We start from the raw sequence: 144,179 nt of genomic DNA, 5'->3' as shown, positions 1-144,179 counted from the left end.
TCGAAGGCCTTACGACACTAGTGATACATTGCCTAAGACTGGGATTTACTATGGCGCGGCTCAGCCGTCTTGCAATTGTGAAGAGTCACGAACTTGTGTACTAGCCCACAAGACGAAACTACCTAGGATCATGGCAAGCACTGCCGAAGATACTTTGCCTTCACTTACCAATCTCCTCGAGGTGGATCTAAAGGACCACATACACAAGCTCGGTCCTCGGAAACTCACAGTATGGCTGTTGTTTTTTAGAAAACTCCATGCAGAGTTTCGGCTGATCTCTTCTCGCGCTTATACAAGCTGGGCACTGGTGGGCGCTGTGTCTTTTGGGACACATTCGTTTGACCTTCCTTAGGAAATACGTCTATGACTACTTGCTGCCTATTCCATCTCTGTAGACGTATTTCGCAACTCCTAAAAATCCGTTACTGGTATGCTCCTGCAACTCCTAGAGCCTTCACGCTACGAAACGACTATATATTTCTGACTATATATGACAACGTGCTAGCTATGGCTATCCTTTGTTTTTCATGCAGACTGTCTCAAAAAGAGACGTATATTGATCAATTCAACTTACTTCCACTATTTTACAAGTTCTATTGCTTCAAAATATGATTGGAGACTTGCATTTGCCTTGGATCTCCCTCCCTTTTAGTTTACAAGTACAAGCTACCCTTTTGGATCTTATGATAGAGCTCTATCAAGTTGAGTGGAATGTATGATGCCTCTTATACACGCTTAGGGGGCCCTCTATGTTCTAATGGAAAAGATTGTGACATAAAGATGGAACTATTTCTCACGTGATTGGTCTAATGGATGCATTGATAAATTATGTATACCATTCGCTTGTAACTACACCTCTCTTTATGGATTTATTAGTTGGGACATTATATTTTACATGCCATTAATGCTATGAATTTTTTCACATTAGCATATATCATTGGTTGCTTGGTGCTTTTGGCAAGTTCTCATTGGATTTTTATTTGCTTAATCTCCCTCAATTGAAATGTATGGGCCTTTAAGGACATCACTTATTATTATTTAGTACATTTTACCTTTTTTCATTTAACTAATTGATTAATGTTTTTAAAAATAAGAGGACTCCTTGCATTTCTCAAGAAATATTTTACTTTTAGAACCACCTTATTAATACCTTTTATTGCTTGGAGTTTTATTATTGCTTGGACAAGGAGCATTGTCCTTAGTTGCTTTCTAATTACAAGTGGACTCTGAGCTATGGACCCAAACTGATTGAGTGCATTGGATAATTAATTTCTTCGACATGGTTTAAGGATATACATTGAACCTTAAGGGATTTCCTTTGGAATTGTGTTAAGAGAGATCCAAAATATCTTTCTTTTTGCTAAGGGAGCCCCCTACGGTAATCAAAATGGGATTCGTTAAGTGTCACTATATAGCGACTTTAGGCAAACGTCGCTATGTAGTGACGTTTAAAGAGCATCGCTATATAGTGACACTTATTAGACTTGTAAATGGTCGCTATATAGCAACACTTATTAGACTTGTGAATGGTCGCTATATAGCAACATTGAGACAGTTTCCTATAGTGATGTTTTACAGAGAGTGTTTTTTCTCATACCGACCTTAAAAGATAGTTTTTCCCAATGATAAATTTTTTTTCCTTTTTATACATGTTTGATCCTTTGAGAGAATAAAAATACAAGAGCATGTACATTAAGCCTTTGAAGCTCATATATTCATGTCCAAGTTTGAGATGAGAAAAAATCAATGAAGAGCATTTACATCAATGGCTTCATCCAGAGCCAAGGCTAACGTGCCAAACAAATCTATCTCTAACTTTATACTGAGTTGATCTCCTATATCATCATCGTACTCTAGCATCGTACGTTCACCTAAGAGTACTTGATCATCTTCTTCAATAAAGTGTGATTATTCTTGATGATCATCATCTTCTTCCTCAATATTGTGATCTCCATCTTCCTCCCATATGATGTCATTATGTGCATCTTCCTCTTGGCTCATATTGTGATCTTCATCTTCTTCACTAGATCCATTTGGATCAATTGGATCTAGCATTGGTAGTGGCATCTCCATATCCACATCTCTATCTTCAAAAATTTGCTTACTTCATGGTGCAACTTGGATCATGTACCACCATCTTGGATCAGAACGATCCGGATGAAAAACCACCAATATTGAAGATGGGTGCCAAATGCCATTAATTACATATATGAAATTATGCTTAAGTACATGTATCAATGGATCTTTAAAAACGAAAGCTTCGATTAATTAAATCATTAGTATGCACCTGCTCACAATGCTTGAGAAGAACAAAAGTATCACTTTCATCAGTCTAAAGTTTAGTGGAGTCTATTGCAAAGAAACCGCTACTATCTTTTCTCATTGTCGCATGGGGACCATTGTAAATAGTTTTAAACGATTTTACATCAAAAATGAAAATACTGAATCGTCTGGAATCAATGTCATAGATTTCGTGTATGGTTCCACAATAATCCAATTGTGAGGAGAGAAGATTGGTATCTGAAGCACTCCTCGGCTATCTTGTGTGAAGTTAGCCATGACTCCACAATCATACGTGACTCTCTTTGAATCAATGTGTTCCATGTGAAAATGTTGTGCATATGACCATAATGCACTGTACTTTTTGTACTACAAAAGAGCATCATTAAAACAATGAAGATGCATCTATTTTATAGCATATATTGCCACAAATAATTACTTAATTACATCAAGAGGTAAGAAACTTACATGCATCATACATCCAGATAATAACTTTCGCTCGCACTCGTTTATTGTCTCTCCATCGCGTTTGACTTTATGTAGAGCCAGAGTGACATGTGAGTGGGGAGAAGGGAGAGATCCCGTGGATATGGTTGCGATTGCCTGTACATTACTCTGAATCTCATCCTTGCATTTATTCTTTTTGCTTTGGCCGCTTCATATCTCTTGATCCACTTCTGCATCTCCTTGCTATTGAGGATACAAAACTTATTGAATTTCTCCATTTGCTCTTCACTCATCTTTCTTTCAATCCCTTTTCCTTGGGGAACCTCGCCAATGATGCGATCATCATCCTTGTTATTCCAAGCTTCCAGCATATCGGGATCCGTGGATATAAGAAACTCCGTGATATATACTAATGACTCTTGCACAACCCATCCCTTTGCCTTACTTGCTTCCGGTCTTGCTCTTTGTCTTACAAATCCTTCCAAAGTTTTCATAAACTGCTCAAGAATAAACATGCACCAACTATGAACGGTACAAGCAACTATGTGCACAAGCAAGTGCACTTGAGTTGTCATAATGCTCAAGGGAAAGTGCTTCTCAAGCAAGCATACGACTTCGATGGATTCCACCCTAGCCTTCTTGATGCTCGATATGGAGATCTCTTTTTTAGATATCCACCTATTTCAAATGCCCATGTAAGATATATTCATAATCAGTCTACAAATTATTCAGATTAAATTGAAGAAAATGCAATCAATGCGATTTGATAGTAAGCATACCTCACAATACCACTAATCTTGAATATAGCATTTCTAACATCTTCTTGTAAGCACCCTTTTATTATAATTGGGAGGATGAACTATCAAAGCAACAAAGAAGTCATGTCAATGATATAACATAATCATAATTATACTAACGCATCACGATTATTGGTACACTAATCCTACAGCTTAGAATACCTGTAAGACCTTGTGCCAATCATGGGACTTGAGCCCACTAAGCTTATTGTCCTTTGAAAATGCTCCTTTCAAGAAACGCATGTACCCTGAGGGTGTTTGAAAAGAGGCAATGTCCACCTTGACTGCTACCTCCTCTCTCGTGGACAGGATCCATGTTGCTTTCGGGAGGATAACTTTTCCCGAAGCATGCACTTGGGGCCATAAAGGAGACATCCTATTCATAGCATGCAAGTCTTCTCGCACTCCTCTCGAGTCTTTGGAACCAACCAAGTGTGCCCAAATAGTAGCCCCCACATTCTTGAAGATATGCATGGGATCCAAGAGATGATTGATTTGTAATTGACCCCAATAAGGAAGCTCGTGAAAGATCGATAGTCTCTTCATACCACGAGGAGGTTCCTCTCCATTCGCCCTCTAAGCCTGAATCCAATCACTTGCCTTCAAATATGGTGGTGGTGGATCAAGCTGACCTCCATGCGTGAGATGGTCCAGTGGAAGGTATCGAGCATCATCTTCATAAACATTTTTCCTCATTTGTTTGGAGTATCATGCAAGCGATTTCAAACCCAATCCACAAATAGGACAAGCATGGTACCCACTTGTAACAAGTCCTGCACGCAGGCATGAATATGTTAGTATAAGACATGCATGTGAAAGAGAGTCATAAAAGCATAACCCTATATTATACATGTAAAGACACAACCACGTACCTGTGCACTCTCCATAATCTGGATAGTCATGCATGGTCCACATCAAGATACCCCTACCCAAAATATCATTGGTATGTCTAGGAGCACCAAAGAAGTCATGTGACTAATGCTACAGCTTAGAATACCTGTAAGACATTAAGTAATCTTAGAATTCTACATCTTGACATTGAGCAAACATTTATAGACTCCTACATTTTTTGAATTAGAGTGACAAAAGTCTATATCTATTTGCTCAATGGTAGGCTATTGAAGCTAACATTTTGGTGCAGGCTAATAAATGTACATCATTGCTTTCCTAACATTGCCCATGATTACCAAAGCACCTAATTTTAACAAAAATATCAATGCTTTTTGGCAAACTCACATATACAAAAATAAAGTGAGGTAAGGAGAACGAGACAATATGTAAAATAGTTTTGCCAATATCAATGATGGGCTACGGTTCAATCTCATCCTCAATGAGATCAACCCTTGCTAAACTATCTACTTCAAAATCTAAACCAGTGTTGAGATCTACAGATACATTCAATCCACTACTACTTGTGCTACTCATCTGCTCATCGAAATCAGCATCACCAATGGTAGGCTCATGCTCACGAGTAACGGCCTCAATATCTATATCTCCTATCTCATGATCATCCTCCTCTCTCGTATCATGGTCATCATCACCTTCATGGCCATGATCATCCTCCCTCCATCCTCCATACACTCCATATTAGTAAATGTACTATACATCACTTTGGAACATGGTGTAATAGGTATGACATGCCACCACCTATTATTATCCACCATTGGTTGATAGACAACCTAATTCAAACACAAATGCAATCATGTTATTTTCCTTGCATCAAAGGTATCAAATATTTAAGAGTGAGTATTTTTATATGTATGTACAATACATGTTCACATTGTTGCGGTCATACTAGTGTGTCCTTCTTACTTTGCCAAAACTTTGTGGAGTCAATAGTTACAAAGCCACTTGCATGGCATTTAATTGTTGCATTAGGGCCTCTTTCCACCACCTCCTTAAACCACTTTACATCCAAAACAAACACAAAGAAGCATCGAAAGTCAAGCTTAATAATATCTTGGATTATGCCACAATAATCTTCCATGGCTCCATTGGCTCCCTCCAAGCTAGCAATGACACCACAATCTTGTGTGTTTCTCTTATCATCAATCTCTTATGTTTGAAAATGCTTGCCCTCACACCATATAGCATTGAACATAGTACACTACACCAAGACAAAATCAATTAAATCAGCAATCTAAATTGTTGAAAGCTTTTAACTTATGCATAACATTCTATATACCAATCTTGCTCATGCGTCCCCTAGCATACTCCCATTCTTCCCTCATTCTTCCATTGTGATATGCATCCCCTCGTCTCTCTCTACTCTCTCTTCCATTGTGATATGCATCCCCTCGTCTCTCTCTACTCTCTCCATTTTGTCAAGTAGCCAATCCACATGAATATCCTTTGGAAGTGCTCTTAGATGCTAAGGATATGGCACAGAGATCCATGGTGTGTATGAAAGAGGGCCCTTTCTCCTTGTTTTCTTGCCTTTGCATCCTTGTATCTTGTCACCCATCTTTTCATCACATCACTATTAAGCATACAATAGAGATTGATATTATTAAGCAACTCTATGTCTATTACTTTGCTACGTCCTTTCCCTTGAGGCACAATAGAGGTCATCCTTAGGTCTTCATCATCTCTCCATAGTCGTGGGAGAGAGCTATCCACATCAACAAGAAATTCAGAAATATATACAAGTGACTCTTGTACCAACCAACCCTCAGCCATGCTACCTTCCGATCTTGCATTTTGTCTCACAAAACCCTTCAAGGTCTTCATGAAGCGCTTGAGGAAGAACAACCATCATGCATGTACAATACTGCATATAGCAATTTCATCTACCAAATGCACTATGAGATGTAGTTGGCTTGTGAGAATAGAACGTGGAAATGTCTCCTCCACTAAACAAACCACCTCCACTGACATAACTTGAGCATTCTCAAGCATGGTGGGATCTGCTCTATATCTTGCCTCTTCACAAGTAGGACACTCTCTTACATCCTTATGTGGTCCACGAAATAGAATGCAATTGTTGACGCATGCATGGATTCGCTTGGAATCTAATCCTCTAAGAGACGTCACATGTTGCCTTGCCATATCTCTTGAGGTCGGTAATTTATTCTCCCTTGAAAGCATTTTACACAATAGTCTACACATGAAGACCATAAATGAGAAAAAGCATTCGAGTAATTGACCCACTAGCATAATTCACCATGTTTGCTAAATAGACTTTAAGGCTTACTTGAGTAATGTATTCAAACTTGCATTGCTCTATCTATAGATGGTCTGCAAGTTTAGTAACTCTAGGGAGGCACGTAGAATAGAGAATGTGCACCCCTGAAACAGTGGAGTCGATGCTATGGTAAAAAGATCATCCTGATCCATGCTATCATCCCTACTTGAGGATTGATGGACATATAAATCCTGCACCATATAATCAAACATCTCCTCCTCCACGGCCTCATGAGGTAATGGTGGAGGGCTACTATCACCATCACTCCATGCATCCGTAGTGGTCCCTCCTGAAGATCCCACCTCATATCGCCGATGCTTTGCCTCCTCACAATGAGCATAGGGCAACATATGCGGATGTGGCACTGCATCCTATATCTAATTAAAATGGGATCATAACTTAAACACATGAACACCCATATGTATCTCAATCAACCTTAACTCTTTAACACTTACCATGTTTACGATCGCATCCCATTCTCCATACTTTGAGACATAATTCTGCATGCACGATACATGTCTCCTCGACATCGATCACCCATACATTTGATTTTTTCCTCGAACCACATTTCGTGATGGTGGATATGGAGGGATTCATCCTCACTAGAGCTACTTGTTAAAGATGAAGACATCCTAAATATAAACAACCCAAAAATTTTGTTCTTGGATGAGTTGTAAATATCAAAACTCTGTGGAGCATCTAAAAGCGTGTCTAACAACGCGTCTGTACTATGGAGCACATCTATAGATGCATCTAAAATGTACTTTAGACACGTTGATAGACATGCATTTAGATGCACTTTTAGATGCACAAATAGATGTGCAGATAAACATGCTTTTAGGCACGCAGACTATGAGCTGATTTTCAAACCTACTTTTAGGGCACTTGCTTTTCTTCACATACTTTTAACATCACGCGGCTTGCTTTCCTATTAACAGACATAGCTTCGAGCATCGACACTTATCTCCAAGCACCCACACTCATCTCTAGGCTTACACAATCATCCCCAAGCACACAAGAGAAGAGGGTGAACAAGGAGAAGAAGAAAGACAAGCAGAGGGTGAACTGCAAGAAAGAGAAGAAAGAGAAGCAACTTTGAAGAAGGACAAGAAGCTTCCATAGCTCTATCCAAGGTAAGTCTCTTGACGGTTGGTCTTCTTTGGAAGTTGCTCTCTTTGGATTCATCGTTTGTCGTATACAGGTCAAACGGATGTTTTTTGTACTAGCATGGTCAGGTGCATGTCCTTTTTAAGTTCTTAGAAAAAGGCGTCTATCGAAGCGATTCTATAGACGCGTCTATCTTTTGGGAAAATGGACAGTTGTGCCTATAGACACGCTCCAACAATCTTTGTTGTGTTTTCCTTCTCTTTCCCCTTTCTTTTTCTTCTCTTTTTCATCCCCTTCCCCTTCCACTTCCACTTCCAAGAAAAGGATTGCATATTGAATGATGGAAATAAGTGATTGCATGAATGAAGAAAGGGATTGCATGAATGATGGAAAGGGATTGCATGATTAAAGAAAGGGATTGCATGAATGATGGAAGGGAAAGCATGATTGAAGAAAGGGATTGCATTTGTGAGAAAATAAGGGATTGTGTTCTCTTTTTCTATCCTTTCTCCTCTCTTTCCTTCTCTTTTCTCCTCTCTTTTTCTCTCTTATCTCCTTTCTTTTTCTCCTCTCTTTTCCTCTCTTTTCCTCTCTTTTCTCCTCTCTTTTCTTCTCTTTATTTCCCTCTCTTTTATCCCCTCTTTCCTTCACCTTGTCTCTCTCTTTCCTTCTCTCTTTTATCCTCTCTTTCCTTCTCTTTTTGTGGTAATTTTCCTTTCTTATCTCATCTCTTTTGCCCTCTTTTTTTCTCCTCTCTTTTCCTCTATTTTCCTCTCTTTTCTCCTCTCTTTCCTTCTCTCTATTTTCCTCTCTTTTATCCCCTCTTTCCTTCACCTTGTCTCTCTTTTTCCTTCTCTCTTTATCCTCTCTTTCCTTCTCTTTTTGAGTAATTTTCCTCTCTTATCTCCTCTCTTTCTTTCTCTTTTCGTCTCTTTTCTCATCTCTTTCCTTCTCTCTTTTTCTCTCTATCCTTTCTCTCTTTTCTGTCTTATCTCCTTTCTTTTTTCTCCTCTCTTTTCCTCTCTTTTCCTCTTTCATTCCTCTCTTTTCCTCTCATTTCCCATGTGAAGCTTCAATAGCCTAACATTGAGCAAGTAGATACAGACTTCTGTCACTCTAATTCAAATAATATAGGAGTTTGTAAATGCTTGCTCAATGTCAGGCTGTCACTCTATTTTTTCTTTTGCATCTCATGACAAGGGCATGCTCGATGGTAATCTTCTTCTTTTCTTTTCTTCAGTTCATCATGTGGCCAAGATCTTCAACCTCACCTGATCTTGGAGATGCCATCTTTTGGGAGTTATATAACATTTTGGGGAACCCTCCCACTCCTGCGGAGTTATACACATACATGACGGGTACTACAACCACCCCTTAGGAGTCGGCAGTACATACTCCAAACCACCCCAATCCCATACCAGCTGAGATTACCCCAGCAGAGTCGAGATAGCTCCATCGGCTACAGAGGCAAGCCCCTTCTCCCCCCCTATGATCAGGAGGTCCTTCTACCTCGCAGAGCCATCGACGTACTCCCATGCCATCGAGGGTCACTTCTCTAGCTATGACTGGCCAAGGTACTTTCGTGTAGTCGAGAGTCACTTCTCCAGCTAAGAACGGCCAACGTGCTAGCTCGACACAACATGACAGCAGGCATAGTAGTAGGGAGAGCAGTAGGGGATGCATGGTAGCCTGCTTTGGGGGGTAGTGGTGGGGACAGGGATGATTCAGATGATGCAAACGTGCTAGAGGGTGATGGCACGATTTACTATGACACTCCTATGACATCACTCAGACAGGAGGCATCTTGTTGGATGTATAGGGAAGGACATCATGGCCTTCATGCGCTCTATAATTATTTGATAACAACTACAAAGATTGCTTTATTCACTACAAATACCATCCAAAAAATTTGGCTGATGAGATCCTCTCTGTTGTTTGCTCTAGGTATCCCAATCCCCCCAATGTTCAGTTCTCAAATAAATGGGCCAATTATGATACTTAGCAATAAAAGATCTTCGCTTCAAAGGCAGGCAATAGCCAAGATTACCAAGATCAAGGGAGGTGAACCACCAAGGGGCCAGCCCCACACCACTCACAAGCATGAGTGGAAGAAAGCAATGAAGGCAGCAAAGGCAGACCCCAGTCTGCAGCACATGGAGACACGAAGAATCCAAATGGAGCAATATGGAAGCGTGCATTTTGGAGCAGGGGGTGTTGAATCATGGGAGGCCCAATTTGTAAGTATCGATCTCAAATTATATTTTTAATGTAGTTTATTAGGAGGTTGTTTTGCACTAGTCCTCGCCAACAAAATGAGATTCTTCTTGATGAGACTATAACAGGTACTGAAAGAGATGAATACCTAGAAATGCTTGATGGGTTTCCTAATTTGTTTGCAAATAGTTACTCACAGGTGCGCCAAGTTACCTTAGTGGAGCACAATATTGACTTGAAGCCTCAAAGCAATGAAGTGGTGCAACAGCTTAGACAGTTGGGAGTGGTATAAGCAAAAGTGCTCAGGAAGGAGGTAACTAACTTGCTCTAAGCTAGATTTATTTTTCTAGTTGAGAATTCAGAGTGGGTTTCTCCAATGGTGGTTACTCTTAAGAAAGGAAAGAAATGGTGTGTTTGTGTGGACTTTCACCCTCTGATTGCATGCACAAAGAGGGATTATTTTCCTCTACCATTTCATGATGAGATATTGGATCAAGTTGTAGGCCATGAAATATATTCAGTATGTGATGGGTACTTCGGATACTTCCAAATTGGGATTTGTGAGGAAGATCAAAGGAAGACTTCATTTGTTACACCTTGGGAAGTGTATGCATATAGGGTGATGCCATTTGGTTTAACTAATGTACCAACAACTTTCCAATGTTTCATGAGCTAGGTATTTGCACCCTACTTGGGAAAATTCATGAGTGTTTTTGGATGATTTTTGCATTTATTCAAGCCGTGTGGATCACTTGGAAAAGTTGAGGATTGCATTGAAAAGTATTGATGATGCAAAAGGTTGCCTTAACCCTATAAAATCCCGTTTGGCCAAGAAGAAGGTGGCTTTGTTAGGACATGTTATCTTGGAGGAAGGTATAGAAATGGATTCTAAGAAGGTACAAGAAATCATGGCGCTTCCACCCCTAGTAATGTCAGAGAGGTGAGGGGCATTTCGGCTAAAACAAAGTATTACTAGCAGTTTGTTGATATGTTTTCTGAAAAGATGTATCCTATAAATTTATTGACAAAGAAAAATGTATCTTTCCAATGGGGACTAGAGCAAGATAAGGCATTTTGTTTGCTTAAGGAATACATGAGCCAATGGCCAATTATGCAGCTTCCTAGGTGGGAGGATGATTTCTATGTGAATCCAAGTGTGTCAACTCATTCAGTGGGAGCTATACTACTTCAAAAGGGTGAGCAAGGATGCATGCAACCAGTGTATTATGCAAGTCGACAACTCACGGAGGTTGAGGAGAGGTACGATGAAATGGAGAATGAAGGTTTATCTTTGGTCTTTACAATGAAGAAGTTTAGGTCATACTTGTTACTACCTCGCCCTTTTTTCTTCCTTACATCTCAACCTGCTTTACAATCTTTGGTTCGCAAACCCAATCCTACTAGAAAGTTTGCTAAGTGGATTTGTGAGCTTCAAGAGTTCTCTTTCACTTTTATTACAGAAAGAACCACTAGAGCTTCTCTTATAGATTTGCTTACACCTCTTCGTGACATAAGGGCATGGGTCACCATCAATTGTCCTTTTAGGAGGATTTTGACAAGTGTCCCATCACAAGATGCTTCTTTATCCTTTTGAATAGAAAATTCAATAGTCCTCCCACATGGAGCCCAAGAGGACCCTCCTCTATTCCACATGTCAACATCCTCCACATTCCACATAAGAATTCTAGAAGGATTCCTTTTGACTCCACACTTTTCCACATGCCCTCCACATGCTCTCCATGTGAACTCCCTATTATTTGAGTACATTATTGATTCCATGTAGGCTTTTGGCCCACTCTAAATGTATGACTCATTTCTATTTCCCAATTACAAAGCAAATAATATTTCTCCCAAACCATTCTATCCCTATACCAAGGTATTTATAATTCATACCCATGGTATTTACAATGATGCACTCCACTCATAATCACATTTGCAATCATTTTCACTAATTATTATAATTAGTGTCAAACCCACATTAATGATTACATGAAATATAGTCGACATCAAAAGATTGACAAGCCGCAACGAGAGTAGCCGCAAAGAGCCATCTCTCGCCACCAACTTCTCCATCATGCTTCTTGGTTCTTTGTCTCTGTGGCTAGCTTTTGTCACTTTGCGGGCCCCACAAATCCTCCCATAAATTTCAAAACAAAATATCATTTTTTGTTGTTTTCTTCCAACAAAGGCTTGCTCTTACATTCGGTGCCGAACACTTGGCAAAAATCAATGCTTCCCCTCAACCTTTCCTCTTTCCCATGTTGAACTATGATCTCACCTTTGATTTTTATATCTTTATCTTACTTTGATTCCTCTATTTTCCTTTCCCTCTTGTTCTTTTGACTCTAAGAAGTGACTAGAATTAAGCCCCCAAATTTTGAATAGGATAGGGGAAGAGAGCTTATGATTGAAATAGGGGAGAGGGAAAGCATATGATTATGCTTATGCTTATATGCATATGCATGAGCATATGAGCATATTCCCATGAGTGTGAGAGGGTAGGGGAATTAGGGAAGAGGTCATAAACAAATGCTTAGGAGTGATAGGATAGGGGAACATAGCTTATGAGTGAAATAGGGGAGAGGGAAAGCATATGATTATGAATATGCTTATGCTTATATGCATATGCATGAGCATATGAGCATATGATCATGCATAAGCATAAGCATTTGTATATGCAAATGCATATGCTTATGAGTGTCAGAGGGTAGGGGAATTAGGGAAGAGGACATAAGAAAGACAAAGAGGGCATAAGCAAATTCTTAGGGGTGATAGGATAGGTCGATAAAAGAGCTTATGAGTGAAATAGGGGAGAGGGAAAGCATATGATTATGCTTATGCTTATATGCATATGCTTATGAGTGTGATAGGGTAGGGGAATTAGGGAAAAGGGCATAAGCAAGGCAAAGAGGCCATAAGCAAATGCTTAGGAGTGATAGGATAGGGGAAGAGAGCTTAATATGAGTGAAATAGGGGAAAGGGAAAACATATGATTATGCTTATGCTTATATGCATATGCATGAGCATATGATCCTATATGCTCATGCATAAGCACAAGCATTTGTATATGCAAATGTATATGCTTATGAGTATGAGATGGTAGGGGAATTAGGGAAGAGGGCATAAGCAAGGAAAAGAGGGCATAAGCAAATGCTTAGGAGTGATAGGATAGTGGAAGAGAACTTAATATGAGTGAAATAGGGGAGAGGGAATACATATGATTATTCTTATGCTTATATGCATATGCTCATGCATAAGCATAGCCATTTGCATACACAAATGCATATGCTTATGAGTGTGAGAGGGTAGGGGAATTAGGGAAGATGGCATAAGCAAGGCAAAGAGGGCTTAATCAATGCAAAGAGGGAAAATGCTTGGGAGTGATAGTATAGGGGAAGAGAGCAAGGCAAGCATATGCTTAGGCAAGGGCAAGATTATGAGTGATAGGATAGCGGAAGAGGGCGATGCTTAAGAGTGATTGGGTGATACCTGCAACCCCCAAATGCCTCACAGATAATCCCATGGAAAAACAAAATGAAAAAATACAAACGAATGGGGTGAGATGACTTACTTGAAAGTTTACGGTTGAGGGTTGGCTGGTTTCCTTTTAGTCCTACAAAACCAAGGAAAGAAGGCAATAAATCATTCCATGAGAACAAAGGAGAGACAAGGAGAGCAAAGGAGAAGCAAAGGAGATGCAAAACAACACACAAAGCAAGCAAAGCAAGGGAAAGCAAGAGAAATACCAAAAGAAGAAGAGGTGAGCCTTCTTTCCTTCATCAAATCTCATTTTTGGTCTTTCAACTCTAAAAATAAAGCATGAAAATGAGCACATGGACTTAGCAATGAAAGGAGAAATATGCTTCAACACACAAAACAAAATGGGGGAAGGAAAAAAACTACATTGTTTAAATAGACACATATTCTTGGAAAATGACCTTTCATGCGAGTAGAGAGGGTGCACAAGTGTTGGGAGAGGGGCTAGGTAGGTGTGAGGAGTGTGGGGAAGAGGTTGGAGGAAGGTGAGGTCTCCGAAGGTGAGGAAGGAGGAGAGGTTTTGAGTATTTTGGTGATGAAATTGTGAGAGGTGATGATGCAGGGTTTGACATTTTAGCGCTAGAGCATCAGTATATACTGATGCTATATTATTTTCCAAACAATCGGTACATATCGACTCTATGTATCCCTTAAAGTCGGTATATACCAATGAATAGAGCATAAAAGCTAGCACTAAGATATTTTTTGAATCTTGAGTGGATTGTAATCATTTTGTGTTGTGATTTTGGAGCTGTGTAGATGGAAGGGACGAGTGGAAGCTCATCAGATGATGTGCCAATGCTCGGGAGCATAGAGTGGATTACCGAGGTTGCATTGTCCTTGTGCTCATTGCAAGTGAGCAATATGACATTATGGGCTTGTATCTCAATCTTGAATCTACAAGAAAAGTATGGGTGGTCCGATACAAGTGTCTTAGCCTTAATGAGGTTAGCGCATAATTTATCTCAATTTGGATCTTGATTGTTTTGAGAATCATCATAGTTTCTCATTATTGGAAGCGTATGTATGTTTGAATTGCAATAGTTTGCTCCAAGAGATGTTGTCTGTACCAAATACCATGCCCACATCAAGAGATGACGTGAAGAAGATGCTGACAAGGGTGGGTATGGATTTTGATACCACCCATTCTTATCGTAATGATTGTATTCTCTTTTGTCGTGAGCATGAAGATTTGGTTAATTGTCCAAAGTGTGCGAAACAATGATATAGACTTGCAAGGTGAGCAGATCCTAGTAAAGGTCTTTAGACACTTTCCCATCATTGCTAGAATACAACACATGTTTTGATGCAAATCCTTACTGGAGTTGATGACTTGGCATGCTACACATCGGTCCACTGATGACACATTGAGGATTCTTGTAGATTGTGCTGCTTGGAAGCACATAGACAATCAGTGGCCGGTGATGGAGACATGAAACTTACATCTTGGGCTCACCATGGATAGCATGAACCCTTTTGGATTATGCTCAACATCTTGGTTGACATGGCCTATAGTCTTGGTGAATTACGATATCCCACCATGGCTAAAATAAAGGACACCTCATACTTGCACTACTTGTGCCAGGGAAGTACATGGCACCTTTGATAAAGGAGTTACACATCTTATGGAGAGGCATACGGGTCTTTGATATTTCCAAAGTTCCTTGTATATCGATGACATTTTGGTCAGGGGAATCGTGATGTGGACCATGCATGACTACTAAGGATATGGAGTGTGCAGGTACATGGTTGTGTCTTTACATGTATAATGATACTTTTATGACTCTCTTTGTAGCGCATGTCTTATACTAACACATTCATGAATGCATGTAGGACTTGCAATAAGTGGGCACCATGCTTGTCCTATTTGTGGGAAGGGTGTGAGTGAGCTTGCATGACACTTGAAACATATGAAGAAAATGGTTTATGAAGGTCATGCTTGATACCTTCCACTGGACCATCTTGCGCGTGAAGTCCAGCTTGATCCACCATCACCATCTTTGAAGAAAGTGATTGTATTTAGGCTTGAAGGGAGAATGGAGAGGAGCCTCCTCCTGGTATGAAGAGGCTATCCATCTTTCTCAATCATCTCTTGGATCCCATGCATATCTTCAAGAATGTGAGGGCTACTATTTGGGCACACTTGGTTGGTGACAACAACTCAAGAGGAGTGTGAGAAGACTTGCAAGGTAGGATACCTCATTTGTGGCCCCAAGTGTGTGGTCATAAGTTTGTCCTCCCCTGAAAGTAGCATGGATCCTCTCCAAGAGAGATGAGGCAACGACGGTCAAGGCAAACATTGCCTCTTTTCGAACACCGACAAGGTACATGTGTTGCTTGACAAGAGCATTTTCAAAGGACAATAAGCTATGTGGGCTCAAGTCCCATGATTGGCACAAGGTCTTATAGTAGGTATTCTAAGCTATAGGATTAATGTACCGATAATCGTGATGCGTCATATTAGTGTAATTATGATTATTTTATATTATTGACATGACTTCTTTGTTGCTTGGATAGTTTCATCCTCCCCATTATAGTGAAAGGGTGCTTACAAGAAGATGTTAGAAATGCTATATTCAAGATCAGTGGTATTTTGAGGTATGCTTACTGTCAACTCACATTGATTACATTTTCTTCAATTTAAGTTGAATAATCTGTTGAAAGATTATGAATCTTACATGGGCACATGAAATATGTGGATATCTCAAAAAGAGTGCTCCATATCAAGCATCAAGAAGGCTAGGGTGGACTCCATCGAAGCTGTGCGCTTGCCTTAGAAACACTTTCCCTCAAGCATTATGACAACTCAAGTGCACTTGCTTGTGCACATAGTTGATGAGGTGGCCATTGTAGGTACCATTCATAGTCGGTGGATGTTTTTTCTCGAATAGTTTATGAAAACTTTGAAGGGATTTGTAAGGCAAAGAGCAAGACCGGAAGTAAGCATGGAAGAGGGATGGCTTGTGCAAGAGTAATTAGTATATATTACGAAGTTTCTTGCATCCATGGATCCCAATATGCAGTAGGCTTGGAATAACAAGCATGATGATCACATCACTGGCGAGGTTTCCAAAGGAAAAGGGATTGAAAGAAAGATGAACAAAGAGAAAATGGAGAAATTCAATAAGTTTTGTATCCTCAATAGCAAGGAGACGTAGAAGTGGATTGAGAGATATGAAGTGGCCAAAGTAGAAAGAATAAATGCAAGGATGAGATTCAAAGTCATGCACAGGCAACTGCAACCATATCCACGGGATCTCACCCTTCTCCCCAAAGGCATGTCACTTGATTGGCTACAACTAGCTCTACGTAAAGCCAAACATGATGGAGAGACAATAAATGAGTGCGAGCAAGAGTTTTCATTTGGATGTATGATGCATGTGAGTTTCTTACCTCTTAACGTAATAAAGTTATTTGTGGCAATATAAGCTAAAAATATATGCATCCTCATCATTTTAATGATGCTCTTTTGTAGCACACAAAGTACAATGCATTATGGTCATATGGATGACATTTTTGTGTGGAATGCATCAACTCAAAGAGAGTCACATATGATTGTGGAGTCATGGCTAACTTCACAAAAGATAGCCGAGCAAATGCTTTGGATACCAATATTCTCTCCACGTAGTTGGATTATTGTGGGACCATACACGAAATCTATGAAATTGATTTTAGACAATTTAGTATTTTCATTCTTGATGTAAAATGATTTAGAGCTATTTACAAACTATTTACAATGGTCCCCATGCTACAACGAGGAAAGACAGTTATAGTGCTTTCTTTGCAAAAGACCACCAAACTCTGGACCGATGAGAGTGATACTTTTGTTCTTCCCGAGCATTGTGAGCAGGTGCATACTACTGATTTAATGAATGAAATGATTTAGTTTTTTTAGATCAACTGGTACGTGTTCGTATCTACTTAAGCATAAAATCATATAACTGATGGCGTTTGACACCCATCTTCAATATAGGTGGTTTCTCATCCGGATCTCGTTCTGATCCAAGAAGGTGGTACGTGATCCAAGTTGTACCACAAAGTAAATATATTTCTTAAGATAGAGATGTGGATATGGAGATGCCACTACCAATGCAAGATTTAATTGATCCAGATGGATCAAGCGAAGAAGATGAAGATTACAATATGAGCCAAGAAGAAGATACACATAATGACATCACATGGGAGGAAGATGGAGATCACAATATTGAGGAAGAAAATGACGATCAAGAATCACCCAACTTTATTGAAGAATGGGAATTACAACATCAAGTCTTAAGTTAACGTACGATGCCAAGTACAATGATGATATAGGAGATCAACTAGGTATAGGGTTGGAGATAGACTCGTTTGGCATGCAGGACTTGATGAAGCCATTGATGTAAATGCTCTTGATTGATTTTTTTCATCTCAAACTTGGACATGAATATATGCGCTTTTTTATCTCAAACTTGATGTACATGGTCTTGTATTTGTATTCTTTCAAAGGATCAAACATGTATGACAAAAAAAGTTTTTTGTCATTGGAAAACACTCCCTGTTAAAGGTCGCTATAGGGAAAACACTCTTTGTTAAAGGTAGGTATAGGAAAGCTCCATAGAGTTTGTATATACCAACCATTACACTTTTGTCATTAGTCGGTATAGGGAAAACCCTCTCTATTAAAGGTCAATATAGGGAAAACATTATCTGTTAAAGGTCAGTATAGGAAAGCTCCATAGAGTTAGTTTATACTGACCATTACACTTTTGTCATTAGTCGGTATGTACTGACCTTATGAGCCAGTATATACCAACCATTAACACTTATGTCATTGGTCTGTATATACCGACCTTATTGATCCCACCATATATACCGACGATTAGCACACTGTGCATGCTAAACATCAGTGCTTAATTGTTGGAGCAAGGCCCGTGTGTAGTAGTGGCATCAGATATCCTCTTCCAAAATGCAAGATTATTACAAAGCATCTTTAACTCGATGAATTTGGTACGGGCGCCACTCGAGCGTAGCTTGACTATCCACTCTACAACCTCTACACTGAATAATGTCTCAGCTACTACAAGCCCTTACTGCTTTAACAACTGCTCCATCATTATGTATTTTGTGCCAAAATGTGTTTCACCTGGCTTCAAAAGCTCTAGGGGGTGATTCACAAGCTGGTGATTTCTAAATATACCAAGTAATCACTCGTGTTTGAGCAAGTATAACACGACTTTTTGAGCCTCATCCACATAAATTTTGAAGAATTGGGTCTCAAATGTTTTGTACCAATCCACCAAGACAAGTTCCAGACATTGGCACGATTATGGCGATGCCCAAATGCATCGATATCTGTGATTTATAATTTTCCCATCTTTTCGATAATTCTTAGCATTATCAATGAATTAGTTGAATAATAAATTTGGACCAATATCTTCAATACATCTATTTAGCTTCTCTATAAAAAAAATATCCCGTCAGTGCTTATATTAATCAATTGTCGAAAAGTCTCTCCTTTGAATGCCACAACCATGACATTGATCAAGGGCCTCTTACTAAAATTCTTCCATCTGTGTGATATGATGGGACAAGCCCTTTTCTCAATAATGTTGTCATAAACCACTTACTGCATCTCCTCTTTCATCCTATTATAGTATGCATCCAACATGCTGTTATGGATGGCATCATAAATAGGCATCATAACTAGGCATTGTGAAACCCGGGCTAGCTTTAGTGACAGAGGCCATGGTTTTTTCCCAATGTGGGCTTTGCACCATGATCAATGGATATCCTATGCAATAGATAGCTTCAAACACATCTTGTTGTGCCTTCTTTATATTTTGTGCTTTGAAGGAAGCTTGCAAGGATTATTGCTGCACATGTGCACGCACATTTGAACGAGGCACATTACTACATTGTCCTCTTTCCATATGCACATTTGAGCAACTTGCCGACTATGCAAGGGAGCTTATACCACTACTATGCATGGTTGCACTTTGCGAGCAACTCAGAGCATCAGTTGGATCTGTTTTGAGAATCATCATAGTTTCTCATTATTGGAAGCATATGTATGTTTGAATTGCAATAGGTTGCTCTAGGAGATGTTGCCTACATCAAATACCATGCCCGCATCAAGAGATGAAGCAAAGAAGATGCTGACAACGGTGGGTATGGATTATGATACCATCCATTCTTGTTGTTAATGATTGTATTCTCTTTCATCGTGAGCATGAAGATTTGAGTAATTGTCTGGAGTGTCCAGAACAATGATATAGAGATGACTTGCAGAGGGTGAGCAGATCCTAGTAAAGGTCTTGAGACACTTTCCCATCATTGCGAGAATACAACACATGTTCTCATACAAATCCATAGTGGAGTTGATGACTTGGCATGCAACACATCGACCGGTCCACTGATGACACATTGAGGATTCTTATAGATTGTGCTGCTTGGAAGCACATAGACAATCAGTGGTCGGACTTTGCGATGGAGACACACAACTTACATCTTGGGCTCACCATGGATGGTGTGAAACCTTTTGGGTTACGCTCTACATCTTGGTTGACATGGCCTATAGCCTTGGTGAATTACAATATCCCACCATGGCTAACAATAAAGAAGGGACACCTCATGCTTGCACTACTTGTGCCAAGGAAGTACAAGACCAAAAATATGGACATGTACATGGCACCTTTAATAGAGGAGTTATAGATCTTATGGAGAGGCATATGGGTCTTTGATATTTCCAAAGCTCCTTGTATATCAATGACAATGTTAATGTTTCAAAAGGGTTGGACAAAAAGAGATGGCTATTATCATATAAGAGCACTTAGCCGAGGGATTTTGTTAAGCACTTGGTTAAATCCATCTCAAAATATGTGCTTCATAATTTCACAACCACTTGGCAATATAAATAGTTTAGGACATGCCTTGCCAATTTTCCCCACATGGCAAACAATGGAGAGACAAATGATGTCTCACCATAGATTGGGGAGTCTTTTAATGACCTCACTAACTGTCTAGAGGAGGGGGATAGCTTTGCAATTATCGTTGACTCTTGGGAGAATGAGGAATATGACCCATACTTTGTGTTGCAATGTACCAAGCCCAAGCACAAGGTTGAGGAACCATATAAGGATCATTGGGGAAAACCTACATATACAAAAATTAAGTGAGGTGAGGAGAATGAGACAATATGTAAAATAGTTTTGCCACTATCAATGATGGGCTACGGTTCGATCTCATCCCCAATGAGATCAACCTTTGCCAAACTATCTATTTCAAAATCCAAACCAATGTTGAGATCTACAAATACATTCAGCCCGCTACAACTTATCCTAATCATGTGCTCATCGAAATCAGCATCACCAATGGTAGGCTCATCCTCACAGGTAATGGCCTCAATATCTGTATCTCCTATCTCATGATCATCCTCCTCTCTTGTATCATGGTCATTATCACCTCCATCGCCATGATCATCTTCCATACGCTCCATATTAGTAAATGTACTATACATCACTTTGGAACATGGTGTAATAGGTATGACATGCCACCATCTATTATTATCCACCATTGGTTGATAGACAACCTAATTCAAACACAAATACAATCATGTTATTTTCCTTGCATCGAAGGTATCAAATATTTAAAAGTGAGTATTTTTATATGTGTGTACAATACCTGTTCACATTGTTGCGATCATACTAGTGTGTCCTTCTTACTTTGCCAAAACTTTGTGGAGTCAATAGTTACAAAGCCAAGCTGAATAATATCTTGGATTATGACACAATAATCATCCATGGCTCCATTGGCTCCCTCAAAGTTGGCAATGATGCCACAATCTTGTGTGTTTCTCTTATCATCAATCCGTTGTGTCCGAAAATGCTTGCCCTCACACCATATAGCATTGAGCATAGTACACTACACCAAGACAAAATCAATTAAATAAGCAATCTAAATTATTGAAAGCTCCTAATTTATGCATAGCATTCTATATACCGACCTTGCTCATGCATCCCCTAGGATACTCCCATTCTTCCATTGTGATATGCATCCCCTCGTCTCTCTCTACTCTCTCCATTTCGTCAAGTAGCCAATCCACATGAATATTTTTTGGAAGTGCTCTTAGATGCTGAGGGTATGGCACATGAGATCCATGGTGTGTACGAAAGAGGGCCCTTTCTCCTTGTCTTCTTGCCTTTGCATCCTCGTATCTTGTCACCCATCTTTTCATCACATCACTATTAAGCATGCAATAAAGGTTGATATTATTAAGCAACTCTATGTCTATTACTTTGCTCCATCCTTTCCCTTGAGGCACAATAGAGGTCATCCTTAGGTCTTCATCATCTCTCCATAGTCGTGGGAGAGAGCTATCCACATCAACAAGAAACTCAAAAATATATACAAGTGACTCTTGTACCAACCAACCCTCGGCCATGCTACCTTTGGGCCTTGCATCAAATAAACAACCCAAAAAATTTGTTCTTGCCTGAGTTGTAAATGTCAAAACTCTATGTAGCATCTAAAATCACGTTTAACGTTGCCTCTGTACTGTGGAATGCATCTATAGGTGCATCCAAAAATAGTGTAGACACGCTGACAGATGCACTTTTAGACATGCTTTTAGACGTGCTTTTAGATGCGCAAACTATAAGCTAATTTTAGAACCTACTTTTAGCGCGCTTGCTTTCCTTCACATACTTTTAGCATCACGCAGCTTGCTTTCCTATTAACAGACATAGCTCCAGGCATCCACACTGATCTTCAAGCACCCACACTCATCTCCAGGCTTACATAGTCATCCCCAAGCATACAAGAAGTAGGTGAACAAGGAAGAGAAGAAGGAGGAGCAGCTTTGAAGAAGGACAAGAAGCTTCCATACCTCTATCCAAGGTAAGCCTCTTGGCAGTTGGTCTTCTTTGGAAGTTGCTCTCCTTGGATTCGTCCTTTGTCATATCCTGGGAAGGGATTTTTTTGGTACTAGTGTTGTTCTTTTTGGGGTCGGGCGCATGTCCTTTTCAGTTTCTTTTAAAAAGGCGTTTGTCAGAGTGCGTCTATAGATGCATCTAACAACACGTCTAATTTTTTGAAAAACAGGTAGCTGCACCTATAGGCGCGCTATTAGATGTGTCTATAGACACGCTACGATAGTTTTCTTATGTTTTCTTGTGTGTTCTTCCCTTTTCACTTCCTCTTTTCCCTTCCCCTTTCCCTTACCCTTCCCCTTCCTCTTTCCCTTTCCCTTCCTTCTCTTTTCCTTAAGCATTCATGAGGCCATAAGGGATTGCATGAATGATGGAAATAAGTGATTGCATGAGAGCGGGTTCAAGAAAGAGGAAAATTAGACTGAAGCATGAGGGCAAGATAAAGAAAGAGGGCATGCACGATGGAGCATTCTTTTTTCTCTCTTTTTCTCCTCTTTGTTCCTCTCTTTATTCCTCTCTTTCCCCCTCTCTTTTCTCCTCTCTTTCCTTCTCTTTTTTCGTCTCTTTTTCTCTCTTATCTCCTCTCTTTTTCTCTCTTTTTTCTTCTCTTTTCTCCTCTCTTTTCGTCTCTTTTCCTTTCTTATCTCCTCTCTTTTTCTCTTTTTTCTCAGCTCTTTTCCTCTCTTTTCTCCTCACTTTCTCTCTCTTTTTCCTTCTCTATTTTATCCTCTCTTTTCATCTCTTATCTCCTCTCTTTTTCTCTCATTTTTCTCATCTCTTTTCCTCTCTTTTCTCCTCTCTTTCCTTCTCTTTTTTCCTCTATTTTCTCTCTTATCTCCTCTCTTGTTCTCTCTCATCTCCTTACTTTTTCTCTCTTTTTCCTTCTCTCTTTTATCCTCTCTTTTTACCTCTCTTTTCTCCTCTCTTTCCTTCTCTCTTTTTCCCCACGTGAAACTTCAATAGCCTGACATTGAGCAAGTAGATATAGACTTTTGTCACTCTAATTCAAAGAATGCAGGGGTATATAAATGCTTTCTCAATGTCAGGCTGTCACTCTTTTTTTTTTGTGCATGATGGAAAGAGGGCATGCTTGATGGTAATCTTCTTGTTTTCTTTTCTTCAGTTCATCATGTGGCCAGGAAGCTCTTCAACCTCACCTGATCTTCGGGATGGCATCTTTCAGGAGTTATATAACATTTTGGGGCACCCTCCCACTCCTGGGGAGTTATAGGCATACATGATGAGTACTCTATACACCCCCCAGGAGTTGGCAGTATAGACTCCAAATCACCCCAACCCCACACCAACTGAGATTACCCAAGTGGAGTTGAGACAACCCAACCAGCTAGAGAGCCATGTCCCTTCTCCCCAATCATCAGCACTCCCTTCTCCCCTATGACGGTCTATCGCCCCTTCTCCCTCCCTGTGGTTAGGAGGCCCTTTGGCCTCGTACAGCCACCAGTGTGGTCTCGTGCAGTCAAGAGTCGCTTCTCCAGATACGAGCAACCAGTGTACTAGCTCGACACGATAGGGCAGCAAGCATAGTAGCAAGGAGAGCGGTGGGGGATGCATGGCACAGTGCTTTGGGGGGGATAATGGTGGGGGTAGGGATGATTCAGACGATGGAGACGTGCCACAAGGTGATGGTATGATCTTCTATGACATCACTCAGACAGGAGGCATCTTGATAGATGCACAGGGGAAGGACATCATGGCCTCATGCGCTCTGTAATTGCTAACAACTATAGAGATATTCACTACAAAGAGTAGCCAAAAAAGTTAGCTGATGAGACCATCTTTGCTATTCGCTGTAGGTATCCCAATCCCCCCAATGTTCAGTTCACAGATAAATAGGCAAAGTCAAAGATTGTTATGATACTTGCCAATAAAAGATCTTTGCTTAAGAGGCAGGCACTAGCCGAGATTTCTAGGAGAGAGGGAGGTCAACCACCAAGGTGCTAGCCCTAGACTGCTCACAAGCATGAATGGAAGAATGCAATGAAGTTAGCCAAGGTGGACCCTAGTCTGTAGCACATGGAGGCATGAGGGATCCAAATGGAGCAATATGGAAACATCCATTTTGGAGTAGGGGGTGTTGAATCATGGGAGGCCCAATTTCTAAGTATCGATCTCAAATTATATTGTGTTTATGTGGTTTATTAGGAGGTTGTTTCTTTGTACTAACCCCTCCGCAAATTGTGTCATCTTGCAGCTTGATATCATGGGTAGGTACCCTACTCTTGTCGAGACAGCCTACCACTACCACCATTGTAGAGCAGATACATGGAGGCTCTTCTATGATGACGGGTTGATTACTGAGGAGCAATATATCCAGGCTACTGGAGCGCCCCCCAAGTATTTAAAAGTAATTACATAATGTCAATATCATAAATAAATATTTGAATTTACATACATTGATACATGTTGTCCCTCATTTACAGGGCCCTAGGGCTGATCAGGAGGAAGAATATGACAAAGAAGAGAGTGAAGAAGGGAGCAAGGATGCGGAGAACTTAGATTAGTCGTACAAGTAGTGCTAACTACTCTTTTTCATACTTGAAGCCATTGGCTTGGCTTTCATGCCTCTCTTGTATATACACTCCTCTTATTTTTTGTACTGGTATATGCTATATGTACATACAAGCACTTTTTGGGCTATGAATTAATATACACTCCTTTTATTTTTTTGGCTTTCAATTTCCTTGTGCAACGTTCTATCAATGAATGCCTTGTGAACTAAGCATTTTGGAGTTATAATGTTTTATTCGAAATTGTAATTCTCGGTTATAGACGTGCTTGGAATCATGCTAAAATGCAATTGGCTGGAAGAATTGAATTGCACAATGCGAAAATGGGATTCTTGTAACCACATAGCATACACAACATACACAACATTCTGTTCAACCACACAAAATTTTGCTTTTATTAAAAAAAGATTTTGCAGAGCATCTATAAGCATCTTTCTATTTTTTTAATTTCTATAAAGCATCTAAAAGCATGTCTATAGGCACGTTTGTCTATTCTATAGACATGCCTATAGACATGGGTCTGTAGATATGCCCGTAACTTTTTTTTTAGTTAAAGAAACACGTTTATATGCACGTCTATGGGTGCTTTGTGTTGTTGTGGAATGATTTAGTTTTTTAAGATCAATTGGTACATGTTCGTATCTACTTAAGCATAAATTCATATAATTGATGGCATTTGACCAATCTTCAATATAGCTCGTTTTTCATCTGGATCGTTTTGATCCAAGATGGTGGTATGTGATCCAAGTTGTACCATGAAGTAAACATATTTTTTAAGATAGAGATGTGGATATGGAGATGCCACTACCAATGCTGGATCCAATTGATCCAAATGGATCTAGCGAAGAAGATGAAGATTACAATATGAGCCAAGAAGAAGGTACACATAATGACATCATATGGGAGGAAGATGGAGATCACAATGTTGAGGAAGAAGATGACGATCAAGAATCACCTGACCTTATTGATGAAGAAGGGAAACTATAAGATCAAGTCTTAGGTGAATGTATGATGCCAGAGTACCATGATGATATAGGAGATCAACTGGGTATAGGGTTGGAGAAGACTTGTTTGGCATGCAGGACTTGGCTCAAGATGAAGCTGTTGATGTAAATGCTCTTGATTGATTTTTTTCATCTCAAACTTAGACATGAATATATGATCTTTTTTATCTCAAACTTGATGTACATGGTCTTGTATTTGTATTCTTTCAAAGGATCAAACATGTATGAAAAAGAAGTTTTTTTGTCATGATTGGAAAACACTCTCTGTTAAAGGTCGGTACAGGGAAAACACTCTCTGTTAAAGGTCAGTATAGGAAAGCTCCATAGAGTCCATATATACTAAACATTACACTTCTATCATTAATCGGTATAGGGAAAACCTCTCTGTTAAAGGTTGATATAGGGAAAACATTATCTGTTAAAGGTTAGTATAGGAAAGCTCCATAGAGTCAGTATATGCCAACCATTACACTTTTGTCATTAGTCAGTATATACCAATCTTGTGAGTCAGTATATACCAACCATTAACACTTTTATCAGTGGTCGATATATACCGAGCTTATTAATCCTGCCATACATATCAACGATTAGCGCACCGCGCATGCTAAACATCAGTGCTTAATCGATGGAGCAAGGTCCATGTGTAGTAGTGGCATCAGATATCCTCTTTCAAAATGCTGGATTATTACAAAGTGTCTTTAACTCAATGAATTTGGTACAGGGGCCACTCGAGCGTAGCTTGACTATCCAATATATAGCATCTGCACTGAATAAAGTCTCAGCTGCTACAAGCCCCTGCTACTTTAACAACCCCTCCATCATTATATATTTTCTACCAAAATGTGTTTCACCTGGCTTCAAAAGCTCTAGGGGGTGATTCGCAGGATAGTGATTTCTAAATATACCAAATAATCGCTCGTGTTTGAGCAAGTATAACACGACTTTCTAAGCCTCGTCCACAGCCTCGTCCACATCAATTTTGAAGAATTGGGTCTCATGTGTTTTGTACCCATCCTCCAAGACAGGTTCCAGACATTGGGACAAGCATGGCGATGCCCAAATACATCCATATTTGCGATTTATAATTTTCCCATATTTTCAACAATTCTTAGCATTATCAATGAATCAGTTGAATAGTAAATCGCGACCAATATCTTCAATACATCTATTTAGCTTCTCTACAAAAAAATATCTTGTCTTGGCCTCACCTGTCATATTAATAAATTGCCAAAAAGCCTCTCCTTTGAACGTCACAACCATGTTGCTAAAATTCTTCCATCTGTCTAATACGATCGGTCAAGCCATTTTCTCAATGTTGTCGTAAACCACTTGTCGCATCTCCTCTTTCATCCTATTATAGTATGCATCCAACATGCTGTTATGGACGGCATCATAACTAGGCATTTTGAAACTCGGGCTAGCTTTAGTGATAGAGGCCATGACTTTTTCCCAATGTGAGCTTTGCACCATGATCAACAGATATCCTATGCAATAGATAGATTCAAACACATCTTGTTGCGCCTTCTCTATATTTTGTGCTTTGAAGGAAGCTTGCAAGGATTATTGGTGCACATGTGCATGCGCATTTGAACGAGGCACATTATTGCATTGTCCTATTTCCATATGCACATTCGAGCAACTTGCCGACTGTGCAAGGGACCCTGCACCACTACTATGCACAGTTGCACTTTGTGAGCAATGGAGCAACTCTCCATGGTCACCCAGGGATCCAAGACCCATGTTTCTTTCTTCAATTACAACTTGAGACTAGTAGCATGTGACAATGTCATCCATAATCGTGTCTATACTTGCAGATGTTTCATCACCCAAAATGGCTACCATTCTTTCCACTCCCAGCCCTCTGGACTTTCCAATCTGTCTTTGTGGATCATTGAGGAAATGTTTGCGCATTCGAGTACCTGAACGCGTGTACTCTTTGTGGTAGATGTTACATCTCCACTTTGTGGTAGTTAGGAGCGTAACATAATCACATGCTTTTGCAGGGTTTCAACCAATGGATACCAATGGATCAAGAATGTGCAAAGGTTTCAAAAGCACAAATTCTCTTTCTTAATGCATTTCAAATTTTTGTCCTGCCTTGACCAAATTTATTGTAGACTACATCTTCCTTGAAAACAATCAGTTCACTTAGTCTTATTCTGCCAACTCTCTATAAGTGTGCTAGACATCGAGACAGAGTAGCCATCCAATCGTCTTGCCCCCTCCCGACATAATCGGATAGTTATAGATGTGGTAATCTACATATGGACATAGGCGTGGGATGGCAAATTGCCTTTTCCCACATCCTGCTCTTTCCCGAGTAAGCATATATATGCACTATGATCGTTCACAACATCATGCTCTGTACACGAATGTGAGTATTGCACATACACTAGTGTAGTAGCCAAGAATAAGTACATGTGCACTTATCATGACTCTTTGTTCGAATCTACGGAGTAGTGGACACCTACCTAGGTTAGACATAGCTAACATGAGTCTCAGAAGCTGCACCACTAAGAAATCCTAGGTATCATGTGCGTTCAAGGGGTATTAAAAAATTAAAGCCCCTCAACTGATATTTTTTCCCCAATAAAAAAACCCCTCTTTACTTATGAACTAACATATTTTTTTTAAAGTTGAACTAAAAACCCCCTCTTGTTATTATAAACTTGTTAAAAGTCTTCCAAAAGTGGAATTAAAATAGCCGTCCTTTTAAATGCACATGCTACATCAAAATTTTGAGAGGTGAACCCCCCGAGACATGAGTTTAGACAACTAATTATTTTGAAAAGAAAAGTATTACAAACTACACATAAATGCATATTGGTATAGTATGCCATATGTTTTATCTTATAACTATTTAAAAAAGTACAGTCCTTAACGTTCTCTAGCATATACTTTTTGGGTTGATACAAGCTAGCAATTGCGAGCTATGCAATGGGCTAGACTTTCAAGGAATTGTTTTTAGCTGGCAAATGTGAGCCACAACTGGAAAAAGCCAAGTATTTTTTCTAGAATAAGTACCAAACTATAATATATCATTTACTATTTCACATCCGTGTGTGACTCAGTTATGAGTCAGCATATGCGAACTACCCACTGGCACATGGTTCAAATATATTATGTATCCATATGTGAGTAGTTACGAGTCAACATACGCGGACTCCTCAGTGGCACATAGATACTTACTTTCAAAACTATCTATCTTTTTTACTGTTATTTTGTAAGCTATAAATAAGCTAATGACTACTACACATGCAATTTCTTTACAAGTTTATAAATATACTAAAAACTAGATGGTTTGTGTCTACCAAAAACATCTTTTTCCACTAATTTTTAAAAACTTTATAGCTAATGTCTATAAAAACATCTTTCTTTTGAATTTTTTCATGAAAATAACTTCAATTTTCTTTTTTTTTTAAAGCTCTTCTCTATGAAAATAATCTTGTCAAATCACAAAAGATAAACTACAAACTAAGAGACAAAAGATAAACTATAAACTAAGAGCTTTGCATTTGTCCATCTCGCATCCTAGTGTGGGTAGATATCAGCTAGCCTAATAAGTATACTTAAACCCATTGAAGCCTTAAAAATAATAACATGGAATAAGATTTATAACTCTAATATTGGGGGGGGGAAATGCCCACTGATATACAGTTCTATAGCCATGTTCCTAAAAGATTCTCCCAATGACCTACACTTCTATAACTGTATTCCCCCCTTATTTTGTACCCTGCTTTGAGTGTGAAGTCCATTTGAGAGAGAGAGAGAGAGAGAGAGAGAGAGAGAGAGAGATGATGTGTCTTCTTTAAATATTGACTTGATGTAGTTTTGGTCAAATCATCATCGATTTCCATTTGTGTTCTACTGATTTTGTAAGTGGGTTGCTTCTCAATTTTAATTTTAAAGGGTCACGGAGATTGGAGGGGGTTTGAAGGGCATCCGTTGTTGTTGCTGAGATTCAAATTTCAGTTATGTCCATTCAAGGAAAACACATATCGAGCGTGGAGGACGAAGGGGAAACTCGCTGATCGTTCGGTGCTGGGATAGCGTTAAATCACTCGAACTCTTCTCGATTATCGTGCTCTGCACGTATCATTGACATCAACCACCACAACCATTGAATTGCAAAATCTATCAGCCTTACGTACTGGAATCGATCAGCCTTACGTACTGGAATCGATCAGCCTCACTTCCGAATCCAAAAATCTAACATCGTGGATCAGAAAAGAATCGGCAAAATTTTGGAAATTACATACCATTGCATGATTGAATTGAAGAATCGCTCAGCCTCACGTCCGAATCAAGAACCCAATATCGTGGATCAGAAAAGAATTGGAAGTTACGTACCATTGAATTGCAGAATCGATCACCCTCGCGTCCAAATCTAGAAACCAAACATCGTGGATCGGAAAAGAATCGGTAGCGAGAATGCCTCGTCATGGAAAGACCGTTGGAGCGATCCCTGGGTACAGCGGACATGTCCCCTTCATGCGCAATCATCTGATAGGCAGATCCTACACCCCAGCGACCGTAAGGTCTGCAGCTTGCGGCCAACACCTCCGACATGACGACTATCCATCTGCTTTACCTCTGGTATTTCTCACCTCTTCGAAAATCCCCGACGTTGATAACGTGCACTATTCTGATAATTTTTGCGATCGGTTTTCTGCCGGACGTCTCTACTTCAATGGCCATTCATTCTGAAGGAACTTTTAAAATACGCGCTAGACAGTCTTTTTTTGTGCTCTGAAATGCATTTCAGACAGTTGATTCAAGGCCACAAGGAAGGGACTATCTGTACGCGCAGGCAGCGCAAGCGGGAGATCATGAGGCAGAACGCCAAGCAATTGTGCCCAGAGTGAGCAAGCGGAGGCCTCCCCTTGAAACGCATCATGCATCAGGCATGATGGACGTGCGTCAAATGAAGTAGGTTCCCAATGATTACCCCGTCTCTCTAAATATTGAGATTGACAGTTTTATGTGGGGAAACTTTAGATTCTGGAGGCATTTCAAGGACAAAAACCTTTAGCATCTTTGCGTCAAAATATAGGCCTCCAGCGTTGCAGCTGATGACAAATACATACATTTTTCTCGGTGAAGCTCCGGAAATTGCATTTGATTACTGTTTAGAACATCGTTAAGATTTAGACCTCCAAAGTAGCTGCACTGTAAGAACTCAGACCTCCCGCTCTTGAAAATCAGGTTATACAAAAGTGCAATCAATCACTAGCATGAGAGCTTACTCAGGACATCGAGAAAGATTTAGTGGCTAACTTTGAGATTGAATTGGATATTAGGACAATTGTGGGCACAACTGAGGACTGTGTCACCAAGACCTACAAGACTACCTCAGTTTCGGAGTTGGCATACAAGGACCGCTCTCTTCATTTGCATAAGCCTCTTGAACCTATGGAGATTCCAACTCCTTCCATCACAACGATACCTGGTTATACAGGCCATCAGGTCATCCTTCTGTGTCTTTTCGCCCTCTTATCATCCTCGGGGTGATTGCACCAATCTAGATTTACGTTTGAAAGCAGAAAAAGATAGGATCTCAAATTAAGGAACCTATGTTGCTAGCTTTTCCAGTGATTACAACGCACGCTGCGTGATTCTAGTCCGCGTGACTTTGAGAGGCTTCATTTTTCTCATGCTGCAGCATGCTACGCAACACATATTTGCAAGGTCATATGGAGCAACGGGGAGAGAGCTCATCTTCGACAATCAAACGCCGGACAAAACGACGGTCAAGCAGCTGTTATACTATGACGATCCACGTCCGGTGGGTAAGATACTTGTGGAGAAGCACAAGATGCCAGGATACCAGGTATTATGCTTAATTTTTGCATACATTAAAGAGTACTTTTAAGCATGATTGATAGATACATTGATGCATTTTATCCTTGAGAAATCGATGCACTCTGCTTGAGCATCGGTGCCAGTAGTAAGAGTAAGACAAGTTGTCCTGCAGGGTTATATTCCCGCCAAGAACAACCATATCTACGGGAAAACAGCGGGTAAAGCATCGGACCTGGCAGCTGTGGCAGAAGAAACCTTGCTGAAAAGAGGGAACCCGAACTCTATGTTAGAGCTGGTGGATAGACCTCCGCAGGTAATCTACACATAGCTCAAACTTATGTACAAATTTGGATTCGGTACACCAACATATCGCTCAATTCAAATTCATATTTCTATTTTTTGCCTTGGGTAAATGCATTTGTGCAGGGGCATCCCGATCTTTATGCTCAATCCATGGAACACTACCACATGGAGGAGAAAATACCACTCGATATCAGAGTTAACAAGGCCCGCGTTCATGTAATCAAATCCTTCCATCCTTAATGCTCTCCAATCAGTACAACTTTCCATAGCTGCCATGAATTTTGTACTGTGTTCTGAGAGTTTAAGCCCCACTGAAAATTGCAAACAACTTTCTATTCTTCTCGCCTTCAGATTGAATTCCAAGAAAAACGACCAGATTACAGACTAAAGGAAAGGATTGAGCCTGATATACGTGAAGTCATCCAAGCTAAGCATCATGTCAATGGATACACCGGCCACGTCCATGCGTTACAGGTGTCTCTGCTTTGATCATGCTATAAACAGAAGCAGCTAGTAACAATTGAGTTTTCAATATCTTTTCGGATGAATATCTGTCACTGAACCCAACAATCAATATCACAAGGTTACTGACCCCAGAAATTGTAAAAACACGTCTCTTACCTCGACGAGAATTTGCAGAAAATGTTTGTCGTCGACACTTTCATTCATTTTCTTGCTAACTTCTTCTCTGATTGAATATCTGATCGAACCTACAGCACGTATATGGGCGCTCCTATGGCAAAGTTACACGGAACTTACATGAGAAGCCTGCGCAACCTCCGACCTCAGAGAGGTACATGGAGTATACAGACAATCGCCCCCTCATGGATCAAGAAGGAGAGCTGCTAATATCATGACTAGTGATGCTGCGGGGGATGATCTAAGCTAAGTGAGTGGCTAATGCTGCTTGTTTAGAGACTAAACAAAATTCTGCAAACAACAATCTCACCAAAAGCAGTAACTGCAGAGTTCGCAATTGGTATCGATCAAATCAGTCACTTTCCGTTTTTGCATGACATTCTTGCAAAGACTTGTAATCATATAGTGATTATAGGATGTGTACTGCTCGGGTTTACTAAAAATATGTGACTGTCATGTAGGTATCATAATATTCACTCACAATAATTTACAGAAATATAATCACATAAGGGTTTTTTATGGATTTTCGGAAAAAAAATATAAGTTTGTATAGAAAAAGGGATAATTTTTAAACATGAATTTCCCAAATAAGGATTTCTAATATATCCTTTAGCGCACGTGCCAGTCTAGTTTTCTATATAGTGGACCCCTGTGGATGTGTACTTGCTATAGAATAATATATTAGGATGATGATGGTGTTTTTAATGTCATTAAAGAAGGCAATCGTAACAAACGAAAGTATGAATGCTCTCATGGCATTGCTTTTGCTCACCTTCTTTTATATTTCAATTGTAGTAGCTAGTTGATTTTGGAATTAGCTTGAGCCTCTCTCGCTTACTTTGTTACTTGCCTTTTTGTATATTTACGCTTTTATACTCTTCTACAATGCTCCATTTCTCCCCGTGGTGCTTCCATATTACTACATCCTTGTTGTCTCACTTGATACACCTAACATTCAAAAGGAAGTAATCCCTATAACTTGTAACCTTATCATGTCCTCTCTCTCTCTCTCTCTCTCTCTCTCTCTCTCTCTCTCTCTCTCTCTCTCTCTCTCTCTCTCTCCATATATATATATATATATATATCCCTACACAAAATTTGCGATAAAATTACACACTTGAACTAAACCATATTTTGCTATAGTACTAAAGCTTTTAGGTAGGGATTGCAAACCTATGATGAATGGTAGTAACCATTAGTGTAGCAACAACATAAGCAAGATATTAATAGTGATCCACATCCAAAGGGAAGCCCTTGAAAGGGATAAGATGGAGGGGAGGGGAGAGGGGAAGTAATGAGGAAAGGAGGGTTGGGGCAAAGTCAGGGAGTAAGAGGTGAGGGGAGTAGCTTGTTATAAGAGGGGAGCCATGGACGTGAGAAGGGAGTAAGAGGGAAGCAAAGGGAAGGGGAAGAGCAAGGGAGTAAGACGGAAAAGGATGGAGGGCGATTTGTTTTAATATTCCTCCCTCTAATAATGACTCAATGGGAGGCTGGGAATTAGTACAACAATGCCCAAATCTGATTCATTTTCTCAAAACAGGAAGTGTTTAAGGGAAGCTACAGCTAATATTGTGTCATTGTTTACTGTAGGAATTATGATGAAAATTTTATTTGCAGTGATAGAATTTGAAGGGGATATATTCTCATTTTTAAAATACTCCCACTAGAGGGATGAGATTGAATTTCTGGCTTAGGTACCTTGGACCTTAACACTAGCTTGGTAAAAAAACAAAACATAAAAGGTCCTGTTAATGTTTTGGTAAAAAATTCGCAACTTGTTCTTCACCAAGGCAGGATTCAAAATAGGTTTCACAACACATCTTGCTTTTATAGTTTTGAAGCATTCTTAAGTGTTCTACTCTTAAGAATTTTGTAGTTTGTATCACTCATTTATGACTAGATCCACTCTATAAGTATAATTTAGATCTTTAAGTGTTCCTATGATATCACTTAATCCTTGTTTCTTGAAACGAGAATAAATTGCGACATACCCAACAATTAAATTAAGGTTTGAATTTGATGTTCTACATCAATTAGCTATTAGGATTCACAAAGTTTAATTTTGAGTCCATAAATCATAGTACAAATAATATTTATCTACCTCCATATGTGTTATAGTTATTATCAGACTATGTGACTTCAAAACTATGAAAAAACACATTCTAATTAAGAAGAAAGGCCATTTTATCTAAAATTTGAAAAAGTAAATTTGAAATTTTGGTGACAGGATTTCCTTTAAACTTAGGTAAAACTCAAAGTCATAGGTGTAAGTTCCAATCCATAATAATGCCAAGTTTATTTCAGCACATAAGCTATTATGGTCGATAATGAAAACCCCAAAATACCTTATCAGTGTCTTAGAATAATTCTAGGAAGTGGCTAAGTTAACAAGACATAAAAGTGTCCTAGAATTGTTGTCCTTCTACAAAACTATTGTTATAGCAAGAGGAAAGGCTATAGGAGAGGGAAAATAGTGTAAGGAGAGTTTTAAAAGAAGCCCAAGGAGAGAGGGAGAGAGGGGGGGGGGAGGCAGAGAGAGAGAGAGAGAGGGGGGGGAGGGAGAGAGAGAGAGGGAGAGAGGGGGGGGGAGAGAGAGAGAGTTATTAAGTCTTCGAAAGATCAATGGGTCTATGAGACTGTGAAAATCGTAAAAATGAGCTGTGGGGTGGAGCTACTACACGAGCATCCACACCAATGCAGAATGCAAAAAATGCAAAATGATAGTACTAAGTACAACATAATCATGTGAGTGGTCGACTCGTTATCAATCTCATCATCATCATCAGGACATTTGGGTGGATGAGGCACTGGAGGCATGAAATCGGCGATAGAGTGTTGTCTCTTGGTCATAGCTCTGGGCTTAACAAGGGCTAGAGTAAACCCTATTGGTTGAGATCTGACTCTGAATAAAGAGGGGATATCCCCAAGTGTAATCTGCACATCAACACTCTATCTGAGCTATCAAGTCATTGGCTCTGGGTCACGATCATGTCGAGGCCTCGTATCGTGGGGTTCGTGTGATCTAGCTAGAAGAATTTAATGCTAGAGCTCTGAGAGGGATTTGCCAAGGAAGAAGTTGTTTGCTCTTGTGTCTATGATTAAAGTAGCCTCTCGCAGTGCCTGACTGCCTCATGAATGAAAGCCGCCAAGCATCTCTAGTCTAGATAGGAGAGGAATCGGGACAAAACCCTAGAGCTATCTTTGAAGAGGTAATAGAAATGTCCTCGCATCTCATAGTAAATAGGACACCTAAAGATGAAGTGCTCCTCCATCTCAACCTCCTGTATGTCACATAATGTGCATAAGCGCCTCTCCTTGGCTAAGCCCTCTGCTTTGCCACTCTCGATATGAAGGCTATATGAAGAGACCCAAAACTGCCCAATAGAGTTTCTCAGTGAGTGGGGTAAGTGGATCTATGTGTATCTTGATGGGTCAATGAAACCTTCCTTTGTGATATGCAAGCAGTAATCCCTATAGAAGATAAGCTTACCATTGCAGAAGGATGGGTCACTATCAAAGTGACTGCAAACTGAAGAACAAACCAAAGTGTCACCATTGCAAGAAGTTGGGACACAAGGAAGAAGATTGCAAATTGAAGAACCCACAAGTCGACCACGTGGAGTCATCATCAAGCCATGAGCAGAATGACAAGAACAACATGTATTGAGAAGCAACATCCTTGCCACCTTTAGCCCATATGTTTGTGAATCAAACCTGACCACCTGAGAGTAGCTATGAAAGCACCCAGTGGAGGAATTGACATGTAAAAGCAACACTTGACCACCTTATGTAGCAATGTATGCACTAAGGGGAGGTGATGGAATGTAAACTCACATCTGACCACCTTGCAGTAGCCAATGGATCATGGCACCAAGGGGAGGTGTTGAGATATGGTGCCATGAGCACATGAACTAGAGGCTAAGGTATGATATAGGAAAGAATCAAAGTAGCCACCCTAGGATGAGGACTACATGATGTGGAGATGTGGATTTAGGACATCCACAAGGAGAGATGTGGATGAGAGGATCCCACAAGTGTTGACTATTCAAAGGGCACTATCTATATAAGAGGCCTACCATGTATTGTTCAACACACATTGCTATAGATTGAGTGTGCCTACTTGTGTCTCCCTCTCATGTCTTGTTTAGTGTTCTTTAAGCCTCCTTACTTTGGATCTAGCAAATTCTTCAAAGTGGTTGTCAGTGAGCTATACTCTGCAAGCATGCTTTTAAGGAGAATCACAAGTGCATCTTTTTCCCTTACTTTTGCATTTATGTCTTCTAGTTGGGTCATAATTCTTTTGATTTTGTTGACAAATTGTACCATGGATTCATTGAAGCCCATGTGCATACCATAGAATTCAATCTTAAGATAGATTTCTTGGTTTTTGGCTTTTGCACCAAACACTATGTTCAACTCATCCCATGCATCTTTGGCATGATCCGTGGAGTCTATATGATAAATTATGTTTGGACCCAAGTGCAGACCAATGAGTGATAGTGTTGCTTTGTCTTTTTCCTTCTAGGCATCATTTTATGTAGTGGGTATGTCTTCTTTTACAATCTTCCAAAGCTTTTGATGCATCAAGAGATACCTCATTTGTGTAGATAGGTGTGAAATCCTTCCCAGATGAACTTCTCAACAGTTGGGGCGCGTATTGCCATTGCAAATGTCTTACTAGTTGAAGATACTTTGAAATCTTGTAGTGTCTAATTACATACAGAAAATCTAAGCTAACAAGCACATAGAGCTTGAAAAATCAATTATTTTTCCTTTTCGAAGCGTATGCAAATTCCTCCTGGATTACAAGTTACACCTTATCGAAGATTCTATGGAGAAGAGGGTGCGTGACTCGAGGGGGTCACTCGTCATATGTAACCCTATCACGTGAGTTCAACAGATGGGTTTTTATTAATTCAATTACTTAAAGATTTATATATACATAAGGAAGTAATTTAATACCCAAAGGTTAATATACAGAAGGGCATTTTATATTAAAAATTGTCTAGAAGCTTGCATCATGTGACATGGATATTTGCATAGAGTGGCTTATGTCATGGGACATTTTGAAATGCTATTACTGGCATTTTCCTTTTGAAATGAGTAAGCACCTTTCTTGCATTTTCTTGAATTCTAGAGAATTCTAAAATCCTTTTCTCTCTTTATTGCTTTTTTTGTCCTTTGCATTAGGATGAGATTAGGATACCATACTTTCTTGAATTCTAGAGAATTCTAAAAACCTTTTCTCTCTTTATTGCTCTTTTTGGCCTTTGCATTAGGATGAGATTATGATGCTATGATTTTCTCTCTTTATTGCTCTTTTTCAGCCTTTTCATTAGGATGAGATTAGGATGCTATGAGGATGCTATGCTTTCTTGCATACATTGATCTCTAATCTTGATGAACACCATTAATTTTGAATTTATTTTTTGAAGTTTGTTTATCTCGTCACTCTCTTTTTTTTTCTTTCTATCCATAGAGGGATTGCATTGAATCAATGGTGGAGGAGTATTTTTGAAGTTGATGCCTCTTATACTTGATTTTCTTTAGTTCTACTCAGTCTATTTAGCACTGCCTTTGTAAAGATCCTTTGGGCTCTCAAACAATTGATCTATTATTTAAAAAAGGATAGATAGTGGAGAGCCACTTCTATAATTAAATCCAACACAATGTTTTGACATAAGATATTCCGATTAACACAATGTACAGTAATAATGAAACTAGCATAATTTAACAAGAAGTAGCTAACCTAATGTACACAGGGTTGAGGGGCACAAGGAAACTTTTTTGAGCCACCTCCCTTTCACCATAGCTAGGAATCTTGGTGGATAGCAAGGCAACCACATGGCTAGGCAAGTTGAAGCAATGGATGAGGAGAGGTCGGTGTAGGGCAGAGAGCAAATGCTGGCCAGGAGGGCTACTATTTCCATGAGGCAAGGGGAGGCACAAGGCATTGCTAGGAGGACTCAAAGAGAGTGGGGCAAAGGAGGCCAAGGGGCATCCACCATGGTTATGTTGGGGTAAAGGCACATTGCCACCCCTTTATTAAAGATAAGACATCTATGACTGTCTTAAGACAGTCATAGGGTAAAAACTAATCCTAATAAAACTAATGAGTTTGTGGTGTGGCTCATCACTTCACACCCGCACACTTGAGTCTTCTCTCTCTCACACTCTCTCCCTCTTGCTCTTCTTCCCCCTTCTGACCCTTCAACTGGTATCAGAGCCAACCTCTCCTACCCTCCTTCTCCACTCCCTACCCTAGCCTACCCACCCCCTCGACTTCTACCTAGCCTCTGCAAGGGCAGCAGCGCTGCAGCGAGGCAGCCGGGCTGTAGCGAGGTAGAGCGGGCAGCAGGAGCAAGGCGGCAGCGTCGCGGCAGCAGTGCGGGCTGCAGTAGGCAGCGCGGGGAGGCGCAGTAGCACGCCATTTCGCAGGCGGGCAACAGGGCGTACAGCAGGCGCATGCGCAGGCGCAGGCACCATTTCGCGCCGTACATCTGTACACGCCGTACAACAGTACGGACGTCGACCGTACATCCGTACGGACAGCCTCTGCCATACAGTACGGACTACCGTATGGACACTGACAGGGAACTGAGCAGGGAGCTGCTTCCGATTTTTTTTTTTGCGTCAGGGAGGTGCTTTTTTTTGGGATTTGAGTCAGAGGAGTACATTTCTCCTTGGATCTATACTTTGCACAGGTACACAGGCACGAAAGTACAGCAGGTACACCTTTTTGTTTGGGGAAGAAAGAGAAGGAGAAAGAGCACTCTGCTCTTCATTCAGGATCTTCTTTTCAGTTCCAAAAACTGTGTTTTTTTTCTTGAAAGTACAGCAAGTACCTTCATTTCCCTCGTGCTTGAGGTGACCAGAACCACAGTGTGTGGTTGATTGCACAGTTATTTTGTTCTGGGAAGGTAATGCCTTGATTTTGCAAGAGGACATATGCTTTTACTGGGTTTGAATCTCAGTTTACGGGTGGGCAGATCATAGGGCTTTTGCCTAGCAGTTGATGCTTTGTATGCCTTGAGGCAGTGTGGTGCCAGAGAGCACACATTTGTCTCGATTTCCACAGTGTCGAGGTGACATTTTCTTGCAGGTCACATTTCTTGTGCAACACTCAAAGAACCTCAGTTGAGCCACGCTTGGCCAGGGCGCATCGAGTTTACTCGGTCCCTAACTGTCCATCATTGACAGTGCTCAAAAGGTTCCTCATTGAGTGTTTGTACGTTGGGATCTGTGTATGTCATTTCTACACAGGACAGTATTTGCATTACACTGTTAGTTGATTTTGTCAGAGAGATTTACATTTTGTATGCTACCTCAGTGTTGAGGTGTTCTTCACTTGGTTCAGGTGTCAGATCAAAGGGCTTTTGCTCAGATTTTGCTTGAGAGCACTTGGTTTACTGTCAGAGATCTTCAGATGCCTTTTATCCCCTTGGCAGAAGGGTGATTGCTTGGGATTTGTCCCCATTTTTCTGTTGCAGGTTTGTGACAGGCTAAAGTGTCTGATTTTTTTTTTTTGGTGAACAAAACAGTGTATGCCAAGTGGTTTATGCATATTAACTCAGTGCAATACCTCATCTGAGGTGGGAGAAGTGATCAGTACAGCCAGTACAGCAGTGTTTACAGCAGTGTTTTGTGTTTTGTCAGCTGATGATGCACTGTTAAAGCACTTGTGGAACAGCTGCAGCATTCTGGATTTATTGTTTATGCCTATTTGAGCACGGTACAGTTTGTCAGAAGGTACAGTGATTGCAGGGACATTTACTGTTTTGCTGCAGATTCTTTTGACAGTAAAAATAGCACTATTCTGAGTGCTTCTGGCTCTTGATAGAGCAGTTTTTTTTAGAAATCAAAATTTTTATTCAGTCTTTTTTACTTCCAGGGAGTCAGATACTTTCCTTATTTGATATGGCAAAGGCAAGGCCAAGGCAGATGACTTGGATGCAGTGAATGTTGCAGCAGAGGACAATGACAGTGACATACATGATGTTTTATGCTCGTCTGCTGTAATAGCACATGCTTTGGTTATTGATGGCCATGACATGCACACCTGGCTCTTGGACTCAGGTGCTTCTTTTCATGTTACTCCTCATAGGGAGTGGTTTACTTCCTACACAGGTACTTATGGAGTTGTTCATCTTGGGAACAACTATGCATGTCAGATTGCAGGGATTGGCAGTATACAGATAGTATTCCCTGATGGACGCATATTTATGCTTGATGGTGTCCGCCATGTGCCGCAAATCAAGAAAAATCTGATTAGCACTAGCTTATTGGATGACAGTGGTTACCACACCACATTTGGGGATTCCAAATGGGTGATTACTGATGGCCAGGCTATAGTGGCTGAGGGTTTTAAGAGTGATACCTTGTACCCTCTTTATGTTTCCAGTGTGGGTAATCATGTTGTTGCCATAACCGAGCTGCCAAAGGTTTCATTGTGGCATAGCCGGTTGGGACACATGTCTGTTAAAGGAATGCAAGAACTGTCACGTTTGGGTTATCTGCCGTCTCTTTCTTTTTCAGATTTGCCTACTTGTGATCATTGCATATTTGGCAAGCATTCTGTGACTCCTCATAAGAGGAGAACTCCCCAGAATAGAGCACCGCTTGATCTAGTGCACACTGATTTGTGTGAGATGCCACAGTTATCACTAGGGGGTGCAAAATATTTTATTACTTTCATTGATGATGCCACACGCAAAGTGTGGGTCTATTTCTTGAAGCATAAGGGCGATGCCTTAGATGCTTTCAAGAAGTTTGTCGCTCAGCGGACAGGTCATAGGCTGAAATGCCTCAGATCCGATTATGGGGGTGAGTATGTGTCACATGCTTTTGTGCAGTTTTGCCAAGCTAAGGGCATCAAACAGGAACTCACAGCCCCTCATAATGCATCTCAAAATGGTGCAAGTGAGCGGATGAATCGAACTATTCAGGAGAAGGTTCAATGTATGTTGTCTTATGCTGCATTACCCCATGGCTTTTGGGCAGAAGCTGTGCAAACAGCAATTCACATTATTAACAGGTCGCCAAACAAGGCTTTGGAGTTGAAAGTGCCAGAGGAGGTGTGGTCTGGCAAGCCACCTTCATGTAAGCACTTACGTGTATTTGGTTGCGAGTGCTTTGCTCATGTACGCAAAGAACTGCACACCAAACTGGATCCAAAGTCTATCAGATGCATCTTTATGGGTTATGGTGACGAAGGTGAAATGGGATACAAGTTATGGGATCGCGTTAAACGGAAGATTATACGCAGCAATGATGTCATCTTTAAAGAGAATAGTGTACACAAGGAACCCGTGCAACCTGTGGAATATAGGAGGGTTATTTATGATGATGTTGGACAGCAAAGAATGCCCATTTATATGCAGCAGCAGGCTGCTGCAGATAACCCTGTTCAAGAGGGTATACAGGCTGAAAATCAGCCAGATAATTTTGCCAATGATGCACCACTGGATATGCCAGCAGATGGGGCTGTAGAACAGCCAGATATGGTGGTATAGCCACCCGTCATGCATGACGAACAGGCTGACAGCAGCCTAATCCGGAACATTTTGTTAGGAGGAGCACCCGTGTACAACGGCCTCCTGCCAGGTTTGTTCCAGGAGCCAATAATGTGGCTGATTTTATCATGCTGACAGATTGTGGTGAGCCTTAAAAAGCTCTGGAATCTGCTCTGTAGTGCAAGCTTCAGAAGAATTAAAAGGAACATTGCCTTATTGCAAGCATGCTTTTATGATGTTGACTGAATCATATGCCGGTGAATGACTACAGGTCCATATTTTGGGGTATTCCCAGGAAGATTGAAAGAGTTGGATAGTTTTTTTTTCCAAGGTGAAGCAATATTTGGCATTGATGATGTAGGCTTGCTGATTTCCAAATATCTTCTTTGGAGGGCATCCCAACACTCTTTAGTGACAAATTACCATAAGCTGTGGCTCTTATTCTCCTAACTTTGGGGCTAAATTTCACAACTTTCTTAAGCTAGCTATGCACTACATTGGAAATAGGCTTGGTCTTGTATTTCATGTGCTTTGCAAGGTTTATATCCAAGGATTTTCGTTTTTTATGCCATAGCCTTCCCCTCATGTCCTATTTGAAACTAGTAGGGGTCAACTATGTTTCTGACTTTCAAGGTGGCCATGTATGATGGGACTACATTGTTGATGCAATCCTTGGCAGACAAGATATATTTCCTCAAGGATTATATATTGAAGGTAAACATGATTCTTTTGTCACAACTCTCTTGTCCTTTGCAACCTTGAATGTTTTACATAATTTCAAGCCACCTCATAGGTTTCAAAGTCATCCTAATCATGCACTATCTACGGATGAATTTTGAAGTCATCTCAAAGTGAGGGCTATCACTCTGCATTTCTTCTTGATTGTTGATAAATCATACTTGTGGCTGAACTTGAAGGGCTTATGGAGATGGCAATGGGCAAGCTGATTGCAATTAAAGGTTTTGCATTACATGGCAATCTTCACCAATAAAGGTTAATGGTGATTGTATTCTCAAATTTCTTCCAATAGACTATGTACATGTGGTTGGGTAGGGTTAGTTATAGGATAAACAATGTCTTGTATAGATATAATTTGGCGTCTTTATCTAGGTCGTATCATGCATATCTAGGTATCTTGGATGGCAAGGCATTGATGAAAATGTAAGCCAATTTCGTGTCAAATTTGGTGGATATCCATATTAAATTATGTAGCAACATCTGAGCAGTGACCAAGGCTTCATAAATATATGCTCAGATTGTTAGAGAGGGTTAATAGAATATGTTCAAAAAATTGATCCAAAAATCACTCACAATTGGTTGGACTAGGTTAGATCAATTCCTTGTCTTGCTTGGTGATCTTCCCTGACGCAGCCAACACATCAATTTGTTTTGGCTCCGTGCCTTGCATCACCCTCCAAATCTCCCTAGCCACCATGTGGATCCACAGGTCGAGGTATCCATTTGCAAGTTTGAAGCTCTTTAATGCCAATTCAGTGTAGATTCATAGGGTCCTCTAGGGCCAACTCATGCACAGCAAGCCATCGGGGCAACAAGAGGGCATAGAAAAGCCTTTAGCAACCAATCCAATCAACCTTGGTTGGCTGACTGAGTCGGCAACATTAGCTAACTAGATCTAGTCGGATGGATAGACCAAAAAGTTGGATAGACATGGTAGCTCTAGACACTCTTTGCGAGTTGCATTCTAGGCAGGTAGCACATACAATCCAACCTTTCAACTCGTAGCTCCTAGTAGATTATCCACCCTTACTAGCATAACATTTGAGGATAGCATGTCACAGTTTTTATGGCGCTATCTGATGAGCAGTAGGGCCATAATCTAGGTTTGTAGAGATGCATATGGGACTCGTAGTAGCAGTCCATGTGCTCAACACATGGGCCTAATTATAGTCCATGCCTAGCCACTCAAGGTCAGCCAAGTGGGCCAACAAATAGGCCAACTTGAGGGTCAATTTTGGGCACCATAGGGTTGGGTATGTAGGCAGGGAGCCGACCCTCTGTTGGTGGGTCTTTGTGCCCTGCACAAGGCCTATATCATGTGGTGATAGTACCTCTAGGCATGAACTAGACTGCATTCAGACCTTCCTTACAAAGTGCATGCTCTGCATATTTACCATTACTACATCTCTTGAGACCTCATTATGAACTGGCACCTTGTCAAACACTTTTTGTGCTTTGCAACTAACCTATCTAACAGCTCCAAAGTGCACTTGACTATTGAATCATTTATTGTTGTCTTTTGCACAGGCATCTCCTCTGTTTGTAGACTCTTTCCAACTTGGCCTAACCTTTAAAACATGGAAACCCAACCTGTTTCATGGCTTTCTTGATCTTGTGACAGCGAGCCAAAATGAGGTGGAAACTCTAAAAAGCTATGGAATCTGCTCTATAGTGCAAGCTTCAGGAGAATTCAAAGGAACATTGCCTTATTGCAAGCATGCTTTTATGATGTTGACTGAATCATATGCCGGTGAATGACTACAGGTCCATATCTTGGAGTATTCCCAGGAAGATTGAAAGAGTTGGATAGTTTTTTTTTCCAAGGTGAAGCAATATTTGGCATTGATGACGTAGGCTTGCTAATTTCCAAATATCTTCTTTGGAGGGCATCGCAACACTCTTTAGTGACAAATTACCAGAAGATGTGGCTCTTATTCTCCTAACTTTGGGGCTAAATTTCACAACTTTCTTAAGCTAGCTATGCACTATGTTGTAAATAGGCTTGGTCTTGTATTTCATGTGCTTTGCAAGGTTTATATCCAAGGATTTTCGTTTTTTATGCCATAGCCTTCCCCTCATGTCCTATTTGAAACTAGTAAGGGTCAACTATGCTTCTGACTTTCAAGGTGGCCATGTATGATGGGACTACATTGTTGATGCAATCCTTGGCAGACAAGATATATTTCCTCAAGGATTATATATTGAAGGTAAACATGATTCTTTTGTCACAACTCTCTTGTCCTTTGCAACCTTGAATGTTTTACATAATTTCAAGCCACCTCATAGGTTTCAAAGTCATCCTAATCATGCACTACTCATGCACTATCTACAGATGAATTTTGAAGTCATCTCAAAGTGAGGGCTATCACTCTGCATTTCTTCTTGATTGTTGATAAATCGTACTTGTGGCTGAACTTGAAGGGCTTATGGAGATGGCAATGGGCAAGCTGATTGCAATTAAAGGTTTTGCATTACATGGATATCTTCACCAATAGAGCTTGATGGTGAGTGTATTCTCAAATTTCTTCCAATAGACTATGTACATGTGGTTGGGTAGGGTTAGTTATAAAATAAACGATGTCTTGTATAGATATAATTTGGCGTCTTTATCTAGGTCGTATCATGCATATCTAGGTATTTTGGATGGCAAGGCATTGATGAAAATGTAAGCCAATTTCGTGTCAAATTTGGTGGATATCCATAGTAAATTATGTAGCAGCATCTGATCAGTGACCAAGGCTTCATAAATATATGCTCAGATTGTTAGAGAGGGTTAATGGAATATGTTCAAAAAATTGATCCAAAAATCACTCACAGTTGGTTGGACTAGGTTAGATCAATTCCTTGTCTTGCTTGGTGATCTTCCCTGAGGCAGCCAACACATCAATTTGTTTTGGCTCCGTGCCTTGCATCACCCTCCAAATCTCCCTAGCCACCATGTGGATCCACAGGTCGAGGTATCCATTTGCAAGTTTGAAGCTCTTTAATGGCAATTCATTGTAGATTCATAGGGTCCTCTAGGGCCAACTCATGCACAGCAAGACTAGGGCCCATTGGGGCAGCAAGAGGGCATAGAAAAGCCTATAGCAACCAATCCAGTCAGCCTTGGTTGGCTGACTGAGTCGGCAACATTAGCTAACCAGATCTAGTCGGATGGATAGACCAAAAAGTTGGATAGACATGGTAGCTCTAGACACTCTTTGCAAGTTGCATTCTAGGCAGGTAGCACATACAATCCAACCTTTCAGCTCGTAGCTCCTAGTAGATTATCCACCCTTACTAGCATAACATTTGAGGATAGCATGTCACAGTTTTTGTGGTGCCATCTGATGAGCAGCAACAGGGCCATCATCTGGGTCTGTAGAGATGCATATGGGACTCGTAGTAGCAGTCCATGTGCTCAACACATGGGCCTAATTATAGTCCATGCCTAGCCACTCAAGGTCAGCCAAGTGGGCCAACAAATAGGCCAACTTGAGGGTCAATTTTGGGCACCATAGGGTTGGGTATGTAGGCAAGGAGCTTACCCCCTGTTGGTGGGTCTTTGTGCCCTGCACAAGGCCTATATCATGTGGTGATAGTACCTCTAGGCATGAACTAGAGTGCATTCAGACCTTCCTTACAAAGTGCATGCTCTGCATATTTTACCATTACTACATCTCTTGAGACCTCATTATGAACTAGCACCTTGTCAAACACTTTTTGTGCTTCGCAAGTGACCTGTCTAACAGCTCCAAAGTGCACTTGACTGTTGCATCATTTATTGTTGTCTTTTGCACAGGCATGTCCTCTGTTTGTAGACTCTTTCCAACTTGGTCTAACCTGTAAAACATGGGAATCCGACCTATTTCATGGCTTTCTTGATCTTGTGACAGCGAGCCAAAATGAGGTGGAAACTCTAAAAAGCTATGGAATCTGCTCTATAGTGTAAGCTTCTAGGTAATTAAAAGGAACATTGCCTTATTGCAAGCATGCTTTTATGATGTTGACTGAATCATATGCCGGTGAATGACTACAGGTCCATATCTTGGAGTATTCCCAGGAAGATTGAAAGAGTTGGATAGTTTTTTTTTCCAAGGTGAAGCAATATTTGGCATTGATGATGTAGGCTTGCTAATTTCCAAATATCTTCTTTGGAGGGCATCGCAACCCTCTTTAGTGACAAATTACCAGAAGCTGTGGCTCTTATTCTCCTAACTTTGGGGCTAAAATTCACAACTTTCTTAAGCTAGCTATGCACTACGTTGGAAATAGGCTTGGTCTTGTATTTCATGTGCTTTGCAAGGTTTATATCCAAGGATTTTCGTTTTTTATGCCATAGCCTTCCCCTCATGTCCTATTTGAAACTAATAGGGGTCAACTATGTTTCTAACTTTCCAGGTGGCCATGTATGATGGGACTACATTGTTGATGCAATCCTTGGCAGACAAGATATATTTCCTCAAGGATTATATATTAAAGGTAAACATGATTCTTTTGTCACAACTCTCTTGTCCTTTGCAACCTTGAATGTTTTACATAATTTCAAGCCACCTCATAGGTTTCAAAGTCATCCTAATCATGCACTATCTACGGATGAATTTTGAAGTCATCTCAAAGTGAGGGCTATCACTCTACATTTCTTCTTGATTGTTGATAAATCGTACTTGTGGCTGAACTTGAAGGGCTTATGGAGATGGCAATGGGCAAGCTGATTGCAATTAAAGGTTTTGCATTACATGGCAATCTTCACCAATAAAGGTTGATGGTGAGTGTATTCTCAAATTTCTTCCAATAGACTATGTACATGTGGTTGGGTAGGGTTACTTATAGGATAAACGATGTCTTGTATAGATATCATTTGGCATCTTTATCTAGGTCGTATCATGCATATCTAGGTATCTTGGATGGCAAGGCATTGATGAAAATGTAAGCCAATTTCGTGTCAAATTTGGTGGATATCCATATTAAATTATGTAGCAGCATCTGAGCAATGACCAAGGCTTCATAAATATATGCTCAAATTGTTAGAGAGGGTTAATGGAATATGTTCAAAAAATTGATCCAAAAATCACTCACAATTGGTTGGACCAGGTTAGATCAATTCATTGTCTTGCTTGGTGGTCTTCCCTGAGGCAGCCAACACATCAATTTGTTTTGGCTCTGTGCCTTGCATCACCCTCCAAATCTCCCTAGCCACCATGTGGATCCACAGGTCGAGGTATCCATTTGCAAGTTTGAAGCTCTTCAATGCCAATTCAGTGTAGATTCATAGGGTCCTCTAGGGCCAACTCATGCACAGCAAGACTAGGGCCCATCGGGGCAGCAAGAGGGCATAGAAAAGCCTATAGCAACCAATCCAGTCAGCCTTGGTTGGCTGACTAAGTCGGCAACATTAGCTAACCACTAGTCAACCTAGTTGGTGGAGCCAACTAGTCAACCTAGTCGGTGGAACCAACTAGTCTTCCATGGAATATTTAGGGAATACTCCCTATACCGTCGCCCAACAAGAGTAAGGGGCTCCCACACAATCACCTTTCTACCATCAACGGTCTCATTGATAGACCACATCTAACATGCAAGTCAAGATCAAGTCAGGATCCACCATCCAGTGTCTCGAGCTTACACATGGCTTCTCCTCATATGAGGGCCTTACAACTTGAGTATCTTGGACCACTAGTGGCTACCAAGAGGGTGGGGCATTGAGCATATCTAACACCCTCCTCAATGTCCACCCGTAGGTGAACTACCTTCTCGGCCCAATGCCAAGTCTCTAAAGATGAAGCTGATCCTTCCCAAGTGCCTTGGTGAAGATATCTAGTCCATTTTGCTCTGTTGGATAGTAGACCAATTCCACTACCCCGTCCTCAATCAAATCATGCACATAGTGATACTGAATCTCTATATGTTTTGTGTGCGCATGAAACACTGGATTTTTAGCAATGGCCATGCAACTTTGATTGTCGCACCTCAGCACAATTGCCTCATCCTCTTGCACTCCCATGTGCCATAAATGCTCCTCAGCCACACTGCTTCACATGTAGCAAAACATGCTGCCTTGTACTCAGCCTCGATAGAAGAAATGCCACTGTTGGTTATTTCTTACTGATCCAAGAGAAGATACCTGAACCTAAAGAGAGACAATATCCAGAAACTGATTTCCTGGAATCAACATCTCCAGCCCAATCTAAGTCATGATGACCAGCCAAGAAAGTGCCCGTACCATAAGTGATGCCATAATCAAGAGTGCCCTTCACATACCTGAGCACCTGCATCCCTGCATTCCAATGATTCTCCTGGGGCTTTTTGGAGAACCTGCTCAAAACGCCAATAGCAAAATTGATGTCCAGTCTAGTATTGTACAGATAGATGAGACTGTCAACCAACTTCTTGTAACTCCCAATGTCTATTGGTGGTGAGGCATCCTCCATAGATAGCCTCGCATTTACCTCTATAGGTGTAGCTATCTCCTTGCACTTAGACATATTAAATGCCTTCAAGACGAGTCGAGATCTCCCTTGCATATTTCTACTAAGAGATGAAGATCTTGCCTAGCTCTTGCTAGACTTCAATCCCCAAATAGTAGTGCATCAAGCCTAAGTCTCTGTCATCTCAAACTCTGTGCTCAACGCCTTTTTAGTCTGCCAGATCATGTCTTCATAGTCACCTATAATAAGGAGATCATCCACATATAGAGCAATAATAGCATATTTTCCACCTTTCTTGTACACATACAAGTTAGCATCTGAGGCACATCTTTTGAAGTTTAATTTATGAAAGAATTTGTCTATCTATTGGTACCATGCTCTTTGGGCCTGTTTCAGCCCATACAAAGCCTTCTTCAGCTTACGTACCTTGTTCTTAGAATGGGGGGCCTCAAACCTAAGTGGCTGAGCCACGTACACCTCCTCCTTGAGGTCACCATTCAAGAATGCTAATTTAACATCCATTTGATAAACTGGCCACTTTTTATGAGTAGCCACTAATAGTACCACGTGAATAGTGGTCATTCTGGCAGTCGGAGTGAAAGATTCATGAAAATCAAACCCTTCAACCTGCAAAAATCCTTGTGCAACCAATTTGGCTTTGTACTTTTCCAAAGTCCCGTTGGCCTTGTACTTTACTTTCCAAACCCACTTGGTGCCAATAACCTTTCTGTTACATGGTCGATCTACTAGCTCCCAAGTTTCATTCTTCATGATGCTGTCATATTCTACTTGCATAGCATTTTTCCAATCTCAGTCTACAAGTGCTTCCTCCAAACTCACAGGCTCCTTTACTTCTGTAATAATCTCAGCCATCAAGACCATATTGACTATGTGAGCAGAAGCCCCCCTTTGCTCCTCGATTCTCTGAGACCTCCTTGGTCCATCTACATGCTACTCAATAGGCATAGGCATCTGGTTATCATGGTCATGGAGCTGCCTTACCGATCGCAGCAATGGCTTTTCTGGTGGTGTAATAACAAGTTGGTGACTTATACCTTCATCATCTAATATTTCCTCCTCCTTTATAGCTCCTGGGATAGGTCCATAGTGAATTACCTCTGCGCTTGATGATAAAGTGGAAGAGCATGTCTCTACCTCCACTACATGTGGCTACTCCTGAACACCACATCGTGGCTCGCTATGATCTTCTTTGTCTCTCGATCATACAACTTATAGGCTTTCTTCTCATCACAATAGCCTAAGAAGATACATTTGGTGCTTTTTGGTTGTAGCTTGTTTCTCTCTTTATCTAGTACATGCACATAGCATTCACACCCAAACGTTCTAAAGTGGGAGATAGATGGCTTCTTACTGTTGTAAGCCTCATGTGGTGTTTTACCTTTGAGTGCCTTTGTATAGCTGTGATTAAGGATGACAGCCTAAGCCCAAAAATGGTTTTGCAGTCCAGCACCTTTCAACATACACCTCCCCATCTCCACGGTGGTCTGCATTAGGCATTCAACAACCGAATTTTGCTAAGGCATATGTGGTGTCGTCGTTTGTTGCTTGATCCCTTTGCTCTTGCAAAACTCTCCAAACTTTGTAGAAACAAACTCACCACCACCATCCGATCTAATTTTCTTCACTTTTCTCCCTGTTTCATTTTCAATGAGCTATAGCCATTCTTTTAATTTACCAAAAGCTTGAGCCTTTTCGCGAAGAAAGTACACCCACATCTTCCTACTATAGTCGTCGACAATCAATAAAAAATAGGAAGATCCCCCCAAGGCCTGTGTAGGCATCTTACTGCACAAGTCAACATGCACCAACTCTAGAGGAGTGTTTGCTCTATTCTTGCTTTCTTGTGGGAATGCCTTTCTCTATTGCTTGCCCATCATGCAAGCTTCACATGGTTCTTTGATTTCTGCTACTGTAGGTAAGTGAGCAACCATACCTTGCTTCTGCATCTCCTTCAGCATTGCAAATCAGCCAAATCTTTCGTGCCAAAGTCTGCTTTGCCCACTCCAGTGAATAACTCAACGAGTTCCCACTCCTCAAAGTCCAAAGGGAAAACATTTTCCATGAATATTGTATCAAGCATGTATATGATGTGCTCATCAAACATCTTGCGTCACGTCCGCATTCTACAAATGTCCTTGTTATTTGGGAAAACTCTCGTATTTTCATGCCAAAACATCATCACCATTGCAATGACTTCCGCAATTAGGATGTCTCTTATGTCTCATGCCAACCTTTAAAAAATGCGCTTTGAGGTGTGTCATTCGAACATGCACATACCTGACGTGCACAATACTTTGCACACTTGTCAATCCCACCTATGTTGATCCACATGCAAAGTAGCATGCCAATTGAAAAATATAGAATGGTTGAAGTCGCCACAGGCCAGGTTTTTCACCAAGTGTTATGCACAACCATCAAAATGCTCTAAGTTGTGTTATTCGAACGTGCACATACCTAATGGTGGACACAACCGTCAAACTCACTCTGAGGTGTGCCATTCGGATGCACACATACCCAATGGTCATGACACATTGCACAAGCATCAATCCCACATAAATTGAGGCTCATGCAAAGTAGAGTGCCAATTGATGAATATGCTTTGAATGGTCAAAGTTGCCACAAACCTAGTTTTTTACCAAGTGTTATGCACAACTGTCAAAACACTCTTAGATGTGTTATACTAACATGCACATACCCAATGGGCATGATACTTTGCAAGCACATCAACTTACCTATGTTGTGGCTTATGCAAAGTATCATGCCCATGTGATATGCTTTGGACAGTCGACTTCTCCATAAATCTCGTTTTCACCAAGTGTTATGCACAACCGTCAAAAAACACACTCTGAGGTGTGTTATTTAAACTCGCATATAATTGATGGACATGATACTTTGTACATGCATTGGTATCAACTACATTGAGATGCATGCAAATTATCTTGCCCATCGCCTATGTGCATGTTTGAATAACAAATCTGAAAGCATGTTTTTTGACGGTTGTGCATAACACTTGGTGAAAAAAGACGTTTATGGCAAGTTCCACCATCCAGAGCATACATGATGGCCACAATTTGTTGCATGTGCCTCAGCATAGGTTGTATTGATGCACATGCAAAGTATTGTTCCCATCGGGTATGTACATATTTGACTAACACACTTCAATGCATATTTATTGACGGTTGTGAATGACACTTGGTGAAAAAACAGGGTTGTGCATGACACTTGGTGAAAAATAGGGTTTGTGGTGAGTTTCCCCATCCAAAGCGTATCCAACGAGCACAAGACTTTCCACGTGCCTCAATGTAGGTGGGATTAGATGTGTACAATGTATCCTACCCATTGGGCATGTACACATTTGAATAACATGCCTCAAATACTAATTTTTGATGAACACTTGGTGCAAAATAGGGTTAGTGGTGACTTCGAACACATATCTGATGAGCATGATCATTTGTAAGCACCTTAACATAGGTGGGATGGATGTGAGTGCAAAGTTCATGTCCATCAAGTATGTATGTATACGACTAACACACTTCAAAGCATATTTTTTTATGGTTGTGCATAACATTTCGTGAAAAATAGAGTTTATGGAAACTTCGACCATCCAAAGCATATTTGATGGAAATGATAGTTTTCATGAACCTAAAAATAGGTTGTATTGATCCACATGCAAAGTATTATAGCCATCAGGTATGAATGCACTCGAGTAATACTTCAAAGCATATTTTTTGATGGTTATGCATAACACTTGGTGAAAAATGAGGTTTATGGCGACTTCAACCATCCAAAGCATATTGGATGGGCATGATAATTTTTACATGCCTCAATGTAGGTGGGATTGATGTACATGCAAAGTATCATGCCCATTGGATTTGTAGGCATTTGACTAACACACTTCAAAGCATATATTTGGACACACTTCAACGCGTATTTTTGGACAGTTGTGCATAACACTTGGTGAAAAGTGGTGTTTGTGGGGACTTCGACCATCCAAAGAATAATATGTGGTATTCATGTGCATGCAAAGTATATTTTCCATCAGGTATGTGCAGATTTGAATCACACACTGCGGAGGAGTTTTTATTATGATTGCACATAAGACTTAGTGAAAATTGGGATTTGTGGCAGCTTCCACCAACCAAATTATATTTGATGTGCATGATACTTTGAATGCACCTCAATGTAGCTTTTTTTGACACAACTATAAATGATCGTGCCCATCGGATATGTGCATGTTCAAATAACACACCTCACAGCATGTTTTTTGATGATGTGCATAACACTTGGTGAAAAAATGGGGTTCGTGTGGCGACTTCAACCATCTAAAGCATATCTGATGGGCATGATACTTTGCACCCACCTCAAAATTGATGGGAATGATGCACATGCAAAGTATCACACCCATCATGTATGTGCACATTTGAATAATACACCTCAGAGCGTGTTGGTTGATGATTGTGCATAACACTTGGTTGAAGAAAGGAATTTATGGTGATTTCGACCATCCAAATCATATCCGATGGGCATTATTATTTGCACACACCTCAGTGTAGGTTGGATTGATGTGTGTTCAAAGTATCGTGTCCAATGGATAAGTACACGTTCAACTAACACTTTAAAGTGTATTTTTTTATGATTGTGCATAACACTTGGTGTGAAAAACGGTGACTTTGACCATACAAATCATATCATATGGGCACGATACTTTGCATGCACCTCAATGTAAGTAGTATTAACATGCATGCAAAGTATCATTCCCATTGGGTATGTACCTGTTCGAATAACATACCTCAAAAACTATTTTTTGACAGTTGTGCATAACACTTGGTGCAAAATGGGGTTTGTGGTGGCGACTTCAACCATCCAAAGCATATCCAATGGGCATGGGAATTTGCATGCACCTCAACATAGGTGATATTAATGTGAGTATAAAGTATCGTGTCCATCAAGTATGTACGCATTCGACTAACACACTTTAAAGTGTATTTTTTGATGGTTGTGCCTAACACTTCATACAGTGTTTATGGCAACTTCGACCATCAAAAGCATATCCTATGAGCAAGTTTCGCCTAAAAATAGGTTGTATTGATGTGCATGCAAAGTATCATGCCCATCAAGTATGTATGCATTTGACTAACACAGTTTAAAGCGTATTTTTTAACAGGACGGTGAAAAATGGGGTTTATGGTGACTTCGACCATCCAAAGCATATCCGGTGGGCATGATATTTTGCACATGACTCAATGTATGTGGGATCGACATGATGTAAAGTATCATGTACATCAGATTTGTATGCGTTCAAAGTGTATTTTTGGATAGTTGTGCATAACACTTGGTGAAAATTGGTGTTTGTGGGGACTTCGACCATCCAAAGAATATCCAATGGGTAGGATACTTTGCATGCATCTCAAAATAAGTGGGATTCATGTGTGTGCAAAGTATCATGCCCATCAAGTATATGTACATTCCAATAACACACCCCAGAGCATTTGTTTTACAGTTGTGCATAAGACTGGGTGAAACACGAGATTTGTCGCAACTTCGACTAGCATTGAAGTATATCCGATGCGCATGATATTTTGCATGTACTTCAATGTAGGATGGACTAAAACATGTGAAAATGATCATGCCCATTTGATATGTGTGCATTCAAATAACACATCTTAGAGCATGTTTTTTGATGGTGTGCATAACACTTGGTGAAAAAATGGGGTGTGTGGTGGCTTCAACCATCCATAGCATACTCGATGGACACGATACTTTGCACCTGCCTCAAAATTAGTGGGATTGATATGCATGCAAAGTATCATGCCCATTAGGTATGTGCACATTCCAATAACATAGCTCAGAGCGTGTTCTTTAACGGTTGTGCATAACACTTGGTTGAAGAAAGGAATTAAGCGACTTCGACCAATCCAAAGCATATCTGAGGGGAATGATTATTTGCATGCACCAACATTTGTTGGATTCATGTGCATTCAAAATATCATGTCCAATGGGTTGTACACATTAACCTAACACACTTCAAAGAGTATTTTTTTATGATTGTGCATAAGACTTGGTGAAAAACTAGGTTCGTGTTGACTTCAACCATCCAAAGCATACCCTATGGGCATCATCCTTTGCACTACCTCAGCCTACGTGGGATTGACATGAAGAGTGGAGATGAGGAGAGAGGGCACAACTAGAGAGCACACCACAAACGACTAACTGTACACTAGATTTAGTAGAGTGGCTACAATCTTGCAATCTGCCATATGAAACTTTTCAGGCCCGACTACCAACATATTTGAGCTGACTCATGAAAGTGCTATCTAAATCTCTCCAGAACTCAATTCCAAGACAATAGTACATAAGTCCAAGATCTTTCATGTCGAACTCTACAGATAAGTATTGTTTTAGCTTTTTGATGAAGCTATCCTTGCTTCCTATCATAATCAAAACATCTACATACAAAAGTGCAATGTAATGTCTTGCCCTTGAACTTTGTAGTAGAGAGTATGATCTGCATTGGACTTCAACCTACTGGTTGTTGCATGTAGACTTCCTTGTCTAAATAACCATTGAGAAATGCATTCTTGACATTGAGCAAGTACATATTCCATCTGTTGAGTGTTGCTAGTGATTTCAAGAACCATATGGAATTGATCTTTGCTATTGGAGCATAAGTCTCATCATAATCTTGACCATATTGTTGTGTAAATCCTTTTGCAACTAGTCTGGCTTTGTATCTTTGAATACTTCCATCTGGCTTGTACTTCACTTTGTATACCATTTGTTTGCTATGGCCTCCATTCCTAGTGGAAGGTCGCATAATTCCCAATAATCTTGACCATATTCTCACCATATTGTTGTGTAAATCCTTTTGCAACTAGTCTAGCTTTGTATCTTTGAATACTTCCATCTGGCTTGTACTTCACTTTGTATACCATTTGTTTGCTATGGCCTCCATTCCTAGTGGAAGGTCGCATAATTCCCAAGTATTATTCTTGTACAAAGCATCCATTTCTTCATTCATAGCAGTTTGCCATTTTGGCTTATCTACTGCATCTTTGAAGTACACTATCTCTTCTGTAGCCATGATGGTATTCATAAGAGCATAGTTGGAGGTTTCCACTTGAATTGCTTTTTGACTTTAATATGGAGAATCAATGTTATCTATATAGGAAATGAGGTGTTCTAATTATATTTCCTATATAGAACTCTAGGAAATGTCACTTTCTATATGGTGAATGAAGTGGATTTTAAGTTTCCTATATAGGAAATGACGTCTTCTCTAAGAAATGTGAGTTTTTACGTGGAGAATCAAAGTTTCCTATATAGGTAATTAGCAAGAATGTATCTTTTCTATGTGGTGATTTCAATTACCTGCATAGAAATGAGTTGTTTAATATGCAAGAAAGAATATTGGATTATCCATGTAGAAAAAAGTTTTTATATTAAAAATGAGCATATATATAACAAGCTTGTTTAATTGTAATTTTAATAAGATACTCTATAGGCTAATTATAAATTTTCTAATTTTAAAACTCTCCTATTATCCAAAAATTTCAAATGAATGTGAAATGAAGTTTTATCTATTCTAAGTGCAATATATAATATTATATCTATTTGTAAGTGCAAGATACAATATTGTCAATGTAAATTGTCAAATGTGTAAATAATAAAAAAATGGTATGTAATATCAAATTGATGTTTCAAATACAAGTGTCGATTAAAAGTAAATGTACAATGTGGAACTGATATTCAGATGAAAGTCTCAATTGTCTAAGGTTTTCAAAGAAAAAGGTTGCCAATAAAGGGCAAATAATTCCTTAAGCCATGATAAAGCACAATGTGTTATGTCAAATGAAATGTTTTGGTATAAAAATTAGTTATCTAATGTTAATCTGAATGATACTCAAAATAAATTCTCTTGAGTATCAGATAAATATATTTTTCCAATAGATTTATTAAGTTGATTAAATTAATTGTGAATGAGATGTTGATATCCTCCAGTGCACAAATTTTCAATTGGGTCTCCACTCGTCCCTATGTGGTGCTAGGGAGTAGAGTGTTGGAGGTGCAAATCTCTCATGGACAAAGGGGATAAGAAGAAGGAGAAAGGGTTGAATTATCCCACATACAAAGGTGTGTGGAAGATGAAGGGACATAAATAGTCCAAGTTGCCCCTCCTATCTTCAATTCCCCCAAGCTTGCCTTTTGTGGAGGTTGGAGGGCTGGCTAGGCAAGGGTGCCTTATGGCAGGGGTGGGGACCTGCCATACACACATGCCAGAGCCTCCGTAGTGGCCATGAAGGTTGTGCACTTCCGTGAGGTGCTAGCGGTCTTGGCGGGGGGCACGCTAGGCACATGCTCTTGGATTCTAACATGGTATCAGAGCCCGGGTCTGATCCCCGGCCACCTCTCTCCATGATCGATTGGAGGGGGGTGTTGGAGGTGCAAATCTCTCATGGACAAAGGGGATAAGAAGAAGGAGAAAGGGTTGAATTATCCCACATACAAAGGTGTGTGGAAGATGAAGGGACATAAATAGTCCAAGTTGCCCCTCCTATCTTCAATTCCCCCAAGCTTGCCTTTTGTGGAGGTTGGAGGGCTGGCTAGGCAAGGGTGCCTTATGGCAGGGGTGGGGACCTGCCATACACACATGCCAGAGCCTCCGTAGTGGCCATGAAGGTTGTGCACTTCCGTGAGGTGCTAGCGGTCTTGGCGGGGGGCACGCTAGGCACATGCTCTTGGATTCTAACATAGAGGCTCCTTGAAAAGATGGAGAAGCGATTCAATAGCCATCGAGTATACAAAACCAATGAGTGTGGTGTGTGGTGAGGATGGAGTACCTCGAAAGAGTTGGAGAGCAGTGCCACAAATGATGTGATCTCTACTGGTGGGGCTTTAGGCCAACAGCTCAAGGAGGATGGAGAATTGATTTCTTACATGGAAGAACTGGCAAAAAATCTCCAAGCTAGCTTCACTCCGTTGAATTTGGAAGAAGCAAAGAGATCCTACAAGCAGAGGTTGCTTGACGTGCCATGGAAGTTGCCACCAAAGGCTGGTACGAAGTAGGTTAGAAGCATGTTGCACATTGTGAGTTTCAAGTTGAAGACATTATGCTTGAGCTTGAGTGGTTGGCAAGAGGAAGTGCATACTTCTTCTTTAGAGGCAGACTAGCAACTTTGGAGGAGCTCCAACAGTGCTTGGTTTTTGAATGTGATATTCCATCCTTGGCCTATATGGCAAAATTAATTGGTAAAGGCTTTTTTATTGTGCGATTTGTTCCAAGATCTCTTTGCAACAATACTTTGGGTAGGTCCTTCATGTTTGCTGGTGGTTCTATGCTTGTTCTTCCTTGGAGTGTGACTTCTTTGTGGATGAATTTCTATAACACAACTGTCCAGTGTGGATGGATTTTGTGAATCTCCCACCTTGGTTGGGTGAGTCCATCGATAAGATTGCTACAACATTGGCAAAAGTGCTACTTATTCCTTGGACTACATGTTCTCCTTTTGGTCATAAGAGTGCCTAGATCCTTTGGGATCGTGCCTAGCCAGTTTTGTATTTTATTTAGGTTAAACGCCCAAGTAGGCTTTTGTTTTCTCAACAAGTCAAATTTGTGCCATTCTCGGATCCTACTTCATCTGTAAGTAGACAAGTCATTTTGCCAAGGAGTGTCTGGAGAGGCCAACTAGCATGGCCCTCGCGCGAGCGGACAAGGTCTCTTCACCAATGGATTCATGCAAGAGGGTGCACCAATCCAATCTACTTCTAATCGTAGGCTTGGTTTTGAATTCGTTGCTAATTGTCCACATTGGGGTAAGGGTGGCATGACAACCTTGTTACAGACTCGCCTCAGCCCCAAGGAATCTACAGAGATAACAAAGGCTCAATTGTTGCAGTTGTTGCATGTAGGATGGCTTAATGCTTAGGGTTGCTTCAGTGTATGCACCAAATTCTATGCAAGATAGGATCAATTGTTGGGAACGCTTGGAGGATTGCATGGTACTTGATTCACTGGATAGTCGAGCGGGATTGGAACTTCAAACCAATGAGCTAGATCGGTCTCACCCAACTTCATCTATCTCAAGTCAAAAAAAGGATGCATGGGAGCAGTTGGTGATGGATAAAGGCTTAGTGGACTGTGCCCAGCTAGATCCTGTGAATCTGAAGGAATTATTGTGGTCCAACCACAGAAAGGTGAAGAGTACAGGGCTACTAGACTGCATCGATTCTACACTTAGGAAGAGGGGTGGTGGCTAAGAGGCCCCATGCATGGTGAAACTATTCTTAACTCGGGTCTGTCTAATCATGTGCTAGGGGTCTAGATATTTTGGTACCCTGCCAGTGGCAGGGAGATACTTGGATATCCCCTACACCAGTAAGAAGACACTTTTAGAATCCCAAAGATTTTATAGAGAGATTAGGGAGTTATGGGTTGAGCATGGATCTGCCTTTTTTGACCTATGTAAGGAATGGGATGCCACCTCTGGTAATGATGTCAATGGGACCCCTTGCCTTGTGAATGGGTTCATGGGTTTTAGACAAGCTATGGTCAAGAAGGTGGGATGAGATGGAGCTAAGATGAACATTGGCTAGTCCAAAATATCATAGAGCGTATTAGTGTCTATGTTAAGGACACTCCTCTTGCATAGTTACTTATGATCCTCTCTTCCATAGTAAAGATGAATGATCCTCTTCAATGCATAAATATTATGATCGCCCTCCTAAGAGGGCCATATACAATTTTGTATCCTATATTACTATAGGGTTTAAACATCAAATCGGACTCCACATAACATTTTGTAAAGAGGTCAAGTTTAACAACTAACATGTAAAGGAGCATTTCTCTTGATTGGAAATCTTATAATAATAAAACTGAGTTTTATTACAAGTAAGGAGGAAATTATGGAGATTGGGCCAATTGAAAAAGGGCCTATAGCCTATCCGGGCTATGCTACTAAATAGCGTGGGGGTGGGGGGGGACTCAAGACAACCTAAAGTAGAACATTGCAGCCATCAATCAGAGTTTGCCACCTAGACGTTCGAAATGCTGCATGAGCTTTTCAGCCATCACTAGGCCATTCACCAAACCCATTGTGTAGGCAATTACCATTAAGAACATAAGAGGTCCTAAGACAAGAGGGGGGAGGGGGAAAGGGGGGTTTGGGTTTGTTGGTTAGGTCTATGCACAAGAAATCTGCGTGTATTGCATGAACTTATCAAATGATCCCAAATTTTGGTGGTCTATGCAAGTTACATCTGGGTGTATGGTTCAATGACCTGAAGGTAAGTCCTACATGAACTTATCGAATGATTCCACTATGGTGGATGCATGTAAGGAAGATGGGGTACATGATCTTAGTAAATGATCCCACTATTTGGTGTGTGGAAGTCATACCATTAGACTTACATGATCCAACTTGAAGGGACTATGCAAGGGTCTATTTTGGTGTGTGGAAGGCATACCATCATACAAACCTTTTGTTTGGTGTATGCAAGGGACTTATCAAATGAACATTGAACCCATACATGAACTTATCAAATGATCCCACAATATGCCTCTAGCCAACAATATACCCGCTAGATCAAAACAATGTAGCGGGACTTCCATTAGATAGCAAGTGAGCAGATCCAAATCCTTGAACTTTTGCAAGATACTTGGGCAAGGTGCAAAGGCTCTTAGCAACCAAGGTTGATAAGCTTTGGTTGATCGAGGTTGAAAGGAAAACTCCACCAAATACCAAATGGAAGTTGAAGCTCAAATCTCATTTCCACAAACAAACCTTGATACTTACCACCACAAGGATGCCATCAACATCACCTTGTAGAGCCCCTTTCAAAGGTAGTTAATATGGACTATGGCAAGGGGCACAAAATCAAAGTAGTAGCACTCGCATGCCAGATTATCTGTTGTTAGTCACCAAATCCAAAAACGGCATACACATAGCTTGAAACTTTTGGTTAAAATTTTGTATGAAGGTTGCAGACTTTGTATGGTTTGGAATATGATGTAAACCGGTGGTTTTGCAATACAAATAATATAAAAGGCAGCAGATTTATATATATATTTGCAACATCATACTGGAAATTTTAATGGGTTAATGTAAACTCTAAGATTATGAGGTGTAAGTGCTATGGTGAATTGAAAGTGTTAACCTTAATTAAGTTAAAAAGGTTAATATTAAGGTTAATTAGGTTAATATTATTGTGAATTAAGTGCTTAAGGTTATGTTAATTGAGCCATCGTAGGAAGAATGACTCTTTGCACTTAATGGATGTAAGAAATTCTTTAGTACTCGAGGCTATAAAGCTTAAATTATACTTTTTTGCATCTTTATGTTTCATATGAACTGGAAGTGGTTCTTGGTTAGCCACCTCGTTGTTTTAGTAATTGTAAGCGCAATTCTGTGGATGATGATGCATGGCAAAGTATTGATAGTCCTTTAAAACCATTTCATACCTCAGATTTCAAAGGACAGAAATGTCTCTAAAGGGAAAAATGCCACTTCATACCTCTGATTTCAAAAGACATAAGTGCCTATGGAGGGAAAAATTGGATTGGCTAAGTGATATATTGGTAGACGGAATAGTGATTCGTCTAATGCTCCCAAAGATTTTGGCAAGCTTGTATTCAAGCACACATTCAATAAGATCCTCACTATGGGGATATCTTTGAGTAACTCAAGCGTCATGTTGTCAAAATCATACTTAACATAGGCCATTTGACTTAGACAAGAATAGAAGTTAAGAAGCATGGAAGGTGCAAGCATGGAGCATGGAAGGTGCAAGGCCCAAAATTTTGAGAGGGGAGAGGGCCCAAAAATTTGAGAGGGAAGACAAAATAGGAAAGCGAGAAAATAGAGGAAAAGAGATTTCCCCCAAACCAGCTATTTCTGACTCCCAAACAGCTCATTCTACATGGTATCCTCCTGCTCACCACTCACAACTGTGCTCACGACTCGAGGTTTCCATATCCCTTCCATCTTCATTCCCTGCTATACCTTCCGGAGCCGCCTCATCATATCCCTTCCATCTTCATTCCCTGCTGTACCTTCCGGAGCCGCCTCATCTCGCATCAACGTACTGCAAGGTCCTCGATCAAAGTTGTTGAAGTGAATATTCTGCGCGCAGTTTCAGAGTTCTCGATCAATCGACAAAGTTGTCTCATGAATCGGACTTCGAATTCAGAAATCTGTACCTGCGCCTGCGTCCACCTTTATTCTCTCCTTGAATTTGATGAATTTGTACTACACGCCCTAATCCTTCTTGCATATGCTCAGCCTATTATATGCTACTGTCAAATCTCCTCGCTGCATCTGCACACCTCCTGAGTCCTGCGCCATATATATTAATTATTTGCTGCTGTTATACGTTACGACGTCGACTGCTCGAGATATAGTACACTCGATTGGAGGCTTAATTAATTTGAAGGTAAGAAGTTATATATATCTAGAAGTTATATAATATTGCATTCGACGTACGTCGGTCGTCCCTGCTCAGAGCTAGTCGTTTTAATTTTCGTCCACTAAGGCTAGCTAGTATACCGCGTCGTCGACGTACTTACTATATCTGCTTCGATCTGCACGGCACCCCAGTAGCTCTAATTTTAATTTCTGGCTAGCAGCTGCTACACTAGCTATAGCTTACACCGCGGCCAGCTAGCTAGTACACCGCGTCCAGGGGCTAGCTTTGATCCGTCGCCTTCTTGCAGCTACGCACAGCAGGCTGCAATAAAAGGGTGATATATCTGTACATGTGTATACTAGCTACTGTGCACCATTCGAAGCAACTCACGGCCGAGGCGTACATTCGTATACATTCTCAGGTCAACTCCCAACAAGTCGATTGCGACACACCTTGGGCAGCAATTTCCAGGTTAGTATATACTAATTCGATCCATTTACCAAGGAATGTTCCAACATTAACCCCCATTTTAATTTCTATCCTAAAGTAATCCTATCTCTTAATATATATGCCTCCCATGCCACAAATCCTGTCAAAGATGTTGCCATAAATTTGTATATGCCTACTCATGTTTTGCCTATGTGTATGCTTCTATATATAATTCTATATGCTTCTATATCTTTGCTTTATGTTTCTATATATCTATAGCCTTCTATATCTTTATGTTTCTATTTAATGCATGCCATTGTGTGCCTTATTTTATGCTTGATGTTTATGCCTTATGCTTCTATGCTTTATGTTTCTATATGTGCTAGTCTATGCTTTCTTATGTCTCTACATGCTTTATGGCCATGCCTATTAAGTTTATGCTTTATGTGAATGCCTATTTGCCTATGTTTCTTTAGTCTTTGCTTCTATGCCTATTTAATGAGTGCTTTATGTGAATGTCTATGTCTATGCATCTATGTGAATGCCTATGCCTGTTTTATGCTTTATGCTTTATGGATCTACTCTTTAAATGGTTATGGATGCCTTCTTTATGCTTAATGCCTATGATTTAAGTGTATATATGTCTATGCATCTATGTTCACGTATGCCTGTGTCGATGCTTCTATATGTCTATATGCCAATGTGAATGCTTATATGCCTATGCTTGTCTGGAAATTATGCTTATGTGTAGGCATGGCTATGCTTCTATGCCTATCATGCTAAAGTAAACCTTTGCAATTACATGCATGCCTTTACTTTTCCTTAATTTAGTACCTATGTGAATGCCTATGCCTATTTGCCTATTTGCCTATGCATCTATGTGAATGCCTATGCCTGTTTTATGCTTTATGCTTTATGGATCTACTCTTTAAATGTTTATGGATGCCTTCTTTATGCTTAGTGCCTATGATCTAAGTTTATATATGTCTATGCATCTATGTTCATGTATGCTTGTGTTGATGCTTCTATATGTCTATATGCCAATGTGAATGCTTATATGCCTATGCTTATCTGGAAATTATGCTTATGTGTAGGCATGCCTATGCTTCTATGCCTATCATGCTAAAGTAAACCTTTGCAATTACATGCGTGCCTTTACTTTTCCTTAATTTAGTACCTATGTGAATAAATGCATGTTTATAAATGCCATGTCTCTATGCCTGTGATGGACTTTGTTGAGCTTATGTAAGTGTTTCTATGTGAATGCTTTATGTGAATGCCTATTTGCCTATGCTTCTATTTGCTTTATGCTTTATGTGAATGCCATTGCCTATGTTTCTATATGTGCTAGTCTACACTTGCTTATGTCTCTACATGCTTTATGTGAATGCCTATTTGCCTATGCTTCTATTTGCCTATGCTTGCCTATGTTTCTATGCGTGCTAATCTACGCTTGCCTATTTGTCTATATTTCTATATGTGCTAGCCTATGCTTGCCTATTTGCCTATGCTTCTATTTTCTTTATGCTTTATGCTTATGCCATTGCCTATGCATGTCTATGTTTCTATGCCAATGTGAATGCTTATATGTTTATGCTTGTCTGAAAATTATGCTTATGTGAAGTCATGCCTATGCTTCTACGGCTATCATGCTCAAGTAAACCTTTGCAATTATATGTGTGCCTTTACTTTTCCTTAATTTTAAAGTAATTTTAAAATAGGCATGTATGCTAAGATTGGAAGAGTAGGTTGGAACAAATTTAGTTTTAAAATGTATATAAATATAAAGCTCATGTTTAATTCTACGATTGTTACAATGCTTTTGTTTTTAAATGTATAATATAAAGCTCATGGTTAAAATCTTTATGCTTTTATTTATGCTTCTATGTGTTTTTATTTTATGTGTGTTTATACATGTTTATAAACGTTATGATATGCTATGCACTTATGCTATGCTAGACACATATCTATGGTCCTATGTGTGGGAGCTAAGTACCAGAAGTGACAAAATCTCACGGGTATAGTCCTTCTTTATCCATGGAGTCATTGCTAGGGTGTGCATTTGCATGGCCTACAATGGCTTACCTACGGTTTTACCATGGGTGAGGCTACTTTGATGATATTTGTTGGGAGGCCGTCTATACGACTGGCACTATTGCCCATACTTAGGACCCTACTATGTGTGTTTATTTTAAATGTGTTTATACATGTTTATAAATGCTATGTCTCTATGCTTGTGATGGACTTTGTTGAGCTTATGTAAGTGTTTGTTCTCTAGGGTGTTTTATTTATGATTGCATGTGCCTTATTCCAGATGGCAACAGATGATAGCCTACAGAGATGTAGATGCAATTATAGGTGTAGGCATTCGCCTCTTGGCTATCAAGATGTGAGCCGGAGAACATATTATGTGCAATTGCAACAAGACTCCATTGGAAACTTACACGCATTAATTTTGAGGAATGTGAATGAGGAGAACTCTATTGACAATGATATTGTAGTGAATGAAGAACTCATTGAATCATCTAATCGATGGAGGCATGTATGGTGTAGATGTGAAACTTATTGCCATGGTGGCCGCTGGGTCGCTCCATCAACTTATGCAAGGCATATGCAAGTTGATGAGTGATTTGAAACTATTGTAGAAAATCTTGGTTTGCATGCTCCACACTTTAGCTTTTCTGGACCTGAAGAAGAGGAGAATAATGAGCTTATGCATCAGATGGAAGGAAATGATCAATTTACTGATATGCATGAACAGGATAGGTTGGATGATGAAGAGGATAACATGGATGCTTTAGGAGAGGATAGGTTGGATGATGAAGAGGATAACATGGATGCTTTAGGAGAGGATAGCCATTTATCTCTCGCTGATAAAATCATACAAAGATTGATTGAGTTGCAAACTCTTTGGGATGGACATCAAGCTTCAGTGGAGTTTCAAGATAGTATGCTTAAAATTCTCTTTGGAGATATGGGTGGTCCTAGGTCTACAACACATGAAGGTGCAAAAAGATCGAGAGTCTGAGTAAACTATTGGTCCAACTTCCAGAAACATGGGATGGAAGTCTAAATGGAATAACTGTTCCCACATGTTGGGAGCAATTAACTACTATGTTGACAAGGCTTGGAATGGCTGAATCAAAGAGATATAGAATATGTCAAGGAAAAGAGGATTCCATACATGCTCCAATACTCTATTTACCAAGCAAAGAGGACGCTTATAGTGGTAACACTATTGAATGCCAATGCAATAGAAATGTCACTAGAAAGAGAAAATTAATGTGCGATTGTTTAACATGTGAGAAGTGTGAGAAATGTGAAGTGCCTAGAAAGGAAATGTTATGTTTTGACTACATTTCCATTGGTGAACAATTGAAACTACTTACTAAAAGTAGATCTTTATGCCACGAATTATTCGAAATGTGGCGAAATAAAGACAAATGGTTGGTATCGGACAATTCTAATGAAAATATTAGAATTCATGAGTTTTGGGATGGCAGTAAATGTAAAAGTGTTAAAGAGTTTTGGGATCTAGAATCGGAGTTTGAGTTGCCATTGGTATGTGAGAAGGGGTATTGCAAACAAGCTTATACAGCATGGCCATCTTCACTTAAATCGGAAGCACTTTTGGAGGGTTGGAAAGAACGTGAGAAAATTTACAAATTTGTTTGCAAGGCTTGTCGAGCTCTAATACAAGGTCCCCAAAGACTCTGTAAGGTAAATCTTCCTAATTTATACTATGTGTGGTCTCTAATTAATTTATGTTCGAGGATTACACGTAATGTTGTACTCTAAATGTGTCTTTGTTTACATATACAGGGAGATCCATGCAATTTTGCTCTCTTATTGCACTGGGATGGGTTCCAAACATCAAGAACAACGCAAAAGAATTGTGGCGTCATCGAGATAAAGGTTCTCAATTGTGGAAAGAAGTCCATAATTGGAGCAATACCAGTCTTGTTCATTCCATTTAGTTGCAAAAAAATTATAGGAAGCTCAAGCAAACTATTTCATGTTTTTATGAAACCTTTGATAGATGAATTAGAAAGTTTGTTCATAGATGGAATTGATATAGATTTCAATTATTCAATGCCTTTAATTTTTGGGCGTGATAGCTCTTTTTCCCAAACCTTCAAAGCACGTGCTATGCTTATGATGGTGACTGGTGATCATCCAGCTCAATGTAAGATTGGAGCTTTTAAAGATGGTGGCCAAGCTTTTTGTCGTAGAGACACAAACCTATAGCTACTTTAGAATGTGAAGGATCAAGTCGATACCTTTATGACCAAAATAGATTCCAATTCAGATATGCTCCAGCCAAGAGGTCCACAAAAGATATGTTGAGAGACTTGCTTCTTGCAGAGCGAGCAAGCACTCAAATGCAATGTGAAGACATTCTCAAAGAGGCTGGTCTTTCATGTTGATCATGTCTATGGAGATTATATGATCTTTATGGGTTCGATTTATCTCTTGATCTTGTGTACGATTGTATGCACATACTAGCATTGAATATGTTTTCAAAGTACATGAGCTCTTTAATGAGAGATATCGATAATAGAGTGAAGAAAGAAATCGATGAAGCAACTCATAAAATGACATTGGCCACACCTTATTCCATTCGATATGGTCGATGGCCAAGGTTTCCTAACAAGTATTTTGAGAGTTACAAGGCAGAGGAAACACAAAAGTTCATACAATGGTGTCTTCCTTATGTCCTGAGTGAAGTCCAAGGTATTCCTAAGAAATTCTATGATTTGGGTCTCTTGATCATAGATATTGCTCATGCCTTTTATAACTATACTAGAAGTAATGGCTAGCCTCAAGAAGACATAAACACTCTGAGGGTATTGCTTGCTTCTTGGAGAGTAAGATCAGAAGAGTGGATTGGAAGAAACTTAGCTCCATTAGAGCATGTTGCAGGTTTCAGAGAATTTCTTGATGATATTTTGTGACATGGCAGCCACGATGGGTTTTGGTGCTACATATATGAGCGTATGGTCTCAACATATGCTAGCATCAAAACAAACAATAAGGACAATGAGATTTCATATGCAAACTATCATCGAAGGAGATTTTTCACATGGGTCTTTCTACATATTTAAGAAGATGCTGATAGGTTGTTTCCTCATCAAAGGATGTTGAAAGAGTTTCATGGAGTTCTTTTAGTCCCAGATGGATATTTAGTGGATAAACATGGATGTTATGACTGTCCTCAATGGCATTCATTAGGATTGATACATGTATCATCCATTGAAAAAGCGAAACATTTATGGAGTTTAGCTACATTGCATGCGAAAGACTATCCTTGCCAAAGAGTCATTGGCCAAAAGGGTATTGTAATAGCAAGAAAGAAGCCAAAAGTTAGATACGCAACAAGTGAGGAAAGAAGGTATGTAGAGCAAAATCTTCAATTCGGGATTGAGAGAGTAACAGAATACAAGAAAATTATGTTCAAGGGTGAGGTTTATAAGATTGAAGATAAGGTTATCGTAAAGTCCAAAGAGGATGCAACATTAGTCTCTAGTGTGGGACACTGGAAAGCGTGTATAACATCGTTTTTTTCAGCATAATGGTGACATGCAACTATTCTTTGGAGCACACTACTATAGGCAACGCATTGTTGTTGAAAGAGGATATGAAAGATTAGATGTTGATGGCACCACTGGCATGAGTGTCCTACAAAATGCATATTTGCCATACACCTGGAATTGTATAAGGCCAATTAGTTCTTTATTGCATAAGTTTATTCCTCTACAGCATGGAGGTGGTATCATTGCATATGAGACAAAAGATTTAGGATTGAGAACACGTTTAATCCAGCCTGGTTGCATTGGATGTATTCCTCCTTAGCTAGAGGAGAATGATATTGTTTTATTGAAGTCTTATCTTGATACAATATGCTCACCAAATGATCTCAAGTATGCCGTTGTCAGAGATGTGGATCACATGCTAAATCAAGTTAAAGTAGCATGGCTAAAGCTGGTTCACCCTGAGGAAAAGAGATGGAAGGTCTCGATGAAAGACAACGAATGGAAGGATTGGTGGTTTTGTGTGTCTGTCAAAGAGACGTGGAATGTTATCAAGACAAAGAACATGGTAGTTCAGGGCAAAGCCAAGATAGTTCCTATCATGTGGCAATCTTAGGCATGTAGCTAGGATACATGAAGTTAACATCATTCAAGGAATTCGAAAACAGATTTGGTACGTATTTGTATTTAATTTCCTTTTACATCTATTTCTATTTTGTGTGTTTTTATTTGATACTAACAATAACTATACTTTTTTATGCTTATGTTGTGCAGGATCAAGATGGCTAGCAACAACATGGACATGGCAGCGCTACTAAAGAAAATGATGAGTGAAGATGCAAGTTTCCTTGGACTCATGGATTCCATGGTTAGTTCAATTAAAGGTATGTCATTTTTTGTTGGATTTATGTTATGCATTTTGAGAAAGAAGGGGTTGAACATGTATGTTATGCTGATTTTGTAAGCATGTATGTTATGCATTTGGAGAAAAAAGGTGGCTGAATTTATAGTATGTATGTTTTTGCCCTTGGATGTAAGGGAGGGGGTTGAATATATGGGAGAAGGGGGCTGAATATATGGGAGAAGGGGGCTAAATTTATGGCATGTATGTTTATGCTTTTGGATGTAAGGGAGGGGGCTGACTTTATGCACTTGGATTTAAGGAAGAAGGCTGAATTTATGCATTTGGATTTAAGGGAGAAGACTGAATTTTTGGGTGAAGAGAACTGATTTATGAATTTATGGGCTATATTCATTGCATTTAGAGAAAGAAGGGGCTGATTTGTAAGCATGTATGTTATGCACTTGGAGAATCTAGGTGGCTGAATATATGGCATGTATGTTTTTTATATAGGGAAAATGCCTATGGGAGATGCATCAAAGGATGTGTCCTTCAAAGAGAACAAGGAGCGTCTCTCTTTGCAGGATAAGTCTCAAGTTTCTGTTCCTCCGATCTCAGGGGCAAGTTTTACACCTACATATGATGAGGTGTTTAAACCACTCAAAATGAATAGTAGGGATAAGAACAAGCTATATGGGAAAGAGCTCCTAGAAAAGTGCTTCAGAGACCAGCATTCTCTATTGTTAGAAAACTACCATCATGTACGAAGGTGGTTCGAGGGAATAGAGACTATTATAGATCTACAGAATAAAAAGGAAGAACAACAACATATTAAAGGCATCATCCATGAGCGTCATCATGAGATAGTGCCTCTAAAGTTTAGTGGAGTTGAATATAGCTGGAGAGAGGAAGATATATACAGGTGGTGGATCTCCTCAAAGCAATCTAGCAGGAAATACTCGAAGAAGAGGACCCTTGTAAATAATGTGAGTTGGCCTTTCAATTATGTGAGATTTTATAAAACTGTATATTTGTAATATAGATGTGATCTAGTCAATGTATTCTATTGTGTTTCAAAGGACGAAATGAGAAAAGTTCAGAGAAATCTGGAGCTTGAAGCAACTAGTCCTTGTATTGACAAGTCTCCGCACAATTCAATTTCAAAGAAGGTATGTTCAATACATTTAATGGTTCTCTAGCATGAAGTAAAAATTTTGTATTTATTTGCATAATTTGTGACACTTCTTACTTGGATTATTTAACTCTTTAGCAGTCTATTGGAGATTCTATTTCTATTAGAGGGAAATTTCATGAACAAGGATATTCAACATCTCAGGTTTCAGATCTATGTCTAGAAAGCCTTGTTGTAGGCCTCTGTGTCTTCCTTGCCATCAGCCGTGCGATGGGCTACCTTGGTCATGGTCATTGTAGAAGGCTTAGAGATATAACCTACTGAAGGTTTGCTAAAGAAACCGGTCGTTTTGGATAGTTGCTATTGATAGATAGTTGATAGGCTCGATGCTTTGCTGTAGAGTAGATTGTTGTAGAGTAGCTTACTTGCATGCTGTGTGTATTGATTTACTGAGTCCACAGCTCAAAGCTTACACAAATGACTGTGCATGTGGCTATCTCTAATAGCTCTATCTCTCTCAATTAGGTAGAATACAGGGGAGTAGCTCTCTCTCTATACTTCTCTCAAAGCATTACTCACAATCTCTCAAAATCGCTCATAATATCTCAATGGAATGAAGAGAAATCCTCACAAAGAACTCAAGCAATGAATGGAAATGGATGGAATTTCTTCCAAAATGGACAGAATTTTCTCTCAAATGGATGGATGAAGATCTCTCACTAGAAGTGGACTCTCACGGAGAACACTCAAGAGAACTCTCAATCTCACAATCTCTCTCACACTCTCAACAATCGCAATGCCCCAGCGGAAGGCAAGGGAGCTTTGATACCATGACAAAATATGAAGAGGGGAGAGGAGAAGAGTGGAGATGAGGAGAGAGGGCACAGCTAGAGAGCACACCACAAATGACTAACTGTACACTAGATTTAGTTGAAAAAATAGAATATAAACAAACCCATTTAGGGTTAGGGGATCTAACCCTTTCCTTTATAGCACTCTATAAGGTTAGTGCTATGCATATATGATCACGTGATGGTGCTATGCACACATGATCACATGATGTTGAGCGTGAACTCTCAACACGTCATCTAGAGGGTGCACATCTGTTGAGCTTATTCTTTTGCTAGAGCAATAGCAAGCGCATGTTTTCTAGAGAGCACATGTTCGCTAGAGGGATTCAAAACAAAAGGGGTGAGTACCAAGAGAGAGAGGGTGTCTTTACCTAAACAAACCAACACTTGATCATCTCAGCTACTACTAAAGTGTATTTTTAGAGTAGGTTCATCAATCAAGATCAGGCTTACCCTGCTTGCTCAGGTGTAACTCTCTCTCTCTCTCTCTCTCTCTCTCTCTCTCTCGTTCTTTTTTTTACTTTTTGGCCCGATTCCAACTATCTATGTTGTTTCATATGTATGAATTGTAACTCTATTTGTAGGCAGAATCTGCAAATATGTCTCCAAATAATACTTGAGATCAACCCTCTGGAACTGTATTGGCACAAGCATATGCTACAGCCACTCATGGCACTAAGGCATATTGGAACAATTTTTCCCACCATGGAGAAAGCAATCTAAGAGTGGTAGTATTCCCACCATGGAGAAAGAAATCTAAGAGTGGTAGTTAGGACAACACCTATATCAAAATAAGAGCATGTTGCAGGAAGGCCATTGGAAGCCATTAAAAAAGAACATCCCGTGAAGATAGACGTGAGTAGTACATTGTGTAAGATACTGACTGGGAACAATAAATTGTCATATATGATTAAAAGATAGAGGTGGGAGGAGGGTGGGAGAGGAGAAACTGAAATTGATGTGAGATTTAGAACTTCCTATTGCAAACAAGTTGGAAGTGCCAAAATAGTTTGACTTTATTTAAACATATCACCAATGAGGTGCATAGCAAACTCGAAATATATGTGCTTTGCAATATATGTGCTGAAATTCCACTTAAAATGTAATCCTTACAATCTATGATATGGAAGACTACCAATATAGTACTTTATAGTATCAAAAACATAATATTATAAAGCTTAAGAGTACTATGTTAGCATTGTAGACATATGCTGATGTTACTAAGATAGTGCTACATTAGCATTATGGGTTTATTGTATTATTAAGTACTATATGTTGATTGAATTCAATAGCCTTATGTCGATTACTAACATACCATTAAATCCTGGTTGTACTAGTTTTAGTATTATGTATAGTAATGGTGATGTGTTAGATCTAAATTTGGCAAAATATAAAATCTAGTTAGTAGTAAAAATAGTACTAATATAATAGGAATAGTACTAATATAGTAAACTACTAATATAATAGCAATATGGTACTGATATAGTACCAATACAATATTAGTGTAGTACCATTTGTTTCTATTCTAGTATTATATGTGCATGTTCTAGTTTTTAATATAGTAGTGCCATCTGTTTCCATTCTAGTACTATCTATTATAATATTATACCTTATTGTTTTTTCCAATATTATCTATTTGCTTCTCTATTACAACTACTCTAGTATTAGACACTCGATTTAGAACTAAATTAGTTCCATGTAGTACTCAATGCTAATGTAGGTCGTCGTCTCTAGTAGTAACTACATATGTAACTCTTACAAGTACTTATTATGGTAGTATTGATTTAGAACTAAGGTGGTATAGTTGATTAAGTACTACTATACTACTAAATGTAAATGCAAGTGGGTGGAGTTCATGTTATACAAGCTATGAAGAAGTCTCTGAGTGCACCTATCCAACATGAGATTTTGGAAACTCCTGCAATATAAGGTTGTTCCAAATGTGAAGAAAGAGTAGGATGGATCTACATAGGTCTCATGCGGTAAACCCGTCAATCATATGTAGTCAGTAGTAACTACATATGTAACTCTTACAAGTACTTATTATGGTAGTATTGATTTAGAACTAAGGTGTTATAGTTGATTAAGTACTACTATACTACTAAATGTAAATGCAAGTGGGTGGAGTTCATGTTATACAAGCTATGAAGAAGTCTCTGAGTGCACCTATCCAACATGAGATTTTGGAAACTCCTGCAATATAAGGTTGTTCCAAATGTGAAGAAAGAGTAGGATGGATCTACATAGGTCTCATGCAGTAAACCCGTCAATCATCGACTAGAGAACTTGCAAAGGGGGATTGGAGCCAAAAGAGGGAGCTGGGAAGGGAGAGCCTGCAAATGTGGCCATGGATGAAGGTAAGAATTATCTTAGGCATTCTTCCCTTTTTTCTATATTTTCTCTATTGTATTAGATATATTACACATGTGGAGTTTATTGTTACAAGGTAAACACATGTGTTGTTGGTGCAATGAAGCGAGGAATAGATATGAAAAGAGAAGTGTTATAAGGTCCTTGTACAATAGCAAGAAGATAAAACATAACAAGTGTATGTAGTTCCTTCTCTTTTTCCTTCTCTTTTATTCATTCCCTCTTCTTTTTTCCTTCTCTTTTATTCATTCCCTCTTCATTTTTACCTTCTCTTTTCTTCTCTTTTTTCCTATTTCCCTATCTTCTCATCCGCTCTCTTTTCCCTTCTATTTTGTTGTCGCTACCTCTCCTTTCCCCTCTTTTCTTCTCCTTTCCTCGTTTCCACTCTTTTTCCTCTCTCTTTTCCCTTCTCTTTTTTTCTCCTTCCCTCTCTTTTTACTTCTCTTTCCCTCTCTTTTTCTCTCATTCCCTTCTCTTTTCTTCACTTTCCCTCTCTTTTCTCATCTCTTCTCTCTTTTCTTCTCCTTACCTCGTTTCCTCTATTTTTCCCTCTCATTTTGCCTCTTTTCCCTCTCTCTTTTTCATTCCCTCTTCTTCTCTTTCCCTCTCTCTTTCCCTTCTCTTTTCTTCTCTTTCCCTCTATTTGCCTCTCTTTCCCTTCCCATCCCCTCTTTTCCCTTCTCTTTTCTTCTCATTCCCTCTCTTTTCCTATCTTCTCTTTTCGTTAACTCTATTTTTCCCTCTCTTTCCCCTTTGCTTTTCTTCTCTCTTCTCTCTTTTCTTCTTATTCCCTCTCTTTTCCTATCTTCTCTTTTCTTCATTCCCTCTCTTTCTTCTCTAATCCCTTCTTGCTCCTCTCTTCTCTAATCCCTTCTTGCTCCTCTCTTTCCATCCTCATCCCTATCTTTTCCCTTCTATTTTCCTCTCGTTCTCTCTCTTGTCCAATCTTCTATTTTTCGTACTTTCCTTTCCCTTTTTTGCCCTCATTTTCTCTCTTTTCATTTCTCTTTTCTTCTCTTTCCCTCTCTTTTCTTTGTCCCTTCTCCTTTCTTCTCCTTCCCTCTCTTTTCCTCTTTTTCTCTCTTTTCTTCTCATTCCCTCTCTTTTCCTATCTTCTCTTTTCTTCATCCCCTCTCTTTTCTCTTTTCTTCTCCTTTTCTTCTCTCATTCTTCTCTTTCCCTCTCTTTTCCTCTCTCTCCCTTCTTATCCCCTCTATTTTCTCTTCTGTTCTCTTCTCATTCCCTCTCTTTTCCTATCTTCTCTTTTCTTCATCTGTCTCTTTTATCTTCTCCTCTCTTTTCTTCTTTTTCCCTCTCTTTTCCTCTCTTCTTCCCTCTTTCCCTTCTCTTTTCTTCTTTTTCCCTCTCTTTCCCTCTCTTTCCCTTCTCATTCCCTTTTTTTTTTTTGTCTCTCTCTCTCTTTCCTTCTTATTCCCTCTCGCTTTTCCCTTCCCTTTCTTCTCCTTCTCTTAGTTCCTCTATTTTTCCCTCATTTCCTCTCCTTTCCCTTCTCTTTTCTTCTCCTTCCCTCGCTTTTTCCTTCTCTTTTTCTTCTCTTTCCCTCTCCTTCTCTCTCTTTCCCTTTCTCTTCCTTCTTTTTTCTTCTCTTTCCCTATCCTTTCCTCTCTTTTTGTCTCTTTCTCTTCTCATCCACTTTCCCTTCTATTTTCTTCTAATTCCATCTCTAGTCCTATCTTCTTTTTTTGTCTCATTTCATGGTGGGCTTGTCCGTACTGGCTGCATCGATGAGGGCCTAGGCATAGGCACACTCACGTTGGGTACCATTCGATAGGGTGGAGTCGAGGGGTAGGGAGTGCCTTTTAGGGCTCCCACCTAAGCTAAATAGAGAGGGGGACGAGAAACCATTGTTGGTGGGAGCATGTTCCCCCCAAAGTCCATCTATTCATTTCCTTGCATCTCAGGATTCGATGGCCAGAAGCTAGGTATTTTGGGGTCGAAGGTTCTAATGAAGAAAGGCTCTACCTCATAGAACTGCACATGAGGCCCCATAGGATTCATTGTTGAGGTGGAAATGGGGATACTCTGCATGCTTCCTGATGTAGAGGTTGGTGGAGGGCCATGTGGCTCCTCAAGCACTCTAGGTTGGCTTACAAAGGGATTTACCAGAAGGGGGTCATACAAACCAAACCCGCCATAAAGTTGGAGAGCGATTCCCTAAGCCACGAGGTTGTGGTTGATCATGTGGGAGATAAAGGTCTAACTGAGCTGGAATTAGGAGCCATGGAGGCCTCAAGATTCGAGTTTTCACCCACTTCTACATTGAATCTCATTGCGGCCTCTAAGCTCGAGGTGTCTGTGTGTGCGGAATCCTACACTAAGTATGAACTTAAGGCCGAGATCCCAAGAGGAATTGACACTGAGGCAGTTGTTGGGACAGGGAGAATATTACGAGACATTGTCCTCCAACTCAGGTTCAAATACTAGCACTCTACCAAACCTCAAGTGCATGTGTTGGTCACCCACGTAGGCTATTACATTCAGTTTTAGTCACTGTGTAATTCTGGCCAAAGTAGCAAGTCGCTGCGTTAGCCTTAAAGTAGCGACTTATAAGTCATTGGGTTATCTAGTCACTGTGTTGTGTTAACGGTAAAACAACAGGATCCTTAAAGTAGTGAATCCATAAAGAAGTGACTTAGAGGTCACAAGCATTGTCCTTAAAGAATCAACATCAATATAGCAACGACTCAACGTAGCGAGAACCTTAAAGCAGTGGTCGAATATAGCAGCGACTTGGTGATCGCTGCATTAACCCTAAAGCAACGAGTTGACTTTGGATATAACACTTGTCCGTTCAGTTAATGACACATGGTAGAGGCTGGGTGAGATGTCTGTGGTAGGTGACTGACAACAATTAAAGCAACGGGTCGCAACATTATTAATGCAGTGGCTTCAAAACTTGTTGCATTAAGCTTAATGCAGCAAGACACAAACACTCTGTCATTGACTAGTTTTTGATGATTTCCTCATATTTTTGAGTTTCTATGTAGGGTCTGGAGGCTATAGGTGATGCTACTCTACTTATTCTATCTACTCAAAGCAAAAATTAACAAAAAACAACAACTTGCAAGTGTAAAAGGAGATGTTTTTCCAAAGTGATTGTCAACACACTTCAAACCACTTTGAAATTTGCTTGTGACTTCATTTCTTAGTGTTTTTTGTGAGATTTGACAACCTACACACCTTAGCAATCATCTTCCTATGATTCAACACCAAAAAGCAACAAAAACCAAGCTTCAATCACTCAAAATTCTTGAAAGATAGAAAAAGATACCTCCACACTCAACACTCTCACTTTTCCACTCACACTTCACCTATACTCCACAATCAAAGCTCCTAGTTAAACTAGAAACATTGAGCAATGGGTGGATAAATGAGAGAAAGCTAAAAGCATACCTTGAACTCCCCGGTAGCATTGGTAAAAATGTGGTCCAGCGGTGATGTGTCATGGGGATCTTGAAGGAATGCTGAGGTAACCTCTTGGGAGCAATGCAAGCACGAACCATCCTCAAGTTTCCCTTTTAAGACTCCCCGATTGTTGCAATGTGTTTCCACGCAAGGGGAAAGGGAAAGGGCTCGAAGAGGAGGGGGGAGGAGGGAAGAGGAGAGGGGAATGAAGGGGGATGGAGTGGCAAACACAAAGGCACTACAAAGGAAACAAAAGAAGGCTTAAAACACTCTTGAAGAGAAAGAGAGAGCTCTTATTCCAAACTTGTGCATACAACAATGAAGACTAAAGTCTACCATTTGCCCTTTTATACATTTCGCCATTTGAAGGGAGGGCCAACCCTATTCTCTCTCTCTCTCTCTCTCTCTCTCTCTCTCTCTCTCTCTCTCTCTCTCTCTCTCTCTCTCTCTCTCATTTTTACAAGCACTTGGACCCATACGGGAGCTCTAAGGCGGATCTCCTACATTCTTCCTCTCATCCTCTCTTTCTTCTTCGCACTATCTTGCAAAATATCTGGCCACTTGCATAGATTGTTAATTATATCTTGCAAAATATTTGGCCGCTTGCGTAGACTGTTAACCATAGGAGTGGTTAACATCTAAGAAAGAAGGTAAAAGATCCAAGCAATCTTCAGACTTTCTATCACCATTGCCAATGCATGCCCTTTCCAAATTCATGCAAATATACCTCTGGATCCTCATCTTGACTTCCATAGAATATTAGCATCTCTCGCATCCCTCTCTAACAATATTCCTCTCAACTTACTATTGTTTACTCCTTAGCTTATGGGTCAACTTGCCCAAACCAATACACTTCTCATAACTCAACTACATATTGTATCTTTTAGCCTCATACAGGATCAAAATAAACACATCCCATGTTAAATTGTAATCCAAAAGTGAAAGGATGAGGGGTTGATGTTGTCTCTCTGCCAACATGGAATTAGGTAGCACAGAATGTGTGTGTAGAGTAGTGGCAAAGCTCTGCTTGTACTTGCATAAGGCTAGAAATAATCCCTCTTCGGAATCCTACATGCAAGTTTTACATACGATTCCTACATGTAGTTTCTACATGCATGTTCTACATGCGAGTTCTACATGCAACTTCTAGATGCAAGTTCTACATGTAGAGAGAGAATGTCTTACAATTCCTACATGCAAAGAGAGAAGCTCTCCAACTTGTATAAATACCCCATAATGGAATGAAGCCCACACTCTTTGGGGCATTGTGTTTAGTTCTACTTTGGTCTTCCAAGCAATTGTCTCCAAGTGTCCATGCTTCCTTGCACTCCACGTCTAAAAGCATGTCCTGACCTTGCAACTCCTCCTCCCCTCTCCTCTAACCTTGAAACCCATCCTCTCCCTCTCCTCCTCCCTTCTCCTTCCTCCTTTCTCTTCCTCCCTCCTCCTTCTCCCTTCTCTTCCCTCCCTGCTCCTCCTCCTCCTCCTCCCTTGTCCTCCCTCCTCCCTCCTCCTCCTCCCTTCTCCTCCCTCCTCCTCCTCCTCCCCTCTTCTCCTCCCTTCTCCCCCCTCCTCATCCTCCCTTCTCCCCCCTCTGCTCTTACACCTTCTTCCTCTCCCACTCCTATGCCCCCCCTAAACCCTTAGTCCCTCAACCCTTGACCTCCATGATCTACGAGGGAGACGAGTTCTCCGCCATGTACTCTACCTTGAACCTTGGATCCTTTTTCTGAACCCTGAACCTCTTCTAAACCCTGGGACCTCCTTCTAAACCTTGGAACCTCCTTCTAAACCCTGAACCTCCCTCTAACCCTTAAACTCCTCCTAAACCCTTCAACCCCCAATGAAGGTGAAAGCCTTCATTACCCTAATCATGATGATGCGCATTCCTTTTACACATGCATGCACTTTGTTTGCTTACCACACACTTAAGCCTACGTCTCTCACAGAAATACGACCCAAGGTCTTAAACTACACTTATACTACAAACGATATCACCGATATATCTATAGATGACAAAAAGCCTTGGAACCCTACATACTAAGAATACCCTGCTCTTCCTGCGAAAGCCGTGGGAAAGAGCCAACAGTTGAATAGATTGTAAAATTTCTACCAATTTTATACTCCAAATAGAAGAGAAATGCTTTGTTGAAAGAAGATTTTGCAATCCATTCGCATAGTTATTCAAAGAGTAGGAGAAGGTTTGAAGTAGTTGGTTGGGATGATTGGAAGTCCAGTGATTTAGTAGTCATGCCTCTGGCCAGCATTTCAAACTCCTTTCTCCCACCGCTGTATCAGTAGCTCTGTTTAAAGGCTTGCTAGTAGAGCAAGTGTTGAAATCTCAACAGGCCCTTGCCCAGCGAGCATTTCTAGAATTGCAGCCGCATGAAGCCTCATGGAGGTTTGAGCATTTTTTCAATGCAGCTTAGTACACTTTTGCAAGCTATTACAGCCAATCCCATAAGCCTCAGACCATTTGCGCCAATGAGGAGCTTTGGGCATTGCAAGGCGGAGCTAGCATATTGAAATTTCAGGAGGATGCTGGGCTAGAGCTGCAATGTCAACCCAGCATTCTCAGCCAACCCTAGCCCTCCATGGGTTGCCTACTAGTGGGTTGGGATGGTGGCTCTACTCAACGTGAGACTCCATGAATGTTGCAGGTTGTTTGCATGGAGGATCGCAGTCTTCCAGCGAAATAAAATGCGTGGCCACAGTTGTAAGAGAGCTTCCCAACGCATGCTAGTTTCTTCACTAGAAGCGCTTGTAGGACGACCGCGCCCGAGGCCCAGGCCTCCCCGGGACAGGGTGGTAAGGTGACATCATACATGTTGTTTAGAACACGTGACACTTGTTTTGAGAGAATTGAGTGAAGCATAACGTTGACGTGTATCCATTCCCAATGACTAATCTGGCTTTTACGCAGTGTCTTTTCCTCTGGTCTCGGAACTCTCGGCGTCACTCATCTTTCTCGTACAGATCGGATTCATCTGTGAAACCTTGCAGAAATCGCCATGGGTTGCTCTTCTTCCTCTCCAGGTTTGTCTCTTTGTCGTGCTTTTCCTCCCCTTTCGAGTCCTTTTCCTTCCCGTTGATATTTTGAACATTATAGCCGTGCGAGTTTTGTGGGTTTTGCCTGCTAGACTGGGTTTTAGCTCGCTTTTGGAGATTCCAGGTAACAGCTGAACAGCAGTTTTGAATATAAAACTTTGTAGATTTCTTTTGTGTGAATCATCGTTCCGGAGTTTTTGCACGGGAAAATTTACCTTTATCGTGGTATAAGTAGTCGAAAGGACCGATCCATGACTGCAGTCGTACTATTGAAACCTAGCAATCGAGTGAGACAGTTTTGGCGATTAATTTGGTTGGACTGATCGCTCAACCACAAGTGACGTCTTTGATGTACACAGTTGCAAGGAGAAAAGTTATCCTACTACTCTTCTACTAAGGAGCGCTAGGTTGGACGGGCTCAAGGAGTAGGTTCAGCATTCTGCTGGAGTCAAAATTGTAGGTTGAAGACCTTACGTTAAGTAATGAGCTACCTAGGAAGGACTCAGGAGGAGGTGCCAAATGGTTTATGGAGAGAAAATCTTCAACTGCAGAAGTCATCGTTCTAGTCCCAGCAACTGTCAGATTCAAGTATTCTTTCTTTATGCTAGGGTTTGAAAGGAACAGGAGGTGGAGGTGAGATAGTGAAGATTCTTTTGACACTCCTTTGGTCTGTTTGTCCTTTGGTGACTAGAATGCCTTGATTCCATCAGAGACTTAGAAAGACTTTGCATCTTCATTACATTATTAACGCTCTTATGATGTGACCTGTACCTACTTTTGGGCAATGATGTAGAGTAGTTATATTATGTAGTCCATGTTTCCATGGAGACGCCTAACGGCAGAAGCTTTGCCAGGGTCAAAACCATGCAGATGCTAACAAATTTGAAGCTTTTTTGGATAAATAATGTAATTTTCTTTGCAATTTGCAATTGCTTTTAAAAAAGGATATGAATTCGTTGCCTTGGAGAAACATTGGAATTAATCTCAAGCCATTGTGGAAGAGTTTTTGCACAGTTGAAATTATACTATTGGAAGAGCTTTGCTAAGAGTAATACCTTAGAAGCCAGCACTTGCGTCTAAGCTGCTGAATCAGGGATTTCTTTGCCGAGACACATCTTGCACTTGAATGAAAATTAAACTAGAGCAAAATCCCTTCCATTCATTACATCAGTTTAAATGGCGTCTTTTTCTGAATGCATATAACTAAAACAACTCAAAACATACATGTTGCATCTGCCATTTTTGTGCCTGGCAGCCAGTGTTATATTTTGCCCTTTTTTGACTAATAAAACGATTCATTTATGGATACCGATTCTACTTTTTTTCTAGTTTCAGCAAGGTCTCTTTCACAGGTGACTGATTGAATGCACTTTGTGAATGCAGCCAAGCGATTGCTGGGTACTGGCAGCTTGGATAATACAAAAGCCTTTGATACCAAAAACTTGCGTATAAAGGTTGCCCTTTGCTTTCCCTTGGGGTGTGCTGTAGGTTGAAATGAAGCAATTGTCTGTTACTGAACAATGTGGATGTCTTATAAGCAAAACTCTGTGTATATAATAGATTGAATCAAAGGTGAATTAACGAGGCAGGTGAACAGGAGAGGTAACATTTGACAAAAGTACTGGTTTAATATTTGTAGGGTTATTATTTCCACCTTTTCGCTTCTTCCATTTTACATTGCATTTTAGCTGATGGCATTGTGCTTGTTGTGGACCTTTTTGAACCCCTTCCATCTTAGCTTGCATTCTAGTTGAAGGCATTGTTGTTTGTTGTGGATGAAATCCATCATGACCTACTGCGCGATTGTGTGTCTGAATTGACGGAGGAGGTTTACGGGGCCTAGAGGGGAGGGATTGAATTTTTAACAATCTATTATGATAGGTTTGGAAAAACTTGATATGAAGAGTGACTCAACATCTGTAGGTCCTCCTCAGCCTCCAGTTACTGGGTCAGGGCACAATAGATCTTGGTACCGACCTAGACTTCATAATCAATGCTACCTTAGTGTACTTGATGCAGACGACACCTGTGGATACATCCACTCTCTTAGAGATGAAAGAGGGCACCATTTCCGATCAACCCACCCATGGGCTAGACCTTGGAGGTAGGCTTTGATATATGTAGCCTGATCATGACCATGTCCCCATGATGGGGGCATTTTTCTTGGCCTGCATTTTGTTCCTTAGGTCGATCTCCCCTCTTTCCCATCTTGGATTTTGTGACCAGAATCTGAGGATGACCAGCTCTAGCATATCAAAGTTTTATTTTTGGGGGGTGGTCGCAATTTCAAAGCTTAGTAAGCACTGGGTTTAGTGCAATTTCTTCGTCTGATTTTGAAATCAAATCTCTCATGGCAATGCATTATACTTCTACCGAGCTAAAAGATAAAGAATATATAAGCAGTAGTGCAATTTCTTTGCACACATTTAAAGTGAACTTGCATGTCCTCATTAGATTATTGGCTCTGCAGTTGGTGCTTCTGGGAGATTCAGGTGTTGGGAAAAGCTGTATTGTGCTAAGATTTGTTCGCGGACAGTTTGATCCCTCCTCCAAGGTTTTTCCTCTATGATTTGGTCGTGCTGTAATTACCACCAGCCCCCTTCCCCCTGTCCGTGCCTCCTGCCACTCCTTCACTTCGATAGTCTTTGATTGATCATCCTTCCTTTTATTTGATTCCATCTTGAAGCCTTATGTGGATATTACAGGTGACGGTTGGAGCATCATTTTTGTCCCAAACAATAGCATTGCAGGATTCGACCACTGTGAAGTTTGAAATATGGGATACTGCAGGCCAAGAAAGGTTTTAAAAAAAATCTGAAATCTGGAATTCCAATCATGTAGATCTAGTGCCGTGCAAGCTCTATGACATGCATTTCGAGTAGTGCTTGTGGAAAATAGATGGGATCGGGCATGTGAGTATCCCTGATCGAAGGAGATCTCAGCAGACAAAAGAAGTCATGAACTTATTATCTATGTATTGCAGGTATGCATCCTTAGCACCTCTCTATTATCGAGGAGCGTCTGCTGCAGTGGTAGTTTATGATATCACAAGCCCAGAAACTTTCCAAAAAGCTCAATATTGGGTCAAAGTAAGGAGCAACTCTTGACTCTCTTGACGCATGATCTATTTTAAGTTGAAATTTGAAAAGTACATTAGGTTGATATGTTACCACATGTATGTATATTCTTACCTTCTACATCTGACTTGAAAGCAGGAGCTTCAGAAACATGGAAGTCCAAACATTGTGATGGCACTGGTCGGGAATAAAGCAGATCTGCATGCATCTCGGAAAGTTCCTGCAGATGTATGTCTATATATTTTTTAAAGTTAGGCATTTGTAAATTGTCTATTTGCTCCCCTACCTTAAATATAACTAGAAATTCAATCTTTGATTGTTTTGATGGACAGACTGCTCAAGAATATGCTGAGAGCAATGGCATGTTCTTCATTGAGACATCTGCAAAAACTGCAGATAACATCAATCAGTTATTTGAGGTGAGAGCCCTTCTTTCATTTTCCCTTCTATTTGTGGGTTCCAAATTCTCCATAGAGTGCCTTGCTCCATACTCTTATTGGATGTTGTTCATACTAGTGGAAAACAAAAGCAGTTAACGTGTACTGAGGGGATAGAGAGAGCTGAGAAAGAAGAAAGTGTTTACTGGAAATGTATGAATGACCTAACAGAGAGAGACCATTGGATGATTGTGTAGCTCATTTGTATACCCCGCTAGTGTGTTGGGTGTGATAACAAGTCTCGAGGTATACTGAGTAGCCTCTAAAAGAAACCTTTTAAGTCGAAGTACTCAATAAATCCATGCCCTTGACTCTTCATGTGTCCTTCCCCTTCTGCCTATCTTACCTGCATGCATCATGATAAGCCCTATCGCCTTCTGTCCCTCTGCTCAATAAACCTGCTGTGTGTAGCTGCATTTGGGAGCTGTGCCATCTTCACCACACGAACCTTTGCTTTGATTTTGCTGTTACCTACTTTGGTCATCTGTTAGAGCAGCAGTAGCAGTCCATTGTTTGGCTCTCCTACATTAAGTACAACCTAAACTATAATTTTAATTTGAACAATGCATTGCAAGCATTCCTTTTGGTCGCTCAGGCCCAGGCCTGAGCTCCCCTTGCTATCTTCACTTATGTCCTAGTGATTCTCAATGCTTAGCATATTGGAATTTCTAATTCCTAACTGTTATGCTCAAGTCGAGGTAACATGACCTCGGAAGGGTCAGTCGGCATTTTCCTTTAAAGGATCAATGTTTGTATTCTATTTGTTTGGGCTTCATGTAAAAGATCAAAAAGGAATAAAGGTCAAGGTCCTTGGTGAGGGTGACATGGCACTAGACTAGGTGGATCTAAGGCTAAGGGACCTTAATGCATTAAATGTGCCTAGGGGCAGATGAATTCAAAGATATCCCAAGAGAGGGGTAAATGATGCATTAAGGAAGGACCCTAAATTGAGGACATGTGGCATACTAGATCCATCTAGGGAGTTTGGGGCTCGTTGGAATTAAGTAAGCAGAAAGCTTTCACAAAATGAATCTTTTTGGATTTCAGAAGAGAAGCTTGCAACCAACAAGGTTGGCTGGGAGGATAAACTAAGTGCCTGTGCCCGTGATTCATCGAAAAGCTGGAAGAAATCAGATTGTAATGTGTCATTTGGTATCAGAGCGCAGAATATATTGGGCGTTTGACGACGGATAATACGGAGCCCAAACTCTACGTAGATGGTAATTTGGCAGTTCGTAACTCTGGGTAGCGTGGATGAACAGCGCGCGACGAGGGCTGCTGGGTGGTCATGGAATTAGTTGCCGTAGGTGATGGTGCAACTGTGGGTTCACGTAAGCTGGTGACGAAAAAGGCGACCTTGCGCTAGTAGAAGTCGTAGGAAATGGATGACGAGGCAGTTAAAGCAATCGATGAGCGGAAGTCTGGCGCAAGATGTTTGCTTCGGGATTTTCTTGGATGATTCGATTGTGTGCCAGTATATATGGTTGAGTTACACATGTTACGATGAACATCAAACCAGGCCCTTTGCGTGAACAGGCGCTTAGAAGGAACAGGGTATAAGCACTGGCTCTTTTGAGATTCGTGTGCAAAGTTTTGCCGCGCCTTCAAGAAATGAAGAGAGGACCAAAGCGTAGTCACTCGAGACTAGCAGTTGCCTAGCTCGAGGCCCTGCGCGTGAACAGGCCCTTAGAAGCAGGAAGCGTACCTTGGTGGAGTCAATTGCAAACACTCCACAGAATCACACTTATAGCATACCTCAGCGTGTGTTGTTCGCGTGGAGATACCAGGAGGCTTTCAATTTTTCCCTCTATTTTATTTGGTTAAATTTTTGAAGTTTTGAGGTGTGTGAGTTGGATTGGGAACAAATTTATGCCTTTGGAATTAACGGGCTTGAGGTTTCTTAGATTGCAAGAGTTTCCCTAGTATAGGGAAAAGCGGGTTTGGTTACAGTGTGATATATGCTTTGTCAGCTGTAAAGTTGGTAGTTGGACTTTCGATTTGTAATTACAGTTTCAAGCGGTATTTATTAAAAAAAAAAAAACCACACACAACCCCATTGACCTTGTAATGAAGGTGGGAAAAAGAAGGATTTTAAGGGGGAAATAGATGGGAGAATAGTAGGGGAAATGTGGGAACTGTGGGGGACTATATAAGTCAACCCAAAAGGATTGTAAGGGACTTTTTGATGTGACACTTAATCCTATCTACTCTCCCTTCCTCCTTCCTGCCTACGCTCACTCTCTCTCTCTCTCTCTCTCTCTCTCTCTCTCTCCCCTACTCCCTCTCAATCTCTCCCTCTCTTTCCCACCTCATTCTCTCTCTCTCCTACCCCTTCTCCTCCCTTCTTCCCCTATCTCTCCCCCTTTCTGCTAGTCTATCCCCCTTTCTCTAAATCTGCCCCTACCCCCTTTTCTACATTGGTATCAGAGCCCCCTTCCTAGGGCCCTGTGTCGGAACTAGCTTCAACATCAGGTTGTGAACGCCAAATCCTGCCCAGCCAATGTAAATCTGTCAACGCTCCTATCGACGCCAAATCCTACCGTACGATGCACGTGATTGTTGGCAGAGCGTGGACCATTTGCTAGCTTTAACGAATCCCAGTTCCAACGAAGCATTTGGAGCATTTGTTGGCGGCAACGAATCCTAGCTCCAAGCTCCGTTAAAACTGTTGGCCTTTCAATTGGTAAATCCTGAGGGCTGTGGCACCAAATTCCAAGTCTTGAAGGCATCACTTAGCGTGCGACGTGCAGACCTCGTGTGCTAGAGCTGTGTGCATCCCGATGTGCGCCATCAACCGTGTGACGTGTAGACCCGCGTGCTAGAGCCGTGCGCCGTCAACGAGACCAAGAGCCCGTCCGTCAAATCGTCGAGACGCCGTTCCCTCCCGCGCCCGTGCGCTGCTCTAATCGACGCCGTCGCCGCTTCACGCTTTTTTTTCATTCTTGCAAACCTTAGCCTACAAGGTTTGCTACCTAGGTTAGACTAACAAGGGTTGGGTTAGTTTGGTTAGATTTGGTTAGGTCTAGCTAGTTTTGTGGGTTGAGTTACTTTGTTTAGGTTTAGTTAGTTTGATTGGGTTTAGTTCAGTTAGTTGGCTAGGTTAGGTTAGTGATTGGATAAGGTTGGGTTTAGTCAGTTTGGCTTAGTTGAGACTACCCTAGGTGTCTTAGTTGTCCTATCTCCACAAAACCCCCCCCCCCCAAAAAAAAAAAAGGCCTCTTTTAGGGTACTCCTACAGCCCTATTCTGGGCCTTTCTAAGCCACCTTCGTGGCTCATTTTGAGCCCCGTTTCCAGCCTCTTCACCGAGCTTTCTTCGAACCTCTTCAATGACTGCATTTGAGCCTCTTTACTGACACCTCTCGAGCCTCTACATCGAGCCTTCGACACTTGGCACATTTTCCTCGTGTCACTCATGGCACCCAAACGTGCACCCCGGTCGGATGAGTCATCTCAGCACGGTGACGATGTTGCTCAGCAGGAGCAGATGCCGGTCCCAGAGGGTGCATCTCCTTCACAGGCAGTTTCTGCTATGCCTACCGACACACAGTCTCTAGATGCATTGGCCTCGATGCTTCAGGGGGCTTTTCAGGAGATGGGTCAGTAGTTGGGGCAGCAGCTCACCACTGCTATGGCTATGCACGATACAGCTATCACCCAGATGGGTAAGAACCTTGGGCAACAGATCACTACCGCCATCAGTATGCACGATAAGGGTAAGCAGCCCGCACCCCAGCATGGGGATCAATCGGATAGCCAGGGTGATTTTCCTGACCCACACAGGGGATTTATGGCTGATGGCCGTCGCACTTATGATGTTGGTTCTATGCATGCACCCCAGCATGGGGATTATGTTGATTTTGGTGATGCCTTGCCCGTGCCGCCGAGCACTTCTCTATTGATTCCAGGCCTCCATTTGGCTCGCAGATTTCATTGGTTGAGCCGTCCATTTTGGGCCGGCCCATTGGCACATTTTTGCCAACGGCGAGCATGCCTGGATTGGGTGTTGGGTTTCAGGGCAGTTGGGAGAGGGGCCAGTCCTCTTCTCAACCTTTTTCTATGCCACCCACCCACCGAGATGTTTATGGCAGGCAGACTCAGCAGGGATTGCATGCTTCAATGACACCTCCTGTTAATACATTCAGTCAGACTCAGCTTGCGTATCAGGGAGGTAATGCTTTCAGTTAGATGCACTTTATGCATCAGGGGAGTGGTTCTCCTAACCAGCATGATGCTGGAAGTGGGCAGCATGCAAACATGGATGATATGCTTTCAGATGCTTTACGTTCATATAGGGCTTTGCTTGAGGATGTTCGTAATGAGATGTCCTTTTCACAGTATGTGAGCTTCAAGCGTGAGTATGCTGGTAGTCACTATAGGAATAACGCAGCCAAAGATGTGAAAGATAAAATCTCTGTGCATAAGTTTAAGGGTGACACTCGCACTCCCAATGAGTTGGAGGAGTGGCTCACGAAGCTTGAAGATTATTTCCGCTTCTACCCTAAGAATGATGAGGAGAGGATCATTTTTGCTGGCATGCATTTACAGGATTATGCACATACATGGTGGCGTTACATGCGAGAGTCACCTCAGAAGCCTACCACCTGGAAACAGTTCAAGGAGCTTATGGTCACGACCTTCGTCTCGGCCCTGATCCTTGAACAGTACCTTGCTGAATTCTATGCACTGTCACAAACAGGTACGGTCCAGGAGTACTTGCAGCGTTTTTGGAGACTTTCTTTGTTTGTACAGGATATTTCTGAGAAAGGGAAGTTGCTGCGTTTTATACAAGGCTTAGATCCCTCTCTAGCTGCTGATGTGAGAGCTCACAATCCTCTAACCATTGAGCGAGCAGCCCAGCTTGCTGAGGTGTTTGAGCCAAAACATGCTGGCAAGTACAAGCATGTGTCACGTAGCTTCTATGGTACTGCTTATGATGCTGACAGGAAGACAAATTCTGCTGATTGGATTGATAAGAAACCAGCAGCTGCTTCCTTCCCACGATATCCAACGGTTTCTGGAAGTAAGATGCCATATGCAAAGCCATACAGGCCCATGGATGCAAAGACAGGTGTCAAACCCAGCGCTGGTTTTGGCAAATCAGAAGTTAAACAACATTCCAGAGCCATAATGGACAGTAGGAAGAAGGCAAATTTATGCTTTAGGTGTGGAGAGAAATGGACACCTGAGCACCGAGATGTGTGCAAAATGAAGAATGTCAGCTCAGCCAAACTCAGCATGATAATTGAATTATCTGATGATGATGAAGTGGCTGATGTAGCAGACCCCCATGATGTCTCTCATGAGGAATTGACAGGAGTTCATGATGTAGATGAGTCTCCTGACACAGATGCCACAAAGGGGACTGTTTTTCCTTTTGATCCGGGTGGGGCTATTGAGCAAACCACTCATGTGATGCATGAGATTGATATTCAGCCTACATGTAGCAGGAAAGGCCGTAAGCCAACACTCTCTGTGTTGGAGCATCAACCTACAATGCCTTTTCCTGTCAGAGGTGATGCTAATGGTAATGTTCCTGTGGATGATGAACAGATTTATTGGGATGCCCAGCCTACACTGTATACCATCTCACTACATGCCTTGATGGGTGCCAAAAGTGCTGACACAATCAGGTTGAAGGGAATGATTAATGGCAGATCTGTCCATGTATTGGTAGACAGTGGTAGCACTCACAGTTTCATTAATTGTAGAACATTGCAAAGATTGGGATTAGTTGCTACAGAGATAGACCATGGTCTGAAAGTGGAGATCGCGAATGGACAGCACATGATCAGCAGACATTGTTGCCAGGATGCCAGGATCAAGTTTTCTGATCATTATGAGTTTGTAGGTGATCTTTTGGCATTGGATATGGGACCCATAGATGCTGTCCTGGGTTGTGATTGGCTGAAATCCCTGGGGAAAATCAGTATAGATTTGAATGCTTTATCTCTTGAGTTTTGCCACAAAGGTAATACTGTTACATTGCAGGGCATTGTGAATCAGAAATTGCAGGTCATTTCAGCAAGGCAGCTAGCTAGGGAGCTCAAGAACGAAAGTGCCATTTATGCATTGAATGTCTCTGTACCTCAGGAGGGTGGTATTCCCCATGTGGATAATTGTGAAATGCAGAAATTGCTCTTAAAATTTGGGGATGTGTTTGCTGATATGCCATCTCAGTTGCCCCCAAAAAGAGATGTTGATCATGCCATAGTCCTGGAACATGGTAGTAAACCAATAAACAAGGCCCCGTACCGACTCTCTAAGGTTGAACGGGAAGAAGTGGCAACACAGGTGCGAGATTTGCTTGAGAAAAACTTCATTGCTCATAGAACCTCGCCATTTGCATCTCCAGTACTCCTGGTGAAAAAGAAGGATGGCTCTTTTTGTATGTGCATTGATTACAGAGAATTGAATAAGACCACCATTAAGAACAGGTTTCCTATTCCCATGATTGATGACCTGCTGGATGAACTCAAGGGTGCTCAGTATTTCACGAAGATTGATTTGAGGTCAGGTTACCATTAGATCAGGATGAAAGAGGGTGATGAGCATAAGACTGCCTTTCGTACAGAAAGAGGATTATATGAGTTCAAGGTGATGCCTTTTGGTTTGACTAATGCACCAGCCACCTTCCAGGCACTCATGAACAAGATCTTACACCACCTTCTTTTCAAATGTGTGCTGGTATTTTTCGATGACATTCTCACTTATAGTAAGGATGCACAGGAACACATTGACCATGTCCGACAAGTGCTAGAAATCTTGAGAATGCATCAGCTTTATGCCAAGGCCAGCAAGTGCACATTTATGGCAGAGGAGGTTGAATATCTTGGTCATGTTGTAAGCAGGCACGGAATCAGGGTAGACCTAGCTAAGGTGAAATGCATTAAGGAGTGGCCGCAGCCACAAAATACCACGCAGCTCAGAGGTTTCTTGGGTCTTGCTTCTTTTTACAGGAGATTCATTAGGCACTTCGCCAAAAGGGCCGCCCCTCTCACTGATTTGCTGAAAAAGGATGCCTTCCAATGGTCAGAAGCAGCACAACTCAGCTTTGATAACCTCAAGAATGCCCTTAGCAATGCACCTGTATTGGTGTGCCCTGATTTCTCACGGTCTTTCATTATTGAGATGGATGCCAGTGGCAAAGGTTTAGGGGCTGTCCTAAAACAAGAGCATGGTGTGATTGCTTTTGAGAGTAGGAAGTTTAATGCCAGAGAAATGAATTATCATGTTTATGATCAAGAGATGCTGGCAATCTTGCATGCTTTTGCAAAATGGCACCACTACCTGTACGGTAGCAAGATTAAGGTCAAAACGGATCACAGGACACTCAAGTACTTCTTAATGCAGCCTAATTTATCCATGAAGCAGAAGAGATGGCTGGCTGCAGTTCAGTCCTATGATTTTGACATTGAATATAGAAAGGGGAAAGAGAATGTGGTTGCTGATGCCTTGTCCAGGATGTGGTCATGCAAACTGTCTGCCATTTCCACGCTTCATCAGGAGTGGATACTTGGGATTCAAGAGGAATACATGCAAAATTCTGATGCAGCTCCTATTTTTGTGGAGTTACAAAGTCCGTCCAGCCAAGGACATGTTCGATTTCAGCTCCGCAACGGACTGTTATGGTGCAGGGACAGAATTTATCTTGTGCCAGACTCCAAGTACAGGTTGATGGTATTATAGGAAATGCATTCATCCCCTATGTCAGGACATACGGGTATCACAAAAACATATGAAAAAGTCAAGGAGAGCTTTATTTGGGATGGTTTGTGGCGAGATGTGGTTAAGTTTGTCAGTGAATGTTTGCCCTGCCGACAAAATAAAGTGGACAGCCGGTTACCCGCAGGCCTTTTGCAACCGCTACCCATTCCTGAAGGCAAATGGACTCACATTGCGATGGACTTCATTACAGGCTTGCCTTCTACAGATAAGGGTTGGGATAGCATATTTGTGGTGGTTGACAGGATGACTAAGCAGGCCCATTTCATACCGACTAAAACTCGGTACTCCGCTTCACAGGTTGCCTGGCAATTCATTGAGTATGTGTTCAAGCACCATGGTTTTCCTCAGGAGATTGTCAGTGATAGGGATGCTAAATTTATGGGTCACGTTTGGCAGGAGTTATTCACTGCAGTTGGTACTTCCCTTGCGCCTAGTACTGCTTATCATCCACAGACGGATGGTCAATCAGAGAGGGTGAACAAGTGGGTGGAGGAGTATCTAAGGCATTACTGTCATGACACGCAGAAGTCTTGGGACAAATGGTTAGCATTGGCTGAATTTTGCTACAACAGCACCAAACACCTCTCTATTGGCATGAGTCCATTCGAGGCTTTGTATGGATGCAAAGTGGGAATGCCTTCCAGGGTTGCAGACTTGGCTGTGAAAAATCAGCAAGCAAGGAATGATTTGGAGAGTATGAATGCCCTTCTGCAGTTGGCTAAGAGGAATATGCAGGATGCCCAAGCCAAGCAGAAGAAGTATGCGGATGAACAAAGGAGGTACTTGTCTTTTGAAGAAGGGGATTATGTGCATTTACGTCTCCATAAGAATCGATATTCCTCGCTGAAAGGTAATACCAACACAAAGCTTGCCCACAGGTATTATGGCCCCTACAAAATCATTCGCAAAGTTAGGCAGGTAGCATATCAGTTGGAACTACCCAGTACCTCTAAGATCCATAATGTTTTCCATGTATCCTTGCTGAAACCACATGTCGGACAGCATGTCCAGGTTCTTCCTGAGTTGCCTCCTATGGATGAAGAGGGCCACATAATCTATGTGCCGGAGCAAATCAAGGGCTTCAGAGATCATGTACTCAGGAACAAAGCCTACACAGAATACCTCATCAAATGGAAAGGTTTAACGGAAGATGAGAATTCTTGGCAACCTGAGAGCATTGTGCAGGACTACCCCTATCTCCTACAAAGCTGATCAGTTTCTGTTGTATCCTTCTCATCCAGGGCACCCTCTTGGAAATTTTGAGGGGAAAATTCTTTGGGAAGGGATGGCTGTAATGAAGGTGGGAAAAAGAAGGATTTTAAGGGGGAAATAGATGGGAGAATAGTAGGGGAAATGTGGGAACTGTGGGGGACTATATAAGTCAACCCAAAAGGATTGTAAGGGACTTTTTGATGTGACACCTAATCCTATCTACTCTCCCTTCCTCCTTCCTGCCTACGCTCACTCTCTCTCTCTCTCTCTCTCTCCCCCCTACTCCCTCTCAATCTCTCTCTCTCTTTCCCACCTCATTCTCTCTCTCTCCTACCCCTTCTCCTCCCTTCTTTCCCTATCTCTCCCCCTTTCTGCTAGTTTATCCCCCTTTCTCTAAATCTGCCCCTACCCCCTTTTCTACAGACCTAAATGGAAGTAGAAGAAGAAGCTTCCAGGATGGATCCCGTAGAGTCGAGAGTTCGGCCGACCCCGTAGGTGTCGCGCCCAGCAGGTCATACATTGTCTGGCAGCATTGCAATGTTAGAGGATGCCTTGCAACAGATTTTAGTGCAGCAGTTACAAACCAATGTGGGGCAGTGTGAACTCAGGAAAATGGTGCACAGTATGTCTGCCAGACCATCTCGTGAGGAGAAAGGTAAATCTCCGATGGAACCGGAGTCCAGTGTTCGTACGGTTGAGCCTAGGAGGGCTAAGGTGCCTAATATTGCCAATTATAGGCCAGAAAAGTATTCTGGTCGGATGTTTGACCGTAGTTCTGATATCATTGACACCTGGTTACACAAATGGGACGAGGCATTCGCCATTTGTGAAATTAGGAATGATATGAAGAAAATCCGCGAGGCCATCCATATGTTTAATGAGGTAGTGGATAGGTGGTGGATAAAACAACAGAAAGATGGAGTAGCATCCACTACCTGGGAGGGGTTTAAAAAGGAATTTAGAAAACACTTCCTACCTCCTGACGAAGCATCCCGAGCTTGGGATGAGTATCGAAACCTTCGTCAGAGAAATTTATCAGTGGCAAAATACATTGATAAGTTTAGAGAAAGTGTAATGAAGGTTGATGAACCCCTACCTCAGTCAATCCAAGTAAAAGATTTTATCTTTGGATTGAATGATCGGATAAAGATGGAAGTTCGGGCTAAGTATGCGAACACACTAGATGAAGCAATTGCCATAGCCCTGAACTATGAGGATGCAAAAGGGAACAGACCAAGTGGGTTTGTGCAAGTTGGGGCTCGGTATGGGTACCCAAAGAAAACTGGGTTTAAGAAGAAGTGGATTAGCAAAGGGGGTGCCTCATAGCCTAGTGGTCAAGCCAAGCAGGCGAAACCAGTTGAGACTCTTAAATCAAGTACCACCATTGGAATGAAAAGAAAAGTAACACAAATGGCAGCCTGGGCTTGGTCGAAGTCCTCTTTGAACCCAGAGCAAAGGGAAAAAGCAACGAGAGAAGGCTTGTGTTTTGGTTGCCTTCAGCCTCATTATTGGAAAGATTGTCCACGGAACAAAGATCGTCGGATGGCTGAGATGATGGTCTTAGAATGCGACGTGGAAATGGAGGGAAGTCCCAGAGCAGAACAGATGCAGATTCAGCTAGCGGGATCTTCTCAAAGGTCAGTATCTTTTTTGTTAGGTGTGTCTGTTGCTAAGTTAGTAACTAGCGCACCTGATAATATCCTGTCAAAGTCCGCAGTAACGGGGTATACAGCCTTAATGATACGGAGTTAATTAAGATGAAAGGGCAAGTAGCTAATCATTAGGTCATTGTGTTGTTTGTCAACACACAATGTAATTAACCCCAAGCTCGTAAAGAGGCTGAAACTAAAGACTAGCCCATCTGACTATGCATATACAATCAGGATGGCAGATGAAAGTTCAACTGAATTATGGGACCAAAGGGTTACCCAGTCGGAGCTTCGAATTCAGGACTATGCTGAGAAGCTTGATTTTGAAATGACTAAGCTTGCTCATGTAGACATAGCCCTGGGTAAGGCTTGGCATTCTAAGAAGAATCCAGCCATAGATTGAAAAAAGCACATTTATTAATTCAAGATGAATGATGTGCTGTATTTCTTACGAGGTGAAAGGGATATACCTCAAGGATCGTTGGTTTCCGTGATGGAAATTCAAAAAGATCAAGAAGAGTTTTTGTTTCTTTGTACAGCATCGGTAGAGCTGATTGATGATTCTTCGACTGGCACTGATGTTGTCCAAAATGGAGAGATGGCCAAGTTGGCTGATCAAATAACAGAGGAGTTCTCTGATTGTTTTAGGGATGAGCTACCTTATGGGTTAGCTACCTTATGGTTTACCTCCAGAGCGGAATGTTCAGCATAAGATTGAACTAATCCCGGGGGCATAACTTGTAAATAGACCTCCCTATAGGTTGAGTTTTATTGAAGAGGCGGAGGTGCGAAGACAACTGGAAGAATACCTCAAGTTGGGATAGATTCAACCAAGTTTTTTACCTTTTGCTTCGCCAGTGATATTAAAGAAGAAGAAAGATGATACTTTTCGCCTCTGTATAGATTACAGAGCATTGAATAATATCACTACTAAGCACAGGTATCCGATGGATCGGATCGATGATTTGCTAGATGCATTACATGGGGTCGTAATTTTCAGTAAGATAGATCTTAAGTGTGGCTGCCGAGGATGTGCATAAAACCGCTTTTAGAAGCAAGTTTGGACGTTTTGGTAATGCCCTTTGGACTTAAAAAAGCTCCAGCTACATTCGTCATGCTTATGAACGATTTACTACGTCCGTATATCGGAAAGTTTATAGTATACTTTATTGACGATATTCTGGTATTCAGTAAGAGTATTACTGAGCATTATGAACACTTAAGAATAGTGTTCAATACTTGAAGGAAAGCCAGTCTTTATGTAAATAAAAAGAAAACTATACTGTGTATGATAAGACTTGAATATTTAGGATTCATAATTACTCCTGAGGAGGTAGAAAGGGATCCAAAGAAAGTGGCTGCGATACTGACTTGGCCAATCCCTCAGAGTTTGACTGCTTTGCGATCATTCTTGGGATTTGTCCAATTTCATCCAAGGTATATCAAAGGATATTCCGAAATAGTATCGCCATTGACTGATCTGACCTCAGATAAAGTACTTTTTATATGGGGACAGAATCAATAGAAAAGTTTTAACACCATAAAACAAGCTGTGGTCTCAGGATCGGTGTTAAAAATAGTTGATCCCCAAAAACCGTTTTTCCTTGAAACCGATGCAAGTGGCATTGCGGTAGGAGTAGTTCTCCTCCAAGAGGAAAGGCCAGTAGCCTTTGAAAGCAAGAAGCTTTCTCCCTCTCGACGAAATTGGCCAACTCATGATTAGAGTGTATGAAACATGGAGACATTATTTGTATGGATCAGAGTTTTATGTGGATGTTGATCATGATACTCTGAAACATTTTTGTAAACAACCTGACTTGATAGGCCGCCACTAGGTGGGAAGAACCCATGCAGGAGTTTAATTTGACGATCCGGTACCCAAGAGGAAAGGATAATAAAATTGATGATGCGTTGTCATGCATTATGCATAATATGAGTTTCACGGTATAAGAGAGTGCTCTAATGACCGAGATTAGAGAAACTCAAAGATAGACGAGTTCGTCTAGAGCCTTTGGCCTAAGGCTCATGTGTTTAAACCCGGGGAAAAGGATGACTTGGCATCCAGAAAAGGCCAAACTTATGCAAGATATGCCATAAGGGATGGTATGCTGAAAAGAAATGGCAAGGTAGTAGTACCTAATCAGAATGATCTCAGGCAGAGAGTCATTCGACAATGCCATGATAGCCCATGTGCGGGACATCCAGGAGTCGAGAAGACATATTTCGTGAAGCGAGATTTCTTTTGGCCAAAGATGAAAAAGCATATTCATGAATATGTGACACGTTGTTTTTCGTGTCAAGTAAGTAAGGCAAAACGGGTGAAGCCACCCGGACTTTTACAGCCCTTGGAGATACCACTAGGTAAGTGGGAGAGTATTTTCATGGACTTTATTGTAGGTCTGCCTACAACACAAGGTGGGTATGATTCTATCCTTGTGTTGGTTGATCGTCTTACCAAGATGGCTCACTTCATTCCAACTAGAGAGTCGGTTAGTGCCCCGCAAGTGGCGGATTTGTTTATTAGACATATATTTCGTTTGCATGGATTACCCAAATCCATAGTGTCAGACAGAGATGTCAAATTTACCGGTCATTTTTGGACTGCGGTATTTGAGACACTAAGGACTGAGTTGGGAATGAGTAGTGGGGATCATCCAGAAACGGATGGTCAGACGGAAAGAATCAACCAAATTTTAGAGGATATGCTTAGAGCATATGTGTCATTGAGGCAACATACATGGGACAAATGGTTGCCATTGTTAGAGTTTGCCTACAGTGATAGAAAACATTCCTCTACAGAGTTCAGTCCGTTTGAGTTGAACTATGGTTATAGGCCAGCAAACCCAACTATAGTTGGAGTACCTCAAAAAGTGTCTAGTGCTGCGAACTTTGTGGTTCAGATGCGGGAGATGCTAGTACTTGCGAGAGCTAACATCCGCCAAGCTATGGATAGAGCTAAGGCGTATGCGGATGAAAACTGATCCGCTATCAGTCGGCATTTTCCTTTAAAGTATCAATGTTTGTATTCTATATCAACAGGATTTGCAGTTCACAGAAGATGTTTATGTGTTGCTGCGTTTTGCTAAAGACAGGCTGAAAAACAGCAAGGGAAAGACAGGTTGTATCCTGAACTGAGCCTTCGCTACTATGGATTGAAGAGGATATGCTTGCTGAGGAACTGCCAAAGGTTGAAGAGATGGATGAGCTCCTAATTCCTGAGCAGATCCTTCAGCATAAGGAAAGAAAAGTTCGAGGTAAAGTATCACATTGCTACTTGGTGAAATTCAAGAACTATTATTCACGCGAAATGGTTGGAGGAGGGGGAGCTGGCAAATGTACCCAAGGTTTTGCAGCTTCAGAGAGAGAGAGAGAGAGAGAGACCATCACTCGTCACCCCCCCTTACTCTGAATTGGGTGGTTGATACCATCAACCAAAGTAAAACACAATAATACAATCATTTTTGGGGGACAACCCAGGGCAGAGGACCTCTTATTGACTCTTCAAACATTCATTTTAGAGGGACGACTCAAGGCAGAGAACCTTTAACTCAAACATAGAAATATTTTCATTCATTTTATGCATAGCAAGAGCAAAGAACCCATGATCCCGAAGTAGCTACCGCACAAGAGTGTGCACATCCTGATGCAAAGAGGTATGTCGGTGAAGAACGAGGCTAGGATGCCCTTGAATGATGTGTTGATGAAGTCCATAGGAGCAGCTACCAAGGGAGATCATGTCATGACTCTCAATGTGCCGATCGGAGAGTCACTGAATGCAAAGATCTTCAAATTTGAGCAATTATGCCCAAAGGAGGCAAAATGTCCAAATGAATGTACAAGATAGTAATGAAATTACATAAGTTTTGAGAAATCCCCTAATGTCTACATGCAGAAGACTTCAATACAGCTCAGGGGATGCAAAAAATAGAAATGCCCTAAATTTTGGAAATTAGGGTTTAGTAGAAAATTAGGGTTTGTAAAATTTTGGGGCTTTTCAAAATTTCTTGCAAGAGAGTGATCTTGCAATACTTAGGAGTCCTCAAATCATAAAAGCCCTAGAAATTTTGGAAGATTTGAGTAGATATTGCAAAAATTAACTTTTAGGGCAGTTAGAGGTCCGAAATCTGCATGGAGCAAGTCGTGGGCTGGAGTAGAGGCGAAGTCAGCACCTCCAAAACATCGTGAGCATTAGTAGCTCCAAAGCATGAACTATATGGGCAAGTCGTACGACCTGTACGGCAGTTGGCAGATCGTACGATCAATCATATGGTAGCTACACAAGCAGATGCAACAGACTGGGCAATTGTACAGATGATTGGTACGACAGCTACGTAGGCAGATGCATCATGTCGTACGATCAGTCATACGGTAGGGGTAGTTGTACGGAGGGCCGGTTGTGCATCACATCAGTAGAGTTGGTACGGGTAGTACGGAGGCAACAGCACCAAACAGACCAAATTGTATGGTGGGTGGAGCACGTGGCAGTACATCAAATCGTACACTGTATGGAAAAGTGTACGGTTGCAAGAAGAGGCGGCTATGGAGGTTCTAGGTAGGCAGGTAGGAGTGCAAAGGGCTGCAAGGGAAGGAAAGAGCTTGAGCTAGAGTGATGAATTAGGGTTAGGGCAAGGGTGACATGGTAGTTATGGAAGGTGGCTCTGATACCATGTTAGAAACATGGTGAAAGGAGAGAGAGAGAGAGAGAGTTAGGGTGTGAGGAAATAATGATCAAATGAAGACATGAAGAAGGCTTTCATTCATTCATCAAGTATGACAAGACAAGCTAAGTACAAGCCTTATGTAGGCTACTCACTCACACACTAGCACCTAGTGCATATGGGATAAGTCCCATGATGACACGTGGCACTCACACATAGACTAGTACTAGATCACCTAGTACTACACACCAACACACTCTTTGACTATGATATCTCCAACAATTCTGAGCACTCTCCAGATGTTGTCACGTGGCATTGCGCCACTTGCAGGCAAGGTTCTATGCACCATGGCTGCTTTGACTCTCCTCCAAGCTCTTCTATACAACCAAGTGGATTTGAATTAGCATTTTATGGTTCTTGGGATACTCTTTGCTTATCGTCCACTGTGGAAGCTTGAGGGTGAGAACCTTGTGAAGGGAGATCTCAGTTCAGCTTGTAAAAATCAAGTTCTACCTTTGAAGGACAAAAGTACCCTTGCAAGAGTGAGGGTCATCCAGATTCAGATGGTGTATTCCTCTTGAGTCCTTCATTTCCTTGTCATAGCTACTTGATTGCCCATTCCAAGCTTTGAAAACAAGTAAGCTCAATGGAAGCAACTACTTTCTTTGGAAGATGAAGATCCGAAGCCACCTTGGTGGTTTGGATGATCTAGGAAATAACGATAGCATTGGAGCTAAGGCCTCAGGTATCAGAAATCTAGTTGGGGTAGTAGTGACACCAGTGGTGTATTCCTCTTAAGCCCTTCATTTCCTCATCATAGCTGCTTGACTACCCATTCCAAGCTTTGGAAACAAGTAAGCTCAATGGAAGCAATCTTCTTTGGAAGATGAAGATCCAAAGCCACCTTGGTGGTTCGGATGATCTAGGAAATAACGATAGGATTGGAGCTAAGGCCACAGGATATCAGAAATCTGGTTGGGGTAATGGTGACACTAGCGGATCTAGTTGCAGTCAAGAATGGGGTATGCGAGATGCAGAGCCCGTCGCGATCATTATTGGCACAATTGCGGAGTTGGTCCTCCCTCACATACGATTGGCAGACACGTCAATTTTAGCATGGAATGCTGACGAGATAAACAACGTGGCTAGGATCCTGGACTTGGAAATAGATGAAGGACAGCAATGTTTGCTCAAATTACTTTGGGAACAACGCTGATATCACTTGCATAAGGGAGGTGTCTTTGAGAGGACCTCAGGGATTAGAGTGAGATTGGTGCAGGGACAATGGAGATGGCACACTAGAGTTACAGAGGATGATGAGCTTGTGGAAGCCTTCATGGTGGAGATGGGGGACATCTACAAGTTGAGAGGGTATACTGTCACCAGAGGATTGAGATACAATTGCCTTTTGAGAACTGTGTGGATCAGCCATAGGAATCTCATTGTTAATGTAGGTTACTTAGCTGCATATGAAGACGGGTTGAAACAGACCTCGGGGGCGTAGTGCTTGGCAAGATCCAGGCTGTCCTTAGATTCTCAAATGATGTTAGTACAAGATTGCTCAAGAACATTGGCGTATTGTGATCAAGGATGATGGTGCCATTGATCTTTGGTACTACCCGGATTGTACATATGGCTTGCTTGCACGGGACTGGACCTGAAGGAGCAACTGCAGGCTGAAAGACCAATGAATGAGGATGTCTCCAACTTTTTCATAGAGTGCTTTTCCATGGGAGCTAACGGAGCATTTGCATCATGTGTGGTGGGTTAATGAGAGGGGGTGTTGGGTTTTTCTAGGTCACCTCCCCACCTGTATAACCCCTATCTAGGTCTAGTAAGCAACTGATCGTGAAAGGGTACAGCTTCGCATCAAAGTCCACGAGAACCATGGGGCACATCCGCAAACAACCCATAAGGGTTGGAGCTAGCTCGAGCCACCACCAAGCAGGAGGTCTAGACCACTGCGGAGAGCCAGCCACCCTGCACATACATTGGCTAGTATCTGGGCGGTAGAGAGAGCTTACAAGTTGGAATCACAATGGGGAGAGGCATCCAAGCCTTAGTTCTCATAATCAGGTCGAACTTCAAATTGGTGCCAGCCTAGAAATATGTCCCATACCACAGGCCCTTTCTTCTAGTTATCGCTCCCAGGCCAGCAGGTCTACATCCTAAGGAGAGCAATACTGGGGATCCTTGATACTGTATCCCTAACCCAAGGCCCTAGCTATCTTTAGCAGTGAGCCTTAACTTTAGCATGCAGGCCCAAAGTTGGAGGCCACACGTTGCTATGTTTAGCTCAGCCATGCCTAGATTAGCCATGCCATTCATAGGCTAGCTCTATTTAGCCAAGCCCTAAGGAGGCTAGCTCAATCGTATGGTTTTGATTGTGCATGTGCTCAGGTATAATAATCCCCAGCTAAGGGGGAGGAGCTTTTGTTGTTTATGAGGATCATGTTGATGGGTTTGTCAAACTGCAAAGGAGCACTGTGCCTTACACAGATTTGTGAAGGTTACATTAGACACTGTGAAAAGTAGGTGGGCAACTGCTAGATCATGATGGTGCTATCATTATGCAGATGCCATGTGGGCTTGGGATTAGTCCCCAGATGGAGCACAGTAAGATGTTCAGAGGGTCGACCTCAGTCTGGGTTGGAGGGAGCAAAGACTCTGCTTTAAGAAAGAGACTTGGATCAAATTTCTGATACTGTTGTATAAATCTATATGACTTTAATTATTTCCACAACCATCATCTAGGAAAAAACATGGAGTGTACGACAGAATTGATCTTGCTATTCTGAAGTTCTTTGGATCTTATTATGATCAGTAGTGGTTCCGTAGGATAAAATGACATCTCTGAGATAAATGATTCCATCAACATTTTTAGAAGTTGGCAAAAAAGCTTTGCCTTGAAGACGATCTTCTAGTGCTTCCAAGTGTCTATACTGTAAAGCAATACATACTGAGAAATGACAACAGTTCTCGGAATGAGTCCTTTTTCATTTGCTGGTAGTAGCTGGTGTGCTGAGTAGCAGACAATGCACTGCGTCCATATCATGTGTGGAGGGCAGCCAGGAAGAAGAGCTCAGTATGTGAGTGTACTGCAGCCACAAGGCAACTTCTCAGTGCAGGGTTGGTCCTAGCAGTAGGATGGCCAAGCAATATTGGTGATTGATGGGCAGCATCTATGTGACTGGCCAACAAGTTTGTAATTGGCAAGTTCAGTCTGGTGGACTTGGTACTATATCATACCTTTCCAAGGAGAATAAGGAACTTCAATCAGTCAACTTCTGGAATGCAGGCAAGTCGCGATGTAACAGTAGTCTTGAGAATAGTCATCAGCAGCACAAATAGCCTGTATGGTGATGAGAACCAGCACACGGCCTTGAGGTCCGATCTGCAAGAGCTCCATTACTAAACCAGTAACTGTCTTTTTATATTGTATATGATATTGAAATGTGGGCACTGCTTGCATCCCTTGTAATTGAGATTGGGAATATTTATAAGCCAATGGAGAGATTTTTGCATGGAATGTGAGCGGACCTGAACTGCTAAAAAGCTAATGAAGTGATTTTTGCATGGAATCTCTATGGAAATGGAAACAAGACAAGATGTTCTACATCATCTGCTGTACATAAACCTGTCTGTCCTGATCTCTTTTCATAAATACACATCGAAGTTTGGAATTCAGTGTTAAATTGCCTTCATGTTGGGACAGGAAATTGGGAAGAGGCTTCCACGAGCTCCTCCAGCACAAAGGCCTTGATGATTTCTGGATTCAGTATGATTACTTTGGCAAGAAATACTGGGTACAACTAAGCAGATGGACAGGAGTGTACTTATCAATATGACTTATCATCATTACTGTAACTCTAAGGTTCATTGTACATAATCCAAGGCATTGATTTTGAATTTGGGGTCACACCATTGTTGAAGGCTGCTTAAATATGACTACCTGGTGCAAGTTGTTCATGTCGGCCCTAGAAGATTGGCCACTTGATCTGGAAGCTTCAAGAGCATGCAGGGGTTTAAATCTGAAATGATCTTGGATCTTGAATTTAGTTGCCTTTTTGTAGATTAGTGATGTCCACTGCGGGCTCTATTAATTGATCTTGCACTTTGACAAGAAGAGCAAAGTGTGGTTTTCTATCAATGATATAGTACAGCTGTAAGTTTTCAAGCTGAACTATTTGCGTGTGTGCACATGTGCACATTGCAATAATTTGGATTTCTGACACAATTATAGTTCCTCTGGCAAGCTTTACTGGAAGTTCAAGTCTTAAGGGTCTTACTGCTGGTTTTTGAAACAAGGTAACATTTTTTAACAATTTAGTCTAAAGTGCTTTTACAACATAAGCTGAAAGCCCTGCCACAAGGTGAAGCAAAACAGAGAATCGACAATTCTGCCGAGAGAGAGAGAGAGAGAGAGAGATTCCTATTTGTTGGTCGATTTTGTTTCTTGATTTGTTTTTTACTTTTTGCTTAGTCACCTTCTTCCTTTTCTCATTATTTCTTGTTTTCTCTCTCTTTTGTTTATTTGACATATTTTAATAAGCATTGGGTTTGCCCAAGAGACTCTATGGGTCTTTAGAAACCCAGTATAGCTGCTTATGCTTGGGCCTTGACGACGACGTAAGTGTTGCTTTGCTTGCTAAGTATGTCTCCCCTTTGTTTTTCAAAATAATTTGTTGCCTCATTTTTCTTCTCTTTCTTTTTCTCTTTTATTGTCTTTGTATGATTTTGGACTTTAGAAGAACCAAAAATCTAGACTTGTCCGATGGGATATATTCTAGTCTTACAAAGGTTTGGAAACCTCATTAGTGTTGTAAACACGTTCCAAAAGTTTGCCCCTAATTGCCATACCATGTGACAAAGAGGACCTTTTGTTTGTCATGTATGGAGCATGTGCATGCTTATATGGTTCAAGAAAATAGTTGTTGAACCTACTTATTGTGATCGCCACACAATCAAAATGGGTGTCAAGATTGGATGTGTATAGAAGTGAATAATGGAGTGATTTTGTTTTTTTCTTTGAAAAGATTGCATGCAATATGCTCAGTGCATGCGGGTGTGGGTGTTTTCATTCTTTCATTTTGATGCAAGCTTCTAGCCATAATGAAACATGGCTTGGCTTTATGTGAACGGTAACAACGAAGTAGATAGTCACAAGTAAGTTAATTGTTTGGGTTATGCAATCTGATAATGAGACTTTAATGTACTAAGGATGCAAAGAGACTTTACAAAATTACTAGAATGGAATCATGATAAGAGTATAGACACATAAATAGGCAAAAAAACCCACATGTTGAATTCTTCTTTAAAAGTGCTAACACACATTTAGAGACATATTTTACTTAGAAATTTGTGAAGAGTTTTTTGATTTGACCAATGTGTTAGCCTAAAATGTGCCTTGAAAATCTTGCAAAGAGGAAACATAGAATTTGTCTTTTATATCGGCATAAAATATGTAAAATAATACTTGATTGACAATACACAAGCTTACTTATATGTAAAGTTGCTAAGATCCTTATTTTTGGCTAGCTATTAGGTTTTGTGATGGATCTACTAAATGTAATTCAAACTTTGAAATTCAATGAGCAGCCTCTTTTTATATACATGAGCATGCAATGAATTAGGTAATTTGTGATTGATTCAATCGGGATATCGATTGACCACCACATTTGATACTTGAAGATGCTAGCTCTTGATCATACTTGGTAGGAAGCAAAGATCTAATCTATGAAAATGCAAACACCTCTAGGTTTTCTCATGACGAACATTCAAGCAAAATATGGTTGGTGCAATACTTAAATGTGAACACATTCCACATAAAAGTATTCTCTTTCATTGGGTGTGAAATGCAACGCTATATACATGTTGTATTATTTGCACAATGTTTTTGTTTAACAACCTTCCTTTGTCATGATCATAAGTTGCTGCTTTGTAAAATAATTCCACATGGTAACAAGTTTAATCCTTGCTATGTTAGAAATGGATACAAAAGAATCCATGCTCATGTATATAAGTAAAACTACTCTTCTAGAGTGTTGGGGGCTTCAATTGCAAGAATAATATTTTGGGAGATAGCAAAGTGGCAAGAAAGGTTTTATTGCATAGCTCCATAAACTTGCACATTCTTTGCCCAAATATGGTAACATATAAATCAAGATTTTCATTGATGTTTTCATGTTTGCGCTAATGTTAGTGCAAGAATAATGCTATGATATTGGTAGCCAAGAAAAAATAATCATTAATATTACCGTAAGTAAACTACTTATTATTGCCAATGATATTCATAATACCAATAGTAATTTGCATTATACAAGCATAAACCTTATTAAAATGGAAATAATATTTCTTATTTCTCAATAAGTTTTTACAAATACAATGCTTGCAAGAGCCATAAGTGATCTTCATTTGGCAAGATTGTACTCCACAGCTCTTATACCTAGCGTGATTGGGTAAGATCGACTACAATTGACTTGTGAGGGGATAAGGAATTGTGGTTGCAAAAGTGGTCAACTTCTCTAATATCTAGCATATTAGAATTAGAATTTATGTGATTAAGATTATGGAGGGGAGTGAGGTAGCGACGTTGCTAAGAAAATCCTTTTTCCTTTTTATCTAGTTGTCATGTAAATTGCATGCAACGCACACTCTCAATATAAATTCATATAATGTGTAAGCAATATCTAGAGAGATTGGATCGATACGTGTCTTTGCTTCTAAGCATTTTATTTCAAAATCTAGAAGTATAGAGACAAGAAATAGAAGCATAGGTACTCGCGACGTGCAATGAGAGAACTATCAATAGCCAAAAGAAGTATTGCACAATTAACATAACGAGCTTCAAGTAGGAGACAACTTACAAATGCACCTAAAAATATAGATTCCTCATTCTTTACACTATGCACAATGCGGTTGATGAGCCTATGACTAAAGGTGTTTATGCTAATGTAAATCAAAATGAAGCTCCACAATCACAAGTGGGTGCAACATCCTCCCTCCATTGTTCTAAGTTGTAGTCAAGGTTCAGTAAGAGTATTTATTGAGACTTCTCGAGCAATACAAAGGAGAGTGGAAAATAGAGGGGATAAAAAACACGTCTATTAAGCTAGAATGGGAGTTTGCAATCAATCAGGATGCCTATGTTGAATAAAAATAGGTTTCCACTGACAGTAGCAGTGATGAAGGCATTCTTTTGTCTATGTTTGACACCTCCTTCTTAGCCACTGATGTACCCATTCTTGGTGATTGGATGTTAGATCCATGTGCTTCATGTCATATGACCCCTCATAGGTCATGGTTCAGTGCATATCAGGAATGCATTGTGGAGAGTGGTTTGATGGGCATTGATCATTCTATGGATGTCTATGGTTATGGGGATATCCACCTTATTATGCCTAGCGGCTCTATTCTTGTTCTACAGAGGGTTAGACATATACCAAGGACTTGCTACGAGCAAGATCAGTACTGGACAGTTGGTTGAGGCAGGTTATCATGTCTCTTTGGGTGATCATGCATGGAAGATTGCTAGAGGCAATCTGGTTATGGCTAGGGGGTCACGGGTTGGATTCTCTTATACATTGCATGTATCAGGTTTCCAGGATAAGATGCTTATAATTAGTAAGCAGCCACCAGCTAGTTTATGGTATGCCAGACTTGGACATATGTCTACTGCAGGTATGGAAGCCCTTACAACATTGAGATACATTCTTGTTATGGATGTCTCTCAAATTTTATGTCAAAATTGTGATGATGGTCAGCAGTCAGGATCCTCTTTTGTGAGGAAGACAATCAGTGAGAGGTATGTTGAGCCATTGCAGTTGGTTCATAGTGTAGTTTGTGGGCCTATGCCTACCGTTTCATTGGGTGGTGCCTCTTACTTTGTGACATTTATTGATGCTGCTACAAAGTACATATGGGTATATCCGATTCGGCAGAAGCATGATGTATATGATACATTTCAGCGCTTCTTGGGTAATGCTGAAATTCAGTCAGGAAAGAAGCTATTGAGCTTGATGACTGATGGTGATGCAGAGTTTACCTCTTCTAGATTTCAGCATCTATGTGATACACTTGGTATCAAGAGGGTTTTGACCACTTCTCATCTTTCTGCTCACGATGCCTTGGCAGAAGGCATAAATCGGATTCTATTGGACAGGATTAGTAGCATGCTACGATATGCAGGTCTTACCGAATGCTATTGGGCTGAGGCATGTAGGACAGCTGCATACTTGCTTAACAGTTCACCCAGGAGATTTCTGAATGGTAGAGTGCCATATGACTTCTTGACAGGCAGGGCACCATGTTATGAGCATTTACGTGTGTTTGGCTGCGAGGCTTATGCTCATGGTTCCCGATCGAGGAGGTGTATCTTCCTTGGATACAGTGAGTCCAGTAGGGACTACAGGTTATGGGATTCTTCAACTAGAGAGTTGATTCGCAGCCATAATGTCTATTTCAGAGAGGATGCTATGTTTGGACAGCAGCCCAGGACTGTGGATAGCAAGAGAGTGGTGTTCTAGGAGGGTGTAAGTGCACTGATACCTCTGAATTCTATGCAGGGACAACCCATATCCCTTGGAGTGGGAGATTTTTTCCACGGTGAGTAGGTTATAAAGTTGGGACAGCCACGATTACTTCCTGATTTTGGTCAGAGACGGTCAGATGTCTTGAGTATTCCACAGGTTTATACTCCTATGGAGATTGTTGATGCATCTTCTATGGACAGTTACAGTTTACTCCCAGGATGTGGAGTGCCTCTTGCAGATGAGGATGAGGCTATGCATGGTGAGGAGGATACCTTGGCTAATGATGCTCGGTATGATCCATTGGCTGGTTATGCTAGGATAGATGTGGTTTTTGCAGTTATTGACTCGGGTCATATTGCACATGGGTAGGAATCATTGATATGTTTGCTTCGTAAGTGCCTCCATGGCCAGAAGCAATCCCCTCGAGCTTGGCTTCATAGGTTTGATACCGTTATGAGAGCTCAGGATGTGATGCGCAGTGAGACAGGTTATGGTCTTAGTATTGAGGAGGTTACTATCCTTCTGAGGTTACTTGCCATATGGTTCCTTATGAACAGGGATGCTTTGCAGTGGGAGCTGCATGGTCTTGATGATGTTTGTCAGATACTTGGTTGTTTCAGTATGGAGAGGGGGAAGTTACTGAGTACTCCATTGCCTGTATTGGCTCCATACTTGAAACAAAGCAGGTTTGACGATCACAAATCAGTTGAGCAGCAAGTTATGGTTGATATGGCAGCCATAGTACTTCATGCATCCATGACTATGTTGAGACTTGGTTCTCACATGTTTGCCATTGGGGCTACATTTCCGGTTCTTGCTTCCGTTGCAGTGGGAGTTGGTAGCATGATTATGGTAGATTTTGGCAATAGGGAAGCGGTTGTGGACATCATGTCCTTATGCTTCCAGGAGCAGCATGTAGGTGATGCAAATTGGGTAGACCATCAGAGGTCTATTATAGGGCATGTGCTTATGGTCACAGGTGGTACAGAGACATTTTCTTTGCACAGTGACAGTTCGGGTGCTATGGACTTAGCACAGGAGCACGTGGTGGTGAGAGTTCACTCTCCCAGTGAGATCTGGCATGAGATCTTGGTTGACAGGCATCTACAGCTTGTCATTTTCTATCCTGCAAACCTGATGTCTGCTAGCAGCTTATCCTCTATGCACTTTGCACATTGTAAAGTGCTGATGGGTATAGGATGACATTCTGGTCATCTTGTTTTTCAGCCTATGGCTGATTGTATTATATGTGTACTATACTCCCTTAAAGGCACACTGCCTTTAAGTGGGAGGTTGTTGGGGTAAAGGGCAGTGTGCCCACCCACTTGTACAGCGCCCATGTATACTCAAGTATATATGATAGAGAAATAAGCTGGAGTAGCTTTTGCTCCACCACTTTTGGTGTCTCCTTATCCCTTCCTGAGTGCTCTCCTCTCCCACAATATTAGGCACCTCCTTGATCTGAAGTGGGGGAACTGGAAACTTGAAGAGGTTCTTGGTGTCATGAATGATTTCCATAAGGCGGTGTGAACATATTATCCATGGATCTTGTATTTACTAGGTGTTGTAACAAGCTCACTAAGGATTGATACAAGGAGAAATTATTTGCATCACCTAATGTACAAGAAATGAAAGTACACCTGCATGCAAATGGTGGATGGTGAATATTTCTCGTTGTGAACACCTACATCCACTACCCATGAGAAATTTGGCATAGAACCATGCTCAACTCACGTTCCAAAAGGAATTGGAGCCAGTACCGATACATCTATAGCACTTTGAGGAAGAGACTCCTAGAAGATCAAGTTGAGAAGCTTGTATATATTTATTGTGACATAGAATCATAGACATTGAACATTAGATTGGCCCTTTTACCCTACACATCACCCTTATGTTGAAATGTACGGGCCCTGGAGGTCTTCTGTTCGGCTGCTGGTGCGAAAATCAACTGGAACAAATCAATTGGTTTTCTCATAGACCCCGGGGCGCATTCTCAGTGGGGGAGGTTCTTGGGTTTCAGGTGGATCCCACGGGGACAAACAGCTAGATACCTGGGTTTTCAGGTCGGCCTGGACATCACGCCAGCTCAGCAGTTTCTCCCGGTGCTAGATTCCATCCGACGGAAGCTGGCTTTCTGGAGCACTGCTAAGCTTTCCCTTGCAGGTCGTGCCTTGGTAGTCAACCAAGTCCTCCTTGCCACGGCTTGGTATGTGGCTTCCTGCTGGTGTTTATCGAGATCCAGCGTGGCACAGCTTAGGAGGCTGGTTCGGAACTTCCTTTGGTCCGGGGAGGATGGCCTCAGAGATACCAGAGCCAGGGTTGCTTGGCAGACAGTCATTCTTCCGCAGGCTGAGGGAGGCCTGGGGGTCATCGATCCAGAGCTTCAGAGTCATGCCTTGTTAGGCAAGTTAGTCATCTGCGGTTTGACCCCGGGGGGGCAGACGTGGAAGATGTTACTTCAGCAGGGGGTCGGTTCTTGTGTCCCACACCGAGGTGGAGAGTGGCTCCCGTCCCTCAGGTGGATCTTCACTTCCGCCCCGCTCACTCAGCCTCGTTCCCCACTCGTTCGTAGCCTCCTCATGGTTTGGAGGCGGCTCCGCCTCAGTCTCATTCAGTCCCCTCCCCGCTGTCAGGAGGAGATCGATCGCCATCCGCTTATCTGGAATGATCAGGTCAGAGATGCCGAGGGCATTCAGTTGGGGGAGAGATCACATATCAGGTGGGATGGCTGGATGAGGGGGCCAGCCCGGTCCCTTCGAGTTTGGAGGGACACGTACAGACATTTGGAGACGGCTGATCTCGCAGACGCAGCTGGAGGTGCACGTGGAGCCCAGGCGAGACGCACGGAGATCGACGGCGCGATCCCAGCTGATTGGTTGGTTCCACCTGAGCCTCAGATCCTCATGCCTAGTGACGACCGTTGGCTGGGACAGTTCACCCCCCGTGGCATCCCACTGGTGGTCGCAGGACGTATGGACGACTCCTCTATTTCCTTCTTCGCGGTTATGGGGGATGGACGACTCAGGAGAGAGGATGCGCTCATCGACCCCCTACTCCCATGGCAGAGGGTTCGGGTCGTAGGCCTTTTGGGGAAGGTCTGGCGTACCGATCCTAGCATTGAGCAGGATCAGATGCAGCTTTGGCGACTCTGGCTCTAAGAGGGGCGGGCCTTGTCAGAGCTTGATTGGGACCCAGGAGAGTGGAGTTGGCCAGAGATCATGACAGGACAGGGGCCGACCTCCTTCTTTGCCTACAGCACGACTTTGGGCAGGCGAGTTCTTGGGAGGATGCAGAGCCACCCCCCCACCCAGCGGCCCAGCTGGTATGCACAGGGTATTTCCAGATTCTTTTTGCAGGCCTTCTGGAAGGCCTTGTGGGAGAGCTGGCGGCTGCGGACGATCTCCTACTTCCTATGGCTTCTTGCCCACAAAGGTCTTCCGGTGGGGAGCTGGTTGCGACAGATAGGCCAGGACGGACACTGTCAGATCTGCCATGAGGTTGAGGAGTCACCAAAACACTGCCTGTGGAGCTGCACTCGCGCCCAGGAAGTGTGGAGGTGGACTTTCGGGATTCTCACTCGTGCAGCACCGGAGCTAGGTGTGATCACTTGGGGCGCGTTCTGTTAGTGCAGCACCGCACCTGGTCTACATCACTTATTCGAGGCATGCCAGCAGGACCCCACTTTCCTTATCACACAGGGAACGTGGGGGCCGCTTGAGGGTATCCCGCAGCACCTAGCAGAGGCTGATACAGGAGTTCAGGAGAGGCAGCCAGTCTGGGAGATTATTAGCAGCATCGCAGGGTGGCACATTTGGACCTCGTGTTGCGCGCAGATCCTCGGTGGCACCTCCTTATCGACTGCCCAGATCATGACTGATATTTGGAGCGAGATTATTCATACCCTCAGAGGCCAGTGGGACCAGATTCAGGGAGATTCCCGGTCCGGTCGGGAGAAGCGGAGACGCTTCCTCCGGGCTTGGGACACCCAGCGCCTCTTCTTCGAGCAGACTTCGCAGGGCCTTCGGTGGTGCTACTCACCACCCCGATGGCTGTTCATTCACACTCGCCTTATCCCGCCGTGAGAGAGTGATTTATTTTGTTACCTTTTAGGGCTGTGTCCGATTTGTGAACACAGCCCGTCAGCTACAAGCTCACCTTTTGTATCTTGTTCTCGAAGTAATATAATTAGCACTGTTTTTCCGGAGAAAAAAAAAATATGTTGAAATGTACGGAGACTCATTTTGAATTTTGCCATTTTCTCAATTGGATATCCTCAACTTTTGTTGGGGATTTTCTTATAAGTTGCTCAATTAGAGCAAACGAGTTGGAAACTTGTCCAACATCTAGGGCATTTTCCAAGAGCCATCAAATCTCATTGGAAATGAATTGAATTCAAAATTCTCCTCAGATATCTTTGAATGATAGTTTGTGACTTTGACTGATCTTCCCCAATTGCATCCAATCTTTAAAGAAAAAAGAAATAAATAAATATTCACATAATGCTAAAGGACACTCCAAGAGCAGAGAGGTTTTACCACCTAAATTTAGTTTCTAAAACACACAAAGCATAACCAATGTTGATAAAAAACACACATCTTGAGCTGAAGTTTGGGCTTTGAAGGCACCACCCGTGGTCTAATGAGAGCATAATTGTACAACTAGGGCTCATGCAAGGGGAATATCCCTCTCCTCTACATGCAATAGAGGAAACAAAGTCACGTAAGTGGATGCATGGGAAATGATAAATGCAACCACCTCAATTAGGCCACACACCTCAAACTAGTTGTTTCTAAAACACACAAAGCATAACCAATGTTGATTAAAAACACACATATCTTGAGCTGAAGTTTGGGCTTTGAAGGCACCACCCGTGGTCTAATGAGAGCATAATTGTACAACTAGGGCTCATGCAAGGGGAATATCCCTCTCCTCTACATGCAATAGAGGAAACAAAGTCACATAAGTGGATGCATGGGAAATGATAAATGCAACCACCTCAATTAGGCCACACACCTCAAACTAGTTGCATGTAGGTTGCTCGATTTCCATTGTTAACAAGTGTAGATTCTACTTCCAAAAAAAAAAAGGCATTTAGAAATGCCAAAAAACCTTGCCCCATATCGCTTGTCAAAGCATGGAAGCCCAAAAGATCCTACACATCTATAACAAGAGAGCAATCTAAATCACACCTAACATCTATTTCTCTTCACAGATTCAAGCTTCACACATACCACGCTTGTTCAAAATGTCATCAAACACATCAAAGATTGCCAAACAAGAGGTCCCAATATTTTGACAAATCATCAAGTAGAAACTAAAGCATGTCCTAATATTAAGGACCTCACTCTGTATGCTATGGTTGATGCATTGCCTCCTTTGGAGTCACCTCCTCCTCATGCATGTGAGGGTTGCATCCTTGGCAAGATGCATAGATTTCCTTTTAAGAAGGATGGTCTAGTGAGAGCTACACGCAAATACCAACTCATTCACAGTGATGTGTGCGGTCCCATGAGGACACCTACTTTTGGTGGTTATCTCTATTATGTTACATTCATAGATGATTTCACTAATTACACTTGGGTCTATGGTCTTAAGGCAAAATCAGAAGTATTTATGCATTTCAAACACTTTGTGGCTATGGATGAGAATGACACAAGACTCAAGGTGCAGACACTTCACACAGATAGAGGAGGGGAGTATATGTCTCATGAGTTTGAGGCATTCTTGAAGAAGAAAAGCATCACGCATCAGCTTACAGTGAGGCTTACACCTTAGCAAAATGGCAAAGCTGAGCGCAAGAATCGCACTCTTATGGAGATGGATAGATGCATGCTTACCAGTAAAAAGTTGCCTCACACGTTTTGACTCGAAGGCCTCACGTGTGCAAACTATGTTTTGAATCGGGCTCCCACAAAGGCTTTGAAGACAATCACTCCCTATGCGGCTTGGCATGGGAGAAAGCCTTCAGTGGATCACTTCAGGGGCCCACGTGCCTGTGGAGTTTCGACATAAGTTGTCAGATGAGGCACTTAAACACCCCGAAAGCTCCATAAATCAAATTGTAAGTTTCCTTGCAAAGCCTGGACAGTCTGGAAGCAAATTGCAATCTTCTGCAGCAGCCTGGACAGCCTAGAAATGCCTAAAACAGGGCGCAGTCACCTGGCACACCCCGGAAGACCTATAGATGAAATCGCAATGTGGAAGAGACACCCTGGCTGAAATCACAATCTGCAACAGGCTCCTGGATCAAGTGTGATTTCCTCTGGCAGGCCCTTGGTGCACTGGAACTGGCCCTAGCTGATGGCGATTTTCTCAGGCAGGCTCTGGAAGCTCCTGGCAGATGACAATTTGGCTCTAGCAACACCTAGGACCATACCTATTCTTGTCCCATAAATAGCTCTATACAGGTCTTTTTATTTTACAAATCCCCGTTTCACACACTAGGACATGTAAGGGTCACCAACGTTGGTTTTTCATAACCATGTCGAGCATTGATGGCTGAAAGAATCCAAAACTTTCTAGAATTCTGACACATGATTATAAAATTATTTTTGCTAGGTGTTATTGCATTTGGAGTAGCATAGCATATTCTTATAAGTTGTTATAGGGATAGATAACCTATACTCATCTACAACATGTGATGGAAGATAGAAAAACATGGATGTCCAACTATGCAATTGGTCTCAGACACTGATGATACTTTGCATGGATCTTAATACAAATAATGTGAAGGATTCTACAAAGTATCATATCCACCAAACAAATGCACATGTGGTAGAAACTCACCGATGCATCTTTGTTTATACTCATGTATAAGATGTGGTGAAAAACGATAACATTTCCATGTCCAACCATACAAATGATGTCTAATCGACATGATCCTTTGCACAAAACTTGAAGTAAATAGGTTTAAGATGTGTGAAAAGTATTGTACCCATCGAAAAATGGCACATGCGATAGGAGCACATTGATGCATATTTTTTAATACTCATATATGGGATGTGGTGAAAATTTGAAAAATATGTGTGTCCAACCATTGAAACGGTATTAGATGGCCATGATACTTTCCATGGGCCTTAGAGTAAATATGCCAAATGTGTGTGCAAAGCATTGTATCCATTAGATTAATGCACATGTGATAGTTGCACGTCGATGTTGACTCATCATGAGACATGGGAAAAAACAAGAAAATATGTGTGCCCAACCATGAAAATGTTGTCTGATGGACAAACTATACTCTTACTGTAGTTGCTACTCACATGAGACCACCAAACTCGGGAATCTACAAACTTGGGACAAAACATCCACATCTCAGCACTAGAATAATGTTTTTTGTGAGGTACTTTTTAAAAGAAAAAGGTGGGACATAAAAATGGTTTTCCAAAACCAAGGATGTTGTCTTGCCCCCCATTTTGCATCTCTATCTTCTTTATTTTCTATCAAGTGAACATTTTAGAACTTCTTTCCGCTAAGAAAAATAGATCTTTTCCCTTCCCCTCCCCAAAAAGGGAGAAAAAGATTCAACACACAACCCCAATTGACCCTCCCTACTTCCCAATCCTGCCTACGGGTTGGTGTTGAACCTGTAATTTCGTACCGACTTCTATCTTCAATAGCTTTCAATTCATGATTACTTCAATGTTTCTTTTTATGCAAGTCATCGTTACCACGTTTTCTTTTCATGAAAGGGAACGATCTTATGGTTGGTAGAACAAAACAAAATCTCAAAAGCATCATAAGCATTGTTCAAGAAGTCAATAGGAGGCACCAAAAGAGATGCTACTGTTCTAGCTGATTATGTATCCCACAGGCTTATTATACGCTTTCAGATGAACCTCCCAAAAAATAGAAGAGCACAACAATGTCATCCTCCTAATTGCACCAAGATTCTATGGTCAAAGCCTTCTTTTCCTGGTCTTGTACACTGTGGATTTGAAGTGTCCTTCTAGTAACCTGAAATTAAGTCCTTGGCAAGCTGTAACCTAAACAAAGTCTCGAAATTTGATAACAAAATAGAGACTTTGATAGCTCCATGCTATCCATTGGTTCCCCACATGCTATAGGGAGGATTCAGCAGCTTCTTTCTCATGTCCCATCCTTCATATCAAAAGCTTTGAATTGAAGAACCTCGCCCTTTTATGCAATGCTAAGCAAAGCCGAATAAACAAGTCACTGATAGTTTCCCAAAATGTGTCCACAAAGTATTGAGCATGTACATTGCTACTATAACTCCAGCAAGCTCCTTCTTGGGATGTCAACCATATCCCCAATGGGAATTACATGCCTAGCTTAGTGCAGGTTTCCAATGGCTAAAACCGATGTATACAATGGTAAAATTTCCTGCTGTTTTCCAACCTTGAAATCACTTTTCTTTTATCCCTTGTTCCATTTGTCCATACATTGCGATTTAAGGGTAACCATGCAATCTATGTCTTGGCAAGTGATCTTTTGAGCCTTGCTGCATGTTTCTTTCCAGTAAAATGGACCTCAAGGACTGCTCTGCTGTTGCATTCTACATTGCATAGCTCGCATCTTATCTGTTCCTGCTCTTTAACTCCAGCACTCTCATCTGAAGCTCCCACATCTGAGCCATTTAAAAGAGCAGCATTGACAGGGACAGTCTCCTCAGTTTCTCTTTCGTCCCTAGGCCTTTTTTTATTAAGCCTTACTGTTGTAGTTCCGTCTGTTTTGCCATCTATGTCCTGTTTTACTGACTTGGGTGCTGATGTGGCTGCCTTAGGTCCCTTACCCATTAGGGATACTTCCAGCCACACTTGCTCAAGTACATCTGATACCTTTGCTGCCTTGGAAGGTTTATTATCAGCAGCCTCTGAAGTCGCTTCAACTGCACCTTTCTGACGTTGAAGCTGTTTCCTGTGTTTCTTTCCATCTAGATGCTGTTGCAGTACTGCATCCGTGGTGCAATCTATTTCACATAAATAACACCAACCAGGCCCTCTTTCCACTGCTTTGTTTTTAGGCACAGCAGGATTCACTTCTGGGACAGGCTTGTCCAATGAAACTCGTAACGCACGAGGTATTTTCTTTGTCTTCTTAGACCAACGCTTCTGCAGCAAACTCAGGACAGGAGAAGCAATGTAGAAAGACCAGCTACCCATTGAATTACATAAAGACCTTCCCAAGAACCCTATTCCTATAAGCTGAATACATCACAGTCACACATTGGATACTATTGATTCAAGTTATCACTTACTGATCTTCAGGGGGAGCTTGATGGTCGTTATGGGCAAGTCTCCAGATTAGTTTACAATTTAAGTAAAGTAGCATCACGTCATCAATATGATAAACAGATACAACTGCCACACATAACGTTTTACATAACACAAATTTCAAATAGGTATACAAAGATTCAAAACATTGATCTTTAACAAAAATTTGTTCATGATACGGGCTAGCACTTGAGCAGAGTTATAGCTTTGGAAAAAATTACGTACCAAAAAAAAAAAAAGCATCAGATACTGTAAGTGCAAAAATAACAAACCTATAAGGTGTTTTCAAGAGAGAATATGTCTTACAACACAGAATCCAATCAAAATGGTTCACAATTTTTGTTGCAAGGGAATGTGGAACACATGGTTGATTTGAAAAGGATTTCAAAAGATCTCAGAAATCCCTGTGAGACCTTTTGAACATATTTTCATGCATCCACTTCTTTTTTATTTGCCGACACTTTGCAGGTGTTTTGCAGGCAAAATTTCAGTTGGGCTTATGCTTTTGGGTTGTTGCATTTTGAGCCTTTGATTGGCTGTTTTTTTTTTTGAACAATGGGCAGCTTGCATCTATATCCCAGAAGGGATTTGTGTTGTGCACCTATAAATCCCAAGAAGGTGTAGGCCATTCTATGGGCTATGCATAGGTGCTACTTATTCCTTGGTATGTGCCTTGTAGACCTAGTTATAGTCAGTTAGGACTATTGGTACAGTTAGTACATGTACCACCTAGGTCAGCTAGGACACTTAGTCCAGTTAGGGTAGTTAGCCCTAGGATTTTGTTATGTTGGCTCTCCCTTGAGCCTCCACTTTTGCAGCAATCTATTACAGCATCTCGTTTTTCTCCTTCTTGCTTCCATTTTTGAGCTTCCATTGCTTTGCCATAGCCAATAGTGGTATCAGAGCAGGTCGGGAATCCTTTCCCTCAGCCATTGACAGCTTTCCCAAGCTGTTTGGTAGCCTCTTGAGCTCTCATTCATGCTGGACAGCTCATTTTCAGGGCATTTGCAGCAAGCTGGAGTGTTTCGAGGCCATTTGGAGGAGTTTTATCGCCAAAAATCGAGTCTGTAGTGCTCAAGCTGTGCATTTCGGCAGTTTTCTCCTCCATTTGCTGCATTTTGAGGCGGTCACACCTTCTCCAACCTGTTTTCCTGCAGTACAAATTTGCCGTGTGAAAACGGGCCTGTTGTACGGATTCCGTACAGTTGTACAAACGAAATTCACCTGTATTTATTGCTGTCCTACAGCTGTACGGACCTGTCAAGGCTGCATTTAACGCAGTATGGCTGCCGTACAGGTTCATAATTACTGTACGGACTGTTGTACTGAAGTTTTTACTACTGTACGGTGCAGTATGGATCTGCTGACAGGCATTTACTGTTGCACGGACCTGCAGCACACGTTTAATGCTGTACGGCCTGCCTTAGGGGGTGTGCCAGCCAACTTGAAGCTTTTCCAGCACTTTGGAGCTGTTTTCGTGAAGCATGCAAGTGTTTTGAAGCTGTCTCAAGCTGTGTGCCGGCTGTTGGAGCCTTTTGGAGCTTGTTGAAGTGATCTGGAGTCCACTCCTTGAGCCCATTCTTCCTCCTTTGGCATCCCTTTGGCTCGGGCTGCGAGTTCCCCTCCATTGGATCTCTTTCTCTCCATTTCTAAGTGCTCTCCTCCTCGTGGGAGCACTTTTTTTGCTGTAATTTTCATTTCTAGCCCTCATTTGCTGGCATTTAGAGCCTTACACTGCTGTCCTTTCGGGCTACATCATTGGGTAAGCCGTTGTTGCATTGGTTCTTGCCAATTTCTACTTCATTTGCATTTTGGAAAGGCCCCGTGTTGCCTTGGGAAGGGCTCGTGTTGCGTTGGGAAGGCCTCGTGTTGCCTTTTGGGGATTTTTCTTGCAACAAGTACACCTTGGGACAACGGATATATACCTAGATGAATCCACGAACATTCCCAAACTCATCCTCTAAAAACACAACATAGTACAGTTTCAATCTCACGATAGTCACTCATAAGATTGAAAACCATAAACTCCATGACGCATAGCAAGGACTAGCTACTATGACATCCCCACTGATGTCATCAGCGCCCAACAGTGGGTGTAGACCATCATATAAAAATATGTTCTCACACATACAAATCCACACACCCACACATACTTGAGCATCCATTTATACAAAGTCTTCATACTGAGTTTCTGTTGACACTCCGGAGGTGAAGGGCAGACTTAGCCATGATGAAGGCTAGCACTAAAGGAGAAGCTTGGGCAGAATTTTGTTACTTGATTCTAAGAGGTTTCCTTTCTCTCATTTGCTTTGCCACTTGGTGCATTTGTCTTGAATCTCAGCACCATGTCTAGCGACAAAGATGATTTGTTTGGGATGCTTGGGGCTGATGACAAGCTTGATGGCACCAATTATCCCATGTGGTCATACATGATGGGACATGTTTTGGTTGCCAAGAATCTATGGCATATTGTTTCAGGTTCTAAGGTCAGGCTTTCACATAGTGCCACTTATGGTGCTGCACCTACTGCCTTTGCTTCAAGTGATGGGTCTTCAGGTTATGGTTCTAATGCTACTTCCAAAACACCTGCACCTCCTGCTACAGGTACTTTGCCGCCTACATAGGAGCAGATTCAGTGGGATGGTCGTGATGCCAAAGCACATGCCTTGATTGCTCTTTCAGTGAAACGGGTTATTATTCCTCATATCCAATCTTGCAAGACAACTAAGCAAGCATGGGATCAGCTTGCATCTTTGTATCAGGTGCGGAATGAGGCGAGGGTTGCCCATCTCTGCAAGCAGTTGAAAGACTGGAAGCTCGAAGAGGGTGGTAACATGGATGCCTATCTCACTAATGTGAAGGATTTGAAAGAGCAGTTGGCTCACATTGATGAGATTATGCCTAATTCTAAGCTTGTTTCTAATACCCTTGATGGGTTGCATGATTCATATCAAGGCTTTGCTACTATATTGAGGTTGGTAGCAGGGGGTGATGCCAATCATTTCTCATTTGACCAACTGGTTGCTCCTCTTCTTTAAGAGGAGCAAAGTCGTACGAATCGCAATGCTTCTATGGCTAGTGATCAAGCATTTGCTGCCCATCACAAACACAAAGGTAAAGGCGAGGGTTCAGCTGGTAAACCCTCTCATTCCCATGCTGATCATTCACATGGTGCCTCTTCTTCAGAGGATAACATAAAGAAGAAGAGATGTAATTATTGCCAGAAACCTGGGCATGATATTTCTGAATGCAGGAAGCGCATTGCATCTGAAAAGAAGAAAGAGTCTCGTCTTGCAGTATCTCGTTCTTCTAGTTCAAAAGATCGACATGAGTCTGCTAATCTTGCACAAGACCAGCATTGGGCTTTCTTGGTTACATGTGAGTATAATCCTAATGTTCATGATGCTTGTATGGCAGTTTCAGATGTTCATGATGCTTGGTTGTTTGATAATGATGCTAGCAAGCACATCACTTCCTGCCTGAAGTTATTCAGCTCATTAGAGCATACATCTCAGGGGGGCAGTGTCACATGTGCCAATAACGCATCCTATACCGTGAAAGGTATTGGGCAAGTTGCTCTTACTTCTGTCTCTGGTGGTATTGTTACTCTAGAGCATGTGCTTTATGTTCCACGCATTCGTAATAACCTTATTTCTATTTCAGCCATTGCTACATGTGGCTTTCAGGTTCTTTTTTATGGTGTTAGGTGTGCAGTGTATGATGCTACACATGCCTTTACCATGGTCTTGACTGGCACATTGACTAGAGGTCTTTATAGAGTTGATGCTGATGACAAATGTTTGGATGATGATGCTGCACTTGCAGATGCACATGCCTTTGCTCTTGATTCTACCATGGCAGATACCCATTTGCAGCATGAGACGTTTGGCAACCTCAATTTTGGAGCCTTGGTGAAGTTATATAAGGAGGGTATGGTTATTGATCTCATGTTTGTGAACCATGCTTGCTTGGTAAGATGCACCGTGCTGCGTTTCCCAAGGATGGGAGAGTTGGTGCTTCATGCAAGCTTTATCTAGTTCATAGTGAGTTTGTGGACCCCATGAGGGTTGCGGCTCTTGGGGGATTCTATTATTTTGTCACTTCTATTGATGACTTCACCAGGTACACTTGGATTTTCGCATTGAAATCCAAATCTAAAGTTTCTTCATGATTCAAGCACTTTATTGCCTTGGCTGAAAGATGGATATAGACAAGACTCTCAACATACTTGAGATGCTACAAGAGGAGCATGATATATAGAGTAGCTGTTTGAGGAGCTTGTGCAGATAGGACTACTGACTAAAGCTCACACTAAGGATGAGGATGCGCACCGAGGAGGAGGCAGCCATGATGGCCATGTCTCAAACCTACTACTTAGTCTCTACTATGTAGACAGTATGCAATAGACTAGTACAGCAATTAGTTTTACCAGTAGCTAGTTAGTATTTTGAACCACTAGGCTAGTAGATCCTAGGTGACAAGTGTATGCTCATGGCTACTAGCTCTACTCTATAGTTGAATCTAAGGGCTAGAGTTGGCTACTTTTAATTCCATTAAACTTTAAGAAATATGTTTTATCATTTATGGTTCTTAATACTTATTACAAAAAGACTTTAAAATTCTTGACATGGCATTTTTTAATCATTGCTTAAATCATGGTAAAGTTCTTTATCATTTGCTATTTTAAATCGTACTTAAACAAAACCATGCTTAACTTGTAATGCCCATTGTCTATTCAACACTGTGGAGACTAGATTTAAGTAATTTCCAATGTAGGCATGTGCGTTCATGCAAATCCATGCATGTTCTCATGTTTATAGTAGACCAACATAATATTTGTGAAAATGTGCAGTATATGCATGTGCAAAACAAGATGAATAATTTTTTAAAAAATCATTCCAAATGTTTGGAAAAAATACCAACGTTGTAAATACCTGCTTTTCAAATATGTTGCAAGTATGGGCAAAGCGTTTGAATTTAAGTCGATTTCAGTATGCTTTAATCAGCTTGGCTAAGTACAGCAAAGAGGATGAGGACAATTATAGCCTAGTTGTTGGGGCTAATGGTCATTAAGCTTAGATAAGACTCAACTAACCTTAGGATTTAAGTCAATTTCAGTATGCTTTAATTAGCTTGGCTAAGTACAGCAAAGAGGAAGAGGACAATTATGGCATAGTTGTTGGGGATAATGGCCATTAAGCTTAGATAAGACTCGACTAACCTTAGGATTTGCCTTGCATAAATAAGTATACCTAAGAGGTGCCCTAGTGGGACACTAACGCCTTCTATATTGAACTCTGCCATGGTGACACCATACTTCCAAGCTTGGAAGCGAGGTTGGATTGGCTCAAAGGTTAGAACGTGAAATAGGCACCAAAACCAGTGATTTCTTTTGCAATCTTAATCCAAATCTTTAATCAAGTATCGGGTGGGGTTCCAACTTATGGGGCTTCATATAAGAACTGAAGGCTACTCACCAATCAATCCATGCTCACCCCTGAGGTGGAAGTCTAGCTCTTACCAAGGCCGAGTTCAACGTAGAAGGCCTTGGCATCCCATTAAGACAGTGTTAGAGGTCAAACATCTCCTAATGTCACATTGTAGAGAGAGAAGGCCTTGCTTGTGAGCATGCCCACCCCGTGAGAGGTTAGGGTAGGCTGAGTGAGGGCCTTTGTTGTGGGTGTGCCCGCCCCTCGTGAGTGTAGGGCTGCAGGCTGAGGCAGCTCAATCGTCTCACAAGCACAGGGGGAGAGCACTCTGATAGGGCTGTATGCCAGCCCTTGTAGGCTGGAGGTGGATCGGCCCACCTTGGCTGTCCAGTCAGCCCCTAGAGCAAGGGGTTGGCCCCCTTATAGCAGCCGACTAGGGAGGGCGAGGCAGCCTATATATAGGCCCCCCTTCCCTCATTCTTGGCATCTCATTGTGGAGCACGTGTGCCTATATACAGCAAAGGTTTTTCCCACCGGACGGGGGGTTGTCCTAAGAACCCTTGCAATCTCTTGTGTTTTCTCTTCTCCCTCTCGGTTGTGTGTGTGAGGTTTGCTCTCTCTCTCCATTTCTGTCCAGATATGCTGCACTTCTCACAAACAAACCCCTCGCATGTACCTACGCAAAGCAATTCATAGGGTTGATTGAGTCCTATCTAGGCTCAATGAACATCAAACCAACAATGAGGCCATGCCTCCTTCTATAACCTCATCATCTTATGCTATACTTAGCCAATCTAATTAAAGCATACCCACGTTCAATTCAAACACTTAGCCTAATCGTGTCCTAAACCACTAAAGTCGGTTGACTCCAAGAAAGAATAAGAAGAAACTAGTCCCTTTACTTTAGTGGGGGGTCAAACTGGGAGGGATTCTAGGCCCCCATAGTGGTGCATACGGGTGGGCCGCCTGGCTCAGCTGGGATTTTGATGTAGGATTCGATGTATCAGTCTTGCCATGCAATGTACTACCCATGCCGTGTTACAACCAATGGCTTACTTATAGGACTAGAAGAAACCAAGCAGACCTACAACACATTGTGCTTACTATCAGCCAGCTTTGCTAACCAGGATGACCTTATTGGCTACCCTAAACTTAAAGTAAGTAGAACGATCTATTGCTGCCCATGTGACAGCCTTCCCTGCTCCCTCGTCACGTGCCCATATGACACAAATGCAAACCCATATGCTACATGTATAAAGCCATGTTGCACTCCTCATATGGCTTCTAAGAGGTGGGGCATTGACTCTATTTATCCGATAGTGTCTCCTACTAGGGCTCGTGCTGCTGAAGCTGGTGGTATTGCTCAGAGAGAAGGAGGATGAGCATACAAGGGTCCATGCTTGCTTGCTCGCTCGCTCTACAAGCTCATACACTAGTTCTTACTTCACAAGATATGAACTCCTTAACTACTCGATGTGCACGAGACATCTCCTTAATATAGAGTAGGGGAAACATACTGGGCACATCACTAAATCACATTGTGCATGTGTGTGTGTGTGTGTGTGTGTGTGTGTGTGTGAGTTTTCAAGACTAATAGCAACAAGGAATGAAAGAACAACTAATAATTTGATTCGGCTAACCTTGTCTATACAACTATACATGCTCCTTGTAATTGTAAGGAGCATGCAAAGCTAAACCGCCAAAGGAAAAAGAACTGATAAATCATGGTTAAATGGAAGCAAGAAAAAAGCCGGTTTCATATTAAAAGGCAATCAAACCGAGAAATTTAAAATTTCAACCAGGTCTTTTAGAATTATGGATAGTTCCTTACCATAAGAACAACTCCATTCCGAAATACGAATATCAAACATTGTTTGCAAGGTATTTTAGGAGGTTTAGACGTTAAAACAATTTGAATATTTAAATTTTAAAAAAAATACTTTGAATATTTGCCTCATTAGACCCAAAACACATGAAATAGGAAAACAAGAGGTTGCTATAGGTCACATTTTCATATTTCATCTATTTTGGGTCTAACAAATAAACCTTCCTACAGCATCTCGTTTCATGTTTCATCTCTCTTAGGTAAAATGAGGCAAATATTCAAAGTAATTTTAAATTTTTAATATTCAAATTATTATATTATCTAAACCTCCTAAATTAACTTGTAAACGATGTTTTAAATTCATTTTGTGGATGGAGTTGCTATTATGGTAAGTGGACTATCCACAACTCTAGAACTCCTAGTTGAAACTTCAAATTTCTCGGTTTGATTGCCATTCAACATGAAATCGGCTTGTTTTTTGCTTCCAATCAACCATGGTTCATCGGTTCTTCTTCCTTTGGCGGTTTATTTGCTTTGCAAGCTCCTTGCAATCACAAGGGACATGCATAGCTGTATAGACAAGGTTTTATTAACCATTCTCTCATTCCATGTTGCCATTAGTCTTGAATGTATATGTTATGTGCAGTGCGCACAGTGTGATTCAGTGATGTGCTCAATATGTTCCCCCTACTCTAGAGTTAAGGGGATGTCTCATGCACACGAAGTAGTTCTTCGATTCTTCTTCCTTTGGCGGTTTATTTGCTTTGCAAGCTCCTTGCAACCATGGTTCATCAGTTCTTCTTCCTTTGGCAGTTTGTTTACTTTGCAAGCTCCTTGCAATCACAAGGGGCATGTATAGCAGTGCAGACAAGGTTTCTGAATCAAATTATTAGCCATTCTCTCATTCCTTGTTGCCATTAGTCTTAAATGTATATGTTATGTGCAGTGCGCACAGTCTTCTTCCTTTGGCGGTTTATTTGCTTTGCAAGCTCCTTGCAGCCATGGTTCATCGGTTCTTCTTTCTTTGGCGGTTTATTTGCTTTGCAAGCTCCTTGCAATCACAAGGGGCATGTATAGCTGTATAGACAAGGTTTCTGAATCAAATTATTAGCCATTCTCTCATTCCTTGTTGCCATTAGTCTTGAATGTATATGTTATGTGCAGTGGGCACAGTGTGATTCAGTGATGTGCCCAATATGTTCCCCCTACTCTATAGTTAAGGGGATGTCTCATGCACACGAAGTAGTTAGGGATTCATATCTTATTAAGTGAGAACTAGTGTATAAGCTTGTAGAGCGAGCGAGCATGAACCCTTGCATGCTCATCCCCCTTCCCTCTAAGCAATACCACCAGCTTCAGTAGCACCAGCCCTAGCAGCTAGCACTATTGGATAAATAGGGTCAATGCCCCACCTGTTAGCCCCCATATGAGGAGTGCAACGGGGCTTTATACCTGTGGCATATGGGTATGCATTGTGTCAAACAAGAACGTGAAGAGGGAGCAAGGAAGACTGCCACGTGGGCTGCACAGGCTGCCACATGGGCAGCTCTTCTTAGCTTAAGTTTAGGGCAGCCAATGAGGTCACCCTGGTCAGCAAACTTGGAGGGTAGCACAATGTGTGGGCTGGTTATGAGCATGTATATGGCCCAGCTAAGTGGGGCATATACAGGCTATTGGACTGGGGCTAGACAGTGCTGTATGGGATAGGGCTGGGGCTAGTAATGGGCCCTATTAATAGTCAGCAGAGACTGGAGAGGCTTGCAAAGGACCAGCACTGGTCGACAGCAAACATCTGCATCTGGTAGGGCAGCACAGTTGTTGGGGCAGCAGATCTACAACAGAGACAGGCCAATGGCTGGCTACTACATAGGAGAGTGGGCCAGGACCTATAGCAAACTGCAGGAAGTAAAGGGATGAGAATGGGCAGCGGGCTTACCTTAAAACTAGAGAGAATGGGATGGAGAGGGATGAGGGATGGGATGGAGAGGAATAAGGGAGATGGCAAACAGACAATCAAAAAAAGGCGGTTGTGCGCATTTTTACACAAAAACACTAATTTAGGGTTTCAAAAAAAGGACCATTTCAATTAAACTTTTCCGGTCAGAAAAGTACACCTTCGTAAGACTAGAATATATCCAATCTTACAAACTTTTCTGGTCAGAAAAGTTTCTAAATGTTTCCTCAAAAGCGTTTTGTGGTGACTTTGGATCAACGTGGCGCTTGAAATGCAATCAAATCGCCTTCATCCATCTCAATGCTGAAGGGTTTTCTCAAAGAACAATTGTATGGCAAAATTCTGCCCAATTAATTGCTCTTCATTCTGACCTCTCTGGTAAATGAAGTAGACCACACTAGTTGAGACTAGGATTCGCCTATTCCCAAGCAATGCTTATACATGCCCACATTACATGATTGGATAGGCACTAATAACCACAGGGTCCTTTGAGGCCTCTTCTTAAACAACTTCCAAGAGGATTCAAATCATGTGTAAAGACCAAAATTTCCTTGCAGCAGTTTCTGCCTGCAGGACTAGGAATTTTCAGAGCATATAATGACTCTATTAAACTTACCAATAATCATTCAGTCAAGTAGGCGTAAAGGTGCTAATGCTAGGATAAGCGGATGTTGATGAGTGAACTTTGAACGAGCTTACTGAAATGCAATTCCCGGGATCAAATTCATTACGATGGGCACATAATTTGACCACGCAGAGGCCAATTAATCTTTTAACGTATGCCATAACAGAAAAACGAGAGGCCGCAGGAGGTGAAATTTACAAACCGGAGCAAGAGCTGCCATTCCAACTGCATTGGCCGCAGACTGATTATGGTTCCAAGCCTGCTGAGCCCACTGCTGTTGATAAGCTTCATAAGCTTCAGCGGTCCACCCATACGGAGGATCTAGCTGCACAGGAGCGAAAGCAGGCTGCGGATCAGCGTTGTACGTGGGCACATGGACCTGCGGGGAGACGAAAGAGCCACTCAACCCCGAATTTCTGGCCCAGTGGGGGGCTGCGGGGTCAGTGATGGAGGAATGCTGCAGGGGGTCGTAATGGTGGGAATTGAGGGAATGAGGGATTGGATCAATGCCGGGGGGGAGAGGAGAGGGAGCGATGGAGGAAGGGGGAATGGTGCAGGAATGTTCCAAGGACTCAAGGCTGTAGAAACCGAAGCTAGGAAGGGGAGGGGGAGCTCGGAAGGAGGACGAGTGTTGGGGAAGGTGGTGCTGGGGATGATGGTGGAGCTGGTGAAGCTGGTGGTATTGCTCTGAGGGGAAAGGGATGAGCAAGCGAGGATCCATGATTGCTTGAAAAGCTTCTAAGGATTCTCGTGTTTCATATATGCCAGCTTCTTAGCTTGCTCCTCACATGCAAGGGGATGTGGTGACTCATGAATGAAAACCGTTGTAAGGCACTTTTTTTCCCCTGCCATAGGTAGGTCTAAGTTCAACAAGAAAGCTAAAATGGCCAATTTTTATTTTCAAAAAATCTAGATTTTTTATTAGTCCACTTGCCTCTCCTCTCTCTCTCTCTCTCTCTCTCTCTCTCTCTCTCTCTCTCTCTTTCATATCGCTTTCAATGCATCATCTCCGCCCTCTTTCGCTATTTGGATCTCGGGCGCGCCTTATGAATGATTTATTATCATTCACCTTGCTTTCTTTTTTTCTTTTTTTTTTGGTGGTTCTTGTGGTGGTGGTGACATCCAATAATTATATTAGCCCAAATTGTTCCCAAGACTTGGAGCAATCACATCTCTAGAAAACTTGCATGTACGTTGCTCACAGTAGTCTAACTCGCCCCCGCGTCATAACAGGACTGCCTTAGGCTGCTTACACTCCCAGAAGCTATCCCAAGAATTGCCCATCGTTATTTGCTCGACACCTTCAAACTTTTATGGAGTAGATCATAGCTAATGTGGAGGTGGGGGAGAGGAAGCACACGCACCCATCCTATTCCTATTCCTAGAGGTAATCAACAAAATAAGATTGGGATAGCACACATTAGATGACATCTCCTTCCTTAATGACAACTACCTAAGGCAACCTTTGCACAAGCAAGACATACCCCACCTCTTCTACACTAATGCTTCAAAGGACATACACAACAAAGAAGTGTTCGACTTACTGCAACACAATCCTAACATTCTCGAGGCAATTGACAAAAGACACAAGACATGCAACAAAACCATATCAATCCCTTCAAATCAAAAAACGCATCAGGGTTGCACAAAACACTACACTTGAAACTAGGCATGATAGTCGAAATATGCTCTGGTAATTTTGACATATCGGACGAGACTTGTGAATTGAACAGATGGGATATTCAAACACTCAAACACAACAAAAGAACCCCATGTTGTTTGGATCTTATTCAATACAACTGTAGGTAGGAAAGCACTCTTCAGTAACTCAAATCTTTACATGAATGACATTTCAAGTACGTGGACTCCAATACATCAAATCACAAGAGAATTTCAAATAGGAAAAAACAACGTAAATTCAATTACTCGATGCCAATTCCCAATACAGCCTACTGCTGCATGTAGAACAATACACCATTCACAAGGACTATCAATGGATTCCCTGCATTCATACCTCATCAAAACACATGGACCAACATACATAGCCCTTTCACATGTACGAAACCCCAGAAACCCATACCTCATCAAACCACTTCAACCAAAGCACATCAAAGTAGGTTCCAATATCTTAAAAGAAATTGAACAATTGGAATCACAAAGACAATGGATACTCCAACAATAAAACCTATCTACATAAACAACAAACCACTTCACTTTGCAATCTATTATCTCTTAACACACATGCACTCAATGCTAATATGTAAACATACTTCATGATAAAAGCCTCTTAAGTGCCACAATCCTTTGCCTTCAAGAGCTGCATAACAAAACATCACCAGAACTTTATTTGCCTAGTTTCAAATGCTTGCAAAAGCTAGATGGAGTGGGGATAGAAACTTATTACAAAGATGATATTAAATTGGTCAACGAACACTACATTCAAAAGAACGGATGCCAATGCTTGCTTACAACTTTTCAAACAAACAATTCTAAAACAATTGCAATAATATATGTGTATAAGTCACAATTGACAACAACAACAACACTACTAGCTTGCCTTGAAATACTCCAACAACAAATCCAAATACCTACATCCACAACAATCATTGGAGATTTCAACATGAACTTCAAGAACTCAAACTATTGCAAAACAAAAATCAGAAATTTCCTAACCCTTAAAAATTTCAAACAATTGATAGACCATCCAACAACAGTTCATGGATCCACAATTGACCACATAGGGACAAACAACAAAAACGAACACACCTCAAATGGTACAAACTTCATCTATTGGTCCGATCACTCCCTTCCTTCTTTACAGAAAAATCCATCTCCATAAAGGGCAGGCCTTTTGAATGTAATTCACCTTGTAATTTAATCAGTATGGAGTCCATTGTAATCAGTATGGACTCCAATGTAATCAATATGGACTCCAATGTAATCTGTATGGACTCCATTGTAATCAGTATGGACTTCAGTGTAATTAGTGTAATTAGTGTGGACTCTGTTGTAATCAGTATGGAGTCCTTTGTAATCAGTATGGACTGTAATGTAATCACTACTGACTCCATACTAATTGTATTGGAGTCCATACTAATTACATTGAAGTCATACTCGTTACAATGAAGTCCATACTGATTACATTAGAGTCCATACTGATTACAATGGACTCTGTACTAATTACAATGGAGTCCATAATTACATTGGAGTCCAGATTGATTACAATGGAGTCCATACTGATTACATTGGACTACATACTAATTACATTAGAGTCCATACTGATTATGTTGGAATCCATATTGATTATAATGGAGTCCATACTAATTACAATGGAGTCCATACTAATTACATTGGAGTCCATACTCATTACAATGGAGTCCGTACTGATTACATTGGAGTCCATATTACATGGGAGTCCATACTAATTACATCGGAGTCCTTACTAATTACATTGGAGTCCTTACTGATTACATCAGAGTCCTATACTGATTACATTGGAGTCCATACTGATTACTTTGGAGTCCATACTAGTTACATTCGAGTACATACAAATTATATTGGAGTCCATACTCTTACATTGGTGTCCATATTGATTAGATTGGAGTCCATACTCATTACAATGGAGTCCATACTCATTACATTAGAGTCCATACTGATTACAATGGAGTCCATACTGATTACAATTCCATACTGATTACATTGGAGTTCATACTGATTACATTGGAGTCCATCTTGATTACATTGGAGTCCATATTGATTACATTGGTGTCTAGACTAATTACATTGGAGTCCACACTGCTTACATTGGAGTCCATACTGATTACATTGGAGTCCATACTAATTACATTGGAGTCCATACTAATTAATTTGGAATTCATACTAACTACATTGGAGTCCATACAAATTACATTTGAGTCCATACTAATTACATTGGAGTCTATACTCATTACATTGGAGTCCATACTGATTAGATTAGAAACTAAACTTGTTACAATGAAGTCCCTATACTGATTACGTTGGAGTCCATACCGATTACAATGGATTCCATACTCATTACAATGAAGTGCATATACTGATTACAATGGAGTCCATACTCATTACAATGGAGTCCATACTGAATAAAATGGAGTCCATATATTGATTACAATGGAGTTCATACTGGCTACTATTGAGTCCATTCTCATTACAATGGGGTCCATACTGATTTTAATGTAATCAGTATGGACTCCATTGTAATGAGTATGGACTCAATTGTAATCAATATGGACTCCATTAAAACAATTATGGACTCCAATGTAATCAGTATGGACTCCATTGTAATGAGTATGGACTCCATTATAATAAGTATGGACTCCAATGTAATCACTATGGACTCCAATGTAATCACTATTGACTCCACTATAATCAATATGGACTCCAATGTAATTAGTATGGACTCCATTGTAATTAGTATAGACTCCAATGTAATTAGTATGGACTCCATTGTAACAAGTATGGACTCCAATATAATCACAATGGACTCCATTGTAGTCAGTATGGACTACAATGGACTCCATTGTAGTCAGTATGGACTCGATTGTAATTAGTATGGACTCCATTGTAATCAGGATGGACTCTAATATGATCACTATGGACTCCAAAGTAAACTCGAATGTAATTAGTATGGACTCCATTGTAATCAATATGGACTCCAATGTAATCAATATGGACTCCATTATAATCAGTATTGTCTCCAGTGTAATCAGTATTGTCTCCAGTGTAATCAGTAGTGTCTCCAGTGTAATCACTATGGACACCAATGTAATCAGTATGGATTCAATTGTAATTAGTACGGACACCATTGTAATCAACATGGACTGATTATTACATTGGAGTCCATACTGCTTACATTGGAGTCCATACTCGTTACAATATAGTCCATACTAATTACATTAGAGTCCATACTGATTACAATGGAGTCCATACTGAATACAATGGAGTCCACATAAAAGTTAGTCTGCAAGACGTAAGGATCGCCCGATAGATTGCCCAGGAACTCAAAGTCCACCTCATCATGATTTGAGGTTTCTGAAGAAAACATACTGATTTCATTGAAGTCCATATTCATAACAATAGAGTCCATAACAATAGAGTCCATACTGATTACATTGGAGTCTATACTGATTACATTGGAGTCCATACTGATTACATTGGAGTCCATAATACTGATTACAAAGGAGTCCATATACTGATTACATTGGAGTCCATACTGATCACATCAGAGTACATACTCGTTACAATGGAGTCCATACCGATTACATTGGAGTCCATACTTACAATGGAGTCCATGTTGATTACATTAGAGTCCATACTGATTACAATGGAGTCTATACTTATTATAATGGAGTCCATACTGATTACAATGGAGTCCATATTGAGTACAATGGAGTCCATACTCATTACAATGGAGTCCATACTGATTACAATGGAGTCTCTACTTATTACAATGGAGTCCATACTGATTACAATGGAGTCCATATTGAGTACAATAGAGTCCATACTCATTACAATGGAGTCCATACTGATTACAATTGATTCCACCATACTGATTACAATGTAATGAGCTTGGACTCCAATGTAATCAGAATGGACACCAATGTAATAGGTATGGACTCCATAGTAATAAGTATGGACTACGTTGTAATCAATATGGACTCCATTCTAATCAGTATGGACTCAATTGTAATCAGTATGGCTTCCATTGTAATCAGTATGGACTCCAATGTGATCAGTATGGACTCCAATGTAATCAGTATGGACTCCATTGCAATCAGTATGGACTCCATTGTAATCAGTATGAACTCCATTGTAATCACTATGGACTCCATTGTAATCAGTATGGACACCGTTGTAATAGGCATGGACTCCAATGTAATTAGTATGGACTCCATTGTAATCAATATGGACTCCATTGCAATTAGTATGGACTTCATTGTGACCTCCTTCTAACCCTGGAACCTCTTCTAAACTCTGGAACCTCTCTCTAAACCCTGGAACGTCCTTATAACCCTTGAACCTCCTTCTAAACCTTGGAACCTCCTTCTAAACCTTGGAACTCCTTCTAAACGTGGAACCTCCTTCTAAACCTTGGAACCTCCTTCTAAACCCTTGAACCTCCTTCTAACCCTAGAACCTCCTTCTAACCCTTAAACTCCTCCTAAACCCTGCAACCCCCAATGAAGGCGAAAGCCTTCATTACCTCAATCATGATGATACACGTTCCTTTTATACATGCATGCACTTTGTTTGCTTACCACAATTAAACCTACGTCTCTCACCAAAACACGACTCGAGGTCCTAAGCTACACATATACTACAACCAACAACCCCGATATATCTGTAGGTGACAAAAAGCCTCGGAACCCTGCATACTGAGAATACCCTGCTCTTCCTACGAAAGCCGTAGGAAAGAGCAAACATTTGGCACCGCGGCTGGGGAGACTGGTGTCTCAAGTAACCAGTAAATGTACGCAAGTATGTGTAAAAAATCAAACTACTTCGAACTTTTACGAACGTAACACTCAAGGGCAAGAAGAGAAAAATGTAGCTTGGTATTACGGGCGTATGTAGGTTATAGAGTGATTTTTCCAATATGCATATGTTATTCTGCAATGATTATTAATGTTTGGTATGTTACTCAAAATGTGATCTAGTTGTGTTCCATATATTGGTATAATGTTATTGAATTGTGTTGTGATTGAAAGCGTTCATAATTTCTTGTAATGTGTGTGACACTTTTGTTTGTTGCAGCATGTCAGTGTTGAAGTCTCCAATTCGTATAACATTGGTTGTTCTGGTTGTTTCGAAAGTAGATGATAGTAGATCCTGTAATAATTGAAATAATAATTTATAGTGCTTAGATGGTGGTCTATATATGTTAGAAATTGCATATGGTGGTCTATGTATGTTAGAAATTGCATATGTTTTGTGTTTTGCCTTTATGTGAGTTGTTGTAATTTCAATTCATAGTGCACAACTTTTTCTACTTTTTCAAGGGTGATGTTATTTTGTTTAGGGTGCAGGCCATACTGATTACATTGGAGTCCATAGTGATTACAAAGGTCTCCATACTGATGATTACAATGGATTGCATACTAATTACATTGGAGTCCATATTGATTACAATGGAGTCCATACTGATTACATTGGAGTCCATATTGATTACATTGGAGTCCATACTGATTACTGGTTACATTGGAGTCCATACTGATTACAATGGGGTCCATATTGAGTACATTGGAATCCATACTCGTTACAATGGAGTCCATATTGATTACATTGGAGTCCATACTCACACACATCTCACCCCCACCATCCAAAAGCCCTTCCCCGCTAGTGCAAAACTACCTTGATATCAAAACACTTTTGCGTAGCACTATGTTCGATTACTATTAATGTGATGATGCTTCTAGCATGAGCGAAGGAACTAGGTACAAAGTTCGGGGGAAAAATAATTAAAATTTTGAATATTCACTACACAATAAAATCTATACATTAAGTATACTTTGTCATCATTTCCCTCTCTTGTTGTTTCCTTCTAGCAGGGCCACAGTGATATTGCCACCTTGTTTGGTTGTAGTTCTTCTCTAAGTTTCTAAATTTTCTCCTTCAAAGTAATTGAAAATCAATACTTGTATTAAAATGTCAACTAAGAGATCTCCTTTGGAAACATCAAGCCATTTGATGGATAAGGATTCCAAACATGGAAAACACAAATCAAGTACTTGTTGAACGTTGTTGAAGAGCAAGAATTGGCCATCATAGCCCTAAATTTACAGGACAAGCTCATTCACTTTGGTGGCAGGGTCTACGTTGTCAAAGATAGCATGGAATGAATTGGGAGAGGCAATATGGAATAAATTGGAGAGGAAAAATGGAATGAATTGGAGAGGCAATATGGAGCGAAAGCAAACTACCACCGATGCAAAGGTGAAAGAGGAGGAAATAAGTGTGGTTCTCTTAAAGAGCATGCCTGAGTCATATGAGAGCCTCATCACGACCTTAAAGCATCTGCCCAACCCCACTTTGGAGAGTATCAATAGTGCCTTGGTTGATGAGGAGAGGAGCATCAATGTGAAAAAAGGAGAGGGAGCATCCATACACTCAAGGGATGTCCCTAGTAATGTGTCATGGCAAGAAGAAGAACATTTTAAATGTATTCAAGTGTAACTATTGTAAGAACAAGGGTCATGATGAGTCCATTTCTTCTTGAAAGATCCTCATGCAAGAAATGTCACACTTGTGGAGAACCCATCACAAGAGCACAAGAAACCCAAAAGGACCAAACAAATCAGCTAAAGCCAAAAGAGGCAAGAATTCATTAGAAGCAAGAGAAGAAGATGGCAGTCAAGATCATTAGGGCATTGAAACTAGACGAGCATCTAGTACAACTAATAGATGACCCTAAATGTAGTCATCCACAACAAATACAAATAAGAAGAAGGTAGAATGTGGTCATCAAAGTAGAGGATATCCAAAAATTGATAAGAAAATAGAAGACACTCTGGTGAAACATAATGAATGTAGCTTTGAGAAACCTCACAAATTACATCTAACAACTTTAGTAGGAAAACTATTGGAAATCGCTTCCCATAGCGCAAAGTTCCTTTAAAAGTTCTTAGCAAACAAGCAACAAGTGGTAGGGGAGTTGATAATTGGAGTGGAAGTGATCGAGACAAAGATCTAGGATCGCCCTTCAAGATTTGCATGGTAGATGAGTACGGCTCATGATGTTGAAGGGTATACATAAAGATGTATGCATTAATATAAGTGGAGCTTTCTCAACAAGTTCCCCTACATCTACCTACAAACTCTTCAGACTTGTCCTGCATTTTGTGGTCTCTGCCCACCTCAAATTTTTGGCATCTTCTCAAAGAGAGTTTCTGTGATCCATAATATGCTCAATTTTAGCGGCCCCATGGTAAGTACAACTACACGGAGCATCTGGCATACAATCTATCACTAACACATTAGTGACTTGTGGCATACTAGGTTCAATAATTTGATGCATGGTAGACGATCCACACTAGCAATCAAGTCAGTAGTACCACATCACTGGCCATGTCAATATTGACATCAATAGTGCCACATCAATACTAGCCATGCTATCCAATGCCACATCTATCCCATGTCATTATGTGTCATCTAAGCATACATTAACACTAGCCATGTCATCAAGTGCCACATCATTATGCCATGTCATAATGTGCCATTTATAAAGGCACACAAAGTGCCACATCCTACATGCCATATCATCATTTTGACCACTCTTGGACAAACCTGGCAAAACTTCAAATGGCCATAACTCTGGATCTCTGAGGAATTTTAAGAAGCTATAAAAAGAAAAAATGCTCAAAAATTCATGTAGTACACGAAATATACCTTAGATTTGATTTTTGATATTCACATAGCTTAGAATCATTAAGTCTCACCAATCAAACCACTCGATCCATTCCTATTTACATATTGATGTGTAGTCTAGTTGCATCCTAGCCTAGCCTTGGAGGAGATCAAGCTCCACTGATATAATTGAGCGATCACTTGAACAACCCAATTAATTTCTAATGGAGTCACTCCCCTCAGATTTATTATTGGTTTATAGATCGTACATCTAGTATAACCTTAGTACATTGGCAATGGTCAACTTATCACATTAGTGATAGACTTGGTAAAGTGATCTTCTATTGGATAGAGGATAGTTGCACTTCTTACAATTTACATGTGGCCCTTGTAAAGTCACATTATTGATTATTTTTGGCATTGCTTCTCGTACATAAATCACTGTTGTATCACCTATTAGCTATTTTTTGGCATGTCATTGCCCTTATCTTATGGCACGTCGTTGCCCTTATCTTATAAGGTTTGGCACGTCGTTGCCCTTATCAATTATTCCTTCATGACTTGAATTACATATGCATTGTGGTCTATTTGTTCATTTGACCCCAAGTGTCAAATAAACAAATAGTTAGCAATCCTAGGTCCTCATGAATAAGATCAATCTCTTGTGAGCATGCAGAGGATGCAATACATCTCTCCTATTGACTCTTGATGGTGAAAATAAGATCCACCCAAATAGAAGCCAATATATTAGCCACAAAGCGAAGGGATGGCTACCTAAAAACATATGCACATCTTGAACACCAGATTCACCACAACGTAACTTTGGAAACCACCTCCAAAACCGAACTTGTTGGTGATAGAAGGCAAGGTACCTTGAGTTGGAATAGGAATGAAAAGCTAATCCTATGGATCCACGGTGGTAAGATTTGTACGGCCATGTCTCAGACAATGCTACACAAAGAAAGCATGGTCACTAGCCTTAGACTCATTTAAAGCAAAGGCACCAAACCCTCTTCCCCAAATAGTTTCTCCCCATGTCATCACAAAACAATCGGATGTAATATAAGAGAACAACTTGAAAATTTTGGTCCAAACCACAAGGCAATGTGTAACTCCACAACTAATGCTTCTAGGTTTCCTCTACAAGCTAATATCGCATACAAAGAGAAGATCTACCCATTTGTTATATCCATGAGCCCACTAGAATGCCCTTGTGAATGGTTAGCTAGAGAAAGTATGAAACTTTCTTAGCTCTTCTAATCTCCCAAAAGTGAGTCCGAAACCTCAACATGAGATACTTAGTAGTCCCCTATGCATGCCAGTGATGAACAACCATAGGTAGATGGTCCAATGAATTCTATATCTAGTCCTTGTCAAATAATGAAATAAGGGCAAAGGATTTGGAGCAATGGGATCTAGCCAAGACCACTCCCATGAATCCTATAACTTTGATCAGTTGTCAATATAGATCATGTTGATCCATCGACTACATACATGTGATTTTGTGAAGAGTATTTGCAAAATAGTTTAAAAGAGGTGCTAGCCCCACCCTCACACCTAAACATATGCCAAGCTCACTTAGGCATTTAGACAAACTGAATATAGGCTCGAGGCTTAGTGATTATCTCTCTCCACGCGTGAGAATTGGCTCTCATAAACTAGAGTCTAAACTTTGGGAGAGGTCCATATGTATGCATTATAGTCTCCTCCACGATCTGCTGACCTCCCTTGAACTAGTCACAATACTAGTTAATCCCTTGGCATGCCATGGTACCAGTCTAGATCTGTGCTCATTGTTTGCCAAGGATAATGCCCCAATATTGTACCAAGATGTTGTGGAAAAGTGGTTGTTTGGCTATCTCCTCTTTAGTGGATGGAACGCATGGATGAGTGTTGAACAGAGATAATCCTAGACCTGAATGAGCCTTGTTACCAACAAAGAAGTAGGTTGAGTATGATGATCCACCAAGAAAATCCAGTTAGCACTTCTCGGCCACTGATCAGCTGCTTTAGCATATCTTTTGAGTGGGGAAGGATGATATTGTGCTCACAAATGTACATACTACTTTGATATTTTCATCCTTCTTTTTAAATTTTGGTTGCTATCATATGCACCAAAAAATCAAAAAGCTCTTGTGCGCATATGCACCATCTACTTATCGAGTGCAATTCAAGAGGGGGTGTTAGGAATGTGTAAATTGCACCATAAAGATAGGACATAGAGACAAACCCTAACCCTAAGGGATGAACAAGTAAATATTTTAGTTTCATAGTGTACAAATCAATCATCTACCGTGCACTCCACTCTCTCCCCCCCCCCCCATTCTCCAACAAATAACAAATTACAACCCTTGTCAAGACAAAAGACCTAGCAATTGCAAATAACTAAGGAAAAATATGCATTCTTACCAACCCAAACCATTGAATTTAGGGAAAATCTATGCCCTTAAAGGCACATAATTCTCTTGAAGTATTGTCTTTTCAAGAGAGTGCCAACAAATTTTACTCATGATTTTGTCCTTTGGGGACAATTCAACAAAATGAGGTGCAAAAAGCTTGAAACTAAATATGTTACAATATTGTTGTCTAGATGTCTACACATATTAATTATTTGGTAACACAAAACAATATCATGTAGTTCAGGTACTAGCAACACGATGGCTACATCATCCAAGGAAACAAATTGTCAATTATTGGTAGCACAAAAATAATATCATGTAGATCAAGTACGGGGCAGCATGACAACACTATGAAATGAAAGCTAGACATGTAGTTCAAAGCAATGGAAAGAAAACAAAATAGGGCATATAAGAAATTAGCAAGACAATAATGTCATTGCCCAACAAGTCAAACTATTAATTACTATAGTTCAAGTACTGGCGACATGATAATACTACAAAATGAAAGCAACACATGATAAAACTACAAAAGAAAAGCAACACGGTTCTATTACTAGCAAAGCCGTGCTACAAAAGGATTGTTGATTTTGTAGGATAGCATGCTTAGCCAATTTCATTTAAATTGATATTGTTCGATGTTTTGACCAATAGAAAGAGATTTTGAGTAGGATCTAGCACATTAAAAGATTGTTGATGACTTTTGTGTGACTTGAGTCTTCTTGATTGGCACAAAAGTTATTGCTTTAGTTTTGCATGGATGATTGTCATCAATTTGGAATTCGGATTCCTATTAATATGTGAAAACTTTAATTAATGACTGGTTGGTTTCTCTTGAGTCAACGAGCGATTTAGGGTTATCACTTTGCTCATGTTCAAATATGTGAAAGCCATTCTCTATGATTGCTCATGTTTGTAGTTCGAACTAGCCATTTAGGCTTATCACTTTGCTCATGTTCAAAGTTGTCTAGCATTTCCAAATATTAACTTTGTTGTTTTCTATGCTTAGTGCAGTGTTTGACATATCTACATGCATATGAGTTTGAAAACATAGTTTAAGTAGTCTACACAATAGAAATGCCAAAGGGTCAAGCATATTTCTAGGAATATATGACCACTAGAAGTCATGTAACAAAAAGGATCATAAAAGGAAACTTGTAAGAATTATTGCACTTGCACAAAGGGAAGGTTCAGCTATAGCTTATCACCTTATCACCTTTGACTTGTGATGATGCCTATGATTGTTATTTTGTCTATACATTGCAACAACTATGGAGGTACCTAGACGATAGAAGTCTTACAGGAAGTAGTGATGAGTCACATGGTTGTAGATCTAGAAATACGGGATTGTGCATTTGATGATCCATTTTGAATCCAATTTGCTAATAGTTTGCTAAATTTGTGATCCCTAGACCAAGCTTGCTTCCTAGCAAGCATACAAAAGTCTCACTTTGCCAATGACTCTGCATAATGAGAAGAACTTATGAGAGTCTTTTTGGAACGCAACCAATAATTGTGCAAGGCATAGTAGTCACATGAAACCCCATTGGAATACCAAAAAAGAAAAATACTTACTCCAATATCTTTTTGCACCCCTTGAGCTCTAACACGGAAGCAAGCATACAAAAGTCTCACTTTGCCAATGACTCTGCATAATGAGAAGAACTTATGAGAGTCTTTTTGGAACGCAACCAATAATTGTGCAAGGCATAGTAGTCACATGAAACCCCATTGGAATACCAAAAAAGAAAAATACTTACTCCAATATCTTTTTGCACCCCTTGAGCTCTAACACGGAAGCAATATTATTGTGCAAGGCGTAGTAGTCACATGAAACCCCATTGGAATACCAAGAAAGAAAATATTTACTCCAAATATCTCTTTGCACCCCATGAGCTCTAAGAGGGAAACAATATTATTGTGCAAGGCATAGTAGTCACATGAAACCCCATTGGAATACCAAGAAAGAAAATATTTACTCCAAATATCTCTTTGCACCCCATGAGCTCTAAGAGGGAAACAATGTTATTGTGCAAGGCATAGTAACCAGTTTTGTTGTGGTTAATTAAGGACTTTGAAGCATCACAGAAGATTGACAAGCATCTTGCTGCAAGATCAAGTTCCTCTTGAAAGTTCCTAGGAGTGAGATTAGTGTCATTAGCCAAATGCCAATTTCAGTAACTCCCTACCATCTCCAAGAGAGATACCATGCAAGTTCCCCATGAGTATGTCAATCATTCTTAAGCCAACCTAAAGAGTTTGTTGCAATAACATCTAATTAATCTTGTAAGTAAGAAGTTTTCATAATCTATTGGTGGAATTGTTACTGTGTAGGTATTGAATGTGCTGATGCATATGATGTTCCTGGATTGGTGGCAGAGACAAGCAAGAGATGCCAAACCCATCTTGAGAGAATGCCAAAATGTATTTGAAATATTCAACTTGACTTTGAATGACAACTGTGTACTGTACTTGGGAGCAGATGGTACACTAATAATTTTTTGCAGAGGGTTTGTCCCAGCCCTTGCTTCCGTCAAAATGGCTACTGCTCTTGTTCAAGCTTGTGGTTGATGGTCTGTCTTCTAGATCTTCTAGAGACCGTGTCACATACAAATCAACATGTCCATTGGTGAGTCTTATGGTTGCCAGAGGTTCTCTTCCTTGAAAGACATCTCGACATTTTGGTGAAGAGTGAGGATTTTAGAGAGGCAGTAAACAGCTTTCTCTATCGACCAAATTCAGGTGGTGTCTCAGATGTATGGAACTCCTGTAGAAGAGTGCAGCAAAGCATGCCCATATTTGAATCGAGGGATTAGCAATAGTGTCAACAGGATGAGCCTTATGGGAAAGGTAACCTCTTGAAAGGAAACTGCCCTGGGGGGGCACTCAGTAAGCTGCTCCAGGTCTCTGAGTACCACTGGGTTGGAAGCTGCTCTAGGTATCTCTGTTGACTGAATGTCTATGATGGAATTTCAGCCCAGAGGAATATTATAGCAATGCCTTGATCAAAGCCTTTCATACAGGCTGGGAATTTCTCTTTCCTCGTTAACCTATTCCTCCTTATCCCCTTTAAGACATACATTTCTCTGAATTTTGTTTTTGAACCAAAATAATTACCTAGGTAGAACACCAATATTTTCAATGCTTTAGGCTGGTGTAAACTGGATACTAATTTGTGGGTCACAGCTTCATTCCAAGAAGAAGTGATAACAATTGGCTCGCTGTCACAGGGACTGGCTGCCTTGAGCTCGACTCTTTCCAAGATCATACGACACAAACCATCATCAATTGTTGTGGGAATGGGAAAGAAAATTTTGTTTAACTAATCTGGGGGTCCAGAGATCATCTAAAGTTGGCAGAAGCCCTCTCCCCTTAGCATGCAAGACTAGCCTCTGAACAGATACTGTCTCTATCTACAACCACAGGCCGAATTCCACTACACCGCACTGTACATGGTCTACTCTCTATGCTCGGAATCTCCAGACAGGATCTCTCCAGAGTCACCTGAGTGGGTTTTCCCACATCCCAACACTCTTCATGTATAGGAAACCATCATGATTTCTCTTACCATATAACTCTGCCGTGGCTGAGCAAACATGTCCTCAAGACATCTGATTCCATTTCCAAAAGGAACCTGGATGAGAGAGACATTGCTTTAGATGCAACTGTCACCGGCAGTCCCCAAAAATCCACCTTCCATCCTTTGTGACAAATGTCACAAACCCACAGATCTTTTATAGCATGGATAGGCATCTCCTTCAGTGTATTGCCACTATCAGTAGTCAACTTTTGCCCATGCCTAGCACAGTGCATCTTTTTTTCATCATCACATATTTCCTCTCAAACATGGTACATCCTTCCTCAATTTTATGAGAAAGGTCTTCTAGCTTCGCATGCATATCAGATATTTCAGTATGCATCTTATACCCCCCACAATAAAATGTATGTGCAATTGGGCTGCAGTAAGTCTACCAGCACTTTTCTGGCTTCATCAATGCCTGAACATTTGTTTTCGCAACCTGGACCTTATCACGGTCCTTGTGCACATAAGGAACTGCATATATGTTTCCCATTAAGACATACCCCGGAGGAAAATTTTCATCTAATCTCACCATATTTTTGAAGGCATTTCTTCCTATGTCTACATCCTTCCATGCTTGACATGCACTCAACAAAGCCGACCATACAACAACATTAGGTTGGAAAGGCATCTTCTCAACCAATGCCACTGCCTCATCCACTTGGCCTGCACGACTGAGGAGATCAACAATGCAAATATAGTGATCAATCTTTGGGGTAATGCCATACTGTTCGCTCATAAACTGAAAATACTTCTGGCCCATTTCCACTAGACCCACATGACTGCATACAGTGAGAACACTAAGAAATGTGACCCCATCAGGCTTCAAGCCTTCCTGCCTCATTCTTTCAAACAAATGAAACACTACTTCACTCTCCCCTTGGCGAGCATATCCTGCAATTAATGCACTCCATGGTACAAGATCCATTGTGGACGATGCATCAAACAACTGCTGGGCATCAGACATGGTACCACATTTAGCATACATGTCGATAAGATTGGTGGTGACGAGCATTGCATCTGTCTCAAAACCAACCGTGTTAATTTGAGAGTGGAGTTCCCTTCCACTTTCCAGAGCTGCTGCATTGCTGCATGCTTTCAGGATGGCAAGAAAGGTAAAGCCATTTGGCAGCAGACCTTGCTCTTGCATTTGAACATAAAGTCTGAAAGCCTCCTCGCTTTGTTCTTGCACAGCGTAACCCTGGATCATAGCATTCCAGGAAACCATATCACGATCAGGTAATTTGTAAAAAACATTCATAGCATCGTCCATGGTCCCAGATTTTGCATACATATCCACCAAAGCGTTTCCTACAAATGTATCTGACTCAAATCCACCCTTTACTACTTCAGAGTGTATAATTTTGGCTATCTCCAAGCATCTTGTCTTCACAAACTTTCCTTCAACTTGCTGCTCCTCTTCCAGTGCTGCCAGGCTTCTGCAAGCCTTCAATGCACTAACGAAGGTTCGATCATTTGGTGGGACACCTTTCTGATGCATCTGGTAATACAAATCCAAAGCCAATGCACCCTCTTCTTGCCTAGCATACCCCAGGATCATGCTAGTCCATGCAACCACATTACGATGAGGCAATCTATCGAAGACACAACGTGCATCCTCCATGCTACCACATTTCGTGAACATATCCACTAGGGTGTTTCCAATGTATACATGTGAATCAAAGCCTCTCTTTACTACTTGGGAGTGGATGGATCTACCTTTCTCCAGGCACCTTGGTTTCTCAAAACTCCCAAGAAGTTGCTCCCCTGCTTCCACTGTTGCAAGGCTAGTGCAAGCCTTCAATGCCTCAACAAAGGTTCGATGATCTGGTATAACACCTTCCTCGTGCATCCGTGCATACAATTCCAAAGCTACTGCACCCTCTTCTTGCTTGGCATACCCAAGGATCATGCTAGTCCATGTAAAAACATTACGCTGAGGCAGTTGGTCAAAGACACCCCATGCATCCACCATGCTACCACATTTCACATATACATCCACCAAGGTAGTCCCTACAAA

At 41.1% G+C, this 144,179-nt stretch overlaps 5 protein-coding genes across 7 annotated transcripts in view; 3 read left to right on the top strand and 2 right to left on the bottom strand.

Annotated features, from left to right (window-relative positions):
* The first annotated feature begins 30,435 nt into the window (after nt 1-30,435).
* LOC147888453 (uncharacterized) lies at nt 30,436-32,966 on the top strand. The gene is made up of 8 exons (XM_087392163.1): nt 30,436-30,600; nt 30,770-30,933; nt 31,305-31,470; nt 31,667-31,834; nt 31,979-32,119; nt 32,233-32,325; nt 32,461-32,583; nt 32,826-32,966. Exons 1-8 carry the CDS (start codon nt 30,436-30,438, stop codon nt 32,964-32,966), a joined length of 1,161 nt encoding a protein of 386 aa, XP_087248289.1.
* Nucleotides 32,967-80,289: 47,323 nt separating this feature from the next.
* On the top strand, nt 80,290-103,529 carry ARA6 (Ras-related small GTP-binding family protein). The gene is made up of 8 exons (XM_087392294.1): nt 80,290-80,440; nt 81,836-81,906; nt 82,923-83,006; nt 83,158-83,252; nt 83,436-83,541; nt 83,668-83,757; nt 83,862-83,948; nt 102,927-103,529. The coding sequence occupies exons 1-8, from the start codon at nt 80,416-80,418 to the stop codon at nt 102,972-102,974; spliced, it is 606 nt and encodes a 201-aa protein (XP_087248420.1). The 5' UTR covers nt 80,290-80,415; the 3' UTR covers nt 102,975-103,529.
* On the top strand, nt 88,313-100,427 carry LOC147888452 (uncharacterized). The gene is made up of 2 exons (XM_087392119.1): nt 88,313-90,258; nt 100,032-100,427. Exons 1-2 carry the CDS (start codon nt 88,501-88,503, stop codon nt 100,425-100,427), a joined length of 2,154 nt encoding a protein of 717 aa, XP_087248245.1. The 5' UTR covers nt 88,313-88,500.
* Nucleotides 103,530-115,453: 11,924 nt separating the features above from the next.
* Nucleotides 115,454-127,638, bottom strand: LOC147888450 (uncharacterized). The gene is made up of 2 exons (XM_087392566.1): nt 127,008-127,638; nt 115,454-116,810 (listed from the first exon to the last, which is right to left on the bottom strand). Exons 1-2 carry the CDS (start codon nt 127,524-127,526, stop codon nt 116,169-116,171), a joined length of 1,161 nt encoding a protein of 386 aa, XP_087248692.1. The 5' UTR covers nt 127,527-127,638; the 3' UTR covers nt 115,454-116,168.
* A 14,018-nt stretch (nt 127,639-141,656) lies between these two features.
* Nucleotides 141,657-144,179, bottom strand: part of LOC147888449 (putative pentatricopeptide repeat-containing protein At3g47840) — a 4,319-nt gene continuing 1,796 nt past the window's right edge. For all 3 annotated transcript variants that reach the window (XM_087392116.1, XM_087392115.1, XM_087392117.1), the window contains exon 2: nt 141,657-144,179. This exon is cut by the window's right edge. In XM_087392116.1, the coding sequence (XP_087248242.1) occupies nt 142,548-144,179 (1,632 nt within the window). In that variant the 3' untranslated portion in view covers nt 141,657-142,547.

The sequence above is a fragment of the Dipteris shenzhenensis genome, chromosome 21 (assembly GCF_047967505.1).
Source record: "Dipteris shenzhenensis isolate YYH24624 ecotype China chromosome 21, Dip_SZ_1.0, whole genome shotgun sequence".
Lineage (NCBI taxonomy): Eukaryota > Viridiplantae > Streptophyta > Polypodiopsida > Gleicheniales > Dipteridaceae > Dipteris > Dipteris shenzhenensis.
This window is presented reverse-complemented; position numbering and strand designations above follow the sequence as displayed.

Excerpts from the sequence above, each read along its gene's own strand:
- LOC147888453 (XM_087392163.1), top strand. The coding sequence starts at position 30,436 with ATGCCTCGTCATGGAAAGACCGTTGGAGCGATCCCTGGGTACAGCGGA. Across the intron at positions 30,601-30,769 it reads ATCCATCTGCTTTACCTCTG|ACAGTTGATTCAAGGCCACA; the intron begins GTATTTCTCACC and ends AATGCATTTCAG. Across the intron at positions 32,326-32,460 it reads TTAACAAGGCCCGCGTTCAT|ATTGAATTCCAAGAAAAACG; the intron begins GTAATCAAATCC and ends TCTCGCCTTCAG.
- ARA6 (XM_087392294.1), top strand. The coding sequence starts at position 80,416 with ATGGGTTGCTCTTCTTCCTCTCCAG. Across the intron at positions 81,907-82,922 it reads CCAAAAACTTGCGTATAAAG|TTGGTGCTTCTGGGAGATTC; the intron begins GTTGCCCTTTGC and ends TTGGCTCTGCAG. Across the intron at positions 83,007-83,157 it reads AGTTTGATCCCTCCTCCAAG|GTGACGGTTGGAGCATCATT; the intron begins GTTTTTCCTCTA and ends TGGATATTACAG.
- LOC147888452 (XM_087392119.1), top strand. The coding sequence starts at position 88,501 with ATGCATTTACAGGATTATGCACATACATGGTGGCGTTACATGCGAGAG. Across the intron at positions 90,259-100,031 it reads GGGAAGAAGTGGCAACACAG|CTGCTTGACTACCCATTCCA; the intron begins GTGCGAGATTTG and ends TCCTCATCATAG.
- LOC147888450 (XM_087392566.1), bottom strand. The coding sequence starts at position 127,526 with ATGGATCCTCGCTTGCTCATCCCTTTCCCCTCAGAGCAATACCACCAG. Across the intron at positions 116,811-127,007 it reads GAATGGCAGCTCTTGCTCCG|AAGCGTTGGTCTAAGAAGAC; the intron begins GTTTGTAAATTT and ends AGTTTGCTGCAG.